Source organism: Choloepus didactylus, chromosome 12 (assembly GCF_015220235.1).
Source record: "Choloepus didactylus isolate mChoDid1 chromosome 12, mChoDid1.pri, whole genome shotgun sequence".
NCBI lineage: Eukaryota > Metazoa > Chordata > Mammalia > Pilosa > Megalonychidae > Choloepus > Choloepus didactylus.
Genome location: NC_051318.1, coordinates 47,588,202 through 47,732,380, shown reverse-complemented (window position 1 = coordinate 47,732,380; position 144,179 = coordinate 47,588,202). Strand labels below are relative to the sequence as shown.

General features: G+C 34.6%; 1 pseudogene; it reads right to left on the bottom strand.

Annotated features, from left to right (window-relative positions):
• Positions 1 to 60,693: 60,693 nt before the first annotated feature.
• On the bottom strand, positions 60,694 to 124,921 carry LOC119506830 (annotated as a pseudogene).
• Between the last annotated feature and the right edge of the window lie 19,258 nt (positions 124,922 to 144,179).

Sequence of the window (144,179 nt, the reverse complement as noted above, 5' to 3'; positions counted from 1 at the left end):
AGAACTTTATGATCCCATCTTTATCACTTCATTTCTTACCTTGTGCACAGGATGAACAACTTCTCACCTTAAGCACTTGACAGTGAAACCAGTGGTATCTGGAATGAAACTTCACACTGCACTAAAAGACTGGGGACTCAAGCTCAAAATTTGAGCCTTCTTGCTCACGAAACTGACTGGCTAAACTTTGGACTAAAGGCTAGAGAGATTGGAGAGCTCCAACACCAAGAGAGTAGAGTTTGAATCCAAGACTCACTCACAATCCTTGAAGACAGCAAGGAGGACAGAGAACTCAAAAGGTTTAGCAGGCACTTTCACCTGTCTTTTTCATTGTCCCTCAAGTCTTCAGTAGTCACCGTTGGATCCCATGCTCATCTCTACAGCTGTTAAAAAGGAAAGAAAAAAAAAAAAAAACTTTTCATATAAATTAGGTTCTCACAGCTTTGAGTGATTCATGAATCAGGCAGTATCCCTCTCAGAAAGTAGAAGGCAGCTCCACCAAGGGAGTGGAAAGGAGAATTTCATACAAGGCAGATGCAGAAGCAAGTGATTGGCTGACATTAAGATTTCATTGTACATAGGGGGTTCTTACAAAGTGGGGAGCAGATATACATTGATCAGTATGTATTTTCATTTTCCATTCTGATAAGCTATCACTATTGGACCAAAACTGGTTTATCACCAGGTGTTGCTTATTAGCAACTCTGTAGGTTGTGTTCCATTTTCTTGGAAAGCCCCTGCAAGTCGATTGTTTTTGTTTTCTGGAAAAGGCCTTCTTGGAAAGAAGAGCCCCTCCTGGCAATGCCCAAAGTAGGCCAGCAAATTTATTTTATTTAAGACATATAATACTATTTAATGTTTTAGTTTGCTAAGCTGCTCAAAGCAGATACAATGAAATGTGTTGGTTTTAACTATGGGAATTTTTTAGCTTACAAGCTTACAGTTTTGAAGTCATGAAACTGTCCAAATCTAAATATTATCAAGATGATGCTTTCTTCCTGAAGACCAGCTGCCAGCAATCCTGGACTCCTCTGTCACATGGCATGGCACATGGCAGCATCTCTTGGTCTCTCCCTTCCCTTTAGGGTTTTGCTGCTTTCAAATTCTTGCTTCCATGGCTTTCTCTCTTGCTCACTCTCTGTATTAATCCCATTTATTAAGGACTCCAGTAAGAGGATTGAGACCCACACTAGGCCACATTTTAACTGAAGCAACCTAATCAAATTAAACTTACTGTAGGTTTACACTCACAGGAATGGAATAGCATTAAAAAATTATGTTCTGGGGTACATACTGTTTCAAATGACCACAATATACTAAATGTTTTATTTATTCACCTTGCTCACTGTCTGTCTCCCTAATTTGTATGTAAACTCCATGAAAGTAGTGGATTTTTTATATGTGTTCACTTTAAATATGCCAGAATCAGAAGCAGTGTCAGTGACATAGTAAAGGCTGAATATTTTATGGGTAAATGAATTAACATTATGTGGGAGTAAGTTTTCCTGCTCTCTTCATATGTTTAAAAAGTGAAGGAAAATAGTTAAGGAAGAAGGTGTAGAAAATACTAGTGGCAAAGCAAGGATGGCACATTTTATTTTTGCCATAATGTCCTTACACTGTTGTTTGCACCTTCCTGGAACATTGTGCTCTAGAAATTCAGCATCTTACCTAAGAAAAGGACTTCAATCAATTAAAAAATCTGCCTTAGTGTCTGGGGCACGAGTGGGTGGCAAGCTTTGTGCCACAATTTGGACTGCCTATAGTAGAGCACTTCAGGAAATTTTATCTGTAATTGTTTGACCTTTGTACTACAGAAGATTACCTGGTTTAACATAATAATCCATTCATGTTATTCTAGGGCTGGTCTCTTAGACCCTTAAAGCAGCAACAATTCCAATTCCCATCTAGAGAAAAATCCCCACTTAATGATGAAATCAAAAGGATTTTAGAGATGCTAATTTTTTTTTTTTAGGTCATTCTAAAAAGGAAATATAGTTAACAACAGAAATTGTAGAACGTAACAGTGGTTGGCCCAATAAAAAATGTGGGATTGCAGAATGCACATCTAGTTTTGGAACATTTAAGTAGTTCAATCAGTTTGATGTTAGGAAATATAACATATGCAGCACCCAAAACTATAATAAACTTTCTGCAGAGTTAGATCATTTGTTTATGGAGTTTCATTTCTCTTAGAAATGAAGGGCTGATATTCTTCTACTGATACATTAAACAACACCTCTGATATTTCTAACTTTACCATTTCTAGCACTGGGTGTAATTCAGAATAACTAATGCAAGTTAGTGAAGATTGTCCCATAAAAACTAGGGGAGAAATCTTATTGTATGTTGGTTTTACAGTATAATGACTGTTAACACTGAAAAGAGAATGGACAGAATCTGAAAATCAAAGCATGGAAGTTTATTGAGCTTAAGCATCATTAATGTGGAATAGTACCAAAGGAGATTCTGCTTAAAAGGCTGGGTTTGGAGAGGCAGGTTATATGGCTGTCTGAGACAAAGGGAGGATGTGGGGAGAAGGGAGAGGGTGAGGGAGATAAGAGTTGCAAGGGAATTGTGAACTACCTGAGCCATGAGGGGGACATGACTTTTCCTGCAGCAGGATGTCTTTGGGTCACAGTCCATTAATCAACAAAATGGAAAAACAGGATTGTCTGTGCAAGGTTGTGGCTATCTGCTGAAGATTAGCAGACTTGCTGGAGCCAGCTTGACTTGTTTATTATGGTTTTTCTTTCCAAGGGCAGAGGTCTCTATGAGCACCACAGGGATATCTGGCATGTCAGACTGGTTCAGTTGCCTGTTTCTTCCTTGTAGTTTCCTAAGTGAAATGGAAGTTCAAGCAAATCAAGATGATTAGTAAAGCTATTTACCATTCCAATTTCACTTAACCTACTTTGTATTTCATGGAAGAGGCGTAATGCAGTTTAGTCCATAAATTAATAGGTGAATTTAATACTTCTCCTGAAGAGCTTATTTTTTCTCAACTTTAAACAGTTATCATAACATAATACATCCCAGAGCTCTTATCAGCTGCTAATTATTCATTGCTAGTATTAGTGTACAGTTGGTAAGATATTCTTATTAAATATAGTCATTAATACATAATGGGTAGTTTTTCCCATAGCACTCTGTTGTTAATCCTCTGCACCAGTGTTATACCTTATAAGTATATCATGCTAATACTTATTTAGGTTTGTGGTTCTACTCTGTGGGTTACAAGCCTTTAAACAATGATTTATGAACATGTTTGCCTTCATTCATTAATCCCATTAATGGTTATATCAATACAATTATCATATCTATACAAATTAGATTATTGTTCCCCCTTCACTACTTATGTCTGTCTTTAAGTCCCCTATATTCTACATTATAAAACACTTATTTTACATTTTTCACAGAATCCACATTAGTGGTTTCTTACAATATCTCTTCTTTTGTGTCTGGCTTATTTCACTCAGCATTATGTGACGCTCTCTATATAAGAGGTTATTGTAAGTGATAATTCAAAAGCAAGAGGGCCCATCAGTGGCCAAGAACTTTGATAGTCCACATATACCACTGTGTTCTCTGTGATTATCATAATAGTTTGCATATGGTCTTTTTCTGTATTTCAACTGGAGCTTCTTAGAAAGCTTCTTCTAAAGCTGTGTGGTGGTGTTTTGCAGAACTCCTGTTCTGGTTTGCTAGTGCTGCCATTATGCAGAATACTAGAAATGGATTGGCTTTTATAAAGGGGTTTTATTTGGTTACGAATTTTCAGTTCTGCAGCCATAAAAGCATCCAAACCAAGGCATAAACATGAGTCAGCCTTCACTGGAGAAAGGCCATTGCTGTCCAGAAAACCTCTCAGCACAGAAGGCATGTGGCTGGCATCTGTCTGCTACCAGGTTGCATTTCAAAATGGCATTCTCCAAAATGTTTCTGGGCTTAACTTCTCAGGGCAAACTCTGGGCTATTGTCTCCAAAGCATCAGCAAAAGTTTGCTTTCAATGGCTGTCTCCAAAATGTCTCTTGGCTAAAGCAGCGAGCTCCTGTCTAAACTCTTATAGGGCTCTACTGATTTAATTAAGACCCATGCTGAATGGGCAGGGCCACACTTCCACTGAAATAATCCAATCACAGGTATTACTCACAGTTGGGTGGGTCACATCTCCATGGAAACAACCTAATCCAAAGATTCCAACCTAAGCAACACTAATGTGTCTGCCCCTACAAGATTTCATTAAAAACATGGTGTTTTGGGGGAATAATACATCCAAACTGGCCCAGCGCCCTCCTGCATAAATTCTGCTTCTAAGCCACTGAAATATTAAAGAAACTTTCTAACTTTCGGAAAACCAACCTTTCACTTTCTGTCACTGGATGTCAGAGAGTTCAATAATATAAATATCCTAGCAGTACCTGTGTATGTTGACTTGAATATCCAAAGATTCTGTTATCTAGAGTCCTCGATTTCATTGATGGGAATTTGACTCAAGTGGCTAATTTGGTGTTACAGATCTTCAGGAAGGAGGTATCTATGGTAGAGAGTCTGTCTGGGTGGAGTTATCCCATTTTTATGACAATCTTCAAGTCTTTTCTTTTTAGGAAAATACCATGGATTTTAGGCAGTACCTATTATGCCAAGAGTAAAAACTGGTATAGCAAATGGTTTTTAACCAGTTTTAAATTCACAGAGAAACTTCTATATTTCATTAAGACCCCATGACCTCATTAATTCAGATCTGCTCATTTGGAATGCATTATATTCATACAGGATGAAGAATACTTTTGTAGTCCTATTTCACTACCATCAAAGAAGGGGTTTTCTAAGGGGGAGGAAAACTTGAATAGAGAATTTTATTATGCTTAAAATATTCATCTGTTTTCAGTTATTTTTAGCATGTTAAGAGAATCATTTACACATGAATGGAAGAAATGCTTGGGTATATAACTCTTACCTATATAAGAATGCTGATCTGAAAATTCCATTACTTTGAAAATTTTTTGGTTATGTTATGAAGCAATATAAGTGCTTGACTAACAACTTTTAGTAAATGTTTCTCATTCATGCCTCTTATGATTTTATAAGATAAATTTTGATATTAAGTTTACATGCATAGAATGCTTGTTGCTGAAAGATTACTTTTTATTACAAAATGAATTACTCATGACATAATAATTAATTTTAAATAATGGATATTGGTCTACCAATAAGAAAAATATAATAAAACAGGCTTTCAGACCTCTAAATGTTTTTTGTAAAGTTAAAGGCCCATTTTTGTTTAGACAAATCAAGACAGATAAAACAAAACCCAAATAGATGTATTTTAATCAAACATTTAGCAAGTCTAAACAAAATATAAACAATGCATCCTGCATATTCATTTTGTGTGATTTTTATGCTTGAGATAACTTAAAGTATAAGTCCAATGAGTTTGATATTATAAATTTTTATTGTGTTTTTCCTTTTATTGTCCCTTAAACAAGCATAGAGTTTCTTCATTTTCCCAAAGATATTTGAAAAGTGCTGAGAATTAGTATGTCTGACCCAATATAAGTTAATTATTAAAGAAGTCTCTGAATGTCTTAAAATAGTAGATATTGTGGGAAAGGCATATTCTTACTCTTCAGGGAGTTTTGTTTTTGTTTTTGTTTTTCTTTTTAGCTTAAAACAATGCACTTTTTTTTTCCTTTATGGTTTTGGAGGTTAGAAGTCTAAAATGAAGTTTTTTTTTAAATGCAATTTTATTGAGTTATATTCACGTACTGTAAAATCATCCAAAGCATACAGTTATTCACAGTATCATCATATAGTTGTGTGTTCATTACCAGAATCAATTTTTTGAGCATTTTATTACTCCAAGAAATAAAAATAAGGATAAGATTAAAAATAAAAGTAAAAAAGAATACCCAAAACATCTCATGCTCCTACCCCCATTATTTATTTACTTTTTGTCCCCTTCTTTTCTACTCATTTGTCCATATACTACATAAAGGGAGTGTGGGCCACAAGGTTTTCACAATCACGCAGTTATCCCATATAAGCTATATAGTTATATGATAATCTTCAAGAATCAAGGATACTGGATTGCATTTCAACAGTTTCAGGTATTTCCTCCTAGCTATTCTAATACACTAAAAGCTAAAAAGGGATATCTAAATAATGAATAAGAATAACCTCCAGAATGACCTCTAGGCTCCATTTGAAATCTCTCAGCCACTGAAACTTTATTTTGTTTCATTTGTCTTCCCCCTTTTGGTCAAGAAGACTTTCTCAATCTCCTGATGCTGGGTCCAGGCTCATCCCTGGGAGTAATGTCCCATGTTGCCAGGGAGATTTAAACCCCTGGGAGTCATGGTCCACACAGGGGCAGGGCGGTGAGTTTACCTACAGTGTTGGCTTAGGGAGAGGGGCCATATCTGAGCAATGAAAGATTCTTTGGGGGTGACTCAAAGGCACAATTAAAAGTAGGCTTGACCTCTCCTTTGCAGTAACAAACTTTGTAAGAGCAAGCCCCAAGATTGAGGTATTGGACTACTACAATAGTAGTCCCCAATGCTTGTGGGAATATCAGAAATTCCCCAGGTAGAGAAGTTTAATATTTCCAGTTTTTCCCCAATCCCTTGGGGGGGGGAGGGGCTTTACAAATACTTTTTATTCTCTGCCCAAATTACTCTGGAATGTATTGGGGTGTCATGCTAACATTTACAAACCAACCAGATCTCACCCCCATTCAAGGTTCCATATAATCATGGTGTTTGAGTAAACTGACCATACAAATTATATTATATAGCATGCAACAAAAATATAAATTTTTTACCAAATATATATCTCTTCCTTTGGTCTCACACAGAAGTTGAAGTTTTAAAACAGAGTCAATATCATCCTTTTCCCTTTAATCTGATTTACCTTAGTCCTAATCAAGTCCATTTTGTTCATATCTCTAATTAAAGTCTGATCTCTTTTTCTGCTTCTTTAACATTTGCTATATGGGGTAATGCTGACATTCATAGTTACTGAACTCTGTCTCTGAATCTCAGGTGTTAGACAGATACCTGAAGTTCCAGGGACCAACGAGATTATAGACAAACAGCTCATCAGTAAAGAATTTAGAAATAACTGTTACAACATATGAATCAATGGGCCTGCTGTAAGAGCTTACAAACTAGGATCCTTTACCGTAAGTTTCCCCTGATAACCTGTGCTCTCAGATTCAATTCTCTGAGTTTACACATAGCCTTTAATAGCGAGACATTATAAAGTTTGTCATTTTGATTGAAGCTTATTTCACTCAACATACTGTCCTCAATGTGCATTCACCTAGTTGCATACCTCACAACTTCATTTCTTCTTGCCACCGCTCAATATTCCATTGTATGTATACACCACTGTTCACCATTCAGTTTATTGGCCAATGTACCCATAGGTCACCTCCATCCATTGTGAATCACCATAAACAACAGTGTGCAATGTCCATTCATGTCCCTGCTCTCAGTTCTTCCAAGTATATACCCAATAACGGGGTTTCAGAACAACCCCATAGTTAGCTTCCTGTGGAACCACCACACTGCCCTCCAGATGGGCTGCCCCATTCTACTTCTTCATTTTTCCAAAAATATTTGAAAAGTGCTGAAATTTGTATTGGCTGACACAATATAAATTTGTTATTAAAGAATCCTCTGAATGTCTTAAAATGCTAGATGCTCTGGGAAAGCCAGATTCTTCCTCTTCAGGGAGTTTTTAATCCTCATTTTATCTACATTAAATAATTATCACAAATCCTTGCCTGCCTCTTCAAAGTTTTCAGCTAACCTTTCTGGAAACTCTCTAATATTTCTGTATCAAAATTAACATTTTGCTCAGAATTACATTGTCATGTTAACCAGTACTATTTCTGCATAACAAAAAAGTCTACAGGCTCTTCAATATTACTGTTATTAAGTCACTGAAAGAGACAATAAGTTTGTTCAATTATAGGTTTTTTTTTTCCTGTGATTGCATCAGCTCATTATCCTGGGACATAAAAAAGGGTTAGTTTGTTTACTTCACCTTAAAAATGTTTGTTTATTTCACCTTAAAAATGTTTTAAGTTTTAATCAGAGCTAAAGGTGTTGACTTAGCAAAAACTGACTTTTTGAAGGAATTCATCCATAATTAAATGGTCATATACACAAATTTGGTTATTCTTTTCCAGATTCAGTAATAATGACAAAAAGAAGTAATAAAATAAGATTTGTCAAAATCTAACTTATTTCTCACTGCAGTTTGTTATCACTGATTATGTACCAACTTTGAGCAATGAAAGAGATCATGTGGGGGTGAGTATGGGCACCTAATTTCTCTTGATGAAACATGAATGAGTCTATAAATGAGAGAGTTTAGTTAAGATATAATGCTATGGCTTTTGGGACTACAGACCAAAAATTCAGAACTCAATTTTCTACTTCCTAGTTTTATGGTATTGACTTAACTTTTTCAGCTATATTTTAAAGGCCTTTAGAATACTATGGATTCCATGTGTTAACATACATAAATGCCTTAACACTCTATCTGGAGTAAATATACACTCAATAAATAATTACTCTCTGAAACTCAAATGGGGAACATTTTGCCAAACTTTTCAGTTATTTTCAACTTTCTGAAACATAATTTAATCAGGTGCTGTGCCAGTTTGAATGTATTATGTCCCCCAAAATGCCATTATCTTTGATGCAGTCTTGTGAGGGCAGATGTATTAGTGGTGATTAGATTGTAATTCTTTGAGTGTTTCCATAGAGATGTGACCTACCCAACTGTAGGTGATAACTCTGATTAGATTATTTCCACAGAGGTGTGGCCCTACTTATTCAGCATGGGCCTTGATTAGTTTATTAGAGCCCTTTATAAGCTCAGACAGAAGGAGCAAGCTTGCTACAACCAAGAGGGACACTGAAGAACACACAGGAGCTGAGAGGGGAGCTGCAGCTGAGAGACACATTTTGAAGACTGCTGTTGGAAGCTGACACTGACATTTTGGAGAATGCCATCTTGAAACACAACCTGGGAGCAAGCAGATGCCAGCCACATGCCTTCCCAGATAACAGAGGTTTTCGGACGCCATCAGCCATCCTTCAGTAAAGGTACCCTGTGTTGATGCCTTACCTTGGACACTTTATGGCCTTGAGACTGTAACTTCATAACCAAATAAACCCCCTTTATAAAAGCCAATCCATCTTTGGTATTTTGCATTCTGGCAGCATTAGCAAACTGTAACAGGTGCTAATTATAGTTTATATTCTAAAACATGTCATTACCTTTCTGGAATTCACTATATTGAAATATATCCTGAATATGCCTAAAAACTAATAATGAAGCAAAAATAGTACTAAACCCTGAAATATGCTTAACAGTACTCCACACTGAACCTTAGGGATTTTATTCATGAAAGAATATCTCAGCCTTGTATAGACTCCTGATGTTTACATTAAAAACAATTAAAATAAACATGTGAAAATGTAGACTAACTGGGTGTTTTAAGAAATGGCAGCTAGAAGAGATAAAGAAGTAATGGTAAAAAAAAAACAAAAAAACAACAAAAAAAAAAACAAAGAAGAAAAAAAAAATGGGCACATTCATTAACTTAAGGAAAAGGAGAAAACCCATACTCTGTGACTATTTTTATGTTAAAAGTCTATGTACTATAATGGACTCTGAAGACAACACTGTTTAAATTTATAAAACCTCAATTCATAAAAATAAGGATAACAACTACCTTATTAAGAGTCCAAGAAAATTTGTGAAACCAAAGTTTTAATCAATTTTTTAATATTGTTTGAGTGTGTTTATACATGTGTGACATCACAGGGGTAAACACTATCGAAAAATATTTTATTATCTATAAATTCTCAACCTCTGGGAGTACAAATATGTAATATTTTACTTTGTCTAATCACTTCTTAAGTTAAGCCATTGCTCAACATTTTAACTGTTCTTGATAAAGCCTTGATGCTACTGTAATGCCTAAACATCACCCTATTCTGCAAAAATACTTTTACTTCCTCACTTGCAACTAAAAAATGAGTATGTGATAGAACAGAATCCATAAAATGCCTGCTGAAATGCCTACTGGCAAGAGAAACACATAACTTAACACATGTACTTTAAACTTGTAACACATAATTATTAAACTTATAACACAAGTAGCAATACAGTAACAATAAATACAATACATACAATACATACAACACAATAACAATTGTGCCAGTTTGAATGTATTATGTCCCCCAGAAAAAGCCATATTCTTTGATGCAGTCTTGTGGGGCACACATAATAGTGGGGATTAAGTTGGAACATTTGGATTAGGTTGTTTGCATGGAGATGTGCCCCACCCAATGGCACCACCCATTCAGGGTGGGCCTTGATCAGTGGAGCCATATAAATGAGCTGACTCAAAGAGAAGGAACTCAGTGCAGCTGTGAGTGACGTTTTGAAGAGGAGCAAGCTTGCTAGAAAGGAACGTCCTGGGAGAAAGCCATTTTGAAACCAAAACTTTGGAGCAGATGCCAGCCACGTGCCTTCCCAGCTAACAGAGGTTTTCCGGACGCCATTGGCCATCCTCCAGTGAAGGTACCTGATTACTGATGTGTTACCTTGGACACTTTATGGCCTTAAGACTATAACTGTGTAGCCAAATAAACCCCCTTTTTATAAAAGCCAATCCATCTCTGGTGTTTTGCATTCTGGCAGCATTAGCAAACTAGAACAACAATAAATATATTACATAATACAATACAATAGATACAATAACAATAAAAAGTACATACTATTCAGCAAAATGCACATAAATATTAGACTTATGTCTATGTGGTGTTTGTGAAAGTAAGAATGTGAAGTTTTACATTAGAATATTCTGGAAATTGTGTAGTACCTATGAATAGAGGCTAAATTAAAGAAAAAATATGGTGTCAACTCATAAAATTAGTCACCTAAATTTAAAAAAAAAGGATGTTAATTTGATATATATCAAACATATTTGTTGATTTCTCAATACACACTATCAGATTTTGTTTTTTATCCCTAAATATAGTAGAGTTAAAGATCAAACAATGAGCCTAGTGAGACCATGTTAATTCATTTAAATGCTGTTACACTAAGGTGGATTTTCCACAGTGGTGCCTGCCTTGAGTCTTCTAGGCAGAATCTATAATTACTTATCTATGCAGTTACTGCCTTTCCTTATATGCTTTCATTATAGCACTTCACCACACTGCTTTGCAGTTATTGACTTGTCTGTGCTTCTCCTCATTGCCTTGTTCTTGAGAAAAAGAACTCTGTCTCTTTGTATTTACAGAGCCTAAAATAACAAAAATAATGGTTAACAGTTATTGAATGCTTACAGTGAACCTACTAATTTTGTCCATCTTACTGAATATAAATTATAGTTTCTTGTAATTGTTGCTAGTTTCCACAATTTCCATCTTTCCTAAGAGAAAGGTTATACACATTACTTTTATCGCTTGGAACTCTCTAATATAAACATTTTTAAAAATAACAAAAAAGAGAAACAAACAAACAATCAAAAATTCTCCAATTCCTTTCTTCCAAATTATTTACTGTCAGTATAGAAAGTACATATAAATAATTCTCAAAATGCTTTTTTCTCATATTCAGGAAATGTTTGTATTCTACTTCTAAGATTGATTTCTACCACTCTTTCAAAGTTTTATACAGTGGGTAGATATTAAGGAAAACAAAACCAACATCAAAACCATAGTCTGAAGTGACTGAATATACTAATATGCTCATTATTTAAAAATATTAATCCATTCATTCATACCAATACCTTAATAAAACACTATATTCTTTTCTTGGCAAATTTGCAACAGAATATAAGTATATAAATGGGTGGATTACTTTTTTATAAGCATAGGGATAGCCAGATTGCTGGGAGACATCACGATGGGTGGTACATATTTTGTGAAAACAGTTTTAAGTTAAATGAGTTGTAATGTTCAAATAAAGATTCTGGTTCAATTTGATTCTGTCACACAAAATCTGTCTCTTTAAAATATAGAAAGAAAACACTTGCATTGATTGCCTGCTTTTTTGTAGTAATTACAAGACAATTTCCTTTGAACAGTGTCTGTCTCTCAATCACAAGTAACAGCAGGTATTGAGCAATTGGTATGCCACAAATTTTTACTTTTAAAAACACAACAAAAAGCTACATTAAGAAAAAGACTGAAGAATCCTAAGTTAAATGATATTGATTTTCCCCTGGTTGATTTATTTGAACAGGTATAGCAAATCTATTCAGAAAGCTTTCTGAATTTATGTGTTTCCCTGACTATAGGGTTTGGGTTTTCTTTGCTGTTAATTCACACTTGAAATACATTTTCAGAAAAAATGAGAGCAAAAGAAAACCAAAAGTCTTATTCATCATAAAAAGATTATCATCCTTTTATAGGCTACATCAAATAAAGGTTATTAAGGTTCTCTTAAACAAGAAGCTATAAAGAAAACAAAAGGAAGGATAGCTTTTACTTAATAAATTTAAACAAAAAATGAATGAATTTATACAGCCAAATAACAAACTGGAGAATATTTTGCAATATAAATCACAGACAGAATATTCTGTTTACAGGTGAACCTTACAAATTTGATAATGAAACTGAAAAAAATATTGAGAGAAAAAAGCCATTTAATCTCACTAGTCATTAGGAGTATTTGAATATAAATTTAGATGATACTACATAATATTTTACACATATTATGAGAAAATACATAAAAGATTAATAAAATATGTTGGAGATGATCATACTAAATTGTCCTTAATGGAAATTTTTGATGTCACCATTAACAATGTTGAATTTTACTTGAACTTTGTCATTCTGGAAAACGGTATAGGTTAAGAAATCTCCTATCCATTATGTTAGTTATCAAGGTGATCTTAACTTCTCCTTAGCTTGACTGAACTTTAGATGGGCTTCCTCCTGAAACTAGACCTTGACCTCCATCACCTTGACCTTTGGAGAATCCAGATAGAACACTTCCCACCTGGGCTAGATAGGAAACTCAGGATATAACAACATGTAATGGACACACCCCATTGCTTGTCCTCCCACTCCAGTACTCTTCCAATATCTCATCCCAATCCTTCAATACTCTCCTGCCCTATGCTTCAGTAAGGTTGAGCGCTCTCTCTCTCTCCCCTCTGTTGTGAAATCTTTCCAACATCTCTCTCTTCTATCATAATATATTTCTTGTCTCTTCCTGGTCTGTTACATATAGCTTTGAATAAATTCATCCTTGCCTGTTGAACTTTGTCTGGTGCAGATTTTTTCTTTGACGTTATCTTTAGAAAAGTAATTTTTAATATCCACTGCAATTTTAAGGCACATAGCTCTTGAACCAACATTTGCAATGCCATATTATAGAAATTAATTCCCTGTGAGAATGTATTTTAAGAATATTTTGTAATATTGTATAGGAATACAAAACAAAAACAAAACAAAGCAAACTAAACACTTACCACATTAATATTTAATAAAGTAATAATGAAATAAATTATAGCCCACTTGCACAATATAATCTGCCAAATATTAAAAGGAATGAAGTAATGTCAAGGTGGTAGCATTGTGGTACTTTCTCAATCCACCTTAATCCCTACAGAGAAAAAAGAGCCACCTTGATGGAAAAAAGAAGTCTTCACCCAAACTAAGAGACAGGGTCGACAGAGATGTTGGCATAATACTGTCCAAAGTGTCATTCTTTCACAGATCTTCAAACAATTAGCAAAATAGAGCAGAACCATCTTCCTCAAATTCCAGAAAACACTTAGAGGGTTGCAATCTTTGGACAAGCTATGAATCAAGAAAACAGAGTTTCAAAAATCAAAGGAAAATTCATGACACACTTTCAGGTCGCTCTCCCACCCCTTGCCAAGTATGGAGTGGAGCCAGTTTGTACTTCCATTGAGATTACTTGGTCCTGTTCCAGAGGGAATAGCATAACCCTTATATGCGTACTGGGGTGCCTCTATGTCAGTGCCAGTCTATTGGGTGGCAATATGAAAGACTGAACCAGGGAACTCATCTCCGTCTTGGGCTTTCCCTCTCAGAACTTGCCTTGCAGGCAGTTGCAGCATGCAGACAGCTAAAGCACCCTATGAAACAATTACAACAACTTGGCGTAGGGCAAAGGATTAGTAGCTTTAAGTCATACAATGAAACACCCTGGAGTGGTACAAAATTCTATTTCATGGAGAGTTTGGGGGAGGGGTAGTATTTGAATTCTTATAACCAAAGAATCCCTAAGGCCAGAAACAAGCACAAACCCAAACAAGATATAGGCTCAGAAAAGACAGAGAGGACCCTGCAATTTGCATGTGCTCAGATTGATCTTCTTCAGAGGAGAGATCAATACTGAAGGAGAGCACCGGCCAGCATAGGGCCAAATTGCAAAACTGTGTAAGATGTTTTCTGCATAAGTTTCCTTTTGTTGTTGTCTGCTATTGGCATTAAAGGAAATCTCTGTCATATCACTACCTGGATACAATATTAAGGTGCAGAGTTCAGGGAATAAATACCAGAGATAACACTTTAAAATACTAAAGTATATATTATAAGCAAAATGTTGTAAGACAAAAAAAGAAAGAGAAGTGATGGCCTATCCAAAGGAAAAGGTGAACATTAATGATGAAGACCAGACTTTGGACATACTGGAAAAAGACTTTAAAAATATGACTCTCAGTATGCTCAAGGATAAAGAAAAACACAAAGAATGAAAGGATGTCAGAAAAATAATGAATGAACAATAACAGAATCATTATAAACAGTAAATTTAAAAGGAAAATTTAAAAAGGAATATATTATAAATTTGCTTGCCAATCCATAAAATATCTCTGTAAAGATAAGTTAAAAATCAGCAATTGTTATCTTTGGGGAGGGGAGCTGGAAGGCTGGACAGATCAGGGGTCTGGAGGAGAATTTTCACTGTATAAATTTTTGTACTTTTTAAACTTTGAACTATACAAATATATATTGTATCTTTAATTAGTTAATTTTTATAAGTAAAGGGAAAATTAAGAAATGAAATTAGTGCCTGAGGTTGACAGAGGAATGAATTACAAAGAAACACAAGAAATTTTTTGGTGATGATAAGGCAAGCTCTGAGTCTTGATTGTGGCATGAGTTTCATATCAAAGCTATTGTACACTTAAAGGGATAATATACATAAATTATGCCTCAAAAAAGTAAAAGAATAATCAGTTCACAGGCTTAAAAATATACATGCAATGATCTTTATGTCTAGCTATAATTAAAAAGCTGGAAACAACTTAATTATCCTATGTTACAAGATTGGTTAGAGAACTGGCTCCATAAATTGCAATATATATCCTGAGAGAATAATGTATGAATATTGAAAAAAAAAATTTTACAGTTTTTAATAACTTAGTAAAAATTCTAAAGTAATAAAATTAAGTATATACTAATGTAATAATTACTATTCATCGAACCCCTGCCATTTACTGCTTAGATACTTTGTATATGCTCTCCATTTCCTTTAAGCCCATGCACAATCCCTTGAGACAGATAGAATTACACAATTTTACTAATATATTAACAGATTCAAAGTGTTTGAACAGTTAGCTATTTAGTGGAAGATCCACTGTTTAAACTCCAGCATGCCTAACCCAACTCTCAGCTCTTTCTCCTTTGCCACACCACCCTCATATTTGTAATACTAATTATATAAATATTGTATATAAGACCTCAAATGTATTTAGCACTTACTAATGCTAAATAAGATAGCATATATCTCATTTAATGCACACAAACAATCCTTATCATTGTTTCCCTACTTTGCAGATGAAGTGTGGAGATATTAAGTAATCTGTTTTAGATGGCTCAGCTGGTGAGTGGCCTGGCCAGACCTGACTCTGGTTTCCCCACAGTCCACCACCAAGGTATATACCTCCATTAACACAATTCCTTTCTTGGACTCACTATGGGCTGGCCCCAAGAAGCCTAGATTAAAGATCTCTCTCTCCTCTCTGCTTCATTAGCAAGGCTCCACCCTTCCTCCATTAGCCATTCTGAGATCTACCTGAATGCCCAACTCCTCAAGAGCTAGGAACCACTTCTCTTAGATTGCCCCCTTCATCTTCTCTTCCTTCCTACACTTGCAGAAGCTAAAAATAAGAAGAAGAAGAAGAAAAAAGGAACCAAACAGAAATACTAGAATTGAGATCACAATACCTGAAATGATAAATTCCCTATAATGTTTTAACAGAAAATTAAAGCTGACAGAAGAAATAATCAGTGAATTAAAAAGAAACAAGACAATGGAAATGATTTATGCTGAGGACCAGAAAGAATAAATAATTCAGAAACAGTGAATAGATCCTAAGAGACCTGTGACCCATGATCAAACATACCAATAACACATTATTGGAGTCCCAGAAGGATAAGAAGGAAAGAAATGGGAAGAAGGAATATTCAAAGAAATAATAGCAGAAAACTTCCTAAAATTTGCAAAAGATATGAATACACACATCTGAAAAGCCAACAAACCCCAAACAGGACAAATTAAGAAATACACACCCTGACACATAGCAGTCAAAATGTCAAAAGTGAATGACAAGGAGCATTCTGAAAGCTGCAAGAGAAAATTAACATGTTGTGTATATGAGACTCACCTTAAATTCAAGGATATAAGTAGGTTCAAGGTGAAAATTTGGAAAAAAGAGACCATGCAAATAGTAAACAAAAGACATATTGGGTAGCCATACTAATATTAGATGAAACAAACTTTAAGTTAAAAACTGTTATGAGGAGAAAAGAAGGTCACTATGTACTGATAAAAGGGTTTGTTTAACATGAAGACATAAAAATTATAAATATATATGAATCTAACAGCAGTATCAAAATATATGAAGCAAATATTGACAGATTTGAAGGGAGAATTAGATGGTTCTACATTAATAGGATGTAACTTCAACAACACTTTCAATAATGGATGAAACATCTGGACAGAAGATCAATAAGGAAATAGAAGACTCAAAGAATACTGTAAATCAACTAGCCATAAGAGATTTATGCAGAATACTTCATGCAGTAGCAACAGAATATACATTATTCTCTAGTGAACATTGATATTTCTCTAGGATAGACCATATGTTAGATCACCAAACAAGTCAACAAATCCAAAATATTGAAATTATACAATATAACTTCTCTGACTACAGTGGAGTGAAGCTAGAAATAATAACAGGAAGTACCAGCAAATTTGCAAATATGTGGAAATTAAACAATGCACTCTTAAACAAGCAATGGGTAAAGAAGAAATCACCAGAGAAATTAGGAAATATCTTGAGGAAAACAAAATGAAAACACAAGAAACCAGAACTAATGGGATGCAACAAAAATTGTGCTAAGGGGGAATTTATAGCTCTGAATACTTACATTAAAAAAGAAGAAAGATCTTAAACTATAGACCTCACCTCACAACTGGAGGGTCTAGAAAAAGAAGAGCAAACTATACTTAGAGGGAGCAGAAGGAAGGATATAAAAAAGTTTAGAGCAAAGAAAAATAAAGAATAAAAAATAATAAAGAGAATCAGTGAAACCCAAAGTTGGTTCTTTGAAAAGGTCAATAAAATTAATAAAGTTTTAGCTGGACTCAAAAGACAAAAAGAAAGAGGTCACAAAGAATTAAAATTAGAAATGAAAAGGAGAGGCATTACTACTGACCCACAGAAATAAAAATAAATAGGGTTATTGGAGGATACTTTGAACAATTGTGTACAAATAAATTAAGTAAACTGGATGAAACGCTGTTTCCTGACTACGGGTTGGCCTAAAGAAAGGGAATTTATTGACTTATGGTTTTGAGGCTAGGAAGTCCAAAATCAAAGCACCATCAAGGCTATGCTTTATTCTAGAAGTCTGTGGTGTTCTATGGCTGGATTCCTGCAATCCTTGTCCTTGACTTTCCTCTCACATTGGTATGCACATGGCAGTCTCTCCTGGCTTCTTTGAGTTCCTTTGACTTCCAATTTCTTCCTGTGGCTCTTTCTGTGTGTCTGAATTTCATTCTGCTTATGAAGGACTCCAGTACTAGAATTAAGACCCACCCTAATTAATTTGGGCCACACTTTAACTGAAGTAACCTTATCAGAAGTCCTATTTACAACCTTCACACCCACAGGAATGGATTACTCTTATGAATATGTTTTTCTGGTGTACATACCTCCAAGACATCACAAATGGACCAAATTCAGAGAAACAAACAACCTACACTGACTCAAGAAGAAATACAAGATCCCAACAGAGCACTAATAATTAAAGAGAATGAATCAATAATCATAAACCTCCCAAAATATAAAAGCCTAGAACTGGATGACTTCACTAGTGAATACCTAACATTCCAAGAAAAATTAACACAAATCCTCCCCAAATTTTTCTAAAAATTTGAAGAGAAGGGACCACTCCTCAACTTATTCTCAGAGTCCAATGTCATCCTAATGCCAAAGCCAGATAAAGACAATACAAGTAAAGAAAATTACAGACAAATATCCCTTATGAATATATAGGCAAAAATCCTCAACAAAATGCATGCAGACTGAATCCAACACCACACTAAAAGAAGTATACACAAATATCAACTGAGATTTATCCTCAGAACACAAGAGTGGTTCAGCATAAGAAAATCAATTAATATAATACACCACATTGATAAAATGAAGGAAAATAATCACATGATCATTTCAACTGATGTAGAAATTGCATTTGAGAAAATCATATTTACAGTGAAAGACTGAAAGTTTTCCCTCTAAGATCAGGAACAAGATAAGGATGTCCACTGTCAGCTATGTTATTCATCATTGTACTGGAAGTCCTAGCCAGAGCAATTAGGCAAGAAAATAAATAAAAGGCATCGAAGTTGGAAAGGAAATGTAAAACTTTCCCTATTTTCAGATGACATGATTCTATATTCAGGAAATTCTGAAAAATCTGTAACAAAGCTATTAGAGCTAATAAATGAATTTGGCAAAGTGGAATGGTACAAGAGCAACAAGCAAAAATCAGTAGTGTTTCAATGCACCAATAAGGAACACGCTGATTTGAATTGTAATACAAACATGTCTCAGAGATATTGTGGGCTCAGTCCTGACCACCACAATAAAGCAAATATTGCAATAAAGTGAGTCACACAAATTTTTGTTTTCCCAGTGCATATAAAAATTATGCTTATACTATACTGTAGTCTATTAATTGTGCAATAGAATTATATCTAAAAAAGTACATACCTTAATTAAAATGTGACAGAGTGAACACAGGCTGCCGGAAAAAAAGTGATGCTGAAAGACTTACTGTTTGCAAGATTGCCACAAGCCTTCAATTTGTAAAAAGTGCATTAGAAAGTGCAATAGAGTGAAGCACGATAAATAAGTTATGCCTATACTAAATATTTTTGAGATGTCAATTCTACCCACAGTGATTTATAGATTCAAATGCAATCCCAATGAAATTTCCAACAGCCTTCTTTGAAGAAATGGAAAAGCCAATCATCAAATATGTATGGAAGTTTATGGGCCCCAGAAGTCAAAATCATCTTGAAAATGAAGAATGAATTCGGATGACGCACATTTCCAGAGTTTAAAATGTTATTATAGGAAGACAGTGGAATAAGGAGAGGCAGAACTCACTCCTCCACCATGAAACAACTAGAGAACAGGCAGAAACTGTTCAAAGCAGCAGTTCTGGGACTCAGGTGACCAGAGAAATGCCACTGCAATATATAAGGAAAGGCTGAATGAAAAAGTGGAGAAACTATGACTGATAAATAGAGGTGGGTCTGAATCATGACCACCTCTTAGGCCAGCCAGTGTGCCCTAAACAGATGGAAAGATTCCACGTTCATGGATAGGAAGGCTAAATGTCACTAACATGTTAATTCTTCCCAAATTGATCTACAGGTTCAGTGTGATACCAATCAAAATTCCCGGAACTTAATCTGCAGAATTGGAAAAGTTAGTGATAAAATTTGGAAGGGAAAGGGGACTCAAATAGCCAAAAACTTTCTGAAAAAGAAGAAAGTAGAAGAACTCACACTATTTGGCTTTAAAGCTTATTGGAAAGCAATAGTGTTCAAAACAGCATGGTATTGGCATAAAGATAGACATATTGATCAATGGAATTGAATTGAGAATTTAAAAATATGCCTTCAATCTATGGTCAATTGATTTTTGACAAGGCCCCCAAATCCACTGGACTGAGACACAATAGTCTCTTCAATATATGGTGTTGGAAGAACTAGATATCCATATATAAAAGAATAAAACAGGACTCCTAGTTCACACCCTCTACCAAAATTAATTCAAAGTGGATCAAAGACCTAAATATAACAGCCAGTGCCATAAAACTCCTAAGAGAAAATGTAGGGCAACATCTTCAAGACCTAGTGATAGGAGTTAGTTTCTTAGACCTTACACCCAAAGCATAAGCAATGAAAGAAATATAGATAAATGGGAACTCCTCAAGACTAAACACTTCTGTACTTCAAAGGATTTTGTCACAAAGCTGAAGAGGCAGCCAACTCAGTGGGAGAAAATGTGTGGTAAACACATATCAGATGAAAGTTTGATAAACAGCGTGTATAAAGAAATCCTACAACCCAACAATAAAAAAGACAAACCAATTATAAAATGGGCAAAAGACATGAAAAGACATTTTTCCAAAGAGGAAATGCAAATGGCTATAAAGCACATGAGAAGATGTTCATCTTAATTAGTTATTAGAGAAATGCATATAAAAACCACAATGAGATGTCATCTCACACCTATTAGGATGGCCGCTGTTAAGCACCAGGAAACTACAAGTGTTGGAAAGGATGTGGAGAAATAGGAACACTTATCTACTGCTGGTGGGAATGTAAAATGGTGCAGCCCCTGTGGAAGACAGTTTTCTGGTTCCTCAGAAAATGAAAGATTGAGTTGCCCTACAATCTGGCTACTCTGCTATTTGGTATATACCCAGGAGATCTGAAAGCAGGGACCCAAAGAGATGTTTGCACACCAATGTTCATAGTGGTATTATTCACAACTGCCAAAAGATGGAAACAATCCAAGTGCCCATTAACCAATGAATGGATAAACAAAATGTGGTATATACACATGATGGAATACTTCTTAGCGGTAAGAAGGAATGAGGTCCTTAAGCATACAACAACATGGATGAACCTTGAGGACACAACGCTGAGTGAAATAAGTCAGACAGAAAGGACAAATATTATATGATTTCACTAATATGAACTAACTGAAAAATGTAAAACTCATAGCCTTAAAACTTAGAATTTAGGTACCAAGAGATAGAATGAGGCTAGAGAGTGGGGAGTTGTTGCCTAATATGACAGAATTTTTAATGAGGTTGAACTTAAATGTTTGGAAATGGATAGAGGTGAGTGCAGGTCATTATTGGAATTATAAGTAAAAGTGCTTAATTGCAGGTGAATTTGGTTGAAAGGGGTTGTTTAGAGTCATCTGTGTTACCAGAAGTAAAGCTAGACGTTAAAGTATGATATTGTGTAACACACTGAACCTTGTGGTGAACATTGTTTATGATTAACACTACAAATATAAATATTTTTTTCATGAACCAAAAAATAAGTTATTATAAAGTTACAGCAATTGAAATAACATGGTTCTGGCACAAGGACAGGCATATAGACCAATGAAATAGAATTAGGAGTTCAGAAATAAGCCCTCACTTCTAATGGCCAATTAATTTCTTTTCAGCAAAACTCTTGTTTTATTTTTCTCACAAGCAATGCCCCCAAAATCAGTCCTAGGGAGTCATCTCAAGAAGTCATCATTCACTAATCCTCAAGGTCCAACGCATTGCTAATTTGCACATTTACTTTGACCAGACTTGTGTGGGGGCAATACCCCCTTTCTTATTATTTGGAAACATCATCTCTTTTTTGAATGCAATTTCATTGAAATATGTTCATACACCCTGTAATCCATCCAAAGTACACAATCAGTGGCTCACAGTATCATCATATAGTTGTGCATTCATCACCACAATCAATTTTAGAACATTTTAATTTCTCCAAAAGAGAAATAAAAATAAAAAAGAAACCCCAAAATATCCCATACCTCTTATCCCCCCAGTTATTATTGTTATTTGTCTTTATTTTATTACTCATCTAACCATATGCTGGGTAAATGGAGCATTAGTCACAAGGTTTTTATAATCACATGGTCACATGGTAAAAGCAGTATAGCTATACAATCATTACTAACAATCAAGGCTACTGGATTACTGTTCAACAGTTTCAGGTATTTCCTTCTGGCTATTCTAATACACTAGAAACAAAAAGAAATAACTATATATTGAGTCAGTTGTCAAAATCATTTGTTAAATCCTAATTTCTTGGTTAAACATCCTCTCTCATTTGATCATTTTCTCCAACTTCAAGAGTATCTGGGCAATGACCATTTAAATATCTTCATGCTAGGAAGGGGTGTTGACCTTATGGGTTAGAGGAGTGAAACTGGTTAATGTTCTTTGAGAGACTGGTACCTCTGGATTTCAGGACTTATCTGGCATAGGATCAATCTGGAGGCCTAAGTTTCTGTAAAAATAACCTTACTAAGAAAAACTTTTATAGAGTCTTAGAGCCCAAGGTATTCATTAGGATTTTCAGGAATATTATTGGTTGAGGCTTGGCATACTGTGATGATTTGCAATATCTGGGAGAAGTTTGCACAAGAGTAACCTCCAGAACAAACTCTTGGCTCTATTTGAAATCCCTTACTCACTGAAACTTTATTTTGTTCCATTTCTTTTCCTGCTTTTGGTCAGGAAGGTGTTCTCAGTCCCACAATGCCAGGGTTAGCTCATCCCTGGAAGTATGTCCCATGTTGCCACAGAGACATAAACCACTGAAAGCCATGTCTCACATAGAAAGGAGGGTAGTGAGTTTATTTTCAGAATTGGTTTAGAGAGAGGCCACATCTGAGCAACAAAAGAGGTTCTCTGGGACTGACTCTTAGACATAATTATAAGTAGGCTTAGCTTTTCCATTGAAGAAATAATTTTCAAAAGAACAAGCCTCATGTTTGAGGGCTTGGCTTATTAAATTGGGAATCCCTAATGCTTGAGAGAATATCAGGAATTCTCTACATGGGGAAAATTGAATATTTCCACTTTTTCCTCCAGTCCCTCTAGGGACTTTTATTTATTTTTGGTCCAAAATATTTTGGAATATATTGGGGTATTACACTAACCTGTACAGAGTAACAAGATCTCATTCCCTATTCTAGGTTCCATCTAATTATGTTGTTTAAATAAACTGACTAGGCAGGTTAAATTAGTGTGCTACAGAAAATTTAAATTTTGGACTAAATAAACATCTCTTCCTTTGGTCTCACACAGAAGTTAAGGCTTTGAAATACAGAAGCAATATCATCTTTTACCCTTTAGTCTGATTTACCTTAGCCCTAACCAGGTCCATTTCATTCATTTCTCTAATTGAAGTCTGATCTCTTATTCAGCTCCTTTAACAATTGCTGTATGAGTAATGCTGACTTTCAGAGCTGCAACACTCTAATTCTGAGTCTCAGGTGTCACAAGATACCCAAAGTTTCAGGGAACTACCAGGTTATACAAAAAGAGCACAGCATATCATAATAAAGAAATAATGATGAAATTTCAGGAATGGGTATAACTGCTGTAAGAACTTACAATCTAGGGATCTTTACCATGGGACTTATTGAACAATTGGTACTACTTAATCTTCAATTGCCCAATCTCTGCCAGCTTTCTGTCCCCTGATAATGTATGCTCTCAAATTCAATTCCCAGAGTTTGTTCATTATAGTTAGTTTATATTAGTGATACCATACAATATTTGTCATTTCATTTCTGGTCTATTTCACTCAACATTATGTGTCCTGAAGATTCATTCACCTAATTGCATGACACATGACTTCATTCCTTCCTGAAGCTGCTCAATATTCTGTTATATGTATATACCACAGTTCATCCTTCCATTCATCTATTGATGTAGCCTAAGGGTACATGCAAATCATGACTAATGCTATATATCCACTTAATTTTTGGCAAGATTCAAATCCACCCAGTGGGGAAGGAATTGTTTTTTCAAAATTGCTGCTGGGAAAACTGGATATGTGTATGCAAAAAATGGAGGTGGAGCCTTAACTCACACTATATACAAACATAAACTCAAAATGGATCAAAGACCTAAATATAAGAACCAGGACTATGAAATTCCCAGGAGAAAAATTAAGGAAGCATCTTCAGGACCTTGTGTTAGGCAGCAGTTTCTTAGACTTTACACTGCAAGCATGAGCAACAAAAGGAAAAAATATATAAATGGGATTTTATCAAAGTTAAAAACTTATGCATCAAAGGAATTCATCATGAACATTAAAAGATAACATATAGAATGGCAGAAAATATTTGGGAACCACATATCTGATAAAACTTTAATATTCAGAATATTTAAAGAAATCCTTCAACTCAACAACAAAAAAAGAAATATTGTCCAATTTAAAATGAGCAAAAGACTTGAATAGACATTTTTTTCCAAAGAAGATATACAAATGGCCAAAAAGCACAGAAAAAGTGCTCAACATCGTTAACTGTTAGGGAAAAGCAAATCAAAACCCCAATGACATACCATTTCACACCCACTATACTGGCTACAGTTTTTTTAAAGGAAAATAACAAGTTTTGGAGAGCATGTGGAGAAATAGGAACAGTCATTTATTGTTGGTGGAAATGTAAAATGGTGCAGCTATTATGGAAAACTAGTTACACAGTTCCTCAGAAAATGAAGCATAGAATTACTTTATGACCCAACAATCCCACTTTTAGGTATATACTCAAAATGATTAAAAGCAGGGATTCAAACAGATATTTGGATACCAATGTTCAGCGTGGTATTATTCACAATTGCCAACAGGTGGAAGCAGCCCAAGGATCCATCAGCAGATGAATGGATAAACATGATGTGGTATATAAGTACAACAGAGTAATATCCAGCCATTAAAACGACTGAAGTTCTGATAAACGTAACAACATGGATGAATCTTGATGGCATCATGTTGAGTGAAATAAACTAATAAACTAGACATAAAAGGACAAATATTTTATGACCTTACTGATATGAAATAATTAGAAGAAGCAAATACATAGAGTCAGAGACTTGAATGATTGTTACCAGGAATGGGTTTGGAGAAGATGCTTAATTGGTATTTTGGTTTGCTAATGCTGCTGTTTCGCAAAATACCAGAAATGGACTGGCTTTTATAAAGGGGGTTTATTTAGTTACAAAGTTACAGTCTGAAGGCCATAAATTTTCCAAGGTTAGGCATCATCAATAGGGTAAATTCACTGAAGGATGGCTGATGGCATCTGGAAAACCTGTTAGCTGGGAATGCACATGGCTGGCATCTGCTCTGGAGTTCTGGTTTCAAAATGGTTTTCCTCCCAGGACGTTTCTCTCTGGCATCTGAGGGTGTTCTCTTAGTTTCTCCCAGGCAAACTCTGGGCTATCAAAAGTCAGCTTTCAACGGCCATCTCCAAAATGTCTCTCTTGGCTGCAGCAAGCATCTGGTTGCTCTTTTTAAAGTACTCCAGTAAATCAGTCAAGACCCACCCTGAATGGATGGGGCCACACCTCCAAGAAAATAATCTAATCAAAGGTATTACCCACAGTTGGGTGGGTCACATCTCCATGGAAACACTCAATCAAAGTATTCGAACCTAATCAACACTCATATGTCTGCCCTAACAAGATTGCATTAAAGAACATGGCATATTGGCGGACATAATACATCCAAACTGACACAGTACAGAATTTCTGTTTGGGGTGAAAGTTTTGGTAATGGATGGTAATGACAGTGGTGCAATAGTGGACTGTAATTAATAACACTGAATTATAATTTTGAATGTGGTTAAAAGGGCAAAATTTAAGTTATATATATGTTATTAGAATAAAAATGTAAAATAGAACACATAGGACTGTACAACACAGTGACCCTAATGGAAACTATGGACTATAGTTAATAGTACAACTTTAATAATAGTCTTCCATCAATTTTAACAAAGGAGAAAATGAGAAAAGAGTCTGCTTGATCAATAAAGAATCAGTAATATAAGAAAAAGTTTCAAAGTCAAAGTTAAACTAGAAGTAACAAAAATAAACAGATATCATAGGAAGTTTCTGAAGAAAAAGAGGGGATATTAAGAAAAAATTATTTTTAATTTCCAGCAGAAAAAGACGAGATAGAACATATTTGAAGGATATTTTAGATGTAGAAAAGAGGCAAAAAGACGTATTCTACAGATGATAGCAATTCCCAAAGAAGAAAATCAAAGTAAGAAAACAAAACTTCTAAAAACCACAATAAAATAATAAAGTAACAGAAAATACAGACACATTTTTTAAAAGGGCATTTGGCATAAGAGAAAAAATGACACAGACTGGACAGCACAGTGAAATTCTGGTAAAATTATTGGACTATAAAGAAGAGGAGGGGAAAAAAATCTGTGGTCACCCAGATAAAAAGGCCAGGTCATTTTTAAAGGAAAGAAAATCAGATTAGTATGAGGCATTTTGACAGCAACATACTGTGCTGGAAAAAAAGAGAAATGAATGAATATGAAAGAAAATTTGAACCAAGGATATTACAGGCAGTCAAACTGACCTTTAAATATAAAGGTCACAGAACAGCATTTCTGAACATGCAGAAACTCAAGGAAACAAACTATAATTGGATAAGTTTCATCAAATGGGTCTAGAGTGATATATATGTCATTCACACATATATAATATAATTATAATGATAGCTATATGTACATATAATTTAATTTTAGCACTCAGACAAAAGGTAGGCATAGGAGTGACTGAACAGTATGTAATTTGTTCAAGTTCTGTCAATGCAGGTCTAATAAAATTCAAAAATATGTGGGACTAGGAGAGATTAAAGATAGTTGGAAAGTTGAATTTCACTGATTGGTTTAGACTGTGGGCAGTAAACTTGGCCTTGGGACAAATCCACCCTGCTGCCTATATTTGTAAATAAAGTTTTATTGAAACACAGCCGAACTCACTCATTTACATACCGATTGTGTTTGCTTTTATACAACAAAGTTTGCCTTGATCAGGTGACAGAGACTACATGGCATACAAAGCCTAAAATATTTATCATATGGACCTTTGCAGAAAAAGTTTGCAAACCCCTGCTTTAGTGATATTAATTAAGAATAAGGAAATGTTACTTTAAATAGATATTATCATAAGAATACTATATTGCCCTAAATATAATAGGAAAGGGAAAAGATGAGGTCACTAGAGAATTCAATATTGCTGTCAAAATACACAGATGCATGCAAGCAAATGGAGACATTCCATGTTCTTGGATATGAAGTCTAAAATCATAAAGATTTCAATTCTCTGTCTTTATTTGTTTATAGAGGTGATTCTGTTAAATGTGTCATCAGATTTTCATTTCCTTGAGAAAAACAGCTATAATATGAAATTCATTTTGAATAGTAAGTAAGCAGGAACAGACAGGGGGTCCATCAACCAGATACTAAAACATATTTTGAAACCTCTAAAGAAAGGTACTAGTATATGAATAGACACACATAATAATGGCAGAGAAGAGAAAAAAAAATGCATATAAATGCATGTACCTACAGACATGTATATATATACACATCTATATGCACAACCAAATGAAGAGCTGCTGAGACACTCAATACCTTTTAGTAAATTCCCTTTCTGCTTATATGAGCAGAGTTGTTTTCTTTTGCTTTTAACTAAGGTCCTGAACTGATAGATAACCTCAAGAATCCCTTGCCCTATATCCATATTAAAACATAATGTGTACCTGGAATAGTGATTATTAGTTAACTCAAGGTCAAGGGTATTTCATCCAGTCTGTTATGGTCAGGGAAAAGTAATAAATAGAGTAATATTCACTGTCAAGCAACTTTCATTTATCATTTGGGAATACAATTAGAATTTAAACTCTGCAGTTAAACTGAGATTGAGATAATGTGTCTTAAATCCCCAAAAGCAAGTTACTCATTAATTATGTAAGTAGAAATACAGAACTAATGCCATAAAATTAGCATCAGTCTGAAACACAAAGGATAAATTTTCTGATTCATTTTCCACATAAAAGCATTTTGAAGAGGAAAATACTACAGTAGCAGTTAACCATAAACAATCCATATATGTAATGAGATTTCTGAATTAAAACCAACCAGGCCTTTCAACAAATTTAATCTTACAGGTAGTTAGCTATCTTAGGGCAGCTTCCCCATAAACAGACCAAGAGAGAAGTCTGCATGCAGGCAGCTTTTTGGAGAGGAAAAAAAGTAGGATTGCAGATTTTAGTTGCACTGCAGTCACAGAAGGCATCCTCAGCTAATATCTTGGGAGCTCTGAGGCTGTGGTGGCCCTTCAGAATTGTTTTACCTAAAGGCAAAGCAGCCAACCATCAACCAGGCATTGAATGTGGACTACTTCAGAGAGATACTACAAGCTGGGATAAGGAAGCTCTCTTTAGCTAAGGGCAATTCTTGGAGATCCTTTCACTAGAGAACACTCAGCAGCTGCCTTTTCCAGAAGCTGGGGGACGTAGTATACCAGTCTTAAAGAGGGCGTCTAGAGAGCACACTACAAATGCGTTATAGTCCACTCCTTGATAATGCACTGCTCTGCTTCACTTATATAACTAATTATGGGAACAGATACTTCAGAATTGTTGCTCTTTTCTTGGGGAAACTTAACAGCAGGACAATTACTGGAAACAGAAGTTGCAATTGATGCTTACTGGCTCTCCCCCACTACATATGCCAGATTTCCTTCACCATCTGGATAGCTTACCTGTCTCATCCCTAAGGAATAAGGACCCCCTATCACTATGACCTTCTCAATGTATGAATTCCACACTTATTCATTTGCTGTCAAAATTAGACAAAGGAATACCAAGAGAAACCTCTATAGTAACATAAATGCTAAGCATATTCTTCTCTGACCCATTTTTTCACACTTTATTTCATCTGGATCATCATGGTCAATTGCTCCTACAAGGATTGTGACTTTTTCTTGTCTGCTGATCACTTAGCATGAGGAACCCAAAGTGATCAAATGGCAGGAATAGCTTAAAGTTTAATTGGACTTTTACTATGTCCTCTTGTGGAAGGATTTCTTCTCGCATAGCCCAAAGTGTTGGGAAAGAAAAGCACAAATTCCTTCAAAGCCAACAGAGAGACAAGACAATCAGCTACTCTTACTTACATTTTGATTTCTGGATTGATTCTTTCTACCTATTGAGGACCCAGAGCTGCAGAATCATATTTGCTCTATGGTGTATGTCACATGTTGAAAGATAGCATCCCATCCTTGCAGTGCACTGTATCTAAGCTGGTGCTACAGTTATGCCCTCAAAAGTCTGTTCAATCACTCTTTCATGATGGCAGCTTCTGCATGGTCTACTATGTGATAACATCTGTGGATCCTGCAGTCATATGCCTACAGCTATATCTCCTTTGCTGTAAAGCCATTGCAATGTTATATGATATCCTGTGTTGGCAAAACAAATATTCTGTAAGTTCTTGGATAATGGTGCTGCTTGAGGAACTGTGAGAAGGAAAGGCAAAGTCATATGTGTCCAGAATATGTGTCATTACTAGTCAAGATGAATCACTGCACTTTGCAAAATGGAAAAAGTCCATTGTAATCACTTAAGGGTTCAACAAGCTGTTGGCAGTAGGTCTCCTCATGTGATGATGCTTTACTGGGGACTTGGCATTAGTCTCACACTGGCAGGTTGGACCCTCAGTAACAATGGTAGCTAGATTAGGCTTTGTGAATGGGAGTGCATGATGTTGGGCCAATTCACAGCCAATATCCTCTATCCTTGCATAACGGCTGCATTGTAACTGTACTTATTGTGTCAGCATTGGGATTGCCAAACTCAAGTGGCCAAGTCATTCCGTCTACTTGGTTTTGTATTGCCTCTTTCATAATGGATATCCTCTAGTGGTTGCTAACGTGGGATACAAAGGTCTTCACATTTAGTGCTCACTTCCACAGGTCCACAGATTTGTCCCCAGATTTGCTTGTCCGCGGTATCCCAATATTTCTTTTTCTAGATTTCTGACCAAATGGGCAAGCTATTTGCCACTGGCAAATGGTCAAACTTGTTTCAAGGTCAGTATATGGATGCACTCTATAAATGAACTCCTTCATTACAGACTCCATTCAGAGATGGCTATGAAAGTCAGAAAAGAGGAGAAACCCTCCAGGGCAGAGCCTTGTATTGTACACTTTGCCATCTACTTTACATGGAAAGAGAAGAGGCTGAGAAAAAAACATGGGGTTATATACAGTGGCATATGGGAAGTGCTCTAGGGGTCAACTATTGTGAAGGAGGGAAAGATGTACGATTGAGCACAGGAAAGCATTTGTGCTGGTTGAAGCTGTTATGTACCCCACAAAATGTCATGTTCTTATAATCCATTCCTGTAAGGCAGATCTTTTGTGGGTGGAACCTTTTGATTGGGTTGTTTCCATTGAAATGTGACCACCCAATTCAAGGTGGATCTTAATCCTTTACTGGAGTCCTTTATGAGAGGACAAAAGACACAGAAAAAGCCCAGAGAGCTCAGAGAGAAAAACACACAGAGAAGTTTGGAGAGGGCTTAGAGAAAAAGCTCCTGGAAGAGCTGAGAGAGACAAGCCTTGGAGGAGCTAAGAGAGGACTCACAGAGAAAGCCATTGGATCCAGAAGCTGAAAGCAACAAAATACAGGAGTGAAGGACCAGCAGATGCTGGCTATGTGCCTTCCCACGTGAGAGAGATGTCCCAGATGCCAACAGCCTTTCTTCAGAGTTCAGGTATCATCCTACTGATGCCTTAATTTGGACATTTTCATGGCCTAAGTTCTATAAATTGTAAGTTAATAAATCTCCATTGTAAAAGCCAACCCATTTCTGGCACATCACATTTCAGCAAACTGAAACAGCATTGAACTGCAGTGAAGTCAGAACAAACGTCTTAGCCAATTCTATAGAGAACTTGGAGCTGGAAGGGCACTTTGGCGTTATCTTGAATTGAGGTTGGAGGGCCAAGTCTTCATACATTTGACGATAATTAAACCAAACATTTCTTTGAGTATGTTGCTTAGGAGAAAAGGATTACTAAACCATTTCAGAAGTTGTAACATTTTTCTAAATACAGCTAAGAACATAATACATGTTGGTGAGTTTTCTCCACTTCTCTACTAAGATGTGATAAGCCAAACATTCAGCATTGTTTCCATTAGAGCTTAAGTACATTGGCATCCTTTTTTCCTCTGTTCTTATTCCTTTTCTGAGAGGCACAAAAAACTTGGGTTCAATCTTGGGCTTCATATGTTAGGTTAAAAAAAAAACACACAGTTGTTGTCACTGGAGTTGAATCAGAAAAAGGGAAGTAGGTCAACATTTCTCTTCTAGTTTTAAACCTCACATTCTTGAGCAATGAGAATATTCCAGAGGGGATCTATACTATTTATTCTTGTTCAAGTTTTCATTTCCCTTGATTAGAGAGGAATATTTTGCTTATTAATCCATACATATGAACCTTAAATTTGTATAAATGTTCTCTAAACATACTTGCGTGAAGTCTAACATACTGTTTTCATACTGGATATTGCCATATAATTGCAAATACTAATTTTATTTTTATACAAATATTTAAGATTTAATTAACTTTTCAAAAATATATTATTTAGATTTAAATTATAATTTAATTTTGTTAATTATAATTTGTATTTAAATTTTTTATTTTACAATATTTTAGGATGGTTGAACAATATAACAAAGTAAAGTTTCAGTGGCTGAGAGATTTCAAATGGAGTCAATAGGTCATTCTTTAAGTAACTCTTGTGCATTTTTAGTTTTTAGTTTATTAGAATAGTTAGAAGGAAATATCTGAAACTGTTGAACTGTAATCCAGTATCCTTGATTCTTGCAGGTGAGCATGTAACTATATAGCTTATATGGTGTGACTGTGTGATTGTGAAAACCTTATGGCTCACACTCCTTTTACCCAGAGTATGGACAAATGAGTAGAAAAATGGGGACAAAAAGTAAATGAATATTATGGGGGAGGAGGGGTATGGGATGATTTGGGTACTGTTTTTACTTTTATTTTTATTTTTATTTTTTGGAGTAATGAATATGTTCAAATATTGATTGTGGTGATGGGTGCCCAACTATATGATGATATTATGAACAATTGTTTTGCACTTTGGATGATTGTATGGTGTGTGAATATATTTCAAAAAAGAAAATTTGAAAAAAGAACATTCCCCTAAGCCCATTAAGAACATATGCTACTCTAGAAAATTTCTTTCATTGGAAGTAACTATTCTTAAAAATTTACTTACCAAAAGTAGTCCCCAAATACCTAGGTCCCTACCTGAGATTCTATAAAATATTCACTCACTAAGTTTTTTTTTTTTTTAATTCAGTTTTATTAGGATATATTCACATACCATACAGTCATCTATGGTGTAAAATCAACTGTTCACACTACCATTATATAGTTGTACATTCATCACTCCAATCTATTTTTGAACATGTTCCTTACACCTGAAAGTATAGTAATAAGAATAAAAAATAGAAGTAAAAAAGAAGATCCAAATCATTCCCCCCATCCCACCCTATTTTTCATTTAGTTTTTGTCCCCCTTTTTCTACTCATCCATCCATACACTGGATAAAGGGTCACTCACCGAGTTTTCTCTCTCAGAATCTTAAATCCACTAGAGTGTTCCTTTGTCAGACAAGTCCTAAAACCCAGAGGCAATAGCCTCTTTAAGAACAATTATCATATGCAGCCCCCTTCCCCATACTGTCAGCACCCCCTTTCAATATGAATAAGTTAGGGTGCTCACTGCCTGGACACCCCTGAAGATGGAGAAAGAGATTAAGTGAGAGGAAGGTGTAGCAACAAACAAGATAAGATTTGACAAAGGTCTATGAATACTGAAACATGTATATATTTTTTTATTTTTTGGATGCTGGGGTTTTGAAATAGCTGGAGGGAGGTAGATTACATGGTGGGACTGTGGCCTATGGCATCCTTAGAGGTTTGCTCTGTGGCTGCTTGTTGAATTGTGCTTTGAGGATCCTCACCTTTCTGTATATGCCCTGTGTTGCATAATAATAAGGAAAGAACTGAAACTGTGGAACTGTGACCATGGCTTTTTTTGGGATTGCCTATGTAACTGCTTGTTAAGCTGTATATTGAAAGTTAACACTTTTCTGTTTGTATGTTATATTTTACAGTAATGGAAATGACTGAAGTTGTGGAACTGTGACCCATGACATTCTTTGAGGTTTGCTCTCTCACTACTTGTTGGGTTGTACTTTTGAAAGTTATCACTTTGCATATAAATGTTGAAGTTCACAATTAAAAAGTACATTAAAAATGAAAAGAAAATATCCACAAAAAAGATAGTTTGCCAACAAATATAGAAATAGTTGAGAAATTTAATTTTTGATTTTTTGCATTTAAATTAACAATGTTTGATCATATATTTATTAGATAATATATTTTGCACTTAATTATTTAATAATTCAGATTCTTATTGCCAATAATCACATATTATATAAAAACTTGATTATAGCTACGTAATAATTTATCAAAAATGAAGCCTATAAAATTTACATTTTAATTTTAATATTTAACAATTTAGAATTTATTTATATGTTATTATTTAATAATTTATATCATTTCTATGAAGTGTGAAGGCTGAGGTATTACCCTATTAGCAAGCTAACAACTTAGATGGTCAAAGTCTCACTGATGATATTAAAAGATTCTTGGGTTAGAGAACAAGACAATTTGACTAATTAATAATGAGAGCAGTAAACAGAGTCTCAGCATTTCTGTGCTGGTTCCCAAGCTCCACTACCACAGGGTCTCACAAAGAAGGCCAATGTATTGCATTAAAGAAGATAATCCTAAGCTTAGCAAACCAAAATCACATAAATGTTCTTTATGTTTCCAAACTTTTCTCCTTTAGCAAACCAAAATCATATAGATATTCTTTATCTTTCCAAACTTTTCTCCTTTAGCCAACCAAAATCATATAGATATTCTTTATCTTTCCAAACTTTTCTCCTTATAAGATACATTTGTCATGATATGACAAAAGAAAAAAGTATTAACAGCTTGGACTTGATTTATAACTTAAAATATTTGGGTATATTGTATTTGGGTCTCCATTTGAACTCTTGTGAAGATGTCAATAGCAAGTTTTTGTATTGATTTACCCCTTTTCATTATAATAGTCCTTTGTGTGGTCTGGTTGCCAATAATATGGTTTCAGCCATCTCCTTTGAATTCAAAGTCACTGTCTAATTGGAGTTTACTGTCTGAACCATTCACCATTGCTCAAGTCACTGTGATATTCTCATTTGTTCTATAACCATTTAGCACCACTGAATTGAAAAAAAAGCTTTTTAATAGTAAATATACTAATTGAACTGAATAATTTGACACTGTCATGTATATACTTGTCATACAACTGTTCAAAATAACAAAGACATACTCATTTGGGGAAATATTAATAGCAAATTTAAGGTTCAATAATGGCAAAAATGTCACAGAAGGTCTTCAAGGAAAACAGTTGTGAGTCCTTGCATCAAATAAGAAAGATGAATAATGCTTGCTTTGCCTGCAATTTGAAGGTTAATATTAATGTCTCTACATTCCTCATTTGATAAAACATAATAGAAGACATGTAGCAAAGAAGTTGTCAAAATCTCAGAAGTGTTGTATTACTACAGATTAATATAAGCATATGTATTTATGTCAGAGATTACATAACAAACTATCATCTTGGAGGCACTTGTGGCTATAAACCTTAGTAACTAGTACCTAAGGGTATCATATATAACCTTTGAAAATTAATTTATAATTGCAAATAGGTAGAATTGAACATGGAATCAAAATCACAGTGACTTGCATGAAATTAAATATATAATCAAATACAACCTTTCTTAAAGAACAGAAATTGTTTACAAAGAGATAAAAAAGTAATACTCTTTAGTGTTTGTATTTATTTCAGTTTTCAGGACCACTGTTTCCCCTTGATATTGTACATTAAAATGTCCCTCAAAATATATTTCATATTTTTTAAAAAGAATTTATTCTCTGAATAGTGGCTCTTATTTTAGTAATTTGAGCTGAGATTTAATGTGCTCCATAGCAAATTTGGTTTGTAATAGTGTGTTTCATAGAGTGTTTGATAAACATAATTTTGTGTATCAAAAATTTAAATTTCCCAGAAAGCCCTTTTAGCTGTACTCTAGAAAAAATAGTGGTAAAGCCATCAATCCTTAGTTTTTGTTCTAAGCTCTCCTTATAATACACTGTTTACAGTAAAATATGACTTGTAATGAAAATCAATTACAGTTCCACACTCACCAAGGATGAATATACTAGGTATAAATTTAGGAACTTTCTTCATGGAAGACATTATAGAGCTTATATAATTAATAAGAAAACTTTACTTCAAAAATTATTTATAGACAAGGGCCATGGAAAGCTGAAAAATAATTAATTTACTTTATTTTAGACAATTGAAATAATTCTCAACAATAAAAATAAAGTATGGCATATTCATTGGTTGAAATTTGTTTAGTTATAGAAATATATGTATATATTAAATATGTTAATATTAATGTCAGGAAGACTACTTTGAATGGCAAATAATAACAGCAATAAGGAAGCATAGTGAGAATATATAAACACTATATAGTTATGCACATATATGAATAAATAGAAGAATATTAGAATCTAGAGGAATAAAATAACTGCTGCTTGAGAAATGAGCCCATAACTAAATGTCTTTTTTGTAAAATGTCCTTTTATGTTACTAAATTAATGTTTGCATAATAATTAATATTAGATATATTTATGTAGGATTATAGAAAATCAAGCTTGACTTTTGTTATGTCCCATAGCATTAGGCAAATTAATCAGTGTAATAAGGCTGCATATCTTCTTTGGGCCATGTAGTTAAATTAGAGTTTCTTCCAAAGATCAACTAAATTTCCTTATGTGCAATAATATCTATTCATCATTTTTCATGAATAGTTACTGTACTAAATGTTTAATGAATGTTTAGTAGCTGATAGCATATTTGGAGAGGATAAATATAAAATATAATTAACTCAAATTTGTTTATCAATGCCAAAATTACGGGATTGCTGTAAAGGGTGAGAAAAGAAGACGGGGAAAGAAAATACCAGTTTTTAGCTTATACTCTTATGAGATAAATATTTTCATTCCCATTTCATAGCTGAACAGGACAACGTCTGATGAGTTTAATTAACTTTTCCAAGCTCACACAGAAGAGCAGGCATTCTGATTCCTGAGCCATTTCATCACAAAGAAAGGGTAGGGCAAAATATTCCAAAATAAAGGAAAAAACACAGAGTGCCTTCTTTACAAAGCTAAAAATCTATACTCACAAAAATAAATCGTCATGTGTCATAATATATATAAAACAAAGTGATTATCTGGGCTTTAGGTTGACATTGTACAAAAACTTGGCTCAGGATTTTTCCTTCTGGGAGTAGTCATCTACATATTAGTTATAAATTTACATGGATATACTACTAAGAAGTTTGTCACATGAATGTCCTTCTTTTATGACTTATTATACATGTCTTGAAGGTATCAATACATTCATTTTCAATTTTATCTCTTTGATTTTTTGAGATCCTTTTAATATTGTCCCTTTATAAACCATATAATTGATTAAGTAACTTAAAAGGAACTTTAAGTGACTGATACTAGGATTAAACATAGATTATTATATTATAAGATATAATTGCTCTTGTCTGTGTTCTATGTTCTCATTTTTTTCTCCTCCATTTCATGTCCTTCATCCACAATTTTTCATTGCCCATGTGTTTATCTTTTATTCTTTCCCTCAACCAGTTCTTTACTCTGTCAGGTGCCCTTTCTATTCTATTTCTCAATTAAAACATCTTTCTAATTTTAAATGGTTAAGTCTAAAATTTGGAGGAAAGCCTTCTGATTAATTAAATTAAACTCACATTCCAACCTACTGGAGACTAGTTGCATTTTAGATGCTGAAGCACTTTGAAGTAGCAGCTTTCCAGGTTAATTGGCAAAGAAACTTTCTCATCACATAGATAAGGTAAATTATGACATTTGTGGTTGCCTACTTGTTCCAGTTAGCTAATGCTACCGTTATGCAAAATACCAGAAATGGATTGGATTTTATAAAGGGGCTTATTTTGTTATAAATTTACAATCCTAAGGCCATAGAGAATCCAGACTAAGGCAAACGAGATGATACCTTCACTGAAGAATGGCTGATGCATCCAGAACACCTCTGTCAGCTGGGAAGGCACGTGGCTGACGCCTGCTTGTCCCAGGTCCTGTTTCAGTTCCTCTCTCAGCTCCTGTGTGTCCTTAGCTTAGTATCTCCAAGTGTCCTTCTGTCTGCAACTCCAAACATCTCTCCAAAAGTCTCTCTTAGCTGCTCTTGGGGCGTTTTGTCCTCTCTTAGCTTCTCTGGAGCAAACTCTGGGCTAGCATCTCAAATTGTCAGCAAGTGTCTCTTAGGGATTTTTTTTTTTTTTTTCCTCTCTGCTCTCATGTTAGCTCCCTTCAAAGAACTCCAGTAAACTAATGAAGACCTACCCTGAATGGCTGGGGTCAAATCTCCACAGAAACATTCAATCAAGATGCCACACCGTAATCAAATAGATTAATCAATCTGCCTCCACAAGGTTGCATTAAAGAATATAACTTTTTCTGGGGGACATAACATATTCAAACCAGCACACTACCTAATGGCAGTTTTCCACTTCATCTTTGGTATTGGAACCACAGCATTTTTTAAATAATGTGGGCCTCCATGGTATGGCTTATGGTTGATCCAAGCCTATACGCTACTGGTGAGTATGTGGCCCAATGCTGACCAGTGAGATACAGAGGAGACCTATTTTATATTGGCTTAAACAATCCATCATTGGCCATGCACGTCCCAGCCCATTCTTGTTAGGTATGCAAAAATGCAAGGCCCTTACAGCTCTTCACCACATTTCAGTCTATGCTGCAGTGAACAATCTTAAGGCATGAAGTAAGTGTTCTCTGTGACAAAGAATAGGCTTGCTTACTGCTTGCCTGCTCATATAAAATAGCAGGATTCCTATGGTGGGTGATCTTCAGTTGTAACATAAACTCGGGGCATGGACAGCATTCATCAGGGTCCATACAGCATCACCTCTGTGGGACTTGGGATGAGAGGAATCCACACACATATTGATGCTCCTGCTGCTTGCTGTGCCATGAGTTTAAAAAGTTCTATGCCTCTGACCCAAGAATCTTGTGTCTTTTTCAAAACTGTAAAGGACTTTGATGTTGCTGATATTTTATTCTGCCCTACTTACAAGCTAATAAATTAATCTGTTACTACTAATACTGGCAGAAAATACTAAACATTTTTACTTTCTGATGAGAGAGGAATCAAAGAAGGCTTGTTTTGATGACCAGTAATTAATTTTTTTTTTTTTTTACTTCTATGAACCTTTTCCAGAATTTCATGTAGGTGGTTTCGTGTAGTATATAGCCTTTTGTGCCTGGTGTCTTTCACTTAACCTGATGCATTTAAGATTCATCCAGAAGTTGCATGTATCAGAAGTTCATTTTTCAAGTAGCATTTCATTGCACTGATTTTACACAATTTGTTAACTCATTCACCTTTCGATGTTCATTTTCATTGTTTCCAGTTTTTGGTGGTTACAAATAAAGGTCTTAGTGTTGACTAAATTTTTATATTTCTTTTTGGTAAATACCTATGATTAGAATTTCTGAGTCATATAGTAAAAGTAAATTATACTCTATAAGCAAACTTTAAAATGTTTTTCAACTTTGCTGTACCATTTTGCATCCCTACCAGTAATGCATAAGAGTTCTAGTTGCTCTGCAACCTTGTCTGCAAGTGGCATAGTCAGTTATTTATAGATCCTTTTTTTTTTTAATTTTAGCAATTGTTATAGGCATCAGTGTGTGGTGGTATTCATTGTGGTTTTAGTTTGCATTTCCCTAATAATGAAAAATGCAGATTATTTTTTCATGTGCTAATTTGCTATCTATATCTCTTTTTAGGTGGTGTCCATTCAAATCATTTACCTATGTTACACTGAGTAGTTTGTTTTCTTATTATTGAACCATGAGAAATCTTTATAAATTCTGAATACAAGACCTTTATTGGGGCTGTGTATTGAAAATATTTTCAATCAAACTGAAGCTTGTCTTATTTTAACTGTTTTTTTGAAGAGCAGAGAATCTTAATTTTGATAAAATACAACTTATTTTTTTTCTTTTATAGTTTTTGTTATATTTTACATATCTTGCCTAAATAATTTTGATATAATCACAAAACACAAATTTTTTTCTTATTTTTTTCTGGTAGTATTATAGTTTAGCTATTATATTAGGCTGAATGAGCAATTTCAACTATTTTGTGGGTGCACACGTGTGTAGGTGTGTAAGTTATGGTTTGAGGTTCATTTTTTTCATCTGAACATCCAATTGATCCAGCACAATTGTTGAAAAGGCTACTTTTCTACATTCATCAAATTGCCTAAGTCTCATTTTTTAAAAAGCAATTGTCCCTAAATATGTGGATCTATTTCTTGATCCTCTATTCTCTTCCAATGTTCTATATGTCCATTTCTTCACCAATATCACAATGTCTGGATTAGTGGAAGTTTAAATTTTGAAACTTTAAGTTTTTAAGCAATATAATATAAATCCTCCAACGTTTTCTTCATTTTCAAAATTGTATTGAAAATTCTAGGTCCTGTTTTTCCATAAACATTCAATAATATGATTATTGATTTAAAAGAAATCCACTGAAATTTTGATTAATATTCCTATCATGTTAGGCAAAATCGACACCTTAACAATATTATGTCTTCTTAATCTGTGCACATGAAGTATCTCCTGTTATCTTGTCCTTGCTTTGTTCTTTGAACTTAGAGGAAAAGCATACACTCTTTCACCGTCAAATAGGTTATTAGTTGTAAGGTTTTACAGAGTGGGAGCAATACCTGTTGCAGCTTTTTATCCCCTACGTTCAGTTGGAAGTTGAGCCATTTTTGACTTCATGACACCTTGGGAACACTAAGGCTATTTATGCAAGGACCAAGAAGTTAAGCATCATGCAAGTCCTGGAAAAGGCTCCAGTGACAAAGAATTTCCCTGCAAAATGCCAGTATTGTTCTCACTGAGCCAGTGCTGGACTGAACAAAAGCAAAATTGGGGCTTTGGGTGTGTGTGTGTGTGTGTGTGTGTGTGTGTGTGTGTGTGTGTGTGTGTGTAAGTGTAAGTTTTAGGAAAGAACCCTAGTGTCTTCTACAGCTTTTTTTCACACCAAGTAAGTGCATTTCCTGCGATGTAACCAACATTAATTTTTTTTCTTTGTGAAGTAAATACCCTAGTCCTTATTTGCAAATGATAAAAATTGATTTTGAATCTGCATGCTTCATCGAGATTTTAAGGATATTTTCTTTTGTATGGTTGGAATACCAATGCATTGCATTCTAGGCACTACAATAGTGAGCTATAACCAGAGTACATATATATGAGACATATGCATTATATAATCCTACCAGTGGAATTTTGAACAATTCAATATGCTAAATATAAAATTGGAGGAATGTACTAAGTGCTAGCATTGGAGCACTCTTGAAATACTTTCAAAACTGACATTCTTTTATTTTTGATAAAGATAAATGCAGACAGATGTAATGACAAATGGAGTTCTTCCAAAATATTACTTGTGAAATATAATATAGCAATTATTATAGACAGGGAAGTATAGTAATTGAGAATATGTTCAGGATATCTTCTGCAAATAGAACTAGAATGAGCAGAATATGAATCTATAAGTACTTTTAACAAACAGAAAATAAAAGAGCTTATAAATTCCAAAGGGAAATGCTTTGGGTAACAATAGGAACCAAGAGATACAACTTGAATTTTAAAGGGTAATGCAATCTAAAGAATTGAGATTTTTAAGTCGTCATCCAAGAAGAAATCGAAAAAGCCTTTAGCAAAATGTATGTCTGCATTCAAACGGCAAATAAGAATTGGAATTGAATTGCTACAAGAGTTAACAATAAAACAAAAAAAAGGAGAGTTGAATTGCTGTTTTAGAAATTAGCAAGTATTCACCTAAATTACTATATCTAGTATTGGTCATCCAAACTTTAAAATAACATAAATTAAAAGGGTTCTTCATGGACTAGCTAAAATGAATACTGAATCACTAATTCCTTCAGTAAAAGGCAATTGAGAAAATATAGGCAAATGAGAAAAGCTTGTTGGAGGAAAGCTTGGGAGCGAATTCCACTTTTTAAGATCATAAGGAATGTTTATTTCCCTGAATATAGATTTTATTCACTTTATTAATCAAGACTATAGTCCTCTTTCCCTCTCCCTCCCCCCCCCTTTTGTGTATGCTATGCCATATTGAAATAGTTAGAAATGCCAGACAAAATGGGAAGTAGGATATATGCAGCATTGAATAGCATCTGGACTGCATTGTGGCCTCACTTATCACCAGATGTGGTTAGAAAGCAACTGCTAATTTCCCATTTCATATCAGATTAAATAGCCACTAAATATTCTTTTAAACTGCTGGTAAATGGCAGTAAAGAAAAACATCCTTTGAATAGTTTTGATTTGTATTCCCTGTTGTCCCTGAGAGCTTCACAAACTGCTGGCATTCAGCCCTAACAGATGTCCTAACCTCCAGGGAATTTCAAAAGCCTACTATAATATTATGCACCCTGTGAAGGTTAAAATACTTTGCTTTGCTAACAGACTCCTGTGCTGTTTTATTGATACTGCCTCAAGTCCTTTCTAGAACAGAGGACCAGATAGATGAATTAGGTAAAGACAGAGAGATTGACAGACTACATATACACACACATACAGACACATAAGTATATACTTAGAAGTCAGCTCTCTCAAAACTATTAAAAACAAATATTTGAGGCCAATTAGCTTCAAGTTAAAATAAGCTTCCTGAGTTTGATATAATGTTTCAATTATCCTTGAATTACAATTGCACTCAGAGTACTCTAAAACTCTATTTTTTACCTCTTTTCTTCCAGTGGCATGAGGAACCAACATGATCATATGTTGGCCTCAAGTTTGAGCCTTTTTAATATATCCATCTACTTTTGCTTAGAAGCCTGAATCAGATATGCTGTTATCAAAAATCGACCAGTATCATACACTACCATGTAGGGCACATAGTTAAATACAATATTCATCAGAGTCAAACTCAAGAATTTTAAATTTGTAAAATTGAGAATGCCATTGCTATTATATTCAAAGGGGAGAGGTGATTGCTAGCTGTGGGTTTAGTTTGAATGGATTTTCCAGTTTATATCCAAGAGATTTCAATGACCATTAAAAAATTTCAATGAAAGCCTTTCTGACAAATATCTAGTAAAATTTTTATGGGGATGTTTTGAATTAGTTAACTTCAATTTTGAAATTTGGATCTTGGTGACAGTCAGGTGCAACACAATGGAAAACCAAGTCCATAATGTATGAGAAAAGATAGTTTGTTACTGATAAGTGCCAAAGAGAGAGGGGTGCCATCAGTGGTCAATGAGAAGCTTGATTGGCTCTGGTGGCTCACTCAGCAGGTGGGGAGCAAAGAAGCAGCATGAGAGGATCCCTTCGGCTGTGCCTTTATTGTGGTCCAGGTGTGGAGATTAGTAGATTTCCTACTGGAGTCAAGGATTTGTTAGTTTAAAGAAAATTATCTGAAAAGGAAAAGGCACTGGACATCCTACAACTGTGGGGATGGTTAGCCTATCATTTGGGACTAGCGTGGGTTTTGGGGGAAGTGTGCGGTGGTGTGGGTGATGTCCACAGATGTATGTTTTGGCTCTGGGGGAGTTTACGCCCCAAGGCTGGGAAGCTGCTTGTTTACTAGGCCAAAGGTCAGTGTGGAGGCAAGTGGCTTAGCCAAAGTAAGATAGATGCTGTATCAGTTTGTATATATTATGTCCCCCAGAAAGCGCCATGTTCTTTGATGCAATCTTCTGGGGACAGGTGTATTAGTGTTGATTAGATTGGAATTCTTTGATTGAGTGTTTCCCTGGAGATGTGACACAATCAACTGTGAGTGAAATGTTTGATTGGATACTTTCCATGAAGGTGTTACCCCATCCATTAAGGGTGGGTGTTAATTGGATCACTTGATCCTATAAAGGAGTTCACAGACAGAAGGAGATTAGAGCAGCTAAGAGTAACATTTTGGAGAGCAGCTGAGAGTGACATTTTGGAGGAGCTGCAGCTTACAGAGACATTTTGGAGAACACAACCCAGGAGCAGATGCCTAGAGAGTTACGTCATGGGAGAAAGCCATTCTGAAACCAGAACTCAAGAGCAGACACTAGCGATGTGCCTTCTGAGCTAACAGAGGTTTTCCGGGTGCCAATGGCCATCCTTCAGTGAAGGTATCTGATTGTTGATGCCTTACCTTGAACACTTTGTGGCCTTTGGACTGTATCTTTGTAACCAAATAAACTCCCTTTATAAAAGCCAATCCATTTCTGGTATTTTGCATAACAGCGGCATTAGCAAACTGGAACAGATGCCAGGGCAGCACATGCAAAATTGTGATAGTTATAACAGGAGGTCAGAGCTTTAAAGGAAGGAGATGTCAAAAATATTTAAGGCAAACCATAAATAATGTAATAGATTATATCTCATTTCACTTTATTAAAAGGAAAAAAAACATATAAAAGTAATTCAGGAATATTTCAGCTCCATTGGCACTCAAGTGTATCCTTTCTTAGGCATTATTTAACAACACAGAGACTGTGAGGCTATTGAGTTAGAGCCTATAACTCAGAAGAGGCCCAATTTAAAGATACTCTTTTGGGAATGATCAGATTTAGATGATGTTAAATCTATGACACTGTAAATAAATAAAAGATACAAACACTGAGTCCTGGGGCACATTAATATTTAGAGATATGGCTGATGAAGGAAACAAGTCCCCAGAAAGTTATAGGCAAAATCTATCTTGTCTTTATTCTGTAAACCAAGTGCAAAGAGAGATTGATCAACTATATTAAATATTTCCTACAGATCAAATAAGGTAAGGTAACCATTAGATTAACCATCTTAGGGATCTCTGGTGACGTTTGGTGGGGTGGTGGCAGTACAAATTTATTAAAGTTGGTTCAATGGGGAATGGAGGGAGAAAAAAATAAAGGGGAAATACAGGCAGCCCAACACAGAAATTCTGCACAAGCTAGAAAGGGAAGGGGTCTAAAGGTAGTCTTTTATTTTGTAGCCCTTTGCAATGGGATAAAGAACACTGAGTGAAATAAACCAGTGGTGATGGGAACACTACTAATATTTTCACTTTTCTCAGTGAGGTAAGAATTATGTTGAGGGTGAGGATATGTAACATAATGTTGGAGTTTTAGGTAAGAAGAAATATAAACTGATTATCTATGTAAGCAGGAGTCACTGAGCTAGGGGATACTGACATCACTGCTAGGGAGCAGTGAGAGCTCATTTAAATTGGTACTCAGGAATTCAAGTATGTTTTCAATCATGTTTAGCATCATGGTTGTAGGCATGGAATAGGAGAAAAATTGGCTTTAAGTAAGATGGTGGTTTCAACAAGCAAGTATGATGAGGCAGTGAAAATAGTAGCAACAGTGGAATGAAGAACCCAGTGAAGTCAAAGGACTGTTGAAGTTGTGGTACTAGAAGGCAGAGGAATTGAACAGAGAGTTAGAAGTTTACTTAGCATATAAAGCTATGGAAGGGTGGTAGTTAAGGTAATGGAAAGGTAAGGAAAATGGAAGTGAGAAAGTCAGGTAGGATAGGAAGACAATCCTAGATGGGAGAAAATCAGGAAACTGAGTGTCCTAGGCATTGACAATTTTATTTGGATCTTAAAATCAATTTAAAAAAAGATTCAATAGTGACAGTGAAATAGAATTAATCTTTTACTAATAATATATAGCCATGTCTTCATTTAAAAAATTAAAAACTAAAACCCAGTTAGGGTTTGCAACTCATTGGAAGTCATGTAAGTTGTAAACTATAAAATATATAAAATATATAAAATATGTATTGAATGGTAGTAATGCAGTTCCTATAGTTTTTAAATAATAATCTTTATAATATGATGAAAAATACTTTTTTCCATGGGGAATACAATTTTTCATTGACAACAAGTAGGAAAAACAAATGAAAATTTTGGAAAATTAGCTTCTATATTAATTCAATAAGCTAATTTGGGAAATATTCACTAATTGTTGAGATATCAATTTCTTAAATAATAACCTTATTATAGAAACAAATATGTTGTTAATATTTAGAATTTTTTTAAACTTGTGGATTTTTTACTCGACTAACCATAGTGAAAGTGTTCAAACTGTATGCCTTTATAATAATTCAAGAAATTTAATTTAAAAATTAATATTCTGTTTTAATTCAAGTTAGTTTACTTTTTGAGTGAAATGAGTTATTTGGCAAATAGATTTGGCAAAATGGTACAGTGTTGAAACATTCATTAAGTGTATTAACAATTAGCATTCAGAGGGATAAAATATACAAGAATACAACAAATTATGCATTATGGAATTTATTTTCAAAACTAATTTCCCACCACAAAAACATCCATAGATTTTTCATACAAAGGGAAATGTACATCCATACAAAATGCATTTCAATTAGTGCACTACTCTATTTTTTAAGATAACATAAGAATATAGAACAACTGAATACTGTGAAATTAGATAGCTGTTATATAGCTGATAGGGCCATGAATGTTATGGAATTTTATGTTGCTAAACATTTTTTGCATGAAGTTTTATTACTTTTATGTAGTTATAACTAAATTAAACTATGATATGCTGGTATAGAAATCTCCAAGGCACTCCTCAAATAGATAGCAATGGTCATATATAATATGCCACAGTTCATTATTTGACTTTGACATTGACTAGCTTTTTTTTTTTTTAATCTTAGTCTCTTATTAAAAAAAATTGTAAATTGGAAAAGATCATTCTATATCATTAATATTTTTAAGCTCCAACATTTTATGAACAATTTAAATATAAGTGGATTTCTGATATGCACTAAATGAATGAATGAAATATGAAGTAAAAAGAACTTTTTAAAAAGCATCAGTTTTGATCTTTGTTTACGATATCAATAAATCAGATCTAAATAACTACCTTCCAAATTATCAAAATTACAAGAGCTTAGAAATGAGTGAAGTTTGAAAGGTGAGAGTTCAGTAATGCATATGAACCATTCCATTAAAATGAAAAATATAATGGAATGGATTGTTAATCATAAAGCCTCAGGATGAAAGGGATAAAAAGTTGCCTTCAGGTAAAGGAAATAAACTTGATTCATGTGGGCTTACAATAAATGATTATCTATTTAAACTGACCATTTATAACTTTGATTTTTTTGAATATCTGGATGTTTCTAGATATATTGTCCAAACATCAAGAGGATTGAATTTTATCATTGAACACAGAGAAACTGGGGAGCAGCTGTCCTTTATTTTGTGTATTATAGACTGTATTTGATCAAACCACATGTTTGAAACCCCCACTCCTATAGCAAATTTTATTGTTTTAAATAGAAACAAAAAAAAAATCAAAACAAAACCACTCTATTTTCTTAATTATTTATATTTTTCAAAAAGAGATAACCATATTCTGATTGTTTTTGATAAAGCAGAAGCTTCTTGAGAAGTTTTAGGAAGTAAAATTAAATAGCATGTACACACACACACACACACACACACACACACACACACACACACACACACACTTATGTACCCACTATCTTCTTTTAATTTGTTTTACTTGGTAACCAAAACCTAAGCCCAAGTTTTAGCTTTCTGATGACTAAAAATGTAACAATCACTCTCTCACATTCAAAGTTTTGAAGACTAATCTAAAGTACCATTGAGAGTAGCTTTATGTGAGAGTAGAATATGTGTTTTACTATAATAAATTGGAGCAGAAATCAGTCTTTTCAGTATTTTCCAGAATATACCCTATAGCCATCATCTGTAATATATATCAGATTATAGAATGTTGTTCCAAGAAAGGGCATTGAAATAGACAATGAAATAATGTGGGAATGATTAATTGTGCTCTGTCATTTATAATAATTGAGGCCCAACATTACATTAAAAACATATAAGACATTTAATTTCCAGCTTTATTCAATTTTGAAAAATGTAATTAACAGCCTTCTTGAACCTCACACATTTTAGAAATTAGTGAGAAAATAGAACTTACATTATTTTTTTTCATTTTTATGATGCAAATTGGAAAATTGCTTATCCTTATAATCCTTTTCCTTCATGCTTCATGTATTCATAGATTTAACCATCACAGAGCATATATTAAACAAGTATTACAGTAATTTTGCATAAGCACTTTGACTCTCATCTCTCTTTTAGTTTATTTTATAAAATGATTAAATTATCTATCTTTTCTTCCAATTTCAAATTGATTATGCTATTGTTCAAAATAATGTGTTGCTCTCCACATTTAAAGTGCAGAAAGAATACTGACAACTAGGCACAGAATCTTTGAGAATGGTCATTTTTGAGACAAGTTATTGTCTTAAATTCTGCCAGCTCTTACTAGATGGCAAAGGAGTTTATCCAATAAGAATTTGTGTAATCAAGTAGTACAATTTTCTTTTGACCTAATTATTTGAGACAAGTAGACTCCTCTTTGTTTAAATTGTACCCCTAATGTAAAATATGGAAGTATAGGTTAACTAAAAGACAATTTCTGACATTTGGAGCAAGTGTATAAAACAAGAACTAAATACCCTAAGTCTGTCGTAAATTAAAGGAAAGTCAAATCATTATTTGGATCATCGCAGATTTAGGAATATGATCCTGTAGAAATGTAAGGGGAAGAAAACCACTGGACTTAGTAATTGTCACTTCAGTGGCATGAAAATGGGAGGTGGATACATTTTTTCCTTAATGCAACTTTGTTTGCTTCACTATAAAGAAATTTACCTAAAATGAATCTATCAAATAAAATACCATTCTGTCAGTTTTTCTGTAAGTAAAATTTACAGATATTAGAGCAATCCCATTATTTTAGCTACAAGATCAACAGTCCTTTTTTTTTAAAAAATAGATCTATGAGATTGCATTTTGTTACTCGCTCTGTTTCTCGTTTTAGCTTAAAAATATACCTTGGTACTCTGTGCATACCATCACATTTAGATTGATTTTATTCTTTTTTAGAGGGTGGCATTAGCATCCATTATACAGATGTGGTATTCTTTATGTAAACAATTTCCTGTTAATGGACACCTAGGTTGTTTCCAGATTTTTTTATATAACAAAGAATGCTTCAATGAGCATCCTCACACTTATAACTGAACATACTTTGGCAAAAATATTCCTATGATGAATTTAGGCAAAAATTTGCATTTTAAATGTTAATCGATGTCAAATTGCCTTCCAAAATGTCGCCGCAACTATAATCCCATTAAGACTGTATGCGGGTGAGTCTACTTCTTGCCATAAGGTTATAAAACTTTAAAAAGTGGTTTTTTTGTGTGTATCTTTAATTAATTTAATTACTAATTAGTGGAAGTTACTTTAAATGCCTATTTTCATTTATTTTTCTTTGCAGAAACCCCATTCAGAGCTTTTACTTATTTTTTAAACTGAGTTGTTGGTTTTACTGAGTATTAACTTATCTTTGTAAATTAATTAGTCTTTGTCCTATTTTGTTTATCTGCAGTATTTGTTCTTTTTCTTTCATGCAAGAATTTAAAATTATTTTATATATTAATATTAATTGATCATTTAACTTATGGCCTCTGTGCTTTTGTTATATTTTGAAATCCTAGTTGGTTACTTCTGCCTTTCAATTTTTTTCCAAGACAAATTATGTACCTCTACAGAATGTAACAAGAATGGAAGCTATGCTGTTCTCCCTTACAACAAAAATAATGCTTATGCATCAAAATTTGCTGATTCCTTCTGTAACAGTCATTAAGCTTGATTATAAAATGCTTAGCTCTTCATTCCAAGGCTGTGCATGCAAAGTTAAAGGCGCCTTTCCAGTTAGAATTGAGAAAATAAATAACGTTTTTTCATATTCTCTCTCTCTCTCTTGCTCTGAGTGTGTGTGTGTGTATGCACGCATGTGTGTGTGTGTGTGTGTATATATATAAAGATAATATGACAAAATATAACTTATTCCAAGGTGTGGACTATGTTTTGTATTAGAGGAATTACATCCTTGCATGTTTATCCTTCATGTTTGCAATGACTTCAGCAGCACAACTTTCATTGATTTTACCTATTTCATCATAAATACCTCTTACATTTTAAGTTAAACCATCTTCTAATTTTATCTCTTATTATACTGACATTTAAAAAAGCACTGAATATTGATTGGATTTACTTTAAGACTTTCAAAACATTTATTTCCATTCACTCCATGATAATATAGAAAAAGTGTCTAAGAATGTTCAAAAATACATTAGCCTTTAAAAATTTTTATACCAAATTGGTTTAATATAATTTTATTTATTATGCTTTATCAACATAAAATTATACAAGGTGTTTTGTTGGTTCCTTAAGCAGATCTGTTTTGCATGTTGTATATTTGAATGAAGATTTTTGTAAACAATGAACTTACATTTAATTTTCTCATTTCCTAATTCACATCACTCTTATCTTTCACCTCCATATTATTATCATTTTCTTACCTGCATATTCATGTTTTTTTCTTTCTAATATTATTTTTTTAATTTTATTTTATTGAGATTATTCATATACCATAAAATTATCCAAAGATCCAAAATGCATAATCAGTTGCCCACGGTAGCACCATACGGCTGTGTGTCCATCACCACAATTAATTTTTTTCCAATTTTTAGAACATTTTCATTACTCCAGGAAAGAAAGAAAGACAAAAAAGAAAACTCAATTGCTCCCGTACCCCTAACCACCCCCCCTCCATTACTGGCTCATAGTATTGGTATAGTACATTTGTTACTGTTGACAAAAGAATGTTAAAATACCATTAACTATATAGTACATAGTTTGCAATAGGTATATTTTTCCCCTATATACCCATCTATTATTAGCTTCCAGCTATAGTGTCATATATTTGTTCTAGTTCATGAAAGAGAGTTCTAATATTTGTACACTTATTCAAGGACAATGTCCACCACAAGATTCACTGTTTTACACATTCCCCTCTTTTGACCTCCAACTTTCCTTCTGGTGACATACATGACTCTAAGCTTCCCCTTTCCATCACATTCACACACCATGTGCTGTCACCTCTGTCCATTTCCAAACACTTAGGTTCAACCTAGTTGAACATTCTGCTCATGATAAGCAACCGCCCCCCATTCTTTACCCTCATTCTATATCCTGGTAACTTATATTTCATGTCTATGAGTTTTCATATTACAATTAGTTCATATCAGTGAGACCATGCAATATTTGTCCTTATGTGTCTGACTTATTTCACTCAATATAGTGCCCTCAAGGTGTCTTCATCAACTTGTTTTTTTTTTTTTAAGATGGTTTTGTTCACCCACCACACTTTCCATCCTAAGTAAACAATTGATGGTTCCCTGTATAGTAACATATTTATATATTCACCACCACCACCACTTTCTATATATGGACATCTCTATTTCTTCCACAAAGAAGGAGAAAGAGTCAAAGAAGGTAGAGAGACAAAAGAAAAAGTAGGAAAGAAAAAAAAATGACAGCTAAAAAGCAATGAAAGGAACGATAGAATTAAATTAAAGTAGAATAAAGAGTCATACAACACCAATGCCAAGAGTCCCATACCCCTACCTTATGTCCCCCTGTTTGTTATAGGCATTTAGCTTTGCTATATTTCCTTTGTTACATTAAAGGAAGCATAATACAAAGTTTCAGTTAACTATAGTCTCTAGTTTGCATTGATTGTGTTTTTTCCCCAATACCACCCTATTTCTAACACCTTGCAAGGTTGACATTCATTTGTTCTCCCTCATGGAAAAACATATTTGTACAGTTTATCACAATTGTTGAGCACTCTAGGTTTCATCGAGTTATAAAGTCCCAGTTTTATCTTTCCTCTTTTGTGCTGGTGTCCCACATGCTCCTAACCTTCCTCTTTCAACCATATTCACAGTCATCTTTGTTCAGTGTACTTACACTGCTGTGCTACCATCACCCAAATTATGTTCCAAACCTCTCACTCCTGTCTTTTCCTATCTGTCTGTAGTGCTCCCTAAAGTATTTCTTGTAGCACAGGTATCTTGTTCACAAACTCCCTCATTGTCTGTTTGTCACTGAATATTTTAAACTCTCCCTCATATTTGAAGGACAGTTTTGCTGGATATAGGATTCTTGGTTGGTGGTTTTTCTCTTTCAGTATCTTAAATATATCACACCACTTCCTTCTTGCCTCCATGGTTTCTACTGAGAAATCTGCACATAGTCCTATCAAGCTACCTTTGTATGTGATGGATCGCTTTTCTCTTGATGCTTTCAGGATTGTCTCTTTATCTTTGACATTTGATAACCTGATTATTAAGTGTATTGGTGTAGGCCTGTTCAGATTTATTCTGTTTGGAGTATGCTGTGCTTCTTGGATTTGTAATTTTATGTCTTTCATAAGAGATGGGAAATTTTCATTGATTATTTCCTCTATTATTGCTTCCGCCCCTTTTCCCTTCTCGTCTCCCTCTGGAACATCCATGACACATACATTTTCATGTTTAATGCTATTCTTCAATTCCCTGAGACATTGCTCATATTTTTCCATTCTTTTCTCTATATGTTCTTTTGAATGTAGGCTTTCAGGTGCCTTGTTCTTCAGTTCTTGAGTGTTTTCTTCTGTCTCTTGAGAGCTGCTGTTGTGTGTCTCCACTGGTTTTCATCTCTTATGTTGTACCTTTCATTTCCATAGATTCTGCCAGTTGTTTTTTCAAATTTTCAATTTCTACATTATGTTCACCCAGTGTGTTCTTTATAGACTTTATCTCTTTTGTTATATCGTCCCTGAACTCACTGATTTGGTTTTTGATTTCATTTAGGATATTGCTTTGAAAATCTTTAATAGATTGTTTCATTACAGTGAAATAATATCTCAACTGTATCTTGATTGAAGTGTAAGTTTGTTCCTTTGACTGGGCCATATCTTCATTTTTTCCTAGTATACATTGTAGGTTTCTGTTGTCTAGGCATCTGGTTTCCTTGGTTACCCAAGTCAGATTTTCCCAGACCAGAACAGGTTCAGGTCTCAGAATGGAGTTATATTCAGGATGTATCTTAGAGTAATGACAGACTTTCCTGTGAGGTTCCCAGTCACCATGCTTTTCCTAACCTGCCCAGCAGGTAGTGCCTGTCAGCCTGTCACTCCCGACTGATGTAAGGAGATGGGCCACTTCAGTTTCTGTTTGGGCTGTTTTCCCCCATGCTCTGGGGTCTGGTTCTGAAGGGAAAGTTGGGCCCCACCTCCTTACTGTTAGAGAAGATAAACCCCTCAGGAGTTTTCATCTGCATTTGAATTGTTGTCTCTCTGACTCTGTTACCTCCTCTCCTGTCTGGGTCAGAGCACTGCAGACTGAAAATGGCTGCTGCTCTCCCTCTTCAGAACCCCTCAGATTGAGAAAGAGAAAAAGGGACAGAAAGCCCCCTTTTGGAGCCCGTACGTGCACCCCTCCCAGAATTACCTATCATCCAGAGGTTACATCTGGTCTTCTGAGCTCCACCCCCCCAGGTCAGATGAGTTTTCTGGTTTTTTAAGGTCAGTCATCACTAAAAGCCTCTGTCTGCTTGTGGGGGTTTGTAGCTTGTATTCAGCAGTCCACATTTGTTAATTAAAACCCCAGTTGAGTCAACTGAGCTCTTTTTGCTTGCTTTGCTGGGAGAATGCTGCTAGTTTCTACCACAGAGAGGTTTTGCCACTCAGACTGCAGTGGGGGAGGGGCTCTCAGCATGGTTTCACAGCCTTTACTTACACATTTTATCCTGCAGTCTCAGGCATTACTCCCAAACCAGGTTGGTGTATGATGTGTGGACAGTCACAGTTGTCTCCCAGTAGTTATTCCAAATTATTTACTAATTCCTCCTGGTTGTTTATTAGTTGATCCAGGGGACTAACTAAATTCCACTCCTCTCTATGCCACCATCTTGCCCCTCCCCTCCCTAATATTCTTTTTATGTCATTATAGAATCTCTACTTTTCTCTGAGCAAGTGAATGATGCTGGAGAAAATTACACATACATTCTATCAACAAATTTTTTATATCTCCTTTTTCTTCTAATTGTGATTCATTTTTATATTTTTTGTAAGTTTTCTCTCCCTTTCTCCACATAGATATCATATTATTTCACATAATATTTCCATTACAATCTGAGTTGCACTCTAAGGTATCAATCTTTATATGGTGTTAAAATTATTTATTTGTGAGGTTCTCTTGTCTCCCAATTTAGACACCAAGCTACTCAAGTATAAAAACCATGACATATTTGCCTTGAAATGTAATAAATTCTTGTTGGACATAAGTTCTATTATTTAAGTTCCTTGGGTCTAAAGTAAGAGAAAACAGTTCTAAGTAAGAGAGAATAGTTCTCTCATTTTAAGAAATGAAATATATGAATGAACAAACCAAAAACAACAATAACAAAGGCACTCACCATAAAATGAAAAGACCATGGAATAGGTAGCTGGGAGATTCTAAATCAAAGCTGAAGAACCGAACCTTAGAAGACCAGAAACCAGGACACTTCTAAGGATTTCAGCAAAGTTCATGGAGATTCCTTTCTAAAGCCCTGTTACATATAGTACTAGGCTCTGAGTATCTTGGATCAACATCTCGCATACCACAGAGAGAAAAAAAAAAAAAACAATAATACCCATGGGGCAGTGTAAGTTCCTACTTCTAAATTTTCTTTACCTCTAACATATCTATGTAGTCAAGAAATAACTGCTAGAGGCACTTTCTGGCATATTAAGCATAATTCCCAGGGAAAGTGAATTTAGAATTAAGCTAACAGCCAAACCAAGTTGTATTTAATGCATTCCTATGCCAATGGATCCCAATGTTTGTTCTGAAGATTACTAATTGTAATGTTAATATAATATATTGAGCACATAGCCTGTGCCAGATGATATGTTGGATACAAAATCCCATTAAATCCTCAAAGCCACACTGCATGGTAGGTGAGATTACAATAATCTCCATTTTATAGGTAACAAATCTAAAGCTTAGATTATTTCATTAGTAACATTCTAACATTTTCCCTTGTGTATGATTTCTCTTCTATTGTCACATTCATAGTGAAGATTACCAAGAGCAAAACTGGGCTGTATTGCTCTTGGTAATCTTTCAATATTGTTGAGTGATGAGTAATGAAATCCCTAATACAATTTATGGAAAATAAAAAAATACCTGAACAAAGTCTAAATGCTGCACTTGTTCCTTATAATGGGGAAGTATAAAAATCTGTTTTGAAAAAAAATTTTTAAGTAAAGAGAATATAATCTTCATTCAATGAGAATCAATTTATCTCTATTTGTTTCTATGCCTATATCTATACCTATATCTAAATCTATGTCCATGTTTTCACTTCTACTTGATTTGACATGTACATGACTATGCATATGTATATGTGTATTTACATATGTACTTATATTTATTTATAATTATCACAAGAATCAAACTAGCATCAAACATTACTTCTGCATCAAATTCTTCAAAAAATTAATGGGAAAATAGCTAAGAATTTTGATTTAAGATTATCATAAAGCAACTTTTTTATAGCAATCTGTGTTGCTATTATATATGATATCAGTGTGAGTCATATGTTAACAATAAATGTGTAATAAATTCCATGTAATCGTATAATATTATCAAAAATATTTTGTTTCATCTCTTAGAAACACTAGGTATATGTGTGTGTGCATTTATTCATATTGTTGTTTGTTTCTTAATCTAGGAAATACAGCACAATTTTTTTAAAATTTTAAGGTAACCATTAATAGAAGTTTCTACCAGGATAAAGTGATGTATTAAAAGCTGACTTTACAGAAATCTCTCCTTGCATGGCCTCTTTGTTTTCTATATTATCATTTTTTATTTATTGATGTAATAACACATTTTGAATAGAATTCAATCTCAGAGACTTATGGTTAAAAAAATTCCTCCTGAAATCCCATGTCTTAAAGAGAAAAGATATGTCCTGGTCAAAGTTATGTGGGTTAGCTTCACTGTGAGTTCGCCGAGTATAGTAAGGGATTTGTTTATTGCTAAATATCCTCTAAATTTGATAAAAGGAAGAGATATGGAGGTAAAGATTCCATGAGTCAAATCAAGTGGTGGGACTTTTGAGGGCCATCTATCACTTGTTTAGAAGAAACTAGGTACTATTCGACCTTGCTTTCTACTGTTTTTAACAATCGTTATTTATGGAACACAACTGACAGATATACAAGAGTTATCAGGAAAAGAGTAAATTGACATTGGTTTGTTGCTTAGTGAATTTGATGACCCAAAGTAATTCAGAATTTCATTCAAAAGAACCTCCTGTCTTGAACTGAATCCTGACGACTAAAGACTAATTTTAAAGACTTCTGTGTTAAGAGTTCCATTGTCTGAAAAAATCTTATTTTAGATGGCTTTATTACAGATTGGTAAAGGAGAAAGAGATATGCTTTTCTTTCCAGCTGAACTTTTCCTTAAACAAGATAACTTTTTTCAGAAGAAAGTAATTGTTATTTATTTCTAACTTCAGTATTGTATTCTCTTTGTAGTACATAGATTTTTTTTTTGTATTATTTACCCAAATTAAAGTTATCAAAATACAACTAAAGACCAGCCAGCAATCTGAGTCCAGAGAAAGCCATGTATTAATAGGAGAGTCTCAGTGTCTGCTGAGATAGTTCTCAGGGCACTTGTCCCCTGGAAGAAACCAGAAATTAGTGGTTTAGAATTCACACAGTGTTTTCTAATTGAATCCTATAACTTGATATAAGGTCTTGGGAGGCTGCCTTTTTCTCCGTCAACTTGATTGATTTTATGCTCCTCCAAGTCAGCAATGTCCCTTACATGCCCTAACACACCCTGAACTGAAATGTTTCTCATTCCCCAGTCTTTGAGTGTTCCAGCTCACCTTGTGAAAGATTAAGGGAGATTACTTATGTTAATATGCCATTTCTGTCCATATACATAAATAATGTAGATGCATGTCTAAATGTGTGCAAGCACATGTGTAATTAAACTCGACATATCACCAGCACTCAGAGATCTTCCCATAATTTCTGAGTTCCGTGTTTTCCTTCCTCATGCATCTCTGCTTCCATGCTCAGCAACAAGGTAGCAATCCCTAGGCAAAGTCCCCTCCTTCATCAATTCCCACAGAGAATCCACTCAAATTACACAGTTCCCAAGTTTATTAACTTCAGTGAAGACCTTGCTTTTCATGGCAAGGATTCAAATCACTGAGTCTACAGCCTTCCATCATTTTGCAAATCCCACCAGTCTTCTTCCTTCATTTTCTCCAAGTTTAAAAGCATATCCCCATCACTACCACCACTACCCCCACCAAACAAGTTCTCATTCCCCCACAAAGGACCTTTCTGCTCACTCCCAAGCATCGTACAGGATAATTTTATATGCTCATGACTTTTTCAAGATATTTTACAAGCAAAGACAGATTCTTAAGAGGAACTTTAGTGAGAAATACTAATGGGAAACTATTTTCCAACTTTTTCAAGTGTGTGTAAAGTTACATTTTCTGCTCTCCCTTTTTCTTCTTCCTGGGAAAAAAGAAAAGGAAACAACAAAATTAAGAACATTTTGATGGGCAAATTTCACTTTCAATCAATACTGAAATTCCTTAGGCGGTGATGTTTTGATGTTGATGTAGTCCCTTGCTTTCTTTGATGCCCATCTCAGCACCCTGCTGGTGATGCTAGCAAAGTTTTTGGAACTTGAAAATGTTTTATTAGGAAAATATTGCTCTCAGGCAGAGGAGTAGACAATTGAAGGAAGCTTTTCCCCATTAGCATATGGACAATGACTCTGAAAGCTGTGCAAACATGCAAATAATCAGCCTAGTAAATCCCCCAACCAATTTTGTACTGCAGCAGCAGGGTGGGATTAACATTTGCTTCAATTTGTTGCTAGAGATGAAAGAACAGAAGGTGATTTGAGCCAACCTAAACCCCTTAGGGTAATTCTGTATTTGAAGATGTATAACCAATTTCTGATTTCCTAATTTATGATACTGTATTAATTTTGGTTGGAACACACTTGTGCCTAAATTCTGTTTGAAAATACAGAAGCTTCCTTCACCCTAGGGTGATTTCTTAGACATAATGTTTTAAAAAACAAATATGGGTCAGCTTTAGTTCTATAGCTATGGCTTTCTTAAGGTGAATTCACTTTTGTACAGGTGAGTATACCCAACTGCTTTTGGTCCAAGATGGTAAATAACTAAGAAATTCTTTATTAATAGCATCACATACATTACCAAACCTAATAGAGAAATATTAACATGATCCTGTATACTTTTATGAGGAATGAGAAATGATTCTGTTATATATTTGTGCATTTTATATTCTGAGCATAACATTACAGCTTGTGGCCAAGTGTCCTCTCAAAGGTGTCATTGTCAGAGCAAATTAATTCATAGCTCACACTGTGCACTGTCAGCATCTATTGTTATCATTTTTTCTTCTTCCTTGACATTCAGATTAATAACATAAGTGGTGCTATATGCTTACAGCTTTCTTCCCCTTGTCATTTGACTGAGAATCTCCTTTGCACAAGTAATTTTTCTTCAGTAATTTAAATGTACCACAATATATCTCTGTTTAGCTGAAAGTGCTGTAGGATCATTTCTCTTTCGGACTGCTCTTATCAAAACATATTTAATAGAGCTCTTCATGTTGTAGGTTTGTATTTTCTAAACACTTCACTGAAGAATGAATCTGAGGTCTTGCAAGAATTTTTGACCTTAGTCTGGAACTGAAATTACTATAGCATTTTTAGGTCACTTTTAAAATTAGCTTTTTATTAAAAATATTAAATCACCAAACAACACACACAATATATTCACTTTTATTAAGTCTCATGTTTATGAAATTCTTGCCAGCTGTTTTGGAAATCATCCACATATATGAATCTATGAATGAAATACAATGAAAGTGTTAAATTATTTACATTCAAACAGATGTTCAGTCAAAGGTAGTTTGTAAGCTTAAATGAATAGGTGTAAGCTTCAAAAAAATTTCAGTGTTTGTTCCACTGAACAAAGAAAAGACCAGAGACTCTAGAGTCATTTTCACTCCTGACCCAGGTAGCTGGCAAAGTAAGACAGATATTTATGGAAGATGAGGGCCAGTCTCCATTATTAGCGAACTCTGCGTTTTGAAGATCCTAATACATGTTTCAATACAGGAAACTAAAACTACCACTGGTATTTCAAACTGATCATAATAGTTGGAAGAGCCAGAAATGAAGTCAGGGTGCTACCACTGGGATCCATATTCATGCCTCTACAGCTGCTGCTACCATCCAGGCGTCAGCAAGCTGCCATTGCAACCGCCCAGAGTTCAGGATGCTGTAGGAAACCATTGTTAATGCTGACAGACACCTGTACAGCTAGTTCTTAGGCACTGAACCATAGAGCCTCTCTGTTGACCACACTCAGTCTCCACTGTACCTTGGGGAAGAATAGCATCTGCCTCCCTCTGCCTTCCCAATCTGGCATGCACACATTATTTGGAATAACCTAAATCACATCCCAAACTTTGTGGAAAGAGAGCCCCAAGTATGGCTTACAACCCTCCTGGACCTACAATATGGCAAGAGTGGAACAAAAGTGTTGGAAAGAGTGCTGAGTGTCAGCAATAGCTAGTATAGCAGGTATTTTACAAAAGCAAAGCACTATGAATCTACCTGAGAGATTGGGAAAGTGCCCACTTGCCATATTTAGGCCCTGGGATAGGTAGAGTCATAGGGTGTATTCTTCAGTTCTATATTGTCTTATCTTTCCCAATTGACTTTGTCAACATTGTATGGACTCTTTTCCTTCATAAAGGGAAGTGAAAATTGGAATATCTAGACCATTTTATCAGGACCCTGGAGTAAGGTTGCTAAGTCATTTAACTTTATAGGTCAGTGTTATACCCTGAGAATCCTGCAGAGATCTGGTTTTCCCAAAGAAGAACAAATGCTAAGGGACCATTGATGTCTCCCAAATCTCTTCTGTGACACTTGGGTATGGCAGGCAGATTTAAGGTGGCCACTCTGATCCCATCTTTCCTGATGTTCCCTTTCACTCCCTTGTATAAACTTCTGCCTTTGAATGTGGGAAGATCCTGTGCCTTACTTCAAACCAATAGGCTGTGACATGGGTGATAGGATGCCACCACTGTGATTACATTATATTATAGAGCAAAGGTGAAGGGATGTCTCTCCCATGATTATGTTATATAGGAGTCCATCTTGCTAAACTGACTGGCTCTAGAGTCTCTCCATTGCTGACTTTGAAGAAGAAATTTTTCTGAATCCTTCAGCTGCAAGACAAAGAACTCTGCCAATAACTTGACTGGGTTGGAATAGGACCTGTGGAGGTTTGAAGCTATATGTTCCCCCAGGAAAACATATTCTTTAAGTTAACCCATTCATGTGGGTGTGAACCCCTTGTTAATAGGATCTTTTTTTTTTAAATTACAAAAGGAAATGTATTTACTTGAAAAGCATAAGGAACATTTACATTTCAAAACAGGTGTCTTGCTAAGGAAAAAAAAATGCATGCCATGAAGTTTTGCATTCAAATTTTTGAAAGAAAAATAACCCAACTTGTGCACTATTGCCTTAAGAAGGGGGAGGGGGGACAGTGAAGTGGTAAGGAAAGGAACACAGTCAACTCAATAATAAACTTAAGAAAGTAAAGTCACTTCACTCTGAGTTTACACCTACTGTTGAAATTTGGAATAACTGTAATTCCAATAAGGTTAAGTTGAAGTGGCCTTAGGTTGCAAGTTGATCTGTCTTTGATACCCAGATTAGCTGGTCACAGTTTTCATTTGAAAACTGTAAGTAGGACATTTTTGTTGTTGTTTGTTTTTTAAACAGGCCCCAAATGTTAAGATTTTATTTCAGAGTTTCTTAGCTGTACAGAAAGTAAAAATGTTGTTACAACCTCAGTGTAACTGGTAGCCACAGATGGTTGGGTATCTCCAGTTACAGCTAGCCATGCTACAGCAAGTCTTACACAAAAACCTAAGAGTGCTTACGATTTGTCAAGGTGAGGTCCCCAAGCTTGGTGGTAGATTTCCAAGATGGACTAAATGGAAGAAAGCAGATGTCACAGGAACTATTCTTTGGCTCTTTGAGTAGGTGGGTTTCCTGGGGTTTGTATCACAGATACTTACAAAAACAAAACAAAACACCAGTTACTGAATCCAAAGGAGCAGGCCGACAAATACTGAACAGTTCTTTTTTGCAGGTTATTTGGGTCTTAGTCATCTTAGTCATCTTCTCCTTCATCATCTGTTTCTCTCTTCCTCTTTTGGCCTTTCCTACTTTCTTCCTTCTCTTCATCTTCATCCTCATCTTCTTCATCTTCATCAACTTCTCCATGGTGTAGAAAATTGTCTTCTGCCCCAGTGACATTGTCTGCATTTTCTTCCCCTTCTACATATTTGCCTTCATCTTTATCCTCTCCATCACCAAACTCTGTCCTCACCCTCCATGTCCTTCTCATACTCTTCTTCTTCTTCTTCCTCCTCCTCTTCATCCACACCATCCACCTTGGCACTGAAGTCACAGGTTTCCTGGTCCTCTCAGTCGTAGCCTTCCAGATAGGTTAGCTGGGCAGGAGCCTTTGGAGACACACTCACGGTAGCTGTTCAGGTTGGTGACCTCACTGTTTAAACAGGTCCAGGCTCTTCAAACAATCCAACTTTTTCAAAGGTTCCATGTAGCTGATATATTTCAGTTTATTTACACTTAAGTTAAATGTGTGAAATTCAGAAGCTTTTCCACTTACGTGTCCCAGACCTCCAAAGACTATTGTCACTGAGCTCATGCTTTTTAAATTTAGGTAGTTTGGGAGATTTAAAACTGATATCAAGCCTATGTTTATTAAGCAGAGGAACTCTTAAGTTCACAAATTCAGCATGCTAAACCCTCAGTTTTCCCATCATTTGATTTGCAACTGTCCAGGACAAGTTGTAGAACTGCTCCCCGAGTCTGGTTCCTCAGCTCCAGGTGGATCCTCCTCTCCAGGTCCTTTGTTCCTTCTTCCCTCCTATTCACACTTAACTTTACAAGGTGGGGGCAGCAGGGGATGAGGGGGGAAGGTGTCCAGGCCTGCACTGTGGGGAGGGGTGCTCATGGTGGTTGGAAGTGGGTAGGCAAGCAGAGCCCCCAGAGCCAAGTTACTTGCAGGAATGGAGAGAGACCATGAAGGGAAAAGGAGCTGGGCACTGAGCTGCTCTCACTACTGCTGCTGTAAGTAGGACTTTTTGATGAGGCTATTTCAGTTAAGGTGTGATCCACCTCATTCAGGATGGGTCTTAATCCTATTACTGGAATCCTTTATAATGGATGAATACAAAGAAAGAGAGAGAGAGAGGGAGAGAGAAGCAAGAAGCTGAAAACAACAAAACCCTGAGGAGAAGAGAAAGACCAGGTGACACTGACATATATCTTGCCATATGGCAGAGAAGCTAAGGATTGCTGGAAGCTGGTCTTCAGGAAGAAAGCATCACCTTGATGATGCCTTGATTTGGACATTCTCCTAGCCTCAAAACTGTAAAGTAATAAATTCCCATTGTTTAATCCAAACCATTTCCTTGTATTTGCTCGAGCAGTCCAGGAAACTAAAACAAGACCCTTCCCCATTCAAGCCTCCAGATGAGCCACACCTTCATTATAGCCTTGCAGAGGACTCTGCAAAGCTGTGCCACGTGGTGACCCACAGGTACTGTGAGATAATAAATGCCTGATCTTTAAGATGCTGTTTGTGGTGATGGTTTATGCAGCTATATAAAACTAATACATAGGGACATGAAGAATTGTAAATGGATCAGGAATTACAAAAGGGGAAAACTTCAAGAGAGTTTATTATCTTAGCACAGCAAGGAAACAAATTACAGTGAATAAATAAGTTATTATACAATACCTGAGCTTATGACATTGCAGATAATAATCACCTTCACCTTCTTCCCTGTAATCTCCACTCAGGGCAAGATAAAGGTAGAGAGTTTGACAGCAGTGAAAGGAAGGATAGCAGGGTTGTTGCCTGTGAGGAATGAACATGGAATCTTTTGGGAAGTACAGATCTAAAGATGATTATTATCATAAAATATTAGGTCACTAACATTGACCTTATCATTCTTCGTGTAATTTAAGCTAATTTAATGTACAGGTTCATGAAGGATTTAGTCTTTAGTGGTAGAAATAAGTAAATTAAATGAAATAATTATGAAAAATCTGCACTATAAAAGGTACAAATGCATTAGAAAATATTTGTGAATATTAACTACCATGTGTTAAAGGTGTACTTTAGCTATCATAATAATTCAAATCTGAAGATCAGTTAAAAAAATAAAAGAAAGAAATGGTAGAAACATCCCCATTTAATAGAGAACATGAGGCCAAAAATTTCATTAAGTAACTTGCCTAAGGCCAAATAATTAATAACTGGAGTATTTTATAAAATTCTGAGCTGATTATCCATACCGTAGCAGGATGCCTCTCTGTTTAAATATCGTAAGTCCAGTTTTTCTCCTCAGTATTCTGTAATTCTGAATAGTTCTAAATTTTGAAGGAATGATGAACAAGAGAAAGTATTTTATGATTTAATTCATATATTTTCTAAGGACAAGACTTGAAGCACAGTAAGCAGGTGTTAAAGGAAATGTATTTTAAAATATAATTTATGAAACTCTAAGAGAATTATTACGTAGCATTTTGTAATAAAGTATGTTTAAAATATCATTTTAGAAATATACCAAAGAGGATTTTTTAAATCTGTAATGAATCTGAAACTATATTAAATTAAGGTAATAAAATAAGAAATAAATATAATTTACTTAGCACATTGCAGATAGCCTAATTATAAGCCTAAATGGTGCCAATTATCCTTAATCATGTTTTCTCTCTGCATATTCAGTAATCTGACTAAGAGAGTGTTTTGCTATGTGAAACACTAGTTTGTCATATTTTATTTTTTCACTGTTGTATGATGTAGTCTTGACCACAGATCAAAAAACCAGTTTTTCATCTTTTACGTACAGCATAAAACCTAATGTATTCAATCTCAATTGATTCCAAAATCGTGGTGCACAAAGTGCAGTTTTATGAAAAAAAAAAAAAAACAACTCTCAGTCAAATACATCTGGTCAACACTGAGTTAAACTGTTTGTGATTGTAGTTTTGGTTGTTGTTATTATTGCTATTGTGTTGTTGTTAAATTATGCATTTGATTGTTTTACCTCAGGCTTCTGACAACTGTGACTATGCCTCAGGAAGGATAACCTGTTGTGAAGATTAATTTCTCAAACTTATATGACTAGAGCAGGTTTTGATAGCAGAATGCATAATATTACATAGAGTTAAAGTTCATCAAAACACCTCTGGTTTATCTTCTGTTAGATAAATGTATAGTAACTGCTTTCTGAAATTTAGAGAAAATCCTAAGGATTTAAAACATTATATTGTTTTTCCTTGACCTAATCTGATATATAAACAGGCAAGATGTATAGTTCTAGTCTCGTGTGCATTGAAACTATGTAGAAATTATATTCATTTTTATTAATTAGGTGACATTTAAGGAATTATGTAATTAAGACACGGTATATGTTGCATGTGAAAACTTTAGTATATTTATGATAAACTAAAGTTTGTTTTTTTAAAATTTTTTTGATAAAATTTTTTTTAAAAAAATTTAATGCAAGTTATTTTCCAAATTTTCTACATTTTCAAATGTTGAAAATTAGTCTAAATATTCCTATAGCAACAATGTCCATATATCATGAAATAATATTTTTATAAAGTTGGAATTGAAAAATAGATTAATTCACCCAGAAAATAAACCATTTCAGTGTTTGTTCAAGTATGCCTAAAATATCATGATTCAATTAAAATCTACACAGATGTTTAAAATAATAAGAGCATGACATCTGCATTTACTTGAATAAATAATTTTGGACCTTTTCTGAGTTTAGGTATATTTGAAATTTTTCCCCTCTAAGTAATATTTCAAAAATCAATATATATTAAAATGAGGCTTTTTGGAATTGAATATCATATCATGGTTTTGTGGGAAAAGAGGCTAAATCTAAAGGAAAAATCCACATAATGAAAAAGGTATAAAAAACTAGAAGAAAAAATGGATGGCTATGATACGTGGTTATGGAGAAAACAGATCTATTTTATAACTGTAGTGATGCACAGGCAACCCTAAAATCAAAGCAAATAAAGGTTTTTCAATTTTATGCATAATTTGTACCTTAGGTTATACAATGTATTGGTCATCTTGAGTTGTTTTTTTTAACAACAAAAACAGCAGTAATCAGAAGTTAATCTCTATGCATGCCTTTCATTAATTTTCACTTAATGGAAATGAAATTGAAGATGTTTGTCAACAACAGAATTCTCCTCTCAGTGGAACTAAAGAACAAACAGGAAAGAGGTTTTTGCTTTTTTGTTTTTTTGCTTTGGTTTGGCTTTTGTTTTTAATAATCAAATACATATTTTTTGCACAAAATCCAGTTTTCCACATTGGGATTGTAGGGAAGGCAGGCTATGGAGAGGGTGGAACAAGCATTTTAACACAAAATGTATGTTAGACATTGGCCATAAATATCTCTTAGGAATAACTAAAGGTGGGCTTTTTAGACACAAAGGTATTTTCGAGTAAGAATTTTCAGGCACCGTGATAGGTAGAAGACATATTGTTGGGTAGAAGGACCTGCTGGATTTCCTTCAGGTTGTCTTTTCTGTTTTTTTAAATTAAGCATTGGTCCCAGTAAGAGTTAAGTAACTATTCCTGTTTGATGCTACTCTTTAAATCTTGGAGGAGATTTAACAACACAATAAGCATGTTAATGATTCTCTTTAGGGAGATACAACTATTATTAATACTATTTATTTTTTTACTAGAAAAGTTGTAGCTTTACAGAAAAATCAAACATCAGATACAGAGTTCCAATATATTACCTTTTTATTAACACCTTGCATTTGGGACATTTGTCACAATTGATGAAAGAAAATTTTTATAATTGTACTATTGCCTATAGTCCATGGTTTCCAGTAGAGTTTACTGTTTGTGTTGTGCAGTTCCATGTTTGTTTTAATTTTTATTCTAGTAACACATATACAAATGAAAAATTTCCCTTTTAACCACATTCAAATGTAATTCAGTGCTGTTAATTATGTTCATACTGTTGTACTACCATGACCACCATCCATTCCTAAAACTTTTCCGTCACCCCCAATAGAAATTCTATATAATTTAAACATTAACTCCCAATTCCCCTACCCCTGGTAACTTTTATTTTAGCTTCTGACTCTATGAATTTGCTTATTCCAATTATTTTGTATCATAGAATATTTGTCTTTTTGTGTCTGGCTTATTTCATTCAGCATGATGTCTTCAAACTTCATGTTGTCACATGTATCAGAACTTCATTTCTTTTTATGACTGAATAATTCATTGTATCTATAGACCACATTTTATTTATCCTTTCATCAGTATTTCTAGTATTATCATACCACAGTAAATGTACATTTCACCATATATATTGTAAGAATATCTCTGGTAGTGTTAATTAAATTAAACAGTGATTTTCTGATATGAGTTTTCCTCTCATCTATTAATACAAATTCTTAGATTATTTTGGTTCAAAATTATATACTGAGTAGCAGTTTGAAATCTTATACTGACAATTTGTACTATCTATCAAACATTGTTTATGTTGTATCCTCTACCACTCCTCATATAAACTTGACCTTCCATTGTTTCTGGATTTGATCCTAAACCTGTGGCACACAGCTGTTAGAGTAACCAGTGGCTTATGAATAAGATTGCTGTAAAAAAAAAGTCTCTGAACAATCACAAGGAAGATCTGCCTTGGAAATTTTGATTGTGACATAACAAGAGATTCTGTATTGGGACATGTTAATGGTGGTGCATCAAATCATCAGTTCACCAGTAAATTCTAGAAATTTCCTCTAGGGGGTTCTCTATTCAGTTACAGGCAGTGGAAAGCCAGTGGAAAACCATACTCAAACTCTGTTGAGACATCAATTTTTGGTAATAAACACCTCTTTTGTGTAGCTGGCATTACCATTAAAAACTGATTCAAACCCACAAAAACAGCATTTTGAAATTTTACCATATCCAATTAGTGCATAAAACTTGGCAGTAATACCCCACCTGATTCCAAATTGGATATGATAGTAATTTTTAAAGTTCTTGTCTAGTATTTACTTGAGAAAAATAAAATACATTGAGCAAAGACATTAAGAATTGAACACTAAACAGAATTCCGTAAGATCTGTTTATAAAATGAAATTAGTGAGAATTTAGTGTGCTTTACTTTGAGCTGAGCATTTCCTCAACATGTTTATCTGTTATCTCTTAGCACAGCAATTGTCAAACAATAGGTATTTTGCTTGCTGTGTTGCTGAAAAAGGAAAAACATCCAATTAACATTCCAAGGAAATGTTTTTACTGTTGCCAGGAGCTAAGATAAATGTATAATACTGAAAATTATTTTTCAGGATATTTGTTAGTCATTCTGTCTGTTTAAAGAGAAGAGAAATTACTTTATCATATATTAATTTCATAATTTCAGCTTATTCTGCTACTCATGGTCATTAGGCTTGGTGGCTGGGAGCCAGCAAGCTCTGTGAGTTCTAATTTGTTCTAATCTCAGTTTGATTCCTTAGAAGTTAAGTAGTGAGTCCTGATGTGTGCACTTCCTAATGGTGCATTCAGAAAATGGTAAGCTCAGAAAATCAACCCATCTTCTGCACTGCCCTTCGAAATTTAATTCTGCTATCCCTTCTGTTTAATAGTTAAGAATTGGACTTGCATAAACACGTGTCCTTGTTTGGCAATTGGTACAATGACTTTTCAGAAATTCACAAACCAAATGAGGCTGCTCATCATGGGCTACCTATATTGCAATTCAGGAAATTAGAGAGTGTGTGGACAAACCTAAGATATCTAATCAAATGCATTACTTTTTCATAATGTGTTAGGGGATTTGTATCAGTTAATGCATGCAAAACATTTAGAAAATTACCTGATATTTAGTAATTGTAAAATATATGTTAACTATTATTATTTTTCTTATCTATTAATCTCTGTTAATAGTTAAGCTGAACTCTGTGAACGAAGTAACTTTGCTAAGAGGAAAAGTCATGTTTTATCAATGGGTGAATATTTTATAGTATTCCATGAATGAAAAGTTTTTCACATAAACCATTCATTTGTGTATCCTCCTTAAGTACTGCACAGACAAAATGTGTGATCTCACATGGGATTTGAATTCAGGCATATTGTCATCGAATCCCTGTTCTGCCACTTAGAAACTGTGTCATTTTGAACCAGTTATTTAATTTTAGTGAGTTTCAGTTACCTCACATGCAAACAAATAAAAAATAATACCTACAAATAAGATTATTATGGGGATTACATAAAATGAGATAATGCATTCAAGGAACTGAACACATTGTCCCTTACAGTGAAGGCTACATAAGAATTTTCTTACCCCAGTTGTACACTTGAATTTTCCTCTCACCTCCCCAGCACATCTCATCTCCTAGCTCTATTTTTCTCCATAGTTCTTATCATTTTCTAATATACTTGATATGTCACCTTTAACTTGATTTGTTATCTTTCTCCTTCCAATGGTATGGAAGAGCCATAAGGGCCAATTGTTGCATTTTACTACCTGCTGTGTCCCCAACATGTGGAATAGTGTCTGGAATATCGGAGATGCTCAATAAATATGACTTGAATCAATCAGTAGTTCCTATGCTCCTCATTATTAAACAGAAGACTGTTATACTTTTTTATATGTTTACTGTTAAAGCCATCCAAATTGACTAATTGTATATTACAAATCGCCAAACCCTTCCTTCAATTTAAGAGATTAATTACAAATTCTCCTATTAAAATTGGTATTAATATGGGATATGAGTTCTGATTGTTTTAATCATTTATGCAAATAATGCATGCTCAAATCCTTTTCATTATATTTATTTGAGGTTTTTTGGTAGACTAAAAGATATTAATTGCAGTATTCAATAGCAACAATTTATACATACTGAATATCTGCTAGCCTTTCTTCCAGGTATGGTAGATAATAGTAGAAACAAAAATTTCCTCCCTTTAAAGAGCTAACATTTTATTGAGGTATGTGTACAATAATCTAATTAAAACACAGAAGTTAATGTCAGGAGTTTACAAGTACTATGATGATAAATGAAGCAGTATAAGGAGATAAAACAAGGCTGAGTCACTTATGTAGCTGTTCAGGCCTCTCTGAAGAGATGACATTTGAACAGAGACCTGTGTAAAATGAGGGGTTTAATCCTGTGAATACATAGGGGAAATATCTTCTGAGCAGAGGGATCAGCACATACAGAGGATCTAGGGAAAGAAGTAGGGGAGCTAAGAACATAAATAAGATTATTTTGATTATTATAATGGATTGAAAAAAAGCAAAGGTTTGTATTCTAGTAGCTCAATGCTGAAAATACTTCAGGAAGTAGGGAGCGATCCACTCCATCCAAGCTGTTGAGAGTTTAAGTCCTATAATGCCTAGGAATTAATGCTTGAAATTTACAACATGAATGTCCACAAAGTAAAAGGAACAAACACTTATTAAGAGTAGGTTATGAAAAGCTTGTGTAAGTGTAGACAGTAATTACAGACTACTTTTTTTTTTCTTTTTACTATGAAGAGGTGCAGAGACATTGGACATAAGAAGATAGTAGAGAGTAGAAGAAGACAGTAGTTAAGTGCTTTGTAAATTTTGTCACTTTTCAAGAATATCAGAGATGCTCAATAAATATGACTTGAATCAATCAGTAGTTCCTATGCTCCTTATTATTAAACAAAAGACTTAATACTTTTTAATATGTTTACTGTTAAAGCCATCCAAATTGACTAATTGTAAAGTAGAAATCTAGTATGCTTATGTTTTAATGGGAGTGGTAGAGCAAATGGAAAATATTATAAAGCACAAAAATGAGATAAAATTACATGATCACTGCCCTTGATTGTGTGGGTCTGAACAGAATCCAGTGTAGAAGGTTAGAAACACTGTACAGACCATCCTTTGTATAGTGTGTGTGTACACACACACACACACACACACACACACACGGATGTCAGTATATATGAACACAGATGGGTACAAATTGGATTTAAAGATGATAGAAAACCGGTGATGATGAAGATGATGATAAAGTGCTAATCTACTTCTATTTTCTCAGTGAAATAACAAGCAAGATATCTCTGCGTGACAGAGGGAAAAGTTTAACAGTGGTGTGAAGAGTTAATATTTTAAATACCTGGCTAAGTGAGTACAAGAGTGAACTAACTTTGAAAATGTAGTAGGATTGATTGTTAGTGCCTAATGTCATATTAAACATTAAGGTCATAATCTGAAGAAAGACCAATTTACATGGTTAATTTTTTTTTCCAGTCATTTTTTAGCAATTTTTAGACAGAAAGTTAGGTCTAATCATGGCTTCAGTTTTACCAGATAAGCATATGGAATACGATAATAGCAATTGAGCTTAGAGTGTATGCAGTGGACTGATTATATAGCAATGGACTGTGGAATCTAAACTGGCTATGGAGGATAAAGCCAGAAGGAAGGCCATGGAGAGTGCAATGTCAATTGCTAGGATGTCAAGATAGAGTCAAGGAATTGATGGAGAAGGGCAAGTCTTCAGAGAATGAGATGATAAATTTTAAGTTTTGGTGACAATAAAGTTATTGATGTTGACAATGTCTAGGCTAGAAATTGGTGGCTTAAATTGGCTAGAGGAATAGATAGTTGAGGTGAGAAGTTCAGGGAGCTAAGAACCCAGTGTTTTACATAAAATCTCCATGGGAATGTTGGAATTACAAAAAATGGTGGTAGGAGCATTGAATGTTGCACCACCTATTTAGGAATATTCGATTTAACCTGATTTTGGAGAAATCTGATGGAATTTCTGTAATTCATTCTCATTTTCTCTTGCTATTTACTTTTCCTGTTTCCTAAATACTTCTTATTTATATAAGGCTTGAAAATCTCCAAAATTATTTCGCATATAATCATTTGTTCAACTTTTTTTTACAACAAACGTATTCAGTGGATAAGGAACTAATATGCTTATTTTAGAGAAAAAGATCTCAAGACTCAGTATTTGAGCTTACTATGTTTTTTTTTAAATTGTTGTTAAATATGATAGCTATAATATCTCCAAAGTGTTGATTTGGGAAATTATATTATCTTTCATAAGAAAGCTTTTTGCAACACAGTGCTTAAAAAAAGAAAGGTATGTAAATGTGGATAAAAAATAAAATATTTACAGACAAGGTCAGTATATTGGTGTTAATAATAGGTCAAAGCAGACAATTTGAGAAGTGGATACTGTGATAAAGAAGAGAGTGCATTGAAATATTCTTAAGATGACTGTTCACATGCTCTGTGATTTATCAGTGCTCCAGGACAGATGTCTCCACCAATTATGTAACAAAACACCATAACATGCCAATTAAATTGATCTAAATAAATATCTGAATTCTGAACTCAGATGTCCTGCTGCCACCTTAACACCTCCACTTGTGTCTCCCAAATCTCAAACATATGATGTCCAAAATGGAAATATTTGTTCACAGAATAAACCTCTTCTCTTCTTTTTTTTTCAATTTCAGTAAGTGCACCATCACTCACCTATTCGTTCAAAACCTAAACCCAGAAATCATCCTTGATTTCTTCATTTCCCTAGCTTTTCAAATGAGGAATCAGTAAAATTTTATCTTCATTTTCACCATCTTAGGCAAGACCCACATAATATATCCTGTATTTTATAACAGCTTTTAACTAGTCCCCCTGGTTCCATACCTATCCCACTTCAAACCATTAGACTCAGAAGTCTGAAGGAGGTTTCCAAGATGTAAATTGAATTATGTATCTTCCATGTCTACATTTAGGAAAACAAGTCAAACTCCTTGCCACGACCTTAATGTCTTACTTAATATGACCTCATTTCTAAAAACTTGTCTCAGAAAATTGCCTCTTGCTGATCAGTCTTCATCTGCATAGGATTTAATTGTTTGCTTGAAGATACCTTTTTCTGTTCCAATTTAAGTCTTCCTACATTTCATTTACTTTACTATAAACTCTTTCTTACTTTTTTACTGCTCTTAAATATCATCTTTTCATATCTGCTCTTAAATATCATCTTTTCAGAGAGGCTCTTTAGGTACCCTAATGAAGATAGTGTTGTGTAACCGTTGTTATCTATTGCAAACATAAAATAATAACAATAAAGAAAAAATATACAAAGAATAAAGGAAAATTTACGCACAGGTTCACTGCTCAGAGAAATATTATTGGCAAGTATAACTTCTATGCACAATATAATAAAATAAAATATACAAATGTAATAGGTATATAATATTATGCTGTATGGACATAGCATCAATTATTTACACAATCATACATTTTTGAACATGTAGGTTTTCTTCAAAATGTTTAAATATTCTTCATAGCAGAGATAAAATCAAAATCATGAAAATATTTTTGTAGCAATAAGAACCATAAGAAGTAAAATTTCTGTTTTAAAAGACACACATTTTCATACTTGTCACAAAATTTCTTTTAAGAATGATTGTAACAATTGAAGACATGATGAGTTATTTTTGAAAGTTCCTGTTTTCCAAACTTTCAGTAACAATAAATATTAATTTTTAAGTTTTGAAAAATGTAAAGGACACTGTAATATAATGTTCATCCTTTTTTAAAATTTGCAATTGGGGTTAGTTGTAAGTCTGAAAATTTTTCTATGCTTAATGACCCTTTCTAGTTCTTCAGTGAATTGCCTTTTCACCACTTCCTCCCACTTTTTGTGTATTTTGAAGCATTCATTTTAATAAGTCTGAATCTCAAATTTGGGATTGTTAAAAATCACCTTCTACACAAACTCCCGTCACATTTCTCCATTATATTATGAGCAAATTTTTATTCAAGACTACATATAAGCATCCTAAGGAGAGGGTGAGGCATACTACTTCCCAAGGTTGAACTTATGGTCAGGAAAAAATATACTATTTAAAATAACTTTGTTTAATTGAAGCTAGATGGTCTCCTTTTAATGATGCCAGTTCTGCTCTTTGGAATGCCACACAATAAATCTAAGCTTCTTATTTTGGGTGAGGGGAGCTCTTTAATTATTATAATACATAGCATGCTTTTGTATGTATAAGCCTTCTCTCCTCCTTATTGTATATTATCAAGATTTTTAACTCTTGATTATATCTTGGTTTGCAGCCTTTTCACCAATCTGATTTTATTTCTATGAAACAGCACTTGAAACATCTTTTTTATTGTATCTCAAAGTAAATTTGAAATGGTAAAAGATATGACAAAGTTATGATAGTCTTTAGAACTCTACTGTAGTCTTGATTGTTCAAAACATTTCTTTTGAGTCATGAACAGTAAGAATATATTTATTGGCTTCAAATTTAATAAGAAAGAAAAGTTGTGAATTTTCCCCAAATTGGAGAATTCTGTAATAAAAAGTGAGACAGAAAATTGAAAAAGCAAACCTTTAAAGTACAATTACATTTTTTCTGGATATTTAATATTTTTTATAAGTAGGGGGAGAGCATACATAATGCCTAAGAGCAATGAAATTGACATGAGAAATAACTGTGTTCAAGTCACTTAAAATATTGCAATTTGGACAATTTATTAAATTTCTCTAAGGCTCATTATTTTCATGCATAATATGGATACTGATAGAATCACAACATAAGATAGTTGTAAACACTAACTCATCTACAACACTTTAGAACAAAATAAGCAGTGACTGTTGAATAATTTTATTAATATGATCTATATTGCAATAGTACTACAATATTCAATATTTATTTAAAATATATTAGAATTATAGAATTTCACAGATTATGGTTTATAGACATTAGATAATAAGATTAGAGAAAACCATGATATTAAAATAATAATTCGAACATAGATCTCACTACTGTGCATGCATCTGAGGAAAAATTAGTGCTGTACTGACACCCATGTTCTTTCCTGAGAACTAAAAACGATAACATGAGCTTTACACTGAGTTCAAGCTTGTTAAAAACATTTATTATGGAATAAATATTTATTGATTTTTCTATCAATTTATATGGCAGATATTGTGCCAAGCAATGGGGTTGCAATAGTGAACTTAACAGATATTGTCTTTTTGAAATTTGAGTCTCCTCATTTTAACATTCTCCTTATTTTGGAATATCTGTTTAGCAAATAATCTATATTTCTTAATTTATTTTTTAATATTATTCTCTTTTTTTCTTCTGTGCTTCATTCTGGTTTATACCCCTTACTTTTATATTTCAATTTAATTACTCTCTTTCCATTTATATCTGTTTGTTGACGTTGCATTCACATTGCATGAATTCTGTTTGATTCTTTTTAAAATTCACTTGTCTTTTTCTCTTTTTGTCTATTCTTTTCTTATAGTTTTTATTTATTCTTTTCCCATTGAACATTTGAAAGATATTTAATTCATATCTTTTTCACATTGTTTAGTATCTCTGATGTATATTGTAAAACCGTGGCATAAGCTTAACATCAATTTAATTATAGTCAAATGAGGATGCTTAATTGTGAAAAAAATTCATGACCATGACCACAATAGGGATTGCTCTCTCATACTACCAAGATTTCACGTCACTAAAGCTATGACCTTAGATTGCAGACGCCCTTGATCAGCTTGGTTCTGCTCACCAAGTATTCTTTTGACCCCTCACCATCCCCAGGACACCTGTGTCGATAAATCTCAAAAACGACGGTGCTAAGAATGGTTCTGTGTCACTCTTATGCCAAAGCATTTCAGAGCAGATTTGTGACATCCTCAAGATTCCTGGTGATCTTTTCCGAAGTAACTAACCATGGAGATCTTGGGATGAGGTATCAGGGCATCTGCTAAACTCCTTGCATGACTATATATAGCAGAGCACCTGCTAAAATTGGTGAGGCTTTGGTATGAGAAATAAGACTGTGTGTTGTAAGATTTTTTTTTTTTTTTTTTAAACAGCATATTCTAATCTGTCTTGATTAAACAAGGAGATGCCAAACAATCAATTATCCACCTCCCACTTTCTTCTCTTCTTGCTGGAGAAACTCACCTCTTGATACAGAAGCTGGAATTTCAAGATACTCCTTTTGCCAGCTTATCTTGAGGCTAGAGTGGTCACATGATCCGGTTCCAAGTAAGGAAATAGGTAAAAAGTATTTGTTTATTTTAGAGGGAAGGGGTTTGGGGAAAGATTTTTCTTATATATATTTATAGAAACAACAGCAGAAAGATGCTTGAAGGAAAGTCCTTTTCCTCTTCTATTTTGTGATGGTATTACATGATGACAATATTCTTGGAACTGCAGCCATGGCATAAAACTGAGAGGTACATAGAGATGTCAAACCAGAACTCTAACATTTTTTAACTGGGTCTTACTACTTACTGTTTACCTATGTAAATATTGTATCTGTTAATATTCTTTGTCTTCAATTTTACTTTTACTTTGTCTTATTAACAAGTAATAAACACAGAATTCCTTAATATGAAAAAAAATCTTGAAAAAAAAAAAACAACAAAATTTCAGCTAACTTAGTTTCCCACCAAATTTGGGAAAAAGCCAAGGTAATCACTTATCACTTCTATTCAATATTTATCAGAAAATCTTAGCCAGCGCAATAAGGCAATGTCTACTTACACATGTACATACATACATAGGATAAGAATTGGAAAAGAAGGAGTAAAGTTATTGAGTTTTTATTCTCTGAGCATGTTCATTCTCAGATGAAATTCCTATATACATTACAAACCCAAAGAATGTAAAATTTCAGTTTTTAATTCCAGTAGTTTGTGTGTCAACATATCTGTGTCTTTATGTATATAAGATGTGTATGTCTGGGCCTTGTTTTTCATCCAGTCAAACAATCTATTTTTGATGTGTTTCGCACATTTATACTTAATGTAAATAATGTGATCATGGATAAGTTATCTTTTCCCTTATGCTTATATACATACACAATGATACTTTATAGTGCTTTCTTTCATTCTTTTCTGCATTATTATGTGTCCATCACTGACAATTTCGTTTTACCCTGATAAATTTATTTTAGTGTTTCTTATACTTAGGGTGTGATTGCAACAAGTTATCTCAGTTTTATTTGAAAGAATATTTATTTTGCTTTTATTTTTGTGAAAGATATTTTTTCTCAGTGTGATTCTAGAGAGAAGGAGCTTTTTTTTTTTTCTATATGTATGTAAGCAACTTTAAAGATTCCATTCAACTGTATTCTGGACTTCATGGTTTCTATCAAGAATGGGACATTTATCTCCGGCTTTCAGAATTTTCATTTTATCTTTGTTTATCAGCAGTTTGATTAATGTATGTCTAGATGGGTTCTGTTTATTCTTGTTATACTGTTTGGTTTTCACCAAGCTTCCTAAAACTGAGTTGATATCTTTTTTTTGATTTTGAAAAGTTCTCGGCCATTGTCACTTGAAAATCTGCATATGCAACATCTTCCTCTTTCCTTGCTCTGTGACACCATTTATGTTTATGCCAGACTTTTAATACTGCCCCATAAATCTCAGTTTTCTGTTTTATCATATTTTTTTCCCTTTCTATGCTGAAGCAGTTCAAATACTTCTTATTGTTCTTATTGATCTTTCTTTGATTTTATTGATCTTATGCTCTGCTAAATTCTCTTTGGTCCCAACTATTAATACTTGATTTCATATTTTAATTTTATAGTTGGAGGATGACACTCCTTTGGTTCATTTTAGAGACTCTATTTTTTGTTGTTGTTGAAATTATTCTTTTAATTCATTTAGTCTAGCTAGTGTTCATTTTAAAGTTTAAATTCCAATCTCTTGACTATCTTTTGGGTCTTTCTGTGTTGTTAGAATTTTTTCCATTGATTATGGATCTCATTTGTCTGCATTTCTGTATATTGGTTTTCCACATAAAAGAAACGGGACTAAAGTAGGCACTATTTCTATCCAAAGAGAAGACAATTCACTTCTATTACGAAAATACTATAAGGGGCTGAATTCCTTCATCCATTTGTAATTGAGCTAAGTCTGGGCTGTATTGCATATTTAGTTGAATTCCATTCACCTGCAGTTTTAAGTGCCTTGAGAACACAGCTGTTGAATTGTTCTCTCTGCCTATTCTAGTCCATTTACTTATCCACAAACATTACCAAAACACTCAGCAAAATGCTCAGGGTGAGAAGCATCAGATAGGGAAGCCCATCATGTGTTCTAATCCACTGACAAAACCATTAAAAGCTTCCCAGATTTCATTTTCCCCAACATAGTCCTTTTGTCTATGACAAGCCTGATCTTCCACTAGGGCCGGTAATTAGATGTGCTCCTGGGAATAAAACAGTCATTGATCTCAGTGTAAGCAATGATCTGCTTCACATTTCTATATTCTGAGAAGAAACAGAACTTATCCTCACTTTTATCATGCCAATATTATGTTTTCGTATATTAACATCTCTGCAATGTGATGCATCTTAAATCAATGGTGTTGTACAATTGTTGTTGGCCAAGCACCAGTTATAAAATAATTGTCATTGTCTATGCATGTGTGTGATGTATGCACTTGGTCATAGCTTTTCATATTTTTGACGTTTCAATTGTTTTATGTGCATTATTATTATATATGTGTTGCATTCAATTGCTTTTCAAATGTATTTTAAAAGATGGCATTATAAACTGGTGTTGAAATGGTGAGTCATTATTATGCAGAAAGGCACTAAAATGGCAATATCTTGATATTAGTGAAGAATATAATAATTGAAAAAAATTATCCTTCAATAATTTCTTTCAAATACAGCCAAGTGCTTAATGAAACTAAAGAGAATACCCTCAAGTAGCTGAAATTTTGTTGTGTTTTGTTATTGAGATATGTGCAAAAATATCCCCTATTACGCACTGAGAAAAGTAACTCAAGAAAGACAGGAGAACTGGCCAAATCCCACAGAAGAAATGAAAGACATTTAAAGTAATACGAAAATGATCCTATATTGCTCAGGACCATCGTTAAGACGTGAATATCAATATGTTAGAGACTTCCTTGCCTTAAACAGAAGGTGCTTAAATTCCAGATACATGCTGTTCTATCGAGAAAACAATGAAAATGAGATTTTAGAAATAGGAAAATGCCAGCATCCAAATTTATAGAATAGGGAGTCAGTGGCTTGGGAAAGCATTCTGGAAAATATTGGATGGAACAGCCTTTTAAACAATATTGTGCCAATAATTTTGATGGCACAAAGGATTACATTTTTTGGAAAACTTTTATTGATGATAATAAGTAGAAGATAATTTTGAAGGGTCAGACTCAGAATGTGAAAAGTTTAAAGCCTTCTTTCTTTCTTATGTATGCACCAGAGTTATATGTTAAAAATCTGTCTAAATATAGTTCAATAACTCTTTCAGCAGGCATACGATAAAAATTTTAAGTATTAACAAAGAATAGTGTTTATTTTTCAGATATTTTCTTTCTTGATAAATAAAATAATGCCTCATCTTAGTGTCATTGAGTTGATGAAATATTGTATTGTCTAAAATGCTGAAATATCGAAAATACTGTATTATCTGCCAAGACAGTCTTGACTTGAGGGGCTAGAAGCCAAGGGCACAGAAGCTCATTGCATTAAGTCCAATTTTCTTCACAGCTGTTTTCCTCTGGGTATTTGTTGTTTCTTCAAGGAGAAAGATAGTGATAAGAATCCAGACAGAAAGTGCTTTGAAGAGACAGAGAAGCCAGCATGGTTTAAAGGACAGAGAAAAATTGCAATTTAGTCTTGTCAAGGCAGCCAGGTTTCCTGGAACCAAGATATTGCTGGAAAGGGGATGTAGAGAAGAAAGCTTGAAATTCAGTATCCAATTTTCCCTTCAAAGATTCAGGTAATTTAGTTGCAGAAGGCAAAAAAGGTAGAATACAGGGTAGTAAGTTCAGTTAGGATTTTACTATTATAAACATGAAAGTCATAGATTGATGTCTAAGGACATTTTGCACAGTTCTTTATTTATCGTGTGGTCATAGACGTATCAACACTCTTCTCCCATAACCTTTAGAGCTTTCCTAAACTGTAACTTACCTGATAACTCCATTTAAGAATGCAACACTCCTTTACTTTCTGTGCTTTGTTTTCTTAACAGCAATTACAAATTTGCATGCTGTGCCAGTTTGTATATATCATACCCCCAGAAAAAGCCATGTTCTTTATTGCAATCTTGTGGGAGCAGATGTATTTAGTCTTGATTAGGTTGGAACCTTTGGACTGGGTTGTTTCCATGGAGATGTGAATCACCCAACTGTAGGTGATAACTCTCATTGGATTATTTCCATGGAGGTGTGGCTCTGCCCTTTCAGCATGGGTCTTTATGAAATCACTGGAGTCCTATAAGAGCTCACAGACAGAAGGAGCTCAGTGCTGCAGCTAAGAGAGGACAAAACATCCCAAGAACTATGTTTTGAAGAACACACAGGAGCTGAGAGAGGAGCTGGGACACAACTTGTGATCAGCAGATGCCAGCCATGAGCCTTTCCAGCTAACAGAGACCTTCCTTCACTGAAGGTATACTTGTGTTGATGCCTTAATTTGAACATTTTCATGGCCTTCAGACTGTAACTTTGTAACCAAATAAACCCCCTTTACAAAAGCCAATCCAGGGTATTTTGCAAAATGGCAGCATTGGCAAACTGGAACACAAACATATACACATTTCACCTCATTTTTGTATTGTGTATTATTTCTTTGCATCCACTAGAATATAAATTTCCATGAGGGCAAGGTTTTTTTAATCTGCTTTTTTTAATTGGAGAAGTTGTGGGTTTACAGAACAATCCTGCATAAAATAAAGGATTCCAATATACCAACCCATCACCAACATCTTGCACTGGTGTGAAACATTTGTTACAATTGATGATAGCATATTTTTATGCTATTAATTTGAAAGTCCATGGTTTAACTTAGGGTTCACTATTTGCATAGTGTAGTTGTATGGATTTTTTTTTTTTAATTCTTCTTTTACCATATGTAAAACCTAACATTTCCCCCTTTTAATCGTATTCAGATGTATATGTCGGTATTTTTCATTTTGTTCACAATGTTATGCTCCCTTCACACCAACCGTTACCAAAATATTCCCATCTTTCCAAATAGAAACCCTGAACATTTTAAGCCTTAACTTCCTATTCCCTATCCCCACATCATCCCCTGGTAACCTATATTCTAGGTTGTGACTCTATGGTTTGCTTATTGTAATTGTTTCAAATCAGAGAGATTATACAATATTTGTCTTTTGCATCTGGCTTATTTCACTCAATGTGATGTCTTTGAGGTTCATTCATGTTGTTGCATGTGTCAGGACTTCATTCCCTTTTATGGCCAAATAATATTCCATCATATGTATGTAACATATTTTATTTATCCATTCATTAGTTGATGGACATTTGTGCTGCTTCCATCTTTTGGCACCTGGGAATAATACTGGTAGGAAGATTGGTATTCAAATTTCTGTTTGAGTCCCTGCTTTCAATTCTTTGTGCTATATACCTAGGAATGGGAATACCAGGTCATATAGTTGTTCTGTACTTAGCTTTCCTAGGAACCACCGAACTGTCTTCAGACTGGCTGCATCATTTTACATTGTTTCCAGCAATGAGTGCATGTTCCCATTTCTCCACATCCTCTCCAGCACTTCTTATTTTCCATTTTTTTTAATAGCAGCCCTTCTAATGGGTATGAAATGGTATCTCATGATTTTGCTTTGCATTTCCTTAATGGCTAATGATGTTGAGCATCTTTTTATGTGCTTTTTGGTCATTTGTATATCTTCTTTAGAGAGATGTCTATTCAACTTGTTTGCTCATATTTTAATTAAGTTATTTGTCTTTTTGTTACTGAGTTCAAGGATTCTTTATATATTCTGTGTTTTAATCCTTTATTGGATATGTGATTTCCAAATATTTTCTGCCATTGCATAGGCTGTCACTTTACTTTCATCATAAAATTCTTAAATAAAAGTCTTTACTTTTGATGAGGTCCCATTTATCTATTTTCTTTTTTTGTTGCTTGTGCTTTGAGTGTAGAGTTAAGAAACAATTGACTAACACAAGGTCCTAAAATGGAAACAATTGACTAACACAAGGTCCTAAAATGCTTCCCTACATTTTCTTCCAGGAGTTTGATACTTTTAGCTCTTATATTTGGGTCTTTGATCCATTTCCAGTTGACTTTTGCTTATGGTGTGAGGTAGGGATCCTCACTTTTTGCAGATGGATATCCAGTTTTCCTAGCATCATCTGTTGAAAAGGCTATCCTTTCCAGATTGAGTGACCTTTGTCACCTTGTGAAAATTCAGTTGGCCATAAATTTGAGGGTTAATTTCTGAACTCTCAATTCTATTTCATTTGTCTATATGTCTATCTTTGTGTCAGTACCATGCTATTTTTATTTCTGTGGCATTGTAATAAGTTTTAAAACCAGGAAGTGTGGGTCCTCCAGTTTCGTTCTTCTTTGTTAAGCTGGCTTTAGCTGTTCAGGGTTCTTACCATTCCACATAAAATCATTACTCACTTTTCCATTTCTTCAAAGAGTGTGGTTGGAATTTTGATTGGGATTGAATTGAATATATAAGTTGCTTTTTTGTAGTATTGACATCTTAATGATATTTAGTCTCCAATCCATGAACCTGGACTATCTTTCCATTTATTTAGGTCTTTAATTTCTTTTAGCAATGTTTTGTATTTTCCCATGTATAAGTCATTTACATACTTCATTAGATTTATTCCTAGATATTTGATACTTTTAATTGTTATTATGAATGAAATTTTTTTCTTGATTTCCTCTTCTGATTGTTCATTGCTTGTGTTTAGAAACACTACAGATATTTGGGTGCTGATCTTGTACCCTACCACTTTGCTGAATTCATTTATTGGCTTTAGAAGCTTTGTTATGGATTTTCAGGATTTGCCTTTAATAATACCATCTTCAAATAGGGAAAGTTTTCTTCCTTTCCAATTTAGATGCATTTTATTTATTTTTCTTGCCTAATTGCTCAGTTCTGGGTGGGACCTTTGATTGGATAATTTCCATGAAGGTGTTACCCCACCCATTCAGGGCAGATCTTAATTGAATCACTGGAGTCCTATAAAAAAGTTCACAGATAGGAGGAAGTGCTGCAACCAAAAGAGACACTTTGAAGAATGCACAGGAGCTGAGAGTGGAGCTGGAACACATCTGGGATCAGCAGACACCAGCCATGTGCCTTCCCAGCTAACAGAGGTTTTCTGGATGCCATTGGCCTTCCTTTATGTGAAGGTATGCTTGTGTTGATGCCTTCATTTGGACATTTCAATAGCCTTCAGACTGTGACTTTGTAAATAAATAAATCCCCTTTATAAAAGCCAATCCAAGATCTATGATGGCAGCATAGAGAGAAGTGGAAGCTAGTTAGTCCCCCTGGAACAACTAATAAACAACCAGGAACAACTAGTAAACAATCCAGAATAACTGCAGGGGGACAAATGTTACCATTCACTCATCATACACCAACCTGAATTGGGAGGAATGCCTGAGATCACAGCATAAAATCTGTAAGTAAAAACTGCACCTCCAAGCTGGGAGCTACCTCCCCCCATGGCCTGAACTACAAAGCCTCATGGAGCTAGAAAGCAGCTCTCTCCAAGTGAGCAAATGTAGTGCAGCTGAGCTCCAACTGGGGTTTTAATTAACAAGCTTGGACTGCTCAATACAAATCCCCAACAAGCAGACAGAGGCTTTGGGGAAGACTGACCCTGGAGAGCTGGAGGGTGGCTGCAGACTGGCCCCGAAGGGGACTTTCTGTCCCTGTTTCAGCTCAGTGGAGAAAGCCTCAGCCATTTTCAGTTCCCAGTGCTCTAACCCAGACAAGGGTGGAGATAGCACAGGCAGAGAGAGACCATTGAAATGCTAATGACCTCCCCCTAGGTGATCTATCTTCCCTAAGAGGAAAGGGGTGGGGCCCAGCTCTACAACTGACCTTCCATTCTGAACCAGACCCCAGAGCCGGGGGGAAAACAACCACAGGCCACAACTCCTTACACCAGTCTGGATTTATAAGCTGAAAGGTGCCATCTGCTGGGCAGAAAAGAACAGTGACCCAAGGCCTCACAGAGGTTACCAATTTTCTAAGACACACCCTCAGGGAAACCAGATACTGAATAGTTCTTCCTCTTGGGACCAAAGCCCACTTTGGTCTGGGAAAACCTGATTGGGGTAACCAAGGTAACCATGCCTAGACAACAGAAAACTACAACCTACACTAAGAAAAATGAAGTTGTGGCCCAGTCAAAGCAACACACTTACACGTCAACTGAGATACAGGAATTTAAATAACTAATACTAAGTCACTTCAAAAAGTTTAGGGAAGATATGGCAAAAGAGATGAACCATATAATAAAAACACTGGATGTACATAAGGTAGAAACCAAAGTTTGAAAAACCAACTGGCAGAATCTATGGAAATGAAAAGCACTACACAAGAGATGAAAGACACAATGAAAACATACAACAGCAGATCTCAAGAGGCAGAAGAAAACACTCAGGAACTGGAGAACAAGGCACCTGAAAGCCTACACTTAAAAGAACATATAGAGAAAAGAATGGAAAAATATGAGCAATGTCTCTGGGAACTTAATGAAAAAATGAAAATCAGGAATGTATGTGTCATTGGTGTTCCAGAGGGAGAAGAGAAGGGAAAAGGGGCAGAAGCAATAATAGAGGAAATACTCAATGAAAGTTTCCCATCTCTTATGAAAGACATAAAATTACAGGTCCAAGAAGCCCAGCATACCCCAAGGAGAATAAATCTGAATAGGCCTATGCCAAGACACTTAATAATCAGGTTATCAAATATCAAAGATAAAGAGAGAATCCTGGAAGCAGCAAGAGAAAAGTGATCCATCACATACAAAGGAAGCTTGATAAGACTATGTGTGGATTTCTCAATAGAAACCATGGAGGCAAGAAAGAAATGGGGTGATATATTTAAGATACTGAAAGAGAAAAACCACCAACCAAGAATCCTATATCCAGCAAAACTGTCCTTCAAATATGAGGGAGAGCTTGAAATATTCTCAGACAAACAGAAAATGACAGAGTTTGTGAACAACATACCTGCTCCATAGGAAACACTAAAGGAAGCACTGCAGACAGAAAGGAAAAGAAAGGAGTGAGAGGTTTGGAAAACAATTTTGGGAGATAGTAGCACAGCAATGTAAGTACACTGAACAAAGGTAACTGTGAATATGGTTAGAAGAAGGTTGGAACCATGTGGGACACCAGAACAAAAGACAAAGGATAAAGACTGACTGGCACTGTGTAACTCAGGGAAACCTAGGGTGCTCAACAACTGTAATAAAAGGTACAAATTTGTGTTTACATGAGGTAGAACAAATGAATGTCAACATTGTAGGTGTTAAAAATAGGGTGGGGTTGAGGGAAAATACAATCAATGCAAACTAGAGACTACAATTAATGGAAACATTATATTATGCTTCCTTTAATATAACAAAGGTAATATATCAAAGCTAAATGCATATGGGGGGAGGGGGACAGGGGAAGGATATGTGACTCCTGGCATTGGTGATGCTGTCTGACTCTTTATTCTACTTTAGGTTAATGTTATCTTTCCTTTTGTTACTTTCTTTCTGTCATGGTTTTTTTTGTTGTTGTTTCTCTCTCTCTTTCCCTTTTCCTTTTCTTTTGTCTCTCTGCCTTCTTTGACTCTTCCTCCTTCTTTGTGGAAGAAATGGAGATATCCTTATATAGATAGTGGCAATGGTGCTGAATACACAAATATATACAGGGAACCAGTGATTGCTTACTTAGGACAAAATGTGTGGTGTGTGAACAAAACCATCTTAAAAGAAAGGAGTTGATGAAGAATCCTTGAGGGCACTATATTGAGTGAAATAAGAGACACAAAAAGGCAAATATTGCAGGGTCTCACTGATATGAACTAATTAAAATATGTAAACTCATAGACATGAAATATAAGTTACCAGGATATAAAATGAGGATACAGAATGGGGAGCAGTTGCTTATTATGAGCAGACTGTTCAACTAGGTTGAACTTAAACATTTGGAAATGGACAGGGGTGATGGTAGCATGTTGTGAGAATAACTAACAGTGCTGAAAGGTGTGTGAAGGTGGTGGAAAGGGTGAGCTCAGAGTCACACATGTCACCAGAAGAAAAGTTGGAGGTTAAAAAATAGGAATGTATAAAACAGTGAATTGTGTGGTGGTCAATGTCCATGATTAAGTATACACATACTAGAAATCTCTCTCATGAACTAGAACAAATGTATGACACTATAACTAGAAGTTAATAATAGAGAGGCAATAGGAAAAAAATATATACCTATTGCAAGCTGTATACTACAGTTAGTAGTATTTTAACATTCTTTCATCAACAGTAACAAATGTACTATACCAAAACTATTAATCAATAATGGAGGGGGGGTGGTGGTTAGGGGTATAGGAGGATTTGAGTTTCCTTTTTTTGTCTTTATTTCTTTTCTGGAGTAATGAAAATCTGCTAAAAATTGAAAAAAAAATTGTGGTGGTGGATGCACAACTGTATGATGGTATCATGGGCAATTGATTGTACACTTTGGATGTTTGGATAGCTGTATAGTGTACGAACAATCTCTCTCTCTCTCTATATATATATATATGTATATATATGTATATATATGTATGTATGTGTGTGTGTGTGTGTATATATATATATATATATGTATATACCAATCCATTTCTGATATTTTGCAGCATTAGGAAACCAGAACAGTGTATCCTTTTTTTGTTCATGATCTCAGAGGAAAAGCTTTCCATTTTTCACCATTGAGTAGGATGTTAGCTATGGGCTTTTCATATATGTCCTTTATCATTTTGAGGAAGTTTCTTTCTAGTCCTTGTATTCTAAGTATTTTTATCAAGAAAGGTGCTGTATTTTGTCAAATGTCTTTTCCATATCAATTGATATGATACTGTATTTTTTTATTCTTTTATTCTTTTAATGTGGTGTATTAATTGATTTTCTTATGTTGAAACAACCTTGCATTACTGGGCTAAATCCCACTTGATCATAGTGTGTAATTCTTTTACTATGCTGTTGGATTTGATTTGTTCATTTTTTTTTGAGGATTTTCTATTTCTTCCCGAGTCAATGTAGGTAGTTTGTGTTTTTCTAAGAATTAATTTCATCTAGTTTATCTAATTTATTGGCAGGCAGTTTTTCATAGTATCTTCTTAGAACCCTTTCTTATTTCAGCTGGGTCAGTAGAAATGCCCTCTTTTACATTTCTGAGTTTTGTTATTTGTAACTTCTCTCTTTTTTCTTTCTAAATCTAGCTAGTGGTTTGTTGACTTTATCTTTTCAAAGAACCAACTTTTGGTTTTGCTGATTCTATGGTTTGTTTGTTTGTTTGTTTGTTTGTTTGTTTTCTATTTGATTTATCTCTGAACTAATAATTGCTCTTTCCTTCCTCTGCTCACTTTAGGTTTAGTTTGTTCTTTTTCCAGTTCTTCCAGTTTTTAGGAAGAACTTTTTATTGTAGGCATTTAGAGTTATAAATTTCCCTCTCAGCTCTGCCTTTGTTGCCTCCTTAGGTTTTGGTATGTTGTATTTTCATTTTTCTTTGCTTCAAGATATTTCCTAATTTTGCTTCTGATTTCTTCAACCCATTGATTGTTTAAGTATATGTTGTTTAATTTCCATGTATATGTGAATTTTCCATTTCTCCCCAGTTATTGATGTCTAGCTTCATTATGCGGTTGTCAGAGAATATGTATTTTATGATTTCAGTATTTTTGAATTTATTGAGACCTGTTTGTGACACAAGATATGGGCTATCTTCAAGAATGATCCATGTGCATTCAAGAATGTGTATTCTGTTTTTGTTGGGTGCAGTGTTCTATATATGTCTGTTAGGTCTAGCTGGCTTAGGATATCATTCAAGTCCTATATTTCTTTATTGATCTTACTAAATATTCTATCCATTATGGAGAGTGGTGTGTTAAAATCTCCTACTATTAATGTAGAACTATCAATTTCTCCCTTCAAATCTGTCAGTACTTGCTGCAAATGTTTTGGGGTTGTGCTGTTAGGTGAATGCATATTTATGGTTGTTATATCTTCCTGTTGAATTGTCTCCTTTAACAGTACATAATCACCATTTTTGTCCCTCATAACTGTTTTCCACTTAAATTCTATTTTATTCTATATTAGTATTGCCACCCCAGCTGTCTTTTGGTTACTACATGCGTGGTATATTTTTTCCGTGCTTTCACATCAACCGAGTTATATCTTTGACTTTAAGGTGAGTCTCTTGCAAACAGAATATAGTTGGGTCATGCTTTTCTTTGCATTCTGCCAATCTCTACCTTTTGGCTGGAATTTAATCAATTTATATTTAAAGTCAGTAATGATAATACAGGACTTTCTTTTGCCATTTTGATCTTTAGCCTTTATAAGTTTTATACCTTTTTTTGTCTCTCAATTCCATTAATAATTACTTGTGTGTTTATTTGCTTTTTTTGTGTGTTGTACCATACTGAGTGCCTTCTCACTTCTATCTGAATATATTTTTCATCTGTTTGCCTTAAGGTTACCATGGGGTTAAAATTTAGCATACTAAATATTAAACAATCCTATTTGGTTTGATGCTAAGTTAACACCAATGGCTTGCATGGATACTTTTCCTACATCTCTCTGTACTCCACCATTTTTGTACTTGATACCACTTATATCTTTGTACATTGTATGCCACCAAACATAGATTTATAATTACTTTTCATGCATTTGTATTTTAAGACCTTTACAACAGCTCATTATTTCTTTATGCTGCTTTGAACTACTGCCTAATGTCCTTTCCTTTCAGTCTGAAGAACTCCATTAGCATTGCTTTTAGGTTCAGTGTACTGGTGATGAACTCCCTCAGCTTTTGTTTTTTGGAGAATGTCTTAATCTCTCCCCCATTTTTGAAAGACAGCATTGCTGGATATAAAATTCTTGGCTAGGAATTGATTTCTTTCAACACTTTACCCACTGCCTTCTTGCCTCCATGGTTTCTGATGAGAATTGGCACTCAATCTAATTGGGACTCCCTTATACATAACATGTTGCTTTTATGTTGCAGTTTACAGGACTCTCTCCTTGAACTTTGAATTCAATAGTTAATCAATATACAATAGGGTTTATTTTTCTTCATTTTATCCTGTTTGATGTTCTCTGAACTTCTTGCTTGTGCATATTCATGTCTTCTGCTAAATTTGGGAAGTTTTCTGGCATTATTTCTTTGAATATGATTTCTGCACCTTTTTCTCTTTCTTTTCTTTCTGGGACTCCCATGATGTGTATATTGCTGTGCTTGATGGTGTCTCATAGCTGCCTTAGGGTATTTCCTCTTTTAATATTTCTTCTTTCTTTGTGCTCCTCAGGCTGACTCATTTCAAGTGTCTTGTCTTTAAGTTCATTGATTCTTTCTTATTCCAGCTCCAATCTGCTCTTGAAACCCTCCTGGGCATTTTTCATTTCAGTTATTATGGTCTTGAACTCTAGTAGTTATGTTTAGTTCCTTTACATAATTTCTATCTCTTTCTTAGACCCTCATATCATTCACTCATTTTCTATCTGATATCCTTTAGTTCTTTCTCTGTACTTTGCTTCATCTCCTTGAGTATTTTTAAGATCATTTTATAAAGGCTTTGTTCAGAGTATCCATATCTTCATCTTCTTCATTTGTGTTTCTGTATTTTTATCCTCTTCCTTTGTATTGGCTATCACTTCCTGTTTCTTTGTTTGTCTTGTGCTCCTTTTCTGCACTCTGTAGATTTTAATATTTTAAATTTTAATTCTGGGATTTATTCCCTCAGATGTCTATTTCTTAGTTTTTGTAACCAACTGGGTATAAGAGTGAGATTTTCTTGAGCATCAGCGCTCCAATTAGGAAAATCTGCCCAAGGTGAATACTATGTGCACAGTTTTCCCTGTTTTTCTGGGTCTCTGTCTTGTTCTTGGCTTTTGCTTGTTAGTTGTTTTGGAGTTCCCCTATTTACAGGAATTTGGTTGCCCTCCTCCATGCTGTTTCCCAGGAGACACACCTCCTGCTCCAGGGTATTTGATGCTGGCAGGCCTTTTTCACAGACTGTCCACCTCCATATATTTTTACACTTGTTTCCTTTTCTCATGTTGCTTTTTCCTGGAGGGCATATTCTGGGAGAAGGATGACCACAGAGAGGACTTTCCCCAGTCAGTCTTTCTCAGGCAAAACTGGGTCAGGGACCCTCTCGGCAGTGCTCTCTCTCACTCTAAAGTACCTTGGGAGGAGATCAGGAAGGGCTCCAAAATCTTAAACAGCTCTCCAGGCTGAGCTTTCCTGGCTTCCCAGCAAATGAAGACCTTCAGCTAACTGTTCCCTGCAGCCCTGAGGAAGTGCTATATCTTTAAATCTCCACTGCCTCTGCCCCTCTCTGGGGAGGATTGAAACAGTGGCTACTGTGGCCTTTATCTGGGGTAGGTTGAAACAATATCTTCCCTCAGAGCAGGGAACCAGTGATCCTAATTTGCTAATCAAAAGCTTGATCACTGATTGGCTCCCCACTCACACACACTTGTTCTTGGGGATAAGGATTTTTTCATCCTTTTCTGTCCCCAACAGCTAGCCAGGGACTGGACCCCACAGTGACATACAGCAGCAGTGGAGGATGGGCACTGGTATCTGCCATGCAGAGAGAGCAATTTATAATTCTTCAATCTAATTTATCTCCCTTTTCCTCCTGCTCTTCCATGGATACTATATAGTATTCTGATGGCCTCTGGAGTTTTGAAATAGTTGTTTCAGACAGTTTCTGCCTGTTTAATAGTTGTTTTTGTGGGAGGACAGTCCCGGAGCTCCCTACTCTGCCATATTCTCTAGAATTACCTGCTTTTATTTTTCACCATCAAAACACAATCTTCTAGTTATAAAGATTTTATTAATAATATTATTATGGAGATTCTGCTGCTTAAGATAGTGCACCATATGTTTATTTATATACATTTTTATAATTCTCAAAAATATCTCTAAGTTATTTTCAGATGAGGAAATGATTTGTTCATTGTTTTGTTAATTTGTATAGTTAATGTTGATGTAGAATTCAAAGCAGCGTTTATATTTTTCCAGAGCCTTTGTTTTTAAACCACACTCTACTGTGAAATTTTAGACTTCCTTTCTCTCCTTTCCTCCATTCTTCCCTATTCTTCCCTTCCATTCCTTTCTCTTTTTTCCCTTACTTTTCTTCTCTCCTTCCATCATTCCTTCCTGCCCTTGCTCCTCCTTTCTTACCTTCTTACTTTCCTACATACTTTTCTTCCCCTTCTGTTCTCCACTCTCTGCATCTGCCTTAGTTACTTTCTTTTTAATGAAACTAAAAAATGAAGAAATTTACTTTGTAATTGATGAGCTACAGTCTTTTTAGCAATACTGATAAGTTGCAGTAATGATGCTGACAAAAGTTATACAGTCTTTTTAGCAATACTGATAAGTTGCAGTAACGATGCTGACAAAAGTTATTCATGTTTCTTAGATAATGTCTCAATAGAGTTTCTTCAATTTTTCCATATTTAGTCAAAAAGCATTTTAAATTCCCCTTCAGTTTTGTCAAATGATTTTACCTATAACTGTCGGCATAATGAAAGATCCAGAACTTCAAATTGAATAGCACAATCATCAATGTTTCAAAATATTTTAAAATAATGTATTAGTGATCCTTGCAAATTTATTGTTTGGAGGAAATGTTAGTGCTTCTCAAATATCAGATGATTATGCCATGTGTTATGTTTGGAGATTTCCATATATAAGATCAAAACATAAATTTTAAGAAACCCAATATTTAATTTACTCATGTTATCAATACCATCTTCTCTTGAAGAAAGTAAATTACTTGTAAGAAGAATGAAATTTTTTTCAGAAGTAGTAATCAATGATAAAACCATCAGCTAGATTAAATGTCATTTATACTTAAAAATCAGTATATGTTATTACATTTCTACTGTGTCATGGCCAAAATATATTCAAACTTAAACAAATTTAGCATCAAATACAAGTAAAATTATGGAGGAGATAATCTGCCAAATATTTAAATTGGTCAAGAGTGCACATTTAGCTTTCTTCAATTTTATCTGGCTAAACTTGCTACTACCCATTATTGGAAGCAAGTGCCCAATATTATATGTGTTTAATTCTTTTTTAGTATTATTTTATTTGCACTGAATCTCCTCTGTAAAGATAAATTTTGGACATCATGACTTGTAATATGCTTTACCTGATTTTCATATTACCTTTCTTCCCAAAGAGATTTGCATTCATTAGTTTTGTAGAATGCCTACAGATTACCTTTGAATATCTAACAGTGACATATGCTTTTGATACATTACAGATGTCAGATTTAATAGTCTTGTGAAGCTTAAATTGTATTAAACTTCTATTAATTAAGGATTTTGTTTATATAATTAAATAACTCAAAGCATTGACAGCTAATATGACTTAACAAAGATTAAATCTTCACATTAAATTTAAAATAACTTCCATAACATTGAGTTAACAATGTAAGTAAGTTGAAATCAAATTGCTGCTAGCATTAATTAGTATTTATTGTTTGGAGTTGTATTTACTTATATCATTCTTGACCAAAATGATCCTTAACAAATATTAGTTTTAAATATTAATCTTCTTTGAAAATTGTCTTGGGTTACAAATTCTGATCCACCTTTAACAACACAAACTCAAAAAACTTTTTTTCTTTAGCATATCTCAGTATTAATCATATTATATTTTCAAGACTTCTAGTTTTTTACAGTTATTATCTTTAAAATAAATTAAGTCAAACTTTTTCTGACTACTCCTTGACATTACTTCCATCAATATATTTTATTTTACTTAAGTTCTAGACTATACATGAATCAGACCATGAAATCTTTTGTAAAAGCTAAATGAGTTTAACTTGTTGATTAATTTCTGATATTTCATAGTAAACTGCAATTTTTACTGCAAGATATGAGACTTATGTTTGCTCATTAATTACGACTTGCCTTTTAGGAATCAGATGATATTATTTCTGTACTCAGTTTGAATAAGAAATTATAATACCAGGTGTATTGCACATATATAAATTGATGAAATAAAAACATTTTAGCTGCTCCTGTAGTACTTTTGAAGTGATTTATTTTTCTTTATGTGAGCTGAGAACCCCCATTTTTCTTCTGCTTTCTCTCCCTCCTCCAATCTTCTATTCTTCCCTTTTCTTCTCCTATTTAAAATCTCGCACTTAGCAATTAAAACAAGTATGAGCACAGGTATTGATCTCAGACAGACATGAGCAACAATCTTTGTTCCACCAATATTTATTTGTATAAACTTGGAGAAGTTTCATTTGATCCTATGAAATTAAAAGTTCTGTAAAATGGGAATTATAACTTCTACTTAAATTACAATTATTTCTCCTATTCTGGGAGGAATACTGGAAAACTATACACATACACACACATATCTCACATTCATGTAATAATAACATGCATAATTTAATATACTATACATTAAAATTAATGCATTAAAATTAAAGATCTACTATGTGGTAAATAAGCTCTTAATAACACTTAACTAATATTGATGATAGTGATATGAGGGAAGTAATTATTTAATAATATCTTTTATGAGGCAATAACTTAACATATACCACTTAATCATTCTTATTGCCATACTTTGTGGGTATTAATTATGATGACCATTTCAGAGGTGAAGTTCAGCGAGGTAAGCTATTTACCCCATGTTAGGGATTGAAATTTGGCCTCCAGAAAAGACTTGTTAAAGTCCTAATCCCTGGTCCTGTGGGTGTCAAATAGGTGTAAATAGGACATTTAAAGATGTTATTATTAGTTCAGGTGTAGATTCATTTGTGAATAGGACCTTGGAAGAACATAATTAGATAAGGCCAAATTGAAACAGAGTGGCCTTTAATCCTTGTGACTGAAGTTTTTATAAGGAAAGAAAATCTAGACAGACAAACAGATGACTGAGCAGAAGTAGAAGCCGGAAGTCAGCAAATACCAGAGGAGCAAACATAAATAGAGAGATCACCATGTGACGGAGGATTGCCAGAATGCTACAGACTTGGAGTGGGGGTGAGGGGGGTGGGGTGTGGAGCTTATCCAATCTTTGTGGTAGCCATATTATTTAGAGAAGATGATGTCTGATTGAAGTCTTAAAGATAAATGATCAGTTTTCCATTTGAAAGAACTATAGGTGCAAACTTCTAAAACATTTTGGGGAACTGTAAGTCATGCCTGAAGGTCTTACTGTCTTCTTCCTGCCTTCCATATCCAGATGCTAAACAAAACAAATCAAAACAAAACACCATTGCAATACCCAAAGCTGCAAGGACCACATAATTCAAGGAACAACTCAAAACTAAAGTTTAGGGAATTCCTGTGACTGCCTTCCTCTTTTTCTGCCCAGACTTTCCATCCTAAGCCAACCCATCTTTAGATTTCTTTATACATTGGCAACAAATGTTCTTATGATGTAAGTCACTACAAGTTTGGTTTTGTAATACTTGCAGTCCAAAGATTTCTTATCTGAAAAAGTTGGAAAAAGGACTTGTTACTTGGTAACGCGTTAAATAAATCTGGTTATGCAAAGAAAAACATAGACAGGATGTGCAGTGACTGTGGTAGTGTTCTTATCTGTACCATAACTAATATCTTCAACACTTATTTAATTCACAGAGCATTGTTTAGGCAGCCATGACTCTAGGCCTTTTATGCATCAGGGATTTGTGAAAAGGAACCAGAAGCTTGGACATCCATGACAAGTTGTGTGGAACAAGGGTCAGGGAAAACCATACTTGGCTTTCAGGAAATCAGGAAGATCTCAAATCATTTTATTTATACCAGTATACATGAAGCCCCTTTTCTCTCCCATTTATATAAATGTGTGTATATAAATATATATACACACACACACACACACACATATACACATACATATACATATATACATATATATGTATGTATTTAACCTCTATCATATTTATTAGCAAAATCAATTATTCAACGAGTAGATTAATCTCTTTTATTTCATTGTTTAGTATTATGAGAATTCCCAAAGTTGCAAGAGCAATTCTAAATTACAGTTCAAGAAATAAACTATTATTGTAACTCCTTAAGGAAATACTCAACATATGAAAACTGAAATTCTAAACTAGTCACGCCTAAGGTATAGGACAGAAAGTAACAATTTTTGCCTGAGGGTAGCAGTGAAAGGAACCACTTTTGTTTCTACCTCTTGATTCTTTTCCCTGTGTGTTCTGGCTACAGGGGAAACAGCGTAACATATTTCACCCTTTTTCAAATATACAAAGTTTGATTTTGGCCCACATAGTAAACCAGCATAATGTTTTGTGAAGCTATGAGATTGTCAAGGTCCCTAAATTGTGACAAAATTTTTGGGAGTTGATATAGACATAGATATGAGAGTATATTAAGTCATTTTAGTAAGGAGAAAAATAACTAATTATCTTAACTTTGCTGTAATACATTGTTATTGTATTATTCGGGGAACTCAGAGAAACAGAACCCACAGGTTCAGTACAGTAACTGCCTTCTTTGCCTTTTGATTCAGAGGCACATGGAGTCCAAGGTGGCCTTTATAAGATTTATATTGAGGAATTGACAGAGGTGACTATGGGGGCTGGCAAGGCCAAGTTCTGAAGGGCAGGCTGCAGGCTGCAAACTCCAATAAAATTGAGGTCAAAGTCCTTAATCCTAATTCCACAGGGGAAATTGGCTGGCTGGAAATTCCTGCAAGAAACAGTGCTGAAGTTGAGTTCAAATTCCTCTTCTCACCTTTGAAATCCACAGTTCTGTCTTTCAAGACCTCCAACTGATTAGATAAGGTGACTTCCCAACTTGCTGAAGACAGTCATCTTTGTTGACCTAGATGCAATCATCTGATTATACATGTATGTCCCATCTTGAAATACCCTCACATTAACAAGCTGAACACTGCTTAACCAAACAACTAGACATCGTAACCTAGCCAAAATGACAAATGAAATTAACCATCACCATCCACCCTTTTCAATTTGGCACCCATGTCCATCACTTTAAATCATACTTAATCTCCAAAAAAAGACAATAATATAATCACACTTTCACATAGCATGATACAATTGTCCTGTGTAAAATCAAAAACTCACAACCCTTTCCCAAGAAAAGGATATAAGGGTATAAGTCCTTGGGTGATATTCACTTAAATCCTTGATATCCTGTAGCTTAAATACTGTGCTAGTTTGAGTCTGTTATATACCCCATAAAAAGACTGTGCCTTTTTAATCCACTCTGTGGGGGCAGACCTATGTGGATGGGACATTTTGATTAGATTATACCCACCCATTCAAGCTGGGTCTTAAATAGTTAACTGGAGTCCTTAAGAGAACTCAGAGAGAGAAAGAGCCTCAGAATCAATACATTACAAGATGCTTGTAGGTACAAACAGAAAGATGTTTAGAGACGCTAAGCTGAGAGATGAAGCCCAGTGTTTGTCCCTGGAGAAGCTAAGAGAGAAGCTAAGATATGTAATCCAGAGTTTACCCCCAGGAGAAGCAAGCAAGGACCCACAGTAGCTAAGACAGAAGCCCAGAGACATTTTGCAGCAAGCCACTGAAACCAGAAGCTAAACCCAGGAAAGAAGATTCAGCAGAGCCAGCCATGTACCTTCCCATGAAACAGAGGAAACCCAGATGCCATTGGCCTTTCCTTGGAGAAGATGTTTTCCTCTTGATGACTTAATTTGGACATTATTATGGCCTTACAACTGTAAATTTTCAACTTAATAAATTCCCATTGAAAAAGCCAATCCATTTCTGGTATTTTGTATTTGGCAGCTTTAGCAAACTGGAACAGATCTTGGTACCAGGAGTGGAGTGCTGTGTTTGCAAATACTAAACATGTTGGAATGGCTTTTTTAATGGATAAGGGGAAGATTTTGGAAGAATTGTGAGAAGCTTGATAGGAAAGACCTAGATTGCTTTGAAGAGACTGTTGGTAGAAATATGGACTTTAAAAATACTCTGATGAGGACTTAAACAGAAATGATGAATGTATCATTCCACACTACAAGAAAGGTGATCCTTGTTTTAAAGTGGCAGAGAATTTGGCAAAATTGAGTCCTGGTGTCAGATGGAAGGTAGAATTTGAAAGTGATGAACCAGGATACTTAGCTGATGAGATTTCCAAACCAAATGTGGAAAATGCAGCCTAGCTGGAAGGACAGCCTGTTCCCCAGGGCGGGGGGCATGCACACCCCCCCATGCCCCCACAGCCCCTCCTGGGCAGCTGCCACACTCTTCCATGTGATGAGTCTCAGGTCCAGGGCTGGTGTCTCAGCCCCAGACTTGGGTGACATCTCCAGGACTAGGGGCCCCTTGGGCTGTCCTGTCCTGGCAGGGGGCCCCAGGACCCCTCCTGGACCACCACCTGGGCAAGTCCCACTGTGATAAGCTGAGAACTGAACTCTTAGGTACTAAGAAACCAGAAACTGATGGTCTGGAAAATTCTGAGCTTCCAGAAAGTGTGACCTCAGAGGATAGTGCCCTATGTGAGGATTTAACCAGAACCAGTCAGCCATTTCAGTGTGAGACAGGATTGGAGATGGAGTTATCCAGGAAGGATTTGTGGAAAGTCCTATTGTCTGATGGTTGGGACCCCTGTATGCTGCATACCAATCCAACATTTTTTTTTTTTTTTGAGCTTTGTATAAATGGAGCCACTGCCCATCTGGACTAAAATGGATAGAAAAGGGACAGATTGAAGGAAAAATTTCTTCAAAGAAGGCAGAACCATGGAAGCCAAGATTGGAGCTAAGACGCCTCAGGCCAGGAGAGCAGACCCATCCACACATGTGAATTTGCCCCAGAGTCCAAAGAGGGTGTATCACATTCCCTGGGGATTCAGGAGAGCCTGGCCACCACCTCACTTTGCTCTGAAGATGGCAGAGAGTCCAGGTGCCACCCTATGCTTGAGAAGGGTGAGGCTGAGAACAAGATACCTCTCCAAATGCATGGATATGTTGGAACAATCACCACAGTATCTGTAGAGAATAGGGCTGCCATGAAGGTCCTTGGAAAGGGTGGGACTCCCACTGTCTCAAGCCCTGAGGATAAAATATCTTTCTGTAGCTGACCCTCAGCCTTTGAAATTTAATGGAATATGCCCTGCAGGGTTTCAGAACTGTTTGGGTCCTGTGAACCCTGTTTTCTTTTCAATTTCTCCCTATGGCAATGGATGTTTATCCTATGACTTTCCCACCTGTGTATATTGGGAGAAGGTAACTTGTTCTAAGTTTCCCAGTCCACAACCAGAAGAGAATTTTGCCTTAGGACAAACCATGATTTTAACTGATTTTGATAAAACTTTGTACTTATCTATTGTAACTGGAATAATTTTTGCTTTTGTGATATTGTTGTGGAATGAATGTATTTTGCATATGGAAAGAACATGTCTTTTTGGGGTCCAGAGGGTGGAATGTGCTGGTTTGGTTCTGTTGGGTACTCCATATAAAGACTATGTTCTTTTACTCCACTGTTGTGGGGGCAGACCTATTGTGGGTGGGAACATTTGATTAGATTATTTCCATGGAGATGGGACCCCACCCATTCAAGATGGGGCTTAATTAGTTTACTTGAGTCCTTAAGCATGCTCAGAGCTGACACAGATCCAGACACTTGGAGATGCAGACAGAAAGATGTTTGGAGATGCTAAGCTAAGAGATGAAGCCCAGTGAGAACCCACAGATGCTTAAAGAGAAAGCCACTGGAATCAGAAGCTGAAAGCAATGCAACTTAGGAGCAATGAACCAGCAGACACCAACCACCTGCCTTCCCAACAGACAGAGGTGTTCTGGATGCCACTGGCCTTGCCTCAGTGAAGGTATCCTCTTGTTGATGCCTTAGTTTGAACACTTTTATGGCCTTAGAACTGTAAATTTGTGAACTAAAAAATCCCCATTGTAAAAACCAATCCATTTCTGATATTTTTGCATTTCAGCAGTTTTGGCAAACTGGAACAAATACTATGATGTAAATTTAATACTATATATATGTGTATATATACACACACACACATATATATATGTTGAGATAAGAGAGGGAAGTATTACACACACACACACACATATATATGATAAGGAGATAAGAGAGGGAAGTAAATAAAGATATTTGCAAACATATTCATAAGAAAATAATGGAGAGTACTAATAACAATTACATTCCTATTTCTGCAACTGGTCATATGGTCATAGCTCACATTTTTAACTACTTTCTTTCACCACCCATTCTATATTCCCTTTATCTTCATCAGGCACCACAGCTGACTTTTTCTTTGCCTGGTTGGGTGACCACACCTTCATTACTGAAGGGTTTGGGCCATTATTAGTCCTGCCTGAATTGGGTTGTTATAGTTTTCTATTGACTCGAATCATGGGCATGAAAGAAATAAGAGATACCCTAAGGAATCTCCTATATTCCAGATATACCATTTTATAGTAACACTCATCTTTCCTGTTAGTGATCAGAATTAATTACCACAGTCAGTACAGTAACTACCTTCTTTGCCTTTTGAATCAGAAGCATAAGGAGTCACAAGTGGCTGGGTGGCAATTTTAACTTCCAGTTCAATGGAATCGTTGTGTATCCTGGAGGAATCGTGCCTCTCTTTGGAACCAAGAAGGAAAAGATATAGGTACAGGAAGCAAAAGCTTTTGCTAGTGAATCAAAAAGGGTAATAGTGAGTAGTGCGACTCTCATTTCTACCCCTTGATTCCTGGCTATGGTAGAAACAGCACCAAAGATTGGATGCTGATTTACATCATAAACAGTCTCCCAGCCCTGCAAGGCATTAGCAGACAGTTGGTGTTCTAATTGAATCTTCATAAGGCCACTCCACCATCTTATTAATCCAGCTCCTTCAAGATGATAGGGAACATGGTAAGATCAGGGAATTCCATGAGCATGGGCCCCTTGTAAAGTGAGTTCCTTGAACAAAGCAATGCTGTGTAATGCTATTATGGTGGATAAAGTATTCTCTAAGTCCATGAATGATAGTATTGACCTAGAAAGTCCACTGAGGTGGAAGTCCCATGAAATTTTGTTGGATTTATTTTCTGCCTTCTGACAAACCAATGTCTTGCCAATGTAAGTGGCTATTAATTCTTGCTCACTAGGCCCAATCATCATAATGTCATCAACGTAATGGAACAGCATGATATTTTGTGGGAAGGAAAGGCAATCAAAACCCCTCCTCAAACACTGGGGTGCCACCCGGACTCTGCCTCTCTCCAGGGGAAAGGCTCTACCCTCTCTGAAGTGTGGGGTGGTGGCCAGGCTCTCCCCAATACCCTGGGAATGTGCTCCACATTTCCTGAGTCCTTTCTGCCAAAGGTCATATATTTTTAAATACTGATGTCCAAACATATAATTTTAAATGCACAAAGCTATATTTTTTTAATGCTCATGTACAAACATCCATCTTTAGCTGAATGCTTTAGCTACTTAGTTTAGGTAATAAGTGATAAGAGTTCAGATGGTGAGAATTGAAATGGCAAGATATATCTTAAAGGACCATGTAAATTTGTTAGGATCCTGAGTTCTCATATCAAGATTTTGAAAATGAAGGGTTCAGGGGATGAAGATTACATTTATCTATTCATTTTTAATTTACCATTTTACCTAGTTATTTCTTCTTGTCTTAACACTTTTATATTTACTTCTCTCTCCTTTGAGCTTTCATTTGTACTAGGTACTTGTTCTACTTTTTTCTTCTTTCAGTTTGAAAATATTCTAACATTCTATTAGCAGTTACCCTAAACAGTAAATTGCTCATTCTTGACCTATAAATTTGCAATATTAAATTTATTTTAACTTCTTACTAGATAAAGCAAAATCAAAGTATTTGACTCTTTCTTACATCTCCTGACTTATTTGTATTTTTCTTGTTTGTATTCTGACTTTTAATTGATATTTGAACACACCTTTGTAACTTTAGCAGGTACAAAATATTTGCAACAACCCAGAAGCAGTGTGGTAGATTGAATTGTGTATCCCAGTAGTAGTTAGAAAAAGCCTAGATTTCTTTGCAGATACTGTTGGTAGAGATATGAACATTAAATGTACTTCCAATGAAGCCTTGGAAAAAAATGATGAATTTGTTATTGGAAACTGGAAGAATGGAGGTTTCCCTTATAAAGTGACAGAGAAATTGGCAAAATTGAGTTCTGATGTTGTTTTGAAAGTGGAACTTGTAAGCATTGAACTTGGATATTTAGCTGAGGGCATTTCTAAGCTAAATATAGAAGGTGTAGCCTGGTTTCTCCTTCTAGCTTATAGTAAATTGTTAGAGGAGAAGGATACACTGAGAACTGAACTTTTAATTAAGCACAAAGAAGCCAGCAATCAATGATTTGAAAAAATTCTAAGCCTATTCAGATAGCCAGAAATGACTCTATTAGGGACCTTCCTGAGCTTCCAGAAAGTGAGCCTCCAGACAATAGGTTTCATGTGAGTATTTAACGGAACAACCATTTGTTAAAGAAGGTATAGCAGAACATGGATCTGGTCAGCCATTTCAGTGGAAGTCAGGATTGAAAATGTGGTTATCCAAAGGATCTGTGGAAAGTTTCATTGTCTGATTGTTTGGACCCCTTGGAACTGTACACAGAATCAACAAGGTTTTCGTAAAACTTGTATGAACTGAGGCAATGCCTGGAAAGGACAAAGAGGGGACAAACTGAAGGAGGGATGACTTCAAGAGAGAACCATGGAATCTGAGTTCTGGATTGAATGGATTTTCTTGGGCCAAGAGAGCAGGCCCACCCTCATATGTCTAAAGGGTGAGTCCACCCCTGTCCATGGAGGGGCAGGCCATTTGCCCCTGAACTTGAAGGTAGCAGCCTTGCACCTCATTTTTCAGGAAGAGTGCTGCCACCCCCATGCTCAGAGATCGTGGAGCCTGTGCCTCAGTGTTCATGGAGAGTCTTGCTGCCATTCTGATGCTCAGAAAGGATTGAGCCTTCGCTCTGGTGTTCAAAGAGATCATTTCTGCTTCACAGGCACTTGGAAGAGGTGGGGCTGCTGTGCCATCAGGCCTGGAGGATAAAACATTTGTCCATAGAATTACTCTCAGACCTTGACATCTAATGAAGTTTCCCTGCTCGATTTCAGTCTTGTTTGGGATCAGTGACCTCTTCCAATTTCTACTGTTTTCCCTCCAATTTCTCCCTTCTGGAATTGGAATGCTTATCCTATGCCTGCCCCTCCATTGAATATTGGAAGCAGATAACTTCTAGGATCCAGAGGTCCATTAGACAGAGGAATTTTTGCCCTAGGACTGACCACACATAACTGGTTTTGATGAAAATTTGTGTTTGGCATTGTTGTAAAATTTCTTGAGGCTTTTGGGATGTTATGATAGAATTAATGCATTTTGCATTGGGAAGGACATGTCTTTTTGGGGTCCAGAGTGTGGGCTGTTGGATATTGAATCATGTCCCCCATAAAAGGCATATTCAGGTTCCAACTCCTAGTCTTGTGTGTATAAATCCATTTGCAAATTGGACCTTTGAAGATGTTATTAGTTAAGGTGTGCCCAAACTGGATGAGGGTGGACCTGGATCCAATATGGCTAAGTCCTTATAAGCAAAGGAAATTGAATGTGAAAGAAAAGCCGCAGGGAACAGCCACAAACTGGAAGTCAAGAAAGCCCAGAAGAAAAAGAAGACAATACTATGTGCATTGCCATGTGATGGAAAAGCCAAGGAGCCCCAAAGATTGCTGACCAGCCAGAAGATACTGACCCCTGGAAGAAGCAAGCCTTCCAGTCTCTGAAACCATGAGCCAACAAATTCCTCTTGCTAAGCCAACCCATTGTATGGTGTTTGTTTTAGCAGCCAGGAAAATGCAATGAACATCCTTCAGGCTCTTTCCCAGTCAATCCCCTCAGTGGTGTGCTAGTATAAAGCTTTTCTTTGGTAGAAGTTAGGATGCATAAAACACCTTAATTTGTAGTATTTGCCAATTTTTGTAGTGTCGATCATTTGATCATAGCCAATTTCAAGATGCCAAGTTGATATCACTGAACATGAAGTTGGAAATAGTTGTAAAGAGTCAGTTCCCAGGAACCTGGACTTCATATGTGCCACTGATTCCCACCTACCCCACAGGACACCAGTGACTGAATCTTTAACCACAGATCTCTTTTTCTGTTTTAGAATATCATATAAATTGAATCACAGAGTGTGAAATCTTTTGTGTCTTTTTTTTTCACTCATCGATGTTTTAGAGGTTCCTCCATATTATATCCATGATGTGGATATTCTACAATTTGTTTATTTGTTGTCCTATTAAATGACTTTTTTATTGTTTCCAGTATGATGCTATGATTAAAGCTGAAATGAATATTCTTGAACAAATTTATTTTTCTAAGAAAATGTTTTAATTTTCTGGGGTACATTTCTAGAAGCGGAATTTCTGGGTCATGGATAAGTGCATTTTTATCTTTATAACAAACTCCTAGCAATTTTCAATAGGGATTTTGCCATTTTGCACTCTGTAGTCAGCAATATGTGAGTACCAAATAGATCCACATACTTACCTGTATTGGTTGCTGCCAATCTTTTTAAATTTAGCTATTTCAGTTGTTTTGTATTACTGTGTCATTGTGATGTTTAATTTGAATTGCCTAGACAACTAATGGATTAAGCACATTTTCATATACTTATTGAATAATTTGTATATCTTCTTTTAAAAGTATCTCTGGTAGGGGATGGTCTGAATGTAGCCTGCTGCCTTTCAGTGGATTCACAAATACATGCTGAGCTTGAGACCAGATGTGTTGACCTGGTGATATAAAACTTAATCCCCTAGTAAATAAGTGCTGGTGAATTCCTTCTCCTACTCTCCTGAGCATATATAAACATTCACTGAAGACAAGCTGGCATGTTTTATGACATCCAGCTTAAACCTACAGTCATATATCTGATTCTGATGGGGAGGGAGCAAGTTTCCTCCACTATGGCAAATGCAAGGAGGTGCTATACATAGAACATCTCCCAGCTTTGGCCAGTGGATCCAGACCTGCTGGCCACAGGTGACCAATTCCCACTAGTGAAACTGGCCTTGCTCTGACTCTTCATCAGAGCCTATATAAGTCATGCTTTTTTTGGTAACCTCAACACCTGCAAACCATGGAATGGCTTGGGACCCTAAGACTGCTGTTCCTGGTGGCAGGCATTATTAAGCTTGTTACTGCATTCCAATGCACTGAGAAGCTTCCCCTAGAGGTGGTAATAAGTGTTTCTCTTTTTGACTGATAGTTTGCACAGCCAGCAGTCTGCCAACAGTTGGGCAGTCCAACACTGCCAGTTCAAGATTGAGTTCATTCTTTTATTAAATTTTTAAAATATTTTTCTTACTAGTTGTGTGAGTTATTTATGTATTTTTGATGTAAGTCCTTATGAGATACCTATGTTATTAGTTTTTTTCTCCCAGTTTCTAACATGACTGTTCGTTTTTATAACTATATTTTGATGAGCAGAAGTTATTTCTTGGTGAGGTTTAATTTATTATTTCTTTTTTATGTTTAAGTGTTCTGGATATATCCTAATAAATATTGGCCTATATTAAGAACTTGAAGATATTCTAGATTATTCTAGAAGGTTTATAAGTTTAAATTTCTTATTTAGGGCTATGATTCATCTTAAATGAATTTTTGTGTATGTTAAAATTTGTGGGCTGAGATTCAGTTTTTTCTAAGAGATAACAAGTAGCTTCAGCTCCATTTTCTGTTTCTTTATTCACTGAAATGCTTTGTTTCCTTGGTCAAAAACTAGTTGACCTCAAAATTGTGGGTCTATTTCTGAATTCTTTATTAATTCAACCTATTTATTCACCTTACCAATACCTCACTTTCTTGAATACTATAGCTTGCAAAATCTTGAAATCAGATGATGTATTTGTTTTTTAATTCAATATTGTTTTGACAATTCTAGGTCCTTCATTTTAAACTCCATCTAAATCTTAGAATGAGCTTTTATATTTCACAGAAGAGACTATGACAATTTTGACTGGGACTGTTTGAATCTCTAGATAAATTTGATTAGAATAGACATCTTGATCTTGTGTCTTCTGATCTCTGAAGCCTGTATATCTTTTCATGCATTTAGATATTTCATTTCTCCCAGTCATTAATGATTTTTGTAGTTTTAAGTAGGCAGATATTCTACATACTTAATTAAATTTATCCCTCAATATTTTCTCTTTTTGATGCAATTTTACATGGCATTTAAAAATTTAATCTTCCAAGTGTTTGTTGCTAGTATATAGGATGAAGAATGATTTTTTTGAATGTTTTCTTTTCTTCAACAAGCTTGCTGAATTCACTCATTAGCTCTAGTATTTAATTATTTATTGTTGCTCTCATTGGATATTCTACATTCATGATCATGTCATCTGAAAGTCAAGGCAGTTATATATCCTACTTAACAATGTGTATGGCTCTTATTTATTTGTAGTGTCTTTCTGCCCTGGAAACAAAGTCCTCTACAATGTTGAATAGAAATAGATAATACCTCCTTTCTTCATTTCCAATCATAGAGGGACATTTTTCAGTTTCTCACAATTATGATATCAGCTCTAGATTTTTTTGTAGATGCCCTTTATTGAGTCGAGGTATTTTCTTTCTATTATTAGATTTCTGCATGTGTGTGTGTTTTTAATCATGAATGGGTGTTGAATATTTTTCTGTCTCTATTGAGATAATCATACAATTTTTCTCTTTTATTTTCTAAGAAGTAAACTGTATCAACTAGTTTTCAAATGCCAAACCAATCTTTGCACCTCAGGGATAAATCTCAATAAATTTGCATTGTCCTTACTATATATATATAGCTGGATTCAACATGTTATAATTTTTCAATTTTATATAGTTTTATTCAAGTTTTATGTTTTCCCTCTTCCACTATTATCTGAAACAGTGAATTCAATATCAGTTATTTCTTCAATGTTTGATAGAATTTACCAGTGAAACAATAATGTTTTGGAATTTCTTTGAGAAAATGTATTAAATCTTTAATTCAATTTCAACTGATGAGCTTTTCAGATTGTCTACTTTTCTAACCATGGTTTATAAAATTAATTGCTCTTTTCAAAAACTAACTTTTCCTTTCATTACTTTTTTTTGTTTGTTTGTTTTCCTATTGTTTGTTTTCTTGTTCAGTTATTTCCATTCGTATCATTATCATTGCCTTCTTTCCGCTAAATTTGTTTTAACATGTTCATCTTTTTCTAGCTTTTTAACGAACTATGGGCCATTATTTTTAAACTTTCCATCTTATATTAATATTTAAGGCTATAAATTTCTCTTTAAGCATTTCTTTAGCTACATCCACACAGTTTGATAAGCTTTTAGTTTGTTTTCTGTTCAAATGTTTGAGGATTTTTCAGGTACTATTTTGTTAAAAACTTCTAATGTAATTCCAAAATGGTCAGAACATATACTCTCTACAATTTTCAAACATTTTAATGTGTAGGGGATTGTTTTATGACTCACCATATCAAGTATCTAGGTGATTGTTCAATATGCACATTAAAATTATGTGCATTTTCTAATTTTTGAGAGTGATATTTTATAAATGTCAGATAGGTCAGGTTGGATGTCCTTTAAAATTTACTGATTTTCTGTCTAGTTGTTCTATTAATTACTGAAATAAGTGTTGATATCTTCTACTACAATTGTGCATTTGTCTAGTAGCTCTTAATTCTGTTTTTGCTTCATGTGTTTTGATGATAACATCCATGATTTTGTCTTTTATATTTTATTACAATTAATTTTATTATAATATTAATGATGACTCTAGTGTTGTAGGCAAAGTAATGGCCCCCAAAGTTGTCCACACCCTATTCCCCTGAAACTGAATAATTTAATTTACATTGCAAAAGGGACTTTGATTAAGGTTAAGGCCCTGAAATTGGGAGATTATCCTGGATTATCATGTGGGCCCCATGTAATCACATGATTCCTTAATATTGGAGAAACTTTCCCAACCTGATTGGAGAGAGAGATGAAACAATGAAAGGGGAGTCAGATCTGTGCAGGTTCAGAAGGACTCAACCTTTCTTTGTTGGTTTTAAAGATGCAGGAAAGAAGACATGAGCCAAGGGATGCGATGGCCTTTAGAAACTGAAGGCCATCAGATGACAGCCCATAAGGAAATGGGGCCCTCAGTCCTACAACCAACCACAAGTTACTGAATTCTGCCAACAAACCAAATCAGCAGGAAATTTATTTTCTCTTAGCATTTCCAGCAAGAAATGCACTCTGCAGATACCTTAATTTCAGTCTGGTGAGACCTTCTGACATAACAGAAATGTTAAATAACTAATGTGTATGGTTTTAAGATCCTGTAATTATAAAGTGAAATTTAAAATTGGAGCAATGGAAAACTAATACATCCAACATTTACAATATGCATTTTTAACTTACTACAATCTACTTTAAAATGATGTTTTAATGCGTCATACATAACTCAAGAACCTCTTTTCTTCTCCGTCCATACTTATGCTATTGTTGTCTTTGTATTTCAACTTGATTAAACCAGAAACACACTTTTAATATTTTGTTTTTGCTAAATCTTTTTTCCTGATACTATTAATTTTTGATATTTTCCAATGCTTTGTTTGAGTTCAGAGTACTTTTATAGTCAGAGTTTATCTGAATATGTAATTTTAGATATTGCGCTTTTTATTGTAGAATTATCATTTGGTTCTTTTAACGTATCTCTTCCATTTTTCTATGATTTTCTTTCATTGTTCTTTCATTTTTGCCTTTATATTATTGAACACATTTAATAAGTGTTAGAGTACCTAAAAGTTCTGGTGTGCTAATTCCATTGTCTCTGTTATTTTTTAGTTTTTTTCTTGTTGACTGATATCCCCCCACACAGCCTTTATTATCACAATTTCCTGGATCTTTGAATTGACAATCATTTATGATCACATGCAGGATATTATAGGCATTATATTGTTGAATGTCTGAATTTTATGGTTTTCCTTACTACAGTGTTGAATTTTGTTCCAGCAAGTAGCTAATTTTCCTAAGGGTGAGCTTGGACTCTTTTATATTATAAAACTTTATTCATGCTTGTCTTGGGTATCTTATAAACCTGGATTAGCTCTATTCCTAAAGTTTAGCTTTTCTGTACTCTTTTGTGAATGCCTGGGTTGTTCAGCAATGTTTCTCATAGCTGGCTTTTGGACTTTTCAGCCCTAAAGGAGCTCCTGGAGTATTTCAGCTATACCCTTTCTGGTATTTTTTTCCTTCCCCAGTTTTTGGTTTTGCTTGATCTCATGGAGTTTCATTCAGTCAGTGTTCAGCTTAAATTTGGCCAAATACTCAAAGGAACCCCCACAAAGATTTGTGGAGCTTCTATTCTACAGTTCCCTCTTCTCTGATATTCTACCCCATAAATTCTAGTCCCCTCAGTACTCTAGACTTCTACTTTCATCTTCTCACCTCAGGTGAGACCAGAGTGCAGTCTTTGTGCTTCACCTCCCTGCACTGGTGTCAGGAAAAGTGCTTCCTGAAGAAAGCTGAAGCACAGACAGGTCTCATTTTGTTTGTTACACCTCTCTCAGGGATCATAGTTTTGTGCTCCCTGTATTTCAGATTTGAAAATTGTAATTGCTTATGACTCTTCTAGGTTTTAAATTATTTACATCCTGTTATTCTGCCGTGATCATAAATAAAAGTCATGTACACACACACACATCTGTGATGCATTAATTTTATCATTGTGTACAGTTGAAATTTACTTAGATTTAACATTTCTCTTTGTTATTTCCTTCATCTCTGATCTTATATCTTTCTTCTTCTTCTTGAAGACTGCCCTTTAGTATTTCCTTTGTTATGGTTCTTCAAGTGGCAAAATCTCCCAGCTTTTGCTATTGTAAAGTGTATTTATTTCATCTTCATTCTTGAATTATATCTTACATATAAGAGGACTAATGAAGCTATGAATTATATTGAATGTTTATTTTTCAAGTTGCAGGACTTAGGTTTATTGCTACAATGGCCTTCTAGGTGGATAAAATAAAAAATAGTTTTAGGACAATCTATTATTGAACTTATCTCTGACTATGCCTTTATCCAAGATTTTAAAGCCTTATATTGTAATTTTCTTCCTGTGAGCAGCAAATTCATCCGCAATCCTTGTTAATGTTTATTTCTACCATAACTTTCTTCTGTAACAGCCATTTGGTCTTGTGCCATGCATCTAAGTTGTAATGATTTCATTTTTAAATTTCAGTTATTTTCCCCAAAGTTTCCTAATGACAAGTTTCAAACATGTAGAATTTGAGAAGCAGGTACAATGACTATCCATATACTCCTGAGCAGATTCAGCAAATTTTAATAAATTTCTTTGTCTATAAATTATATATGTGTAATTAATATGTTACTTATATATAGTATATATTATATTTTAATTTTTTTATCTTTTTTGTATTGTTTGAGATTAATGATTTAGACTTCATAATAATTCACTGTTAAACACTTCAGAATGGTTATACAAATAAGACCAATCTTCTGTATAGCCTTATTACCATTTTATTCATAAGAAAATTAAAAATTATTCCATACAATAATCAAATATATAGTCATATGAAAATGTTCCTAAATATCACAATTATTACTCCATCTAGCTTCTTGCTTTTCAGCTGATTTTTATGTCTCTTTTGTCACTTTCAATCTGGAAAAGTTCCACCTTTTTTTCCAAATTAATATTTTTTTATTAGCACAACTGTAGGTTTACAAAAAACCATGTAGAAAGTACACAGTTTCCATATTACCCTCTCCACACACACAGTTTTCCCTATTATTGACATTTTATATTGATGTGATACCTCTATTATAATAAATGAACTAACATTATTATAATTATATTATTAACTGCTGTTCATAGTTTACATTAGCATTCACTCTGTGTTGTACATTTCTATGGAGTCACTAATCTTAAGGATAATTTTTTGAAGAATCCAGTACAGAAGTCTTGTAGAATGACCAGCTTTCTTTATTCATCTGAAATTTTTATTTTGGAAATATTTTACTAGTTTCTCTAACCTCCATATTTTCTCTAAAGTAGATGCCAGGTCGAGAGGCTTGATTAGATCCGGATGAAACATTTTGAAGTGGGTGTGCTTCATAGATTATATTGGTACTTCATATTGCCAATGATTCACCCAATGTTAAGTGATATAGTGGATTAAAATGGTCACAGATCTTTGACATTCCTCCCATCAATAGATCTATTTTGCCTTCTCTTGAATTTGGGCAGATACTGTAGCTACTTTGAATAATAGTATACTGTGCTAAGGTGTGTGTCAGTTTCTGGTCCCAGACCTTAAAAGACTGGCAACTTCAAATTCTACTAAGACCACCATGTCCTGAGAACAGAGGGAGAGGCCTTGGGTTATGACATACTATGTGAAGAAAGACAGAGGAGCACAAAGATGCCAACCATGGAAGTGAAGAAATTATCTTTGAAGTTGATCTTCTAGCTCAAGAGGTCACGTGATGTTGATGATATGTATATCACAGATGAACTGAATTTCTGACCCATAAAATGTAAGCAAAATAGAATGGTTGCTTTAAGCACTTAAATTTTAGGATACCTTGTTTTGCATCAATAGATGATTGCAGCAGAACTTAGTATCTGGAATTAGTTGTTTCCATACGAAGAACCTAAAATATTTGGACTCTAAGTTCAGACCACAGAGAATCTAAAGGTGGTACCTTACAAACCCTCACAGATACATGAAGCTTTCTAAGGTTCAAAGAGGGAAACCTCATAGACCAGCTCTGTTAAATAAAACAGCTTCTAAGAATCTTAGAAGCATTCTATCACATTAGCTTTGAAGGGGGCCTATGGCAGAGAAGCACTTTGCATGAATAGATTTGTGTGTTTGCTTTTGTCTACAGGAGTGTATTAATTTGATATATAGGAAGCTGCCAGTGTTTTTAGAGGAATACATAAAATTGGACTGCAAACAACAGATTGTTCAAAGTGCAAAGAAGTATTTGTACCCACAACCTGATAGAGGTGAAAGAAACCTACTTAACTGCAAAAAAAGATGTTTATCGTTTTTTTTTTTAAAACAAAAAGAAAGGATAATTTAGAGGGTGGTAGCAAGAATGCAAATGACAGAGCCAAAAGCCATGTAACATCATTTGTAGGCAGCAAAACTGGGCTCTAATTAAAGAATTGGTGACAGGTACTAGAACAGAATTCAGAATTGCTATGAATCAGTAATTGCTATGAGTTTTCTGTTTTCTTTCTTTTTGAGTGAGGTTGTCATTACTCTTAATTTCAAGTTGATATTTCCTATTCAAAATTCATATTGTAAGACTTTTTCTTAGCCTTTTTTATGTTTGTAGTTTTTTCTATTTATGTTAAAAATCCTAGTTTTTTAAAAAAGGCTTAGCTCTCCTAAATTTAATTTCTCTGTTTATATTGCAACAAGCATAAATATTTTCATACTTATAATATCATTATTGCTTCTATAAAAAAAGTTCTTCAGTGAAATTCAATAATCCTCTGCAGTTCCTTTTAGGCATAGAATATATCCCAATAAAAAGAGTACTGTATTAAAAAGTTAATTAATTTTCTTCCTATTTGCTTATGTTGTCAATTTAATTTAGAGTTACTTTTATTTGCTTCTGTATACAATTTTAGGATTTGCTTTTTTCCTGATTAATATTTATTTTTCAATAGATAAATCAATTGCATGTTTCAAAATCAAGGTTATATTTTGAAAAAAAAAAATCCAAAACTCTCATTCTCAGTCTTATCCTTTACATCCAGTTTCCACTCATCCAATTTGCAAAGCATTTTGATTAATTTCTAGCTTGCTTTTCTATATTTTATTTGTCTAATTTAACTCTTTCTGTGCATGTCCCTGTATACAATGAGTGTTTTCTAATTCATCAAATTTAGAACAACTATGTCTGTGCGATAGGTAAATATAGATATACCTTTTCAAAGAGGAAAAATACATGGTAAATTAAGTAAATATTTTGCTTAATTTGTGTACATGGCTTGTATGTATACTGAATCACGTACCCGAACAAAAGACATGTTCTTAATCTTAATTTCCCATTCCTGTCAATGTGAACTAGAATTTAAATAGAGCCCTTTGAAGATGTATTATCAAAATGTGGACTCATTTGTGAAAAGAATCTTCTAAAATCCTATTTAGCTGTGGCCAAGCTGAATCAGGGTGGGCCTTAATTCATATTACTGGAGATCTTATAAGGAGAAGCCAGAAGAGGTAGAAGCCAGAAGTCAGAGAAAGCCATAGGAGGAGACCATGTGATAGAAGCAGAGGTGTAAGTCAAGGAACCCTGAGAATTGTGGCAAGCCATGAGCAGAACGATTTTGACTCTGGAAGAAAATATGACTTGCTGAAGTCTTGACTTGGAACCTGGGATTTCTAAAACCATGAGCAGTAAGTTCTTGCTGTTTTAGTCCACACATTGTTTGGTATCTATCATAGGAACGCTGGCAAAGTAATACAGTTTGCCACTAACTACCACTACAAGAATCCCAAATTTCTGATGATTAGATAATTGGTACTTTCTGATTTGGTGATTATACCCATAGGAAAATTGTGTGAAATTTTAATTTTTAAAGGTCTGTTTCCTGGAAAAATATTTATTTTGAAAACTGCACCAATCAGGATTCCATGTGGAAAACAGAAACCACTCTAAATATCTAAGGGTATATATATGAATTCTCACACATTTAGTCTCATAAACTCATTAAACTCATAAAAATAATGAAAACCTCAAAGAGCTTTGATTTGGTGTGCTATTTTTATTTCTATTTACTGTATTATAATTAAATTTAATTATAAATATACATTTATTCACTTACAAATAATAAAAGTAAGTCATTACATGGCAACATAAACACTATATATTTAAGAAAAATAACTATATTTTCCAAAATAAATGAAAAGATAATGAAAACAGTGGCATTAATCTACATTTTTGCAAATTTCTTTAATGGCAAATAAACATTGGCTATATTTCTCTATCTTCCTCCCCATTCTCTGTGTTCAGTATTTTCTTTTGGTTGAAGTGTATGAAGAAATAAGGCTTCCAAAGACATGAGTTTGGAAATGAAGAAACATTATAATATTTGTCAGATAATTGTGGATATTCTTGTTTGCTGCTACCTCAAAACTTGACAGGTAGTAATATCTTATAGTTTAGCTATGTTATGGAATCTGAAACCTTATAAATGATTTTTAAACTATTTATTTTCGTTAAAATTAATTGACCTATCTAGAACACTGAAGGGATCATTTCTTCATGCATGATTTTATCATTACGGGTTGGTCATCTGGGCTATACTGGTGCACTGGGTTACGGAGATGTTCCAAAGGCTGACACATTTCATTATTTAATGTCAAAAAATTCCTGATTTCGTCTAAAAAGTCCTAAGTAATGGTACGCTGTCAAAGTTATATTCCAAAATTACTGAAATACTGTATTTTATGATTGGCAATAAATACTGTCAATTCTCTTTGAAATGGTAGGCTTACTTCATTTCAAGAAATTATCTGACCAACACCCAAATCTAAAGAGCCATAGTTTGTTTGTCAGTCATTCTTCTAAGTAAAAGTGCTATTATGTGAAAAAAGCAGATACTTAAGCTAAGTCAATCACACAAATATTTTTCCTGAAAACAACCATCACAATTTTATGAGTACTTCCTTTTTCGTTCACACAGAATATTTTTTCAAGTAGTCCAGGATTAAGATGTAATCCAATTGATAACTTCTCTATCAAGGATATTCTTTAGTGAAATCAGCTTTTTTTTCCCAGCAAGAATATAATGACTACTAATCCAGATTGGAGCTACTACTTTCATTAATGTCAAAATATCAGCAGCCATATCTATCCTTGATTTCACAACAACAGGGCAAGAGTCAACAGCTTAAAAAGACAAATACTGCCTTAGTGTTAGTATGAAAATGATCTTTACCTTGTGGACCCCCTAATAGTGTCTCAGGAAGTTCCAAGCGGCTTAAACCATTTTATGAGACCCACAGATTATTAATGAGTGTGTGTGTGTGTGTCTGTTTGTGTGTTTCAAATAAACTTTGTACACTCATTAGTTTCAAATGAAGTCTACCTTTCCATGTTACTTATGATTTTTAAAGTCTCACATAGTTAACAAATTCTAATCTCAGTACCACTATCCATTCTATGACTTGTATGGATCACTTTATTTAAAAAGTAAACCAGCAAAGAATATTTTGATACTATTTTCAACAAAATACTTATGAGAATTAAATCCTCAGGAATACATTTCTCTAATATTTGTCTCACAAGTGGGTCACTGACTTTTTATTATATGACTTAGTATCTAGGCTCTCAAAAAAGGATCTGGTCAAAAGACACTTAAGAGAATTCAGGAGATATTTGTTTTATTGTCCTGTCCATCTTGGTCAGAAGTTATTTCTGCATGACTTATTTTTCTTTCCATTTTCCCTTAGGGAAACACATACTTCAAATGCTAATAAGAAAAGACAGTAGGATATTTGCTATATGTTTTCTTCTTTGCTTTTTAAATTTTATGTATTTGTGATATATTTAAATCATTTTTAAATGCTCTTTATAAAGTGTTGCAAATTCAAATTCTAAGACTTTCGAATCTGAAGACTGAACTCTGGAAAGCATTTAAAATAAACTTTCTCTGTAACTTTAATTTTCATAGGTTTAATAAACATTATCCACAATAAGATTTGTTATAATATAATATTAAAATGTTCCTTGTTCATGCATTTTAAAATACCTAAATTTGTACTCTAGAGAATAGCAATGTATTTCAAAATAGAGTTGTTTTTATAACTGAATTTACATTCATATTCTGATCATATCTAACTCTAATAAAAATGGTTGAATGATAATTATTTGTATTTTGATCTCAATTGCATGAAGTGATCAGAAAACTTGAGTTACATCAGAAAGCCACATGAGTGTCAGGACCTCTTGGGGAATGTTTGAATCAGGTATCTAGGGAGGTACTCTCTATATATTCTATTCTTTGTTTCATTCTAAGCTGGTACAGGAAGACTAAGGCACAGATTTATTGGTCTCCATTTATCATGGAAAGAAGTCCCCATGTTTTCTTCCTAACTTCACTTTTCTTTTCTTTCTTTTTTTTTGAGGGGCTGGAGGGGGTTAGTTCTACTATAAGATTGAGGTATTATTGCTTTTTGTAAGTGTTCTGTTCAATTAGTATTAGCAAATATATAAAATTTCCAACATCACATCCATACATTCTCATAACCCCCCAAATTTTCCTCATATGTGTTTACAGTCAGTTCCCACTTTCATGCTAGTCCCAGGTAACCAATGATCTGCTTTCAGTCTCTATAGTTGTTATTTCTCTGACAATTTCATATTAATAAAATAATATAATATGTAATGTTTCATGTTTGGATTCTTTCAGCTAACATAACATTTCTGAGAGGTCAAGTTTTATATATCTTCCAGGTTAACAACAAAGGAAGACAGCTGGGAAACTAACCTGACTCATCCCATATTCCTCTACTGGAACTTGCACCTAACCATAAGAATATCTGTAAGTAGAAACATGCAAGGAAAAAATATATATAACCTTATTCAAAGATATTACCAAAAAAAAGATGAAAATGAAACAGATGATGTTTTGATAGAACAATGAAAACATTTCAGAAAATGTGGACATAGGACCTGAAAGAAATAGAGAAAATCATGAAAGCTTTGAAAGAATAACACAAATAAGACATAGTTCAGTTCAATAATACAAAGTAGACAGATCAAACTCAGAAAAGTATTATAAACAAAAAAGATACCTGAGAAATTAAGATAAAATTAAAGGGAATACAGAACAATAGAATAAGAGAAAACCCAATAAGAAGCATACAAGAGAGAAAGGGGAAAAAGTAAAGGTACTAAAAACATCAAGAGAAAAATTTTAAAGATCAGAGACTAAAAGATAGAAATAGAAGCCAAGAAAGAATCTTTACCCATCTATCTGTCTACCTATCTATCTGTCATCTGTCTATCTCTGTTCATGTTTATGTTTGTGTGTGTGTGTGTGTGTGTGTGCGCGTGTATTTGGAATTATGAAAAGGAAACCAAGACAATGAAAACAAGCAAAAATTTTGGAGTGATGAAATACCTGCTGATTTTACAACAGCCCAGAGTATGCTTATTCATGTACCTAAGGCCAGCTTCATTTTTTATTCTTCTGCATTACTTAAACATAAATATGATATATATGTATAACATATTTTTATTGTATTTTTCATTTTGGTTTGCTCTTTTGTCTCCTATAAATGGAACCATGATGCAAATTTCTTTTTAGATTATTATCATGTCTGGAATAAATTTCCATAAGGGATTATTATTTCATTTTTTCTTGCTATGTCATATTACATAGATAGGATGTCCTTAAATGTATTTAATAAGCTCCATATATATTAACATTTAAGTTGATTCATTTTTTGGTTCCAAAAACATGCTTCAATAACTATGGTTATATTGGGGATATTTTAACAAAAATGATTTTGTGATTTAAGAGTTTAATGACAGAAAGAACTCTGTGCCTTAAGAATATGTACAATTTTTCAGTGTAAGAATCACATCTGTCCAGCCAAATATGCTGGTAAATTTATAGACATAAAATCTTGGATTAAATTTTTATTTTAATAAGAATTAAATGAGAATTAATGTTAGTAAAAACACTTGCCATACTTTAGGATTAGCATGTTGTATGTGCAGTTATCACTGGATTATTAGATGTTAGTTATCTGTGGAGCCTGAAAAATCAAGAGTTCAGTTTCTGTCAATCATCAAGGGTCTACATACATGAGAAATAGCTTACTTGCTTAAAAATATCAGGTAACAGTAAAAAAAAAACACAATAACCTAGAAAACCACCTCTTTTGAAGCTAGTTTTAATATAAGCTGTTTATTAAAAGTCATATTGCTAAATATTGGTCAGGCATGCTCAATATTGCTTGGTTTCTTTGTTTTCTTAGCTAGAAACAATTTACAAATTTTATTTCTTTTCTTCTAATACCTTTGTGCTAGATGAAATGCTGTTTTTTATTGAGTGGGCCCTAGAAGTTGTGGTAATCTAGAAAGCCTTTGGTTATACATGGAATAGTATTTTCCTTTGAGAAGTTTAGATGACAACTACAAATAAAACAAAACAAAACAAAACAAAACAAAACACAAATATGTTACTTCTTTTTATACATGGAACAATATTTTAAGGCTTCTTATTTTAATTTATATGTCTTTTTTATACTTCCTCAAAATTGTAAGAGAGAGAACGGAAAGATATAGCCAGTGAATAAATATGGCTGCAAGAATTGGTCCTTTGTCCCTTGTTAAGAAAATCAAGGAGAAAAAGTATTGTTTTTAGTTAGTAAGTAAACTTAAGTGCACAATTCCTTGGGCTACCTATGAAATAATTTCAGCAAGACATTCTATGATGGGCTGATCTGATAAATTGCTGCATTGTATCTAAAATGGTTTTGGATTTCAAATGCCTGGTAAAATAGAAAAAGAAAATGATCAGATTTATTGAAAGGTAGTTTCCAGGAGATTCAAATGCTTTCCCACTCCAGCATCTACAAGTATATCTCATGAGAGTTAGACAAGGAATCAAAGGGTACTTTAATGAGGTTTATGAGAAAAAGTCTCCCCAGTTACAGGCTCCGTAAATATACATGGAATTTCCTGTTAGAATTTATTTTCTTTCACTGATAATTTGCATCACACATCTATACATCCATATAGTGTAACTCCCAAAGAGTACATGATGATGAGTAAGTTTCCTCTTGTCCTGGGAATATCTCCTGCCCTTTAGTTCTTTAGACTTTTCCTTAGTAGTAATCATTAAATAACATGTTAGCTCACTTCAGACATGGTCTACACTTACAGAGCATGTATCTCCACATATGTCTCCCCTTTTCTTTATACACAAGGTGGCATACTATACACAGTAGATTTGGAGATCATTTAGTATTAATAATGATATTAAAGTATTCCTGTCTTTAATCATTGTGCATTATTGAATTATAAATAAATATTAAGATTTAAAAATCTTGATAGATATGTAGGTTGTTTACAACTAATGGTATGATTTAAATAATTTGGGAACATAGAAAAGGCTATATTTAGAAAGGTTTAAGTAAGATTAATCCTCATTCATTCAACCAGGAAGAAAATGATATAGTTTCTAATTTTTAAAAAATCAATAAATGGTGATATAAGCATTAATTAGTTGTATGGAAGCAACTCTCCATTAGAGACAAGGATGAGCAAAGCAAGGTACTTTTCTTTTCATTAAAAGCCCACTTGTCATTTGTGTTTTTAAACTATATAAACATTTTATAATAAAAATAAGTTAACATTGAAAAAAGAAAAAAATTAAAGAAATGTAGTAACATTGAAGGCCTAATGTTAACTGTCTCGAGACAGCGTATTAGAACAGAATTGGGATGAATGGCTTTGAAATGAAGACAGTTTGTTTTGTCTTTTCTCCCATTTCTTTTTTTTTCAGTATTCTCATGTTCTTATGAATCAATTAACATTTGACAAAAATGGATTAATCCATAAATGGCTGATTTATTTCACAATCGTTCTTTTCTCAAGTTGTTAAATAGTTCACACTTTTCACTGATTGTTTATCACATCCAACATTTTTTTTTTATATTCTTAGATCAGCTCCTCAGATTTTTTTTATTGAAAAGGAATTCGAAATCATTTGGTCAAGTTTTAAAATAATTATGTTGAGATTTTGATTAGCATTGTGTTAGTCTACAAGTAACTTCAAAGTTGAACTGACATCTTAATACTGAGTCTTTTCACAGAAATGAACAATATTAATTTCTGCTTAATAAACGATACTTATTGTTCACATAATTGTGTAATTCCCACTATGTATTTTATTAATTAATTTACTTTAGTCTGATTAAATTTATACTTCCTGTTAAATCTATTGCATTTTACTATACACTTAAAATTTTTGATTATTGTATACATATAGAATGTGGCCCTTTGTAATCGTATGATTGTTGTTTGCATTTTAATATAGTAAAAGTTGGTATTATAAATAAAATTCACAACTGCTTAGCCCATTAAATGAGAAGAATAATAATCAGCAGCCAGAGATTATTGAAGTATCTCTGAGACAGCACACTAAAACTTTTAATTTATTCTGGAGTATCAAATACAAAAAGAATTAAAGAAATGAAATTTAAAATATTACACTATCTTTAAGATAGATTTTATTTGATTACTAAGTAGTTGCCTATAGAATGACATATTAGAGTTTAATCTCACTTTTTAAATGCAGCAAAAGATGCTGACTGGAATAAAGAAAAAAAAATCAGTATAAGATATATAGGTAATTTTTTAAATGGAATTTACAATCACCAGTAAAATAAACGAAAGTAGCAGTGATCTTCAAGGTTTGAAATAGAAACAGTTAGCTTTCTTAAATACATCAATCAGAGTTAACAAAACTCATTAACATATCTTTATCATCTGTGTAAGGATTAATTTAAACAAAAGTCATTACATGTGTATAAAACTTCCAACATCAGAATTTGAAATACTGATGAGACTTAAAGAAATATAAAATAAATAAATACAACTGTGATTTAATTATTCCGCATCACTCTATCTTGTTATGTCAACACCATTAATATTCATTTTTATAATTAGGTAATAAGTATATCAGAAATATAATCCTAAAAATGACTTCATTATTAAATGGAAGAGATTCATATTCTGAGCCATCTTTGAAGAAGACAGATTCTACTGACACAGTATTAAAATGCTAGAGTTAAATATAAAATGTACGTGAGATTTTTAAAGGAAGTAAATTCATAAATGTCAAAATTTGTTCTATCATGATTCATATGACAAAGTTCATTATTGTTGTGTAGTGAATGTTTAGTTTTGAAAATGATTTTCATCAAAGGTGAGTCCATGGGTGACAAGACCATCTTTACTAGACTTTAAGAGAAGATAAGGAAGTTAATGAAAAAAAAAAACAAAACAAAACCGATACTCTAAGATAGGCTTATGAAAATCAGAATGCTTTCAATTTAAGTTTCAGGATCTAGGTGCAGCAGATTTTATAGGTTTTAGGAAACACTTCTTCAGCTGAACAGTAGTGTCCTTAGACTTTATGTCTCTAAACTGAGAAGAAAGCCAGGTGATAAAATTTATACTTTCCTCTCACAGACCTTGAAGCATTCAATATATATTTTTTAAGATCTGTTTTAAAAGGCACAAGCAAGAAATCAGCAAAATGGTGGTGTTGGGGGTGGGGGTGGGGGTGAAGCAGAGACAGTGAGAAAAATTACTATGGTTAAATAAACTATAATATTGCTTTTACCTACCATTAGCAAACTTGAAGTAATAAGCATTTAGGAAGATTATTCCTCAACAAGAACTACAAAAAAGCGTGGAATGAAATGACCAATTGGATCACTGTTGGCATTAAAGGAAAGCTACAGGTAGAGCTCATCACACTTCTCCATGTAAGCCCTAAGAAAATGGAAAGAGTAGATTTTGAGCAAATTTTTTAAAGTAAGTCTTGGGAAATGATAAAGGAGAAATGGAGATAAGTCATATTCTCTTAAAACTTTTTCATTAAAGCAAGAGACTTTTGTAAGAAAACTCTGTATTTGAAAGACACTGAAAAAATATTTATCATTGAACTTAATATTTCAACAATGAAATTTGAAGAAGAAAAGTTTCAACTTGTTAACTGAAGAAATCTGCAAAATTCTGCTTCAGAGATAAAATATTAAAAAGCAATTTTGAATTTAAGAAACAGTACAGATGAGATCTCATATGACTTAAAGAGCATAGATAAACTCATAATTGTAGAATAATTCTTTCAGAATTGCATTAAATAAATTAGAGTTATTTAACAGATTTTGCAGCAGTAGTTTGGTTCAAAGATTAAAGAAAAGCTGATTAATTCAAATGTTGTTAGTGAATCAAATGTAATCATCCAATAAAAGTTATTAAACATTTACTATATTCAACACCATAAACGGTAAATAAATGAAACACCTTCTTTGTAAACCTGAAACCAGGAGTAGGATAGCAGAGTGTAATTAAAATTGCCATGACTTGAAGTCAAATCTCACTTCTGAAGTTAACTATGAAACCATTGATTTACCTAATCTCCTTAGACTCAGTTTGCCTTTCTGTAAATTGAGTACAAAAATATTTCTTTTAAAGTGAGATTGGTAAAAAAAAAAAAAATTCTGTAATATAAAATATAAAAACAAAAATATTCTATAATAAAAATGGTAAAAATGCAAAAATAATCTATAATAAAAATGATAAAAACAAAAAATCATAAAAAAATGATAAAAACAAAAAATCATATGATAAAAGTATGATAAAAAATTCTATAATAAAGTGATATAGGATTTTCATGAGAGAAATAAATCTTGCCAGTAGTAACTATATGACAATGTTATGTTTTCAAATTACAATTGGCTTTCAATAGATTTTGAACATCTTGAAAAGAGGAACCATCTGATCTTTTCTTATCCCAGTGTCTAATGTTGCTCAGGAATGGGAATTGTTGGAAAACATTTGTTGAGTTTAATTATGTATAGTAGCCTGATTTCTACATCACTAGAACAACAAACACTAAGCAAATGAAAACCCAAAACAAATTTCAAATGCTGTAAATTCTCAGGAAAATAGCAAACACTAAAAATCACATATATAAATGTATGTTTGTACATCAGTTTTTTCAGCTCCCCTCCCAGGCTTAATTCCAAAGTCAGTAGAGGAAATGGGGTAACTTTTTTACCAGGGGTTCTGTCTGCTGCTAGGTCCCTGACTTTCAAAGGGCTAAGCCCATTAGCCCATTAATAAATAAGAGATTAAAATTAAATAATTACTAGTCCCTTAGAGGATGGCGGGTCGGAGATGATTGGCTATCACTTTTAGAAATTTATTATTTTCTAATCTAGGAGCAAAGGCAATTATGAATATTTAATAAATTATATTCCTGGGCTTGATATTTACTCCCCATTCTCCAAGGGTCTATTTAAAGTTACTCTCAGCTCTTGTCTGTACCTTAGAAACAACTTGGAAACCTTAAAAAACCTTAGCTTCAGCTCCATTCCAAATCAGTTAAGTAAAAATCTCTACAGTATAGGATCCAAAAGCTTTGCATATTGTTGCAAGGGACAACCAGGTTTGAGAATTACTGGACTGAAAAAAAATAACATCTTTCTCAATTTTCTTCATTATTTTTTTTAAAGATAAGCCCAAGATCATATGAATAGATAGTATAAAAATTATATTGATTTATCTTATTTACCAACCAGAAATTTCAAGATAAATCATTACTTCTATTTGAATCCAATGGCTTGCCTATACCCCTTGATTGGCCTGACATTCGCAGAACCACATACTTTTCACAATATCAAAGGTGTCATGTTCATCAAAACTAGTGACTAGGAAATAGCGGGTACACTAGGATTCTTAGAAAGATGCACGTGTTCCAGAGGATGGGAGACAAACTTCACAATGATTGAGAAGCTTGCCACATGCTGAAGGTTTTAGGGTCACTGATCTGCAGACTTGCAGGACATTCTCTTAAGTTTAAATGACATTTAAGTTTAAATGTCTCATACATTCTACCACTATGAAGGGGTCACAACTTTTTATAGGCTGCTCTGAATTTTAGAGGCAGCCTTTACAGCCCTTGAAAATAATTCTTTGACCCACACATCAAGTGGGGCACAGTGAAAAAACTGTTTGAAGCACATCCAGGTTACGATAAAATCTGTTTTGTTTTGTTTTTTTCCATATAACCCAATATATACAGTTGTTTAAGATGACTTATTGGGTAAGAGTGATTTGTTGAATTTCTGACAAGCCCTAACAAAATGCAGTTATGTGTACACCCCTATAATATTGGAACAACACTGTGCCTTCTGCAGCAGAGAACTTCTCTCTATTTGAAAAACTGCTCCATAGGATTGAAGGATGCCAAGTGACTGCATCTAGTCATCCATGAGATACAAGTTAGAAATTATAATAAAGCATATGGGTCTTTGTGTCTCATATTAATGTCCTCCAGAAAATATTCACTGCAGGGAATATTGTTACCAATCCAATAGACAGGCTGACTCATCTTGTGAATATCAACCATCATCTCTCCTTAGAAACCGTCGTGCTTGGCACAATGGACGCATGAAGAAAGTAGCCATGATAGCAGAAAAAAGGCTTCATGTGGACCCAAAAGCATTACTTCCTTCTCACTAAAGCTGATCTAGCTACAGCAACTGCTGGATGCCTTACCTATCAGTGGCAGAGACTTCAGGATATCGCTATTTCTCCTGTAGACCCACCAGCAACTTGTGACAGGTTTATTACATTGGACTTCTTCCACCTTTGTGGGGGCAGCATTTTTCCTTAACAGAATAAATACACTCTGGATATGGATTTGCCTTTCTTCTGCATCAGGACTCTATGAACGCTAGAGCTTATAGAATTCCTAATCTATTGACCTAGTATCGCACAATTTTGTCCTGATGCTAGGGGATCTATTATACCACAGATTGGTAATGAGTGTATGGTTACAGGATTTACCATTATTACGATATACTCTCATGATCCAACAGTGAGCATTGACCAATCTATGGTTTTGTGCTTTGAAATATTCTGAGTCTGGAAACCCAAGGGTTAGACTGACCCTCCTCATCGTCATTCCCAGTAACCCACTTGTGGAATTTGTGCTTCCCATTTCCACAACTTTAGGATGGATGGGGAAGAGAATCTGCTTCCCCCTTGGGACACCATTCTGCCAGGGGAGAAGATACGAGTTCACTGAACTGTAAGATACAAATACATTTGAATTTGTTGAGCTAGAACAAAAGCATGCAAAGAAAGAAATTACTGTGCTAGCTAGAAAAGACATCCTTTATTTCCCTCAAGATCTAAGTTTGCTGATGAACAAAGGAAGCAGTGAGGAATACTTTTGGAACAAAGGGAATGCTCTCGGTTGTGTTTTGGTGGTTTTTGTGCCTTGCCATAATGATGAAGGGGCAATGGCAGCAACTTTGGCCCAACAAGTGTAAGGTAGATGGAGGTCTGAGTCATCACAATTGAAATGTTGACCTGGCCAAGACAGGTGATGGATAAAATTTAGAACTCTGCCATAACATGCTTGATTTGCTAATCCTCTTTAATCTTTCAGGAGAATACTGTTCTCTACATTGAATGATTAGGTTTGTACTAAACCTCTTAGGCAAGAAGTGAAGGCTTTGTTCTTGTACAAGGCTCATGAATTCTAAGAGGATGTGAGTAGATACAAGCCTAAAGAGAAACTGCACTTCACTCAGTATATACATCTCCTCAGATCTTGGACACTTGCCTTACTAACTATGTAAGTGGCCTTAGCAAGTGCTCACAGTGTTCCAGAGCCCAAAGAGCAGGTTGCTGCAGCTGCTTCCACTGCAATAACATACTAAGTAGCCTTACATGCCACCAAATGACCAGGAGAGCTCCCTGTGTCTCCTCACTTATTGGGGAAGAACTGTGGAGACTCTGGCTTCCCCAGTGACTGGCTGGAGGAGCAACACAGAGGTGTGGAATCATTATTTCTCCGTGGGTTGGACTTTGACTACTGGGAAACTTGAGATGTAAGAGATACAGAGGTTAAATTCTTCTATTTCATTCCTTTTAGATAGATAGTATTGAGATTCAGTAAGCTCATTTGGCCTCTCTGAAAAGGTCCTGTGAGACCAAGCAATCAGTTATAATCAATAAAAACAATTGAGCAATGCATCTTTTATCTTTTTTATTTTTCTACTCCCCTTTTTCCATTACTCTTGCTTGCATGGAATTGCATGCTCCAATAGAGTTTTAACAAAGATTTTCTTCAGACCCTGTTTTTCACAGAAGCTGAACTAAATCATGTACCAGACACTGTTTGAAAAAAATATATTTTTAAGAACAAACTGTACTCAAAGTAATAATGTAGAACTAAGGAATAATTAAAAAGTAGCTTGTCATCTCTTGTAGTATTTGAGTGATGGTTTTAAACAGCTAACGAATGTACTTAATGTAAAAACTGGTAAATAAACCTTCCATAATTAGGATATTTTGCCTTTTTTTCCACTTTTGGAATCATACACTTCCGGAGTTCTTTTTTGTTTGTTTGTTTCCAAATAAGAATGAACTCTTATTCATGCATTGATCACTAGGAAAATGGGAACCCTAAACACTGAATTATGATGATAAGATCCCTACTCCTCCTTGTTTTTAGAACACGCAGAACATTCACTACTGAGACCTCTATCTAGTACTAACTCATATGTCAGTCATCACAGTCATCACAACAAAATAGGCACCTTGTTCAACACTGAGATGCTACTCAGCGTATGACTGTACACATCCCCTTCTCTTAACCGATTTTCCACACCTAATCAATATTGGAACATTTTCACTGCTCTCTGGAATGTACATTCAGTAATTAGTAAATTTATTTATGTCCCCAAACACTGCTCTGAAATTTCTATTCACTTTCTTGTTATAACCAAAAAGTAGCTTTCCCTGAGGACATTGCTACCCCATGGACTTCCCATTGTTGGTCATTTCTCACATATACTCTCATGTCCTGGGATGCACAGTAGATGTCCTCTGATACTCACCAATACTTCAAGAGCATTTTCCCTCTCTCCTCTCCAAAAACCTTGGGGTTGAATTTTATGACGTAAGAAAATTCTACCCTCTAATATTCCTTGTTGAATTTATCTACTATCTTCAGAGACATTCTCTTTTATTCCATGAAGCTTGTAGTTTCTGGCTTATAGTTTCTCTATCAACCACTGAGTCTATCAACATGATTTATAATTTGAATTTCTATCTGGATCCTTGCAATAAGCAGGCCTCTCAGTTCTTTTACAATCTGTATGATAATACTGTCATTCATCCTCATACTTCATCCATTCACTTTATTGGTAATACCCCAGAACTTGTCACTACCTGTAAATGCAAATTTTTCATGCTTTCCACTTTAAGCATCCTGTTCTCCAATCACCATTTCTATATTTCAAACTTACCTTTCCCTTCTGAGTCTGTTGATGCTACCACCTTTACGTTGCTTTTGCTCTTGTCTCATGCACTCACCTCCTTCATTACCCAGATTATATTCCATGTAGATTCACTATAATCACATACTTTGATTGCCCCTTTATTGATCTGTCATACCTTTTTTACAAATACCAAACATAGCTAAATTTAAACTTCTGTATATCTGTACACCTGCAAAATTGACTAGATATAGAAGACAAACATAATCACAATAAACTATTTCACTGAAAAGGAAGAAACCATCAGAATGGAACTTCTAGTAGCTGTTTCTGCTATATGTACAACATATAATGAGCACATATATTGTGCCTTCTCTCATGTTACTGGAAATGAATAGACTGTGCTCCTAGGAAAGCCAGATACCTTAATTTTTGCACTAAGATCCCATCCACTCTCACCTACTCAAGGACATCATATGCAAAATTTCCCTGTGTATTTGGTCTTTTCCATTAGCATATATACATAGTGGCATCTTTTAAAAGATGCATCCCATCTTAAAAGAGAAACACTCTTATTACCACTACCCCTCCAAGTGCAGCCTCATTTTTCTTCTTCCCATCATTAGAAACACTTTGAATGAGAAGACGGCACTTGCAGTCTCTAATTTCTCTCCTACTTTCCCATGAATCCATTCCAACTAAGCTTCTTTCTTCATCAAAAACTGCTCCTGTTAAAGCCATCAAAGATTTATTTTACTGAAATCAGAGGTCAATTTTCAGTGTCCATTTCTTTGACATTGCAGCATTGACATAGATCAATCCCTTTTGTAAAACAAAACAAAACATTCTTATTTTCACCTTATCTGACTGTAAGACCATTCTCAGACTCTTTTGCTCCTTCTGTTTCCAACCTATTTAATTTAGCTTGTTTCTTTTTATGGCTGAATAATATTCCATTGCCAACACAAAAGGACAAGCATTGTAAGATCTCATTGACTTGAAACAATTAAAATAAGCAAAGTAATAGAATCAGAATCTAGAATATAGGTTACCAAGGGACAAAATGGGGAGAGGCAATGGAAAGTTATATCTTAAAATGTACAGGATTCCTATTTGGATTGATGGAAATGTTTTGGTAATGGATGGTGGTGATGGTAGCACAACACTGTGAACACAATTAACAGTACTGAAATATGTATCTGAGTATGATTTAAAGGGGAAATGTTAGATTGTATATATTGTAACAGAATAAAAACTTTAAAGAAAATCTGTGGAGCTATGCCACACAGTTAACCCTAAGTTAAACTATGGACTTTAATTAATAGTATAATTATAAAAATGTGCCAACACCAATTTTAACAAATGTTCCACACCAACTCAAGGTGCTGGTGGTGGGGTGGGGTGTATGGAAATCCTTTATTTTATGCATGATTGTTCTCTAAACCTACAACTTCTCTAATAAAGAAAAATAAATTAATTTAAAAATGTTTAAAGAAAAAAATTAGATCATTTCAGTTTTCAATTCTTCATTCTCCTTTTTTCTTTTTTCCTTGTTAGACTCATTTCCAGTTTATCTCATTCAGTCTCATGACTTTAAATGCTACCTCTATGCTGATGATTTGCACATTCTTATCTCCCAGCCAGACTCTGCCCTGACTTGAGACACATCAATCTGACTGTCTATTTAACATCTCCACTTATATATCTAATAGACAGCTTAACTTCTTATTCCCCAAACCATTATGCTGAACTTCCTCTTCCACCAAAGCTGCTCCTATAACAGTCTTCCCATTTCAAGGAACAGCAACTGTGCTGGTTTGTATATATATTATGTCCCCCAGAAAAAGCCATATTCTTTGATGCAATCTTGCAGGGGCAGAATGATTACTCTTTTTGATTAGGGTGTGAACTCTTGATTGGATCTTTCCATGGAGATGTGACCCATCCAGCTGTGGGTAAAACCTTTGATTAGATTAGTTCCATGGAGATATGAACCCTGATCATTCAGGGTGGGTCTTGATTTAATTGCTGGAGTCCTATAAAAGAGTTCATAAACAAAAGGACCTCAGAGCAGCTGAGAATGACATTTTGGAGAGCAATTGAGAGAGATATTTTGGAGATGGCTGCTGAAAGTAGACTTCTGTGACACTTTGGAGATGCTAGCCCAGTGTTTGCTCCGGAGAAGCTAAGAGAGGACAAAAAAGCCAAAAGCAACATTTTGAAGGAGACACAGGAGCTGAGAGAGGAGTGGAACACAACCCGGGATCAGCAGATGCCAGCCACGTGCCTCCCCAGCTAACAGAGGTTTTCTGGATGCCGTTAGCTTTCCTTCATTGAAGGTATACTGGTGTTGATGCCTTAATTTGGACATTTTCATGGCCTTCAGATGTAAATTTGTACCCAAATAAATCTTCTTTATATAAGCCAATCCATTTCTGGTATTTTGCATAACAGCAGCATTGGCAAACTGGAACAGCAACTCAATTCATATAGTTGTTTAACCTAAAGACTTAGAATCACTCTGAGTCCTCTCACTCTTTGGCATCCTATGTTTACTGTGTTAGCCAATCCTATTTGCTCTATATTCAAACTACATGCAAATCTGACCACTTCTCACAACTAATGTCACAAAACAAACCATTATTAGTTTTGTCTATATTACAAGAGCCTTCTGATTGGCGTCGCTATATCCACACTTGCAGACCTAAAGTCGATTTTCAATACAGCAGCCAAAATAATCAGTACATAAAATCTGTATCACTATCACTCGTATATTCAAAGCCTACCAAGGATTGTTCTCTCACTCCAAATAGAAGCTAAAGTCTTAAAATGACCAAGGCTGCATACTATCTTTGTTCCCATTATTGGTCTGTCTTCACTTCTGACTATTCTCTCCCTCAGTCATTCTGACGGTAACTCTGGACTCCTTACCATTTCTTGATCACAGTAGTGTGCTTCTTGATAAGAACTTTTATGTTGGCTGCTCCCTCTGCTTGGAAAATTCTTTACTAGGCATCCTTAAGACTGACTTCATCTCCTTCAGGTGTATCCTTGCGTCCCAGCTTCTCAGCAAGCCCTTTCTTGGGAACTGCATTTAAAGCTGTATCTTCTCTTGATACTCTCTATCTTCAACCCCTGCTTTATTTTTAATAGTACTTATAACTTAATACAATGTATTTTTGTTTTTATATTATTAATTTTATATTTTCTTCTACTAAATATACAAGCTCTATGAGGCAGAGATCTTTTTTCCAATTATATTCACTTCTCTAGTCCAACTACCTTTAACAGTGCCTGACAAATGATATACCAAATATATATTCACTGAAGAAATAAAGGAATTAAGTAACTGAAATAATAGTTAAAATATTTCTACTAAGAAAATCCCAGGCCTAGATGACCTAACATAGATACACCAAATATTCAGGGTATAAATAGCTTCATTTTTAACCAAATCATTCCAGATAGTAGAAAATGTTGAGTACACTCCAAATCATGGAAGGCAATTAACGTAACTTGTATATAAAAACCTTCCTAACACATTGTTTAAAAACAACAACAAAAATAGATTGCAAACTCTCATGAGAGACATGAATGTAGAAATCCAAAATAAAATATTTAAAAACCTAATCCAATGATGTAGGGGAAAAAAATTCTTCATGTCCAGGTTGGACTTATAATAGGCATACACAGTTTGTTTAACTTTAGAAACTCAGTGCATTTTACATAAACAAATTAATAGAGAGAAAACATTTCTGCATTTAATGAAGAAATAACATTTAATAGAATCAATAAATTTAAAAACCAAGTCAGGTGAAACAATTTCAATAGTTAGGAATAAGAAGGGTCTCCTTTCACTCAAAAATATATAATAAATTTTAGACAATATATCACAGCAAACATGATGAAAGCTTTTTCTTGTGGTTAGGAAAAAATAGTACTTCCTCTATCACTACATTCATTTAACATTATGCTTTATGTTCTAGTCTGCACAGAATTAAATCAAAGAAATAAAAGGTATAAGGGGAGAACCTAAGATAGCAGCTAGGTGAGACAGGGCAAAAAAACACCTCCATGAAAAATAGTAGATAAAAGTCAGAAAATGACCCAGAACACCAGTTCCAGCAATGCACCAGCTGGATAAGGTCTGCTAAATCCACAGGAACCATGCAGTTGGTGAAACTGGGAGTCTGCATTCGGAAACAAGTGAGTGAGCCAGCTGAATGTCCAGCGGCTGCACTGCGGTGTGGGGAAACCGTGGGTTGGCATTTGGAGGCAGACTAGTGTTTTTTTGAAAACAAAAAGCAGCTGCACATACAGCAGTGAGAACCACACAGTGAAGTGCAGCAGGAACAGGCTGGGCAAATGCCTCAGTATCCGGTGTGGAAGATAGCCTTTTGTACACCTGCTGCTAATTGTCTCAGAGTGAGGAAGTTAGAGGTTAGCAAAAAGGGGGAAAAAACCACGCCCCCTGCAGCCATCTTCACAGCAGGCTGGGGACTCTCCTGCTCGGCGCAGGCACCACAGCACAGATATGTGCCAAGGGACCCAGTGTGACAGAAAGTGTTTCGAGCAACATGAGCATATGCCACAATATTGGGTGTGGACAATAGCCTTTAGTGTACCCACAGCTAATTGTCCCAGAGCTGGGAAGGTGGAGCTGTGTGAAAAGGGGGAAGTTAAACACCCCATTCAGCCATCCTTACAGCTGGCTGGGAATGCCCCTGCATGGCCTGGAGGCCCAGAACTTCCCTTGAGGGATAGCATGCACTCATGATGTAGCACAGCCATCCCTCAGCAGAAGCCCTAAGAAGGGCACGGCTGGGAAGAGGGACCCACTCAGAAATCCCAGGGACCATACGCCAATACAAAGGACTGTGAGTCAGCGGCAGAGACAATCTGTGACAAGACCGAACTGAAGGTTTAGACTCTTGGAACAGCCTTAAATCTCCAGGAACACCCAGGAGGTTTGATTATTAAAGCTGCACTGCCTCCCTAACTGCTCAAACACATGCCCCACATTCAGGGCAGACAGTACCAACAACACACCTAAAATTGGTGCGCCAATTGAACCCCACAAGAATCAGACCCCCACACACCACAAAGACAAAGTTGGGGAGAACTGATTTGAGGGGAATAGGTGACTCGTGGACACCATCTGCTGGTTAGTTAGAGAAAGTGTACGCCACCAAGCTGTAGATCTGAGAGATTAGAGGCTGGTGTTTCAACAATCTTTCATATCCTAAAAGAACCCTATCACGTAAGGCAAATGCCAAGAGACCAAAAACAACAGAAAACCTTAAAGCATATGCTAAAACCAGATGATATGGATAACCCACACCCAAACAGCCAAATCAAAAGTTCAGAGGAGACACAGTACTTGGAGCAATTAATCAAAGAGCTAAAGACAAACAATGAGAGCATGGCACAGGATATAAAGGACATGAAGAAGACCCTAGAAGAGCATAAAGAAGAAATTGTAAGAGTAAATAAAAAAATAGATCATCTTATGAAAATAAAAGAAACTGTTGACCAAATTAAAAAGAGTCCAGATACTCATAGTACAAGACTAGAGGAAGCTGAACAATGACTCAGCAACCTCGAGAAATACAGAATGGAAAATGAAAAAACAAAAGAAAGAATGGAGAAAAAATTGGAAAAAATCCAAAAGGATCTCAGGAATATGACAGATAAAATAAATGTCCAAATTTAAAACTCATTGGTGTCCCAGAAGGGGAAGAGAAGGGTAAAGGTCTAGAAAGAGTATTCAAAGAAATTGTTGGGGAGAACTTCCCAAACTTCTACACAATATAAATACACAAAGCATAAATGTCCAGCAAACTCCAAATGGAATAAATCCAAATGCAACCACCCCAAGACATATTCTGATCAGACTGTCAAATACTGAAGAGAAGAAGCAAGTTCTGAAAGCAGCAAGAGAAAAGCAATTCACCAGATACAAAGGAAACAACATAAGACTAAGTAGTGATTACTCAGTGGCCACCATGGAGGCGAGAAGGAAGTGGCATGACATATTTAAAATTTTGAGAGAGAAAAATTTCCAACCAAGAATACTTTATCCAGCAAAACTCTCCTTCAAATTTGAGGGAGAGCTTAAATTTTTCACAGACAAACAAATGTTGAGACCTTTTGGTAATAAAAGACCTGCCTTACTTCAGATACTAAAGGGAGCCCTACCAACAGAGAAACCAAGAAAAGAGAGAGAGATGTAGAGAAATTTAACAGATATATATAGAACATTACATCCCAAATCACCAGGATACACATTCTTCTCTAGTGATCACAGAACTTTCTCCAGAATTGATTATATGCTGGGACATAAAACAAGCCTCAATAAATTTTAAAAAATTGAATTTATTCAAACCACATTCTCTGACCACAGTGTAATACAAATAGAAGTCAGTAACCATCAGAGACTTAGAAAATTCACAAACAAGTGGAGGGTGAAATGAGGGGGAGATGAAAACTTTCCCAGATAATCAAAAGCTGAGGGACTTTGTCACCAGTAGATCAGTCCTATAAGAAATGCTAAAGGGAATTGTTTAGGCTGCAAGGAAGGGACACTAAACAATTGACTGAAACCATATGAAGAAACAAGGATTTCCAGTAAAGATCACATGGTAAATATAAATACCAATACCAATACTACTGTATTTTTGATCTGTAACTCCACTATTTACTTCCCACAGGATCTAAAGGACATAAAGTGTAATGGTAAATCACTGGTTTTGGACTCAATATAAAATATGTAATTTTTGACAAGATCTACATAATGGTGGGGGAATGGAGGAGTATAGGAACATAGTTTATGCGTCCTATTGAAGTTAAGTTGGAATCAAATAAAACAGGATTGTTATAGACTTAAGATGTTAAATTTAAGCCTCACAGTAAACACAAAGAGAGCATCACAGAATATGATCATAGAGATGAAAAGCAGAGTATGGGTTACAAGAAGTGGGGGAAGGGGCATTGGGGAGTTAATAAGAAATGAGTGTAGGGTTTCTGTTTGGGGTGAAGGGAAATTTCTAGTAATGGATGCGGGAAGGTGATGGCATTGCAACAATGTGAATGTGATTAATCCCACTAATGGAATGCTTGAGAGGGGTTGGAAGGGGAAGATTTATGCTGTATGTATGTTTCCACAATTGAAAAAAAAAAAAAGACAGTCTAAATAGATAATGACAATTAAATGCCAAGGATGATCCTGGATGGGATCTGAGGATGGAGGAGAGGAGGCTCAAAGGGATACAGTTGGGACATAAGGCAAAAATGAAATATAGAATGTAAGCTCTGTATCAATGTTGAATTTCTTGAACTTCTCAGCTGTGCTTAACGTGATTGCATAAATGAATGTTCTTGTTCATGGGAAATGTATATGTGAATTATATTGTTCAAGAATGTGTGCAGCTTGCCCTCATATGTTCAGAAGACAGAACAATAGATAATGTATGATAGATAGGGAGGGAGGGAGGGAAAGAAAGAAATGGTAGAGTGACAGGATGTTAAAGTTGGTAGATCTGGGGTATCAGTGGAGGGGGTTGGGGTATGCTGGAGTTTGGAGTTCTGTTTTTGGGGTTTGTATTGTTTTTGCAACTGTTTATGTAAGTTTGAATTTATTTCAAAATAAAATTCAACAAAAATGAAAAAATAAAATAAATAAAATAAAAAATAAAAAGGTATAAGGATGACATAATTTTGTTCATAGAAAACCCAAAATAAAATCTATAATTAAATTGCTAGAATTATTAAGGGACTTGAGAAAGTTTGCTGAATACAACCATTTAAAAAATCAATTTATTTTTGCTATTAGCAAAGAATTAGAAAATAGAATAAAAGTAATACATATTTATAACATAAATACATAAATATATATTTTTAGAAATAAACATTTAAATTTTAGGCAAGAACTTTATGGAGAAAATTTAGTTTTTAGAAAATATATTAAAGAAATTCATGTATAAACAGATACTGTCTTCATGAACTAGAAGGTGATATTGCAAAGTGTAATTTCTTCTCACATTGCTCTAAGTGGCTTTCTTTGAAGCTGGAAATGACATGAAAGTTGCATATATCATTACTATTTAAGTCTTATTGTCCTCAAATTAGTCACAAGACCAGATTCCCATAAAGAAGATTGATTTGGGGGTATGGCTATTAGATTTGCTTTAGGCTTCAGGATTATAATCATGAGAATTTTCTCATTGATAAAAATACCTTGACTCCTTGGAAAGATCATTTATCGATCTAAAACAACTGTTTAAAAAAAATTTAGACCTAAAATAAAATAAAACTTCAGGTTATCTAATAAGTAAATACTTTATTACATTCAGCATATTTAAATTAATAACTGTAGGATAAGATATATCTACAATTCATAAAAATAAACTAAATTCAATGCCATGTTTTCTTCTGGAAATCTTTAAACCATCCTTTTGATATAGAGGGATCCAGTGTGTATATTTTCCAAACATAAATAATCAATTTAATAATAGTGCATCATCCTATTTTAGTATACTTTTCATCACTTAAAATTGGTGAAAAATTATACACACTTATTTCTGTCATGTTTTAATTCCATTGTTATGCTATATACTTTTAGGGAAAATAAAATATTAAGTGATGCTACTTTTAATTGAACTTAGCTTACCTTATTGTCTATGGGTTATTTAAACAGGTGGCATAAATTAATATATCTGTTCCTACAAATGGGGAAAAGCTCCATATATAATGTTAAATTTTTAATATTATAAATTGCCAAGGGCTTCTTTGACCAATTTCTCTTCTCTATCAATCCTATGATGTAACATCCTAATAAATCATTACCAGACACCACTGTGATGATATTCTATAACAATACATTTTCAGAACTACTGTGATAAAAACTGACCTAGTAATGATACATTGGTCTGACTCATAAGCACACATTTAGAGCAGCATGCTCCAAAATTAGATAAGACATTTGAAGAACCCAAGTAAGTAAAACTGCATAAATCATAAGACTGAGTGTTCAATTGTTATGCAATTATTTATTCAAACAAAAGCTGAGTGGAGAGACAATTGTATAAATGTCACTGGAGAAAACCTCTTTTTAGTGTGGTGCTGTTTTCTGGATGACTCATATTTTAAGTGTTCTCACTTTAAGGAAAAGAGTAAGAGAATAATCTAGGAAAAGAGGAATAAGAAAATATTTTCACAATGCTTCAAAGCTTCTAGGAAGTCTATATCCAATGATCTATCTATATCTTGAATGATTGAGTGATTGATTGATATTGCTTCTTCTATTGTATTTAAATCAATTAGTAAATTACTTGACAGTGGCAAGGCCAGGATTCAAAAAAGAAATCAATCTAAATCCAAAGCCAATGCTTGAAATTATTCTCTAAACTTTCTCACCAGTATGGTGAAGAAACTTACATGTTTTTCTCACCAATGGAATGATTTATTAGTGAAGTATCTATGATTATTATTAAGTGAATTATTCCAATTTGCTTGAATCATTTTGGCATCAAATACTTGCTTGATGAACTCTGAACATCTAGGAGATGTCTTTGATTGTTAAGTAAGCCTCTTGAGTGATAAGTAGGGAAAGATTCTTAGGTTATTACTTATCCCATGGCCTCATCCATCTAGAGATACTGCCTCCAGTGTTAATCGTTGAGAAATTTGGGAAATTTCCCAGTTTACTTTAAGGCTGATGCCACCCTACCTTGCACAGGATCCATTCCCCTCAATTCTATGACATATATTTGCTTTTTGATTGACAGAATGAATTATTAAATAAATGTTTTCATCATTTATTTAAAATATTTATTAAACATTTTCTATATGCCAGTTATGTAAGAATCTGGGTGGGAATAATAGAGTGAAATGAACTTACTCTTCTGCTTCAGGGACTTACAGTCTATAGGTGAGTACAAAAAAATTGTTCCAAAAATATGAAAGATGCTAGAACAAACACTTGGTAAGCATTAATTAATACAAAGCATATTTTTGATTCCAAAAATTAACATGCATGGATAATATAATCATCTCTTTTCTTATTTAAATAGCAGATATTAATTTTGGTGAATCAAAACACAGTAATTTTACTTTACTCTAAGAAAATCTAACCATTACATTACTGGTAAGTTGCCTCTAAAATAAATTTCTACTAAGATATTGAAATAATGTTTCATTTTCCATTATCACTGTCAAGTGTAGGATAATGAAGGTATCAATTCAGAAATGGTGTTGTGATTACCATCATAGAATAAGGAGAAGAACAAAGACTAAATACATTTTTCAGTTAGTAAAAGGTTATTTTTAGGGGTGTTTAAGATGATCCTTACTCTGTGTTCCTAACATAATGAGTCTAAACACTTAATATTATTTTTTTTCATACTGCTGCAATTATTTGGCCACCCTTACATTTAGACTGGTCTTCCTGATTCCACTTATTCATTTTACAGTCCTTTTCAAGACATCATTCATAAATGCTAAAATTTTAAGTTAAATCCATGTCAGCATTCATGGCTCAAAATCCTCTCCACTGGCTTCTAATTTCATTCAGGTAAAGGACAAGTACCCTACAGTGGCTTGTAAGACTCCACCTGGGCTCCAACATCTCTGTCTCCATCTCCTGGGACACATCCCCTTGCTCTTGCCACTCCAGGCATACTCACCCCTTTCCTCTTCCTGGACCCTTTAAGGTGAACCCTGGCCTCAGGGCTTTTAATCCTCCTGTCTCTTGATCAGGATACAATACAAAGGAGACCTGATTATGCATTACCCAAATCAATAACAATCTCAAAAATTTACAAGGCATGGAGAAACCAAGAAGATGGCAGCATAGAGGGTTGTGGAAGTTAGTTAGTCCTCCTGGAACAATAGTAAATAATCTGGAAATACTGCTGGGGGACAACCGTGACTGTCCACACATCATGCACCAACCTGGATTGGGAGGAATACCTGAGATCACAGCATGGAATCTGTGAGTAAAAACTGCAGACATGAGCTGGGAGCCCCTTCCCCCTGTGGCAGCTCAAATTGCAAAACCTCGTTGTAGTAGAAAGCAGCACTTTCTGAACAAGCAAATATACCTCAGTCCAGCTCCAACTGGTGTTTTAATGAACAAATGTGGACTACTCAATACAAGCTACAGATCCTCAAGAAGCAGACAGAGCCTTTTGGTAATGACTGACCTTGAAGAGCCAGAAGACTCCTCTGACCCAGGAGGGGGAGCTCAGAAGACCAGATGCTATCTCTGGCTGACAGGTGAAACTAGGGGCGGGGGGGGGGGTGGCACAGACTGGCCCTGAAAGGGGGCTTACTGTCCCTTTTTCTCTCTTTCAACCCAAGCAGCTCAGTGGAGAAAGCCTCAGTCATTTTCAGTTTGCAGTGGTTTGACTCAGACAAGAGTGGAGATAGCAGAGCCAGAGAGACAAAGAACCTATTTAAATGCATATGATAACTCCCTAAGGGGTGTATCTTCCCTAAGAGGAAGGAGGTGTGCCCAGGTCTACTACCAGCTTCCTATTCAGAACCAGACCCCAGAGCCTGAGGGAAAACAGCCAAAAGAGAAACTAAGGGGGCCACACCTCCTTACACCAGTCAGGACTGACAGGCTGACAGGCACCACCTGCTGGGCAGGTTAGGAAAAGGACAGTGGCTAAAGGCCTACCAGTGTGTGTCAATCTTCTAAGACACACCCTCAGGGAAACCTGATACTGAATATTGCCCCCTTCGAGTCTTGAGCCTGTTCTGGTCTGAGAGAACCTGATTGGGGTAACCAAGGAAACTAGATGCCTAGACAACAGAAAATTACAACCTACACTAAGAAAAATGAAGATATGGCCCAGTCAAAGGAACAAACTTCAACTTCAACTGAGATATAGGAATTGAAACAACTAATGCTAAATCAATTCAAAAAGGTTAGGGAAGATATGGCAAAAGAGATGATGGGTATATTGAAAACACTGGGCCAACATATGGTAGAAATCAAAAGTTTGAAAAAACAGTTGGCAGAATCTATGGAAATGAAAGGCACAACACAAGACATGCAAGACACAATGGAGACATATACCAGCACATCTCAAGAGGCAGAAGAAAACACTCAGGAACTGGAGAACAAGACACCAGAAAGCCTACACACAAAAGAACAGATAGTGAAAAGAATGGAAAAATATGAGCAACATCTCAGGGAATTGAATGACAACATGAAGAGCATGAATGTACCTGTCATGGGTGTCCCAGAAGAAGAGAAGGAAAAAGGGGCAGAAGCAATAATAGAGGAAATAACCAATGAAAATTTCCCATCTCCTATGAAAGACATAAAATTACAGATCCAAGAAGCACAGCATACCCCAAACAGAACAGATTTGAATAAATTTATGCCAAGACACTTAATAATCAGATTATCAAACATCAAAGGCAAAGAGAGAATCCTGAAAGCAGCAAGAGAAAAGCAATCCATCACATACAAAGGAAGCTGGATAAGACTATGTGCAGATTTCTCAGTAGAAAACATGGATGCAAGAAGGAAGTGGTGTGATATATTTAAGATACTGAAAGAGAAAAAACTCCAACCAAGAATCTTATATCTGTTAAAACTCTCCTTCAAATATGAGGGAAAGTTTAAAATATTCTCTGACAAACAGAAAATGACAGAGTTTGTGAACAAGATACGTCTCTATAGGAAATACTAAAGGGAGCACTACAGACAGATAGGAAAAGACAGGAGTGAGAGATTTGGAACACAGTATTGGGTGATGGTAACACAGCAATGTAAGTACACTGAACAAAGATGACTGTGAGTATGGTTGAAAGAGGAAAGTTAGGAGCACATAGGACACCAGAAGGAAAGAGGAAAGATAAAGACTCAGTGAAACCTAGAGTGCTCAACAATTGTGATAAAATGTACAAATACATTTTTATATAAGGGAGAACAAATGAATGTCAACCTTGCAAGGTGTTAAAAATAGGGTGGGATTGGGGGAAAAATACAATCAATGCAAACTAGAGACTATAGTTACAGAAACATTGTGTTATGCTTCCTTTAATGTAACAAAGACAATATATCAAAGCTAAATGCCTTTAAGAGGGGGACATAAGGGAGAGGTATGAGACTCTTGGCATTGGTGATGTTTTCTGACTCTTTTATTCTACTTTAGATTAACTCTATCTTTCCTTTTGTTGCTTTTTAGCTGTCATGTTTTTTTTTCTCTCTCTTTCTTTTTCTTTTTCTTTTTTCTGTCTAACTTCTTTGACTTTTCTTCCTTCTTTGTGGAAGAAATGGAGATGTCCTTATATAAATAGTGGTGATGGTGGTGAATGCATAAATATATGACTACACAGGGAACCAATGATTGCTTATTTAGGACACAAAGTATGGTGGGTGAACAAAACTGTCTTTTAAAAAAAATGGATTGATGAAGAAAACTTGAGGGTACTACATTGCATGATATGTCAGACACACAAGGACAGATATTGCATGGTCTCACTGATGTGAACTAACTATAACATGTAAACTCCTCATCGACGTGAAATATAAGTTACCAGGAGATAGAACAAGGTAAAAGAATGGGGAGTGTTTGCTTATTATGGGCAGAATATTCAACTAGGTTGAACTTAAATGTTTGGAAATGGACAGAGGTGACAGTAGCACGTTACTCTGAGAATAACTAACAGTGCTAAATGTCATTTGCATGTGGTGGGAAGGGGACTTTTAGAGTCATGTATGTCAGCAGAAGGAGAGTTGGAGATGAACAGATGGGAATGTATAAAACAGTGAATCTTGTGGTGGACAATGTCCATGATTAACTGTATAAATATCAGAAATCTCTTTTATGAACTAGAACAAATGTATGTCCCTATAACTAGAAGTTAATAATAGACGAATATAAAGGGGAAAAATATATACCTATTGCAAACAATGTACTATAGTTAGTAGTATTTTCACTTTCTTTCATCAATAGTAACAAATGTTCTATACCAATACTGTGAGTCAGTAATGGAGGGTGGGTGGTTAGGGGTATCGGAGGATATGAGCTTTCTTTCTTTGTCTTTATTTCTTTCCTGGAGTAATGAAAATGTTCTAAAAATTGAAAAAAAATAATTGTGGTGATGGATGCACAGCTGTATGATGGTACCATGTAGAACTGATTGTACACTTTGGATCTTTGGATAATTGTATGGTATGTGAACAATCTCAATAAAATTAAATAAAAAAAATTTACATGGCATTACCAATTACATGCTGTTAAACCAAAAGACGCTTTCTAAACTGTCAATTAAAAACAGAAACAAATTTTTATAACTCACACTACAAAGAAGACTGAACCTTTTATCCTCTTTCAAAAACATGCCTAAAATTTTTACTTTGAAGGAGTAAACTTAAAGTGTATGACCAAAAATATAAAGAAAATTTATTATACATGTAGGTCAGGAAGTTAATTACAAATATTATAAATATTAAAATACACTATAAAGTGTATTTACATGTAAATCTATTTAAAGAAATTAATTATAAAAATAGTTTGTTACTTTTCTGGGTTTTGTCATCTATTCTATTTCCAGTTTATTTAAATTTATATTCAGTTGTCATTTATTTTCTTAATCTAAATAAATATTTACTTTCAAAATAGATTTTGAATTCATTTTCTTAATGATGACTCCAAAAATTGCACAAACTTCTGACTCCAAAAAACATGTCTGCCCTGTTCTTAGCCCAGTCAGAGGCACCAACCCCTTCAACTCCTTTTTAATCCAGTTTCTCTGAACGGGCTAAGTAAAACTGAGACACCCCCCTATCCCTCCACCCCCACATTTTCTTTCTCTACAACTCTCATATTTGAAAATTCTACAAATGCCTAATTAATGATAAATTGTTGGAAGAGAAGTTATGAAACATATATTTGAACTGAAAAATATTTTTTTGATAAATAAAGGAAAGTTGGAGGTGAAAAGATGGGAATGTATAAAAGTGTACTCATTGATAAATAAAGAAAGAAGTCCCAGCTATTCTAGCCATACTTGTTTGGGGGAAAAATAAACTTAAATTAAATATTCTATTCTACTTTTCCTTTAAGCTTAAAGTTTATGCTGCACTATCATTCATATAACAAACAAATGTATGCTTGAGATTTCAGAGGCATTATATTTACTGATTCTCTTCTGTGAAATAATAAATTTCCTAGCAATTGCCAATCCCATCTTTATATTTTGGCAATTATTTCAGATCACACAAAGCCCTAGTTAGAAAGATAGTTTTCCTTCAGTGAAATGATGAACATAACATTTGCCCTTAGTCAAGTGGCACTTGCATGGTCACATTGATGAGCCCAATTACCTGGAATACTTTAGAAATGTTTCCATGCTAAGCCTCCAAAGGAAATCTAGCCAGAGGAAATAGGGATTCATTCAAGTAGCAATATATTAAGCATTTGCTTTTAATTAAGCTCTCTTTCATTTAGCATTTGTGGAATGAAAAGATGCCATGGCGAGTATAAGTCAATGAGAAAAATAATTGTTACTCTTCTTTTATGATCCTGAGTGCTAAATAAAATAAAAACTGGAAATAAAAGCTGAAAAACACATTTTGCCTTTCAGTCTACAAGTAGTCCATCTGGCCAAACGAAGAAGTTTTTGGTATTATTTATTACAGTTATTTAACAAAATGTTCATTTTAGAATTTGGCTTGGTATCTACAGGAAATAAAAATGTTACTATGATGTCATCACCCATTGGTCTTTGCTATTCCCCCAAATCTTATTTGAATAAAATAATAGTTCAGTCATGACAAAATGCCTAGCTGGGTTCTAAGTTTAAAACCCATTTAGATAATTTTATGCTAACATTTAAATTATATTGATTTTTACTATTTTTCGTATTTTCCCTAAAAAAAAAAACTGAGGAAATGTTTTCAACAGTTTGTGATTTGAATTTTAGCCTAGTTAAACATAATTTGATAGAAAACAAACAATAGCAGCACCAACACAACTGACTTTAAAAAATGGCAGCATTAGCAATGATGATCACCACAAAATTTATTTCAAAGCATATAAACCAAAAATTTATTTGGCTTAGCAAAGGAAAGAAAATACACTGTCCAAATATCATTCATAGTATATATACATATATATATAATGTCATGTCTCACTAACAAAGTCAAATTGAGTTCAAATCATTCATGTGAAGCAGCAAATTCTAACACAAACATATTATCTATTAGTCACACAATCTTTTTCCAAGGTGAAAATAATTTTTAATAATCATAATATTCTGAAAGAAATTTTCCATACTGGAAAAAGTGTTGTTTTGAATCTTACAACAACAATAAATACAGGCAAACGAACAGTAAGTTCATGATTTTTCTTGAAACCATTGGAGATTGAGATCACAGGGTAATCAACTGGCTCAAAATCTAAGGAGAGTCAAGCATCCAACAGCAAGAGGCAAAAGTGGAACACTGCTTACCAGGGCAAGTAGAATTCTTCTAGTGTGACTGGAAAAACGATGGAGAGCAAATGTGCATGGGAGAGGAAGGTTGAATCTCATGGAAGCCATGCATAAAGTTCAAGTTCACATCAGTTCCAAGAAGGCTTACTGGGTGTTTACAGAACAGTTTGGGAATATTGTGAGGTGTAGGACCATATACGAGATGGACGTAAAATTCCACCAGGAGCCTATCTCATATACAGAATAAAGTTCTTAATCTGGATGGTTTTAGATGGAAAGGCCACAAACAGCATCATTCTTAGGGCACTAATGAAAAACCATTGTAGCCAAGGAAGGAAACAAGTAGAGGAAGGAAGCAAGGGAACGAGGGAGGGAGGGAGAGAAGGAAGGAAGGAAGGAAGGAAGGAAGGAAGGAAGGAAGGAAACGTCTTCCACATCTAGAGGAAGAAATGTTGGACTCAGAAGTAAAGGTGGAGAGGAGCAAAAACACTGTGAAGGACATGCCCGAGGCCCAGGCACATAGTGCCTGCCTAAATCTGAAGCTTAATCAGAACAGAATGATGCCCACCCCACAAGGCCGGGGAACAAGCATCAGTTTCCAAGAAACTTGAAAGAGAGAAACTACAGTACAAATGCAGACCAGAACCCGATTGGAAACAAACTTTGAAAAAAAGAATCTGCAGATCCAGTTCCCACACTAAACACAAGATACACTAGCAGAATTTGAAACACATGGTGCACCTAAAGTAACCAGAGCTACAAAAAATTTAAATCCAGCCCAACAGCTAATAGACTAACTTGAACCCCTGCACTAAAGTCTGAGCATTAAACAAAATGTTATTAAGAAATAAAATAAAAACAGCACACTCCCAAGAGAAAAAGCAGATAATCAGAAACAGACTCAAATATGACACAGATGTTGGAAGCTTGTGACAGGGTATTTGAAGTAACTGGGAGTAATATGTTAAAAGTTCTGCTGAAATAGGTGGACAACATAAAAGAACTAGAAGGGAAATTATAGCAGAGAGGTAGAAATTATAAGAAAGAAATGACTAAAAATGCTAGAAAGGAAAATATAGTAAAGAGATGAAGAAAACTAAACAAGTTCACCAACAGTTGTGTCAGAGTAAAGAAACCGTAATTTTGAAGATAGAGTCATATAAATTACCAAAAATGAGAGAAACAGAAAGAAAAAATAATGAGAAAATCAGGATGGAGCATCCAAGAACTATGAGAAAACATCAGGCAGTCTAATGTATGTGTAATCAGGAAGAAGAGAACAAAGCAGAAAAATTTAAACATATAATTGCCAAGAATTTTCTAAAACGAATGACAGTTGCCACACTGCAGGAAACAAAAAGCTCAGAGTAGACCAAACAGGATAAATTTAAAAAAAAACTTAATGAAATTAAATTTAAAAAGGATTAGGGAAAGTCAAATGGACACAGAAGCAAACCTGAAATAGTCTTCAATGGCCAAAGCAGGAACGTATTGAACAACAAAATAAATAATGAATAATGATGGCATTGGATTACAACCCAAGAATAGAGCAAATAACCGTAAGTCCATACCAGCATAAATAAATAATCAAATAAATAAATAATTGGGATAGAAGGGAGAACCCTTCTTATACTAGATTCAATTAATAAATGGAGAAGAAATGAGGGAAATTAAAAAAAAAAAAAAGTCACCGTTAGAACACTACAGTAACAACTGCTGTGGGCAAGGTCCCAGAAATGGATGCTAAATTTAGCATGTGAAAGCTTTAGGAGAAGAAGATATTTGCCTAGCACTCAGATTATCTCCTCCAAAATGTGCATTAACTACATGTGGAAGAATAGTAACTTTAACTGTGAAGACCACTGGCAGAAACCACTTTAATCAAGTGATCATTTGATACCAGCAGTGAAAAGATATATCAGCATCATGATGAAATACATTGAGAAGAGCACATCTTTGTGAAATTCTTTCTCAAAATCCAAAACCTGACTCTAAACATAAGAAACATCAGACAAATGCAAATTGAGGGACATTCTAACAAAATATGTGACCAGTACTCTTCACAAGTCTTAAGGTCATGAAAGGCAAGGGAAGACTGAAGAAGTGTCATATATTGGAGGAGACTTAGAAAATGTAATTATTAAATACAACATGGGACCCTGGATTAGATACAGGAATAAAAAAAGTGAATTAGAAGAATAACTGGTAAATTTGACTAAATCTTTGAATAAAGTCTATAGTATAAATAATATTACACCAGTATTAATTCATTCTCTTTGATAACTGCACTTTGGTTATATAGCATGTTACCCCTAGGGTATATGGGGACTCCCTATACTATTTTGCTTCTCTTCTGTATATTTCTTGAAAGAAATTTTTTTTTTTAAAAGGATATTTTTCAATCTATACCTTCTAGGCCTCTTAGAAACTTCTGATACAATTAATAATCTAATTATTGCTGTGGAAAAAAGGACCAGAAACTCAGACAGTGTGAAATAGGACTTGTGATATTTACTCAAAATGTGCATGCAGAAATTGATTCGGGGGGTGGAAATAAGCCAGTTAATGGATTACCTCACCTCAGTTTTTTACACATGTGTTGTGCAAGTTCTTTTTTGCTCATTGTAAGAAAGGGATAAGTTTAGTTTTCACATAGAGACAGCATGGAATAAGGAAAATGGAGGCAGAACCAGCTTAAACAAACCCTATGGTAAAGGGAAGAAAGAGAATCTCTGCTAGCTCCTTATATGGAAAAGTAACCATGGTTACCAGAATGTAAAGAGATATGAGGTAAAATCAGAGGCGGAAACTCCCAGCAAAAAATTTTAAACTGAACTCTCTTGGATAGGCTGATCAGTCCAAAATCTCAATAATGAGCTAGTTGGCTCTCTTGGATAGGCTGTGCAAATTAAAATCTCAAAGATGAAT